At 52.9% G+C, this 121,585-nt stretch overlaps 1 protein-coding gene across 1 annotated transcript; it reads right to left on the bottom strand.

The window, feature by feature from the left end:
* Window positions 1–6,788: 6,788 nt before the first annotated feature.
* LRP5 (LDL receptor related protein 5) lies at window positions 6,789–110,429 on the bottom strand. The gene is made up of 23 exons (XM_074274388.1): window positions 110,256–110,429; window positions 83,879–84,275; window positions 68,093–68,290; window positions 66,549–66,745; window positions 65,803–65,934; window positions 52,668–53,064; window positions 52,154–52,325; window positions 33,996–34,212; window positions 32,493–32,782; window positions 31,136–31,362; window positions 28,569–28,753; window positions 24,562–24,885; window positions 23,331–23,530; window positions 19,894–20,102; window positions 19,020–19,210; window positions 16,917–17,126; window positions 15,721–15,846; window positions 15,215–15,451; window positions 14,251–14,361; window positions 12,732–12,968; window positions 12,236–12,375; window positions 8,322–8,419; window positions 6,789–7,264 (listed from the first exon to the last, which is right to left on the bottom strand). Exons 1-23 carry the CDS (start codon window positions 110,308–110,310, stop codon window positions 7,003–7,005), a joined length of 4,812 nt encoding a protein of 1,603 aa, XP_074130489.1. The 5' UTR covers window positions 110,311–110,429; the 3' UTR covers window positions 6,789–7,002.
* Between the last annotated feature and the right edge of the window lie 11,156 nt (window positions 110,430–121,585).

Here is a 121,585-nt window from a genome sequence, read left to right as displayed (position 1 = left end):
CCACAAATCAGAGACCCAAACTTTGGTGGAACGACTCTTCTTTCACCGCCAGCCCGGAAGGGGGGCAGGGGGCTCATTAGGTCACCTTCCCTTCCTATGGAACCCGGAGTCTGGAACCCAGATTCCTGCCGTGAGACCTGAGGCTGAAATCTCTGCACTGGAGCACGTGGCTTGAGAAAGGGAGAGCGGGGGTCCCACAGAGCGGCTCCTTGGGAGGGTCCCGAGCCCGGACTGAGCTGGAGAGGTGGGGAAAGGCGCTGGTGCTGCGAGAGTCCAGGAAGGAAGTCCGGGCCCTCCCGGCCTAAGGGTGGGAAAGGTGGGGGGGGGGGGCCTTCCATCTGGATTCTTCCCTTCCAAGCCTCACGTGCCGCCCACATAATGGACCCCAAGCCAGGTCATCCAGTCCACACTGCCAGAATCTCTCCGGCTCAGCTCCCCCCACAAATAGGCGGCGGCGGCCCTCCCGGAACATGAGAATCAGAGCGGACTTTCCTTTCCAAAGATGGCAAGGATTCTGAGTCAGCTTTTGATTTTATGCTTAAAACACCAACAACTTCACAAAGTATAAAAAGGCGGGTTTTGGGGTGCACAATTAAAGCAGGGTGTAAAAGTGTTAGTGAATCAGTGACGGATCTTTACCTTAGAGAATAAGTCAATGGTGTATATTTGTCTCTTGATAAAGAGCCCGATTAAACTGTTTCTTGAATAGTTTTCTCCTCTTGCACAATATTCCAACATACTATCAGGATTTGTCTTACAGGATTTTTCTCTGTTCTGTATAATAGTACCTAACGTTGGCCCCAAAAAATGCGCTTTTGGACGGAGATAGAGCGTTGTGGGGTTTGGAATTTATGGAAACAGAGTTAGAGGATCAGCATTTACAAATAAAAGATTTTACATCTGTAAAAACAAAGGTGGCCAAGGGCTCTCTGGTCTCCTTTGAGCCCTGTCAGCCTACAGGCGGTACCACAGGCATCTGACTGATGGGGAAGGAGGGCACCGGGAGGCAGAGCATCTCTGCAAAGTCATACAGAGTTCCGAAGGCTCATGGGAGATTCGAGTCCACAGCTTCCCGACTCAGGGTTCTGCCAATTAGGTCCTACTGCCTCTCAAACCAATTCATTACATATTAAGTATTTATTAAACACCTACTGTGTATCAGACTGTACTGGACACAGGGGACCCAAGGACAGAGAATAAGATGATCCCTCCTGATAAGGAGCTGTTTATTAAGCACCTACTGTATACCACACTCCGTACTAGCCACAGAGTCATCCCAAACACAGAGAATGAGACAATTCCACCTGAGAAGGAGCTGTTTATTAAGCGCCTACTGTGTACCACACTCCATAGTAGTCACAGGGGACCCAAACACAGAGAATGAGACAATCCTTCCTGAGAAGGAACTGACATTCTAATGGGGAAGGTAGCAAGAGCACAGAGTACTAGAGCGGAAATAGGGCAGTAAGGATGTAGGAGGCAATACCATAGTGTACAGGGCACTGGGGCTGGAGCCAGGAAAACCTGAGCTTAGATCTGGCCTCAGATACTTCCTAGCTATGAGACCCTGGATCAGTCACTTTACCTTGTTTGCCTCAGTTCCTCCCTCTATAACAGGAGCTGGAGAAAAAAATGGCCAATCACTCCAGATCTCTATCAAGAAAACCCCCCATGATATCTTCAACATAAGGATCGAATTCACTTCTGGTTGATCAGTGATGGACAGAAAGGGCTGCACCCAGAGAAGGAACACGGGGAAGTGAATGTAAACTGTCTGCACTACTGTCTTTCTACCCAGGTTATTTATACCTTCGGAATCCAATTCTTACCGTGGAACAAGAAATTTGGTTTTACACACATATATTGTATCTAGGATATATTGTAACACATGTAAAATGTATGGGATTGCCTCTCATCAGGGGGAGGGAGTGGAGGGAGGGAGGGGAAAATCTGGAAAAATGAATACAAGGGATAATGTTGTAAAAAAAAAAATTACTCATGTATATGTACTGTCAAAAAATTATAATTATAAAATTAATTTAAAAAAAAGAAAAGAAAAGAAAACCCCACATGGGGCCATGGAGAGTTGGACACGCCTGAAAATGACTGAACAACAACAGCAACTTGAGGGGACGAGGAAGAATGGGAATGAGGGCATGGGCAGCACTTGGGAGCAGCAGGGAATGAGAAAAGGCTTCGTCCTCCATCCCATCTTAAAGGAACAGGTGGGGAAGGAGGGTGTTCCAGGCATGGGGGACCGCCAGAGCAAAGGCTTAGTGAGAGGAACGAAGAGAATTTGGCTGAATCCCAGAGGAAGGGCAGAGGGACATCTGAGGAGGCTGGAATGAAGGAGGCAAGAAAGCAAAGGGCTTTCCAAGCTGAGCAGGGGGCTCGTGGGTGATCCCAGTGGCTGCTGGAGGTGACCAAGCACAGGTAAATCTGAAGAAGGTCCCTATGGCAGCAGCACTGGAGGGCAGGGGGGGTTGGAGTGCAGAGGCGGGGAGATGCACCCAAAGCTACTGCCTCGTGACTTTGCTGGGTGACATGGTCCACTGTCAGATATTGGAGAAGTCCAAGATGACTCATGTTCTGTTCAAAGAGTCCCATCGTCATTTCTACAAAGGTTGTGGAAAATCGGGCACGCCTCTCAGTCATGGCAAATGCCTTGGTGGTAGAGCCAGGAAATGCATCCAGTCTGACCACTCGGGGGTCTGGTGAACGAAGGGGAAGACAGCGGGGCGGTCTGGGAGCCCTAGAGCCGGCTCAGGCCTGAGTCTCGGTACAACTAAGAGTCAAAGTAGCCATGTCAAGGCTGCTTTGTTACCCTGAAAGGGCTAGACAAATGTGAGGGTGATGATGAGGTGAGGATGATGATGGTGATGATGAAGATGATGGTTTTCCAGAGCAACGCTTGAAGCTGGGGGACAGAAAGACAAAAATGAAACAGAACCTCCCCCTTAAAGATGGAGAGTGACATTCTACTGGGGGAACATGTGAAGGTGGATGGGAGGTTGGCTAAGGAGAGCCCAGCCATGAAGCACAGGAAATTTCCAAAGAATGGGACTCCCCTTGGCCCACCGTGTCTCCATGACATGTGTGAAACAAATACAGACTATGCTGGAGAGGAGGGAAAATGCTAACCCTGGGAGGGAACCGGGAAAGGAGACGGCCCCTCAAAACATCGTTGAAGGAAGTTGAGGCGTGGGGCAAGCGCCTCAAGTGGGTAAAGGCGTGGAGATGGGAAACGGACTGACACATATGAGGTCCCATAAGAAGGCACAGACAATCCCCAAAGTGCACGGTGGAGAGTAAGGAGAAAACGGGTGGGCTAGTTTGTGAAGTAGCTGAAGTGCCAAAGAGAGGTGGCTTTTGTTTGTCTCATTCTGTTTGCCCCGGGCTGGCAGGGCTTTCTCGAGCTTCTGGAGCAGGGAGCACCTCCTGCCGTCTTTGCGGAAGTTCAGTTCCCGCAGCTGCCCAATGAAGGGCAGGCCAGAGGGATCCCAAACCAAAGGGAAACGATGGGCTTTGGATGAGAAAGCCATCTGGTCCGGCTCCTCCATTTTTTCAGAGGAAGAAACAGAGGCCAGATGAGGTAAGGACCGGCCTAACTGGCCACAGAAGCAGTGAGGAGCACAGCCCAGATCTTTAGAATCCAGACCTGCCAGGCCCAAGCTGACCAGGTACGGACGAGGCATTGGTCGCCAATGAGAGGAAGAAGGCCGAGCTGGAGACAAGGGCCCAGAAGGCTGGTCTACCAGGCTAATGGTAGCAGTGGAATCGTGGGCAGGAAAGAGCCCCGGGTCATTGAGTCAGGGAAGGAGACCCCCTCTCTGGCCACTGGCCCCAGATGTCTCTGGATGGGAAAGGGAGGCCAGTGACCTTGCCCAGCCTTCCTCACTTAAACCTGATTCACTCGCATGTCACGGACTCGTGGCCTCCCTGATGCCATGGCCCATCTTCCAGAGTGAAGAATAACCACAAACTCTGTAAATAAAGGAGATTCCCTTTTCCTCCCGGCCCCGGGTGCAGCAATGGCTCCTGATGGCCAAAGCACATGGTACTGGGCGATGTGTTTGCAAGTGGCCTAAGTAGGTCCTTCAAGGCCACCATTCCTGAGTCAGCCTCCTGGACTCAGGGTGAACTTGGAATTCCCCCACACAGCATGGCCCCCGAACCCAGTCGTCTGTGTCTTGGGCAGCACTAGCCCTGACAGTCAACTCCGCAGGGATTAAGCCCCCATGCAAGGTTCCAGAGCTTGGAATCCAGACCGGAAAGAGATTTCTTAATGCAGCCTCCTGGGAGAGGGGAGTCCTGAGGGGCACAGGTTTGATGAGAAAGGGTCGGCTTGTTCAGAACACACCAAGCCATCTCACCTTTTGGCAGTACCAGCAGCCTTGGGGAGACTTGGGAAAAAGGGAACCCTGGGAAGGCCTGAGCACCAGCCCAAGTGGAGCTCCCTTCTGGAACAGATGAGGGCCCAACGGACCGTTTGGGGCTTCATATTTCTGTATTTGCTCATATGATTCATTAGCATTTGTGCAATTTTAGTGAGGATGCATTTTGAACACTGAGTGCCGAGTAGTATTTGGGGATCTCGCCTCCAACAAGTGGGGGCAGCCCAGACATGAGCTATATCCAAGTTAGGTGGCGCTGTGGATAGAGCACCAGCCCTGAAGTCAGGAGGACCCAAGTTCAAGTATGGCCTCAGACACTTAACACTTCCCAGCTGTGTGGCCCTGGGCAAGTCACTTAACCCCAGCCTAAAAAAAAAAAAAAAAAAAAAAAGCCATTTTGCATCTGGAGAACTATGGAGAATGACTGTAAATCAACACATGTTAGATTCACTCCCCCTCCCTTTTTCTTGTTTTTTCTCTCTCTCGTGTTTTTTCCCTTTTGTTTTGTCTTTCCCAACATGATTCACAAAGAAATGTGCATTTAAAAAAATTGAAGGTACATGTATAACTAGAAAAAAAAAAAAAAAGGGAGAAAAACCTCATAGCCTAATATGTGTGGTATCAGATTACTTATCATCTCAGGGAGGAAAAGGAGTAGAATTTGGAATTTAAAGCTTAAAAAAAAAGTAAATGCTTAAAAATTGTGTTAACCTGTAACTGGAGAAGAAATAAAGTATTATTTTTAAAACCTAGAGAGTTGGGGGTAGCTAGGGGGCTCAGTGGATAGAGCACCAGCCTTGAATTCAGGAGGACCAGAGTTCAAATTTGATCTCAGATGTTAACACTTCCTAGCTGTGTGACCCTGGGCAAGTCACTTAACCCCAGCCTCAGGGAAAAAAAAAAAAAAAAAAACAAAACCTAGAGAGTTCACAGCAAAAGAACTCTGGGAAATGAGTGTGGACCACACACAACACAGCATTTCCACTCCTGTTTTTGTCCGCTTGCATTTTTTATTTCCTTCTCAGGTTATTTTTACCTTATTTCTAAGTCCCATTCTTCTTGTGCAGCAAAATAACTGTATGGATATATATGCATATATTGTGTTTAACATATACTTTAACGTTTAACATGTATTGGTCAACCTGCCATCTGGAAGAGGGGGTGGGGGGAAAGAGGGAAAACTTGGAAGAGAAGTTTTTGCAAGGGTCAATGCTGGAAAATTACCCATGCATATATCTTGTAAATAAAAAGCTATAATAAAAAAATAAAAGAAATCAAAAGAAAAAAATGTAAATTGTGTTAACCTGTAATTGGGGAAAAATAAAATATTATTTTAAAAACCTAGAGAGTCGGGGCGGCTAGGTGGCACAGTGGATAGAGCACCAGCCCTGAATTCAGGAGGACCCGAGTTCAAATCTGGTCTCAGACACTGAACACTTCCTAGCTGTGTGACCCTGGGCAAGTCACTTAACCCCAGCCTCAAAAACAAAAACAAAAACAAACAAACAAACAAAAACCTAGAGAGTCTTATCAAGTTCTTCATAGAATTTCTCCATGGCTGTGACTTCAGCAGCTGATGTTGGTACCCAAGATGCTGTGATTTCCACGAGAGCATTTTGGCAAAAACTTGTCTTTAGTAGCAAGCGAGAGACCAATGACCCGGGAAATGTGGCTTCTTACAGCTTTGGAGCAAAAACTCCTTTCATTGCCCCTTGAGGCAGCCACTGAGATTCACCCTTCCCCTGTCATTCCCTTCTTTCTGGGTGAGAAGACCCAGGTTCCTTTACTGGGCATTCAGCAAGGCCCTCAATCTTACAAGGAGCAACTCTCAAAGGGAGGCTTGTGGAGGATTCCCCCTCCCTTTTCCCACTTCTCTGCCCACATGGCTATTGAGGAGTCAGGAGCAGATCTGCCGCCATTTTATAGTTTGACGTTCCGCAAGTTGCTGGGCCGACTTCAGCACCAGGTGGTCAGGATGCTGGGGAAGCTTTCTCACTCAACATGTGTTTGTGGACCAACTTTTAGAGAGTTGGAAATAACTGGAAAACAACTGGACGTAACAAGAAGGAGGCTTCCTTGATCCCCACCAAGTCTAAGCCCACCAAGCTCAGCCTAGAAGTGCTGGAAAATGGAGATTTCCAGTTGGATAGAACTCTGGATAAAAAAAGGCGATCCAAATATTCTCACTGCTCTAAGGAAAAATGTCAAGGGTTAGCTTGTCCCTCCCTTTTTTAAATTGTGGTAGGGCACACGGTTCTTTGGTTCGGCCATCAAAGATGGACCTGAACGAGCTGATGACTGAAACCCTCTGAGGTCTCGGGGAGCACTTACACGCCACAGGCACGCCCACTCGAGGCTCTGAACCCAAGTCAAGTAGCACAGAAAGAAAGGGAATTAAGTTAAAAAATTAAATTTATAAATATTTTTCCACTGTACAAAGTTTTCACAGCCCAGCCCACCCTGGTATTATTCACATTTTGTGTGTTTTAAAATCCCAACCATATTTATTTCTTTTTTTAAAATCATAAAATATATTTTTTCTTTGTTCATATTTAAAAATATTTACAGGGGGAAGGGAAAGAAGCAGGCCCAGGTGGCGGGGCCGAGGTCAGGAGGAGTCCGTGCAGGGCGAGGGCGGGGGCGGGAAGAGATGGAAGTAGCTCCTCTCGGTGGCGGGTGACGGTGGGCAGCTCTCTTCGGCCGATAGGTACTGGCTGTGGGGGGTGGGAGGGGGCGGGTAGGGGTCCGAGTCCGAGTTCAGATCCATATAGTATTTGCTGGCCTTCCATCGGCTGGTCGTGCAGTCGCTGTCGCATACGTCTGTGCTACATGGGGTCGTGGGGGGCGCGATCCCTCTGATGATGTACGGTCTGCAAAGGGAAGGGGGAAAAGAGATGAGTAACAGGGGGCCAAGGGGGATGCCCAGGCCAGGCCCGGACCTGGAGGATAAGGCCTGGGATCCAATGATTTGGAGCAAGTCCCAGCTAGCTCAAGGCATTCTGTCTGAGTCTCAGTTTCCCCTGCTGTGAAATGGGGATATTCTTACTTATAGTCACTCGAGAGTGCTGTATGGAACTTCATGTCCCTGGGTTCAAATCCTGCATTTGACCATCAGGATCCACCTGACTGGGCAAATCATTTCACCCCATTTGTACAATGAGGGCACGGAACGGGACGGCCCCTGCAGTCGCCTCCTGCTCACCGGGCACCGTTATTACCGCCATTCATGATGTTTCCTGAGCCTCCCCTACCAGCCCTGGCTCCTGGGTGGACTCCCAACCCCCACTGGGCCTGCTGAGGCTGTTCCCAGGATCATCCACCAGGGGGCACAAGACCTCGGTCCTGGACAGCTCCCTGGTTGGGACTCCTGGGCGACCTCGGAGACTCCGCTCCTCTGCCCGGCTGCTACTTTGCCAGCCCTTTGTGTCGGGCTTGGACCAATGCACCGGCTGAGGACGGATGGGGAGTGATTTAATCCTAGGGAATAATGGTTCTGGGGAGGAGACCCCGGTGTGGTATGGAGTCTGCAGGCAGAGATCTAGATTTAATTTATTTAAATTTAAATTTATTTAAATTGAATGATTAAATTACTTAAATAATTGATTGATTAAATTTTAGAAATAGATAAATTAAAATAAATAGTTTTGTTTGTTTTAAGATGCTGAGCAAGCTGCTTAAATTCCGGCCTCGGCTCCCGCATCTGGACTAAACGTCCTCATTTCTGGCCAGCCCCAGCCTGGGATCCTCGGAAATCAGTAAGCGAGGGGTCGCCCACGACCGGGAACCGGGAACCTGGGTCTCAGGCCCACGGCCGCCGGTGACCGGCTGAGGGACCTCGAGCAAATCGGGGGCTCGTTTCCTCCCGGGGCCACGGGGGACCCTCCTGAGCGGCCCGGCGGGCTCAGGACCGGGAGGAGAGCCGCGTACCTGTACGATCTAGTGGTCGAAGGAATGTTTGAAGAGTAGAACATCTCCGTGTTGTACAAAGAGCGGTCGGTGGCGGGAGAAGGGGGAGGGTTCAGGATCTGGGGGAGAAAGAACAAGAGGCTCAGCATCTCCACCCTCACGGGCTTCCCTCCGGGTCCTCCCGCTGCGGAGGCTCGAACCCGGAGTCCCACGCGGACTGCCGGCCACGTGCACTCCTAGAGAGAAGGCGGAGCTCCCCAGTGGGACAAGCCACCCGCAGAAGTGATCGCAGCCCAAAACCCAATCATAACTGAGGACTACGGCCATCTAGTCTAGGGGTTCTAAGCCCTGGAGGATCTATGAATAGATTTCAGGGAACTTGGCCGGCACCGGGTGGGCTGAGGAGATCAAAGACAGAGCAAAACGCTCCCCAGCCTGCCCTCTGCTGGAGAGACAGCCTGCGCCCTGACTCATTAGTTAGGAAGAGAGTCGGCTTAGAGTCGGGCATCGGGAGGCAGAAAGGAAATAGTCACTGGAGGCCACGGCGCACAGACTGGAAAACATCCTCATGGGCTCCAGTGCAGACCGGAGGCTTCCTGACCGTGTGACCCTGGGCACGTCGTTCTCTGCTTGCCTCAGTTTCCTCAGCTGTAAAATGAGCCAAGGATCTTTGGCTCGGTGCTCTCGACAGCCTCCCCATCACCCTCTCCTCCTCTCAATTAACTTCAGTGGTTCCCTCTTTCCTCCAGGATTCAATAGAAAATTCTGCGTTTGGCATTCGGAGCCTTCAAAACCTGGCCCCTTGAAAAGTGGAGCCCGAATGCATGGTCGGTGGAGTTGTGAACTGGTCCAACCATTATGGAGAGTAATCTGGTGTAACATGCTGTTGTCTCCAGAAGCTGCCGATCGCTCTCTGGGAGGAGATCTGCTGTGTCAACTCAAATCTCTCGGACAGATTCTTCTTCCTGTAGAGAGCCGACTTCCCTTCCTGCAGAGAGCTGCCTCAAGTCTGGTCCAGACAAAACTCTCTTTTCCTCCAGAGCTGCCCTCTTTTATCCTCCCAGAGAATGGGCGTGGGATAACGCAAGGGCTTCTGGGAACATTACTTCAAACAATGAACTTGTTCCTCCTGAGCATGCAAGCTCCTCCCCAGGAATTCACAAGTCAAACTCCCAGGAAAGGCCGGAACTAGAGAATTGTCAAGTACCGACTTAGCACTTAGTAAGAACCCAATATCTCATTATCTCATTAGCACTTAGTAAGAACCTAACAATCTGAAGCCACGCCCAAAAACCATGAAGCTGCGCACCCCTCGAGCCGTTCTAGTCTGCATCCCAGAGACATCATAAAAAAGGGGAAAAGACGCTCACAAAAAGCTAGAGAGCGGCTCTTTCTGATGAAAAAGAATTGGAAATTGAGGGAATGCCCGTCAATCGGGGAATGGCCGAAGAAGTTACGGTTTATGAACGTAAGGGAATATTGTAGTTTCATAAGAAATGATCAGGGGCCAGCCAGGTGACACAGAGCACCAGCCCTGAGTTCAAATCTGGCCTCAGACACTAGCTGTGGGACCCTGGGCAAGTCACGAAACCCCAATTCCCTCAGGAAAAAAAAAAGATCAGCAGGCTGATTTCAGAAAAGCCTGGAAAGACTGATGCCGAGTGAAGGAAGCAGAACCAGCAACCACAAGATGATGTGCCATCGGACGTGGCCCTTCTTAGCAAGGCGGCGATCAGGACAATCCGGCAGCCTTGGGATGGAAACTGCCCCTGCATCCCGAGGGAGAACTACGGAGAGCGAGTGCGGGCGGGAGCGTCCGATTCTCACTTCTGCCTTCCCTTTCTCAGCGGCTTTCCCTTTTGTTCCAGTTCTTCTTTCACACCAGGTCAAATACTGAAATACGTTTTAAAGGGCTCTACGTGGAGCATCTTGGTTATTAGGGTTAGGTTTGCTTGCTCTCTCAGGGAGGGAAGGGAGAAAAACTGGGAACTCAAAACCATAATAAAAATGAATCTTTCCGTGTGATTGAAAACTAAGGGGGAGTCCAGAAGTCTCGACCTTTCCCATCTCCCTCCAGCTCACGCTCCCCGCCATGTCCTCCTCACGCACCAGCCACTGACCCCGTGGCTGCTCCCGGCGTGGGACATCCGTGGCCACTTTATGGCTCTCTTCCTGCAAGCGGCCCTTCTCCTCTCTGGCCACGGGCCTCCCTAGCTTGCTCCAACCCCGCTTTCCTGCCTCCCGGCCTCCGTCTTCCCTCTGTTGATTTTCGATTCTCTCAGATTATCCCTGGGTGTAATTTGCTGTTCCCCCCAGTGTGATCGAGCTCTCCTTGAGGACAGGGACCTGCCTTGGTTGCTCTCCCCCAGGCTTAGCCCAGGGCTCGGATCACAGTGGGCACTTAATGAATCCCGACTGACTGACCGATGCTGTATCAGCTCTTCCCGGGAGGAGGTAACAAGAGTGGCCGTAACCCAAACGTCGCTACCGTTCCCGTCGTTCCATTTAACGGGCGTGATCTCACTGACTCGGAGGCAGCCCGGCCGGGGCTCTCCAAACTAGCCTGTAAATGTGGCCTCCGACAATGCTCTGTGTGTAGTAGGCAGTAACTAAATGCTTGCTAATGGAAAGGGACCATTCTCTCCTGCGACTTTCATGCCCTGGGAGAGACTCTGGGCTTTTGCTGATCATCAGAATTGATGTTTTAGGTCATTAAATCAATGGATCGCTAAGAACCAGCTCTCGCCACATTGTCGTATCTGAAGTTCTCACGCCAACGGATGCCGGGTTCCCCAAACCCAGCTCTGGGGTAATGGGGGTAACCAAGGTAATGGGCCGGCGAGAATGATGGAAGCCCACGGCTTATTACAATTCCCAATTCCAGCCAGAGTGGAGGGCCCGTCCTCCACGGTCGCTGTCGGCCGAGGGGACTTGGAGTGACTTCCAGCAGGCTGATGCTCCCCTGGGCCCCGAGAGGCTCCTTTCTGGTATGATCCTGAGCGTCCGTTGGAGTCCGGAGGGCTGGATCAGATAAAAAGGCCAGGAGAGTGGGGGCCCACATGGGAGAGAGCCAAGAGGGCCGGCCCCCCGCCGTCCGGGTGTCTCCCTTCAGCCGTGACCTGGGACCTGGCAGCCAGACCGGAGAGCTTCCACCAGGGCAGCCGCCTCCCAGGAACATCGGCAGGGGTTCTTTGGATCCCACCGGACTCCCAGCCATGGGGTCTGTAATGGTCTCTTCCTTTGCAGAGGGTGGAGCTGGGGGACCAGGCTCTGCCCCCGGGAAGCCGGTGGGAGCTCTGATCCGAGCCCCCCTCCTGGCCACTGGCTATTGGAACTGAGAGATGCCAGACCTTTGAGAACATCGCGGTCCAAGGAAAGAGAAGGGCCTGGTTCGTAACAAGCCCAAGGCCGGGAGCGGCGCTGGGGGGCCAGGAGTCCAGCACCAACATCTGGGTCTCCCCAACATCGTTCTGGCCCCATCTGTCACCTCCTGTCACCTTCCAGCGCGGCCCTCCGGCTTTGACAGGCCCGGCCCCGGGCACCGTGATTGCCGGGGCCGTCTCTGGAGATCACATGTGGCCACAGAAGAGAAGCCTGGACAGCGGACTCGGGTCATCCCTGTCCTCACACCCTGAGGGCCCAGAGCCCCTCTCTGCACCTGGCGCAGAGTTCACGGCCGTGTGGGAGTCGGAGCCGATCGGGAGGTCACACTTGGTGAAAAGTCCAAAGATTAGAGCTCACGGAAGAACAAAGAGAAGGGAGAAAAGAAGGAAAGAGAAGGGGAAGGAAGGGGCGCTCGGGGGGAGCCTGGCCCTAACGCTCTGCTGACTGGGCCTTCGGGCTCTTTGGCGCCTGCCCCCCTTCTGGGAGGGGAGCTCAGGAGAAGAGGCCGCCAGCCTCCCCCCATGGCTCCCTCCCGGCGCCCTCCCGCTCACCTGCGGGTATAAAGTGGCTTTAGTGCTGGACGAGCTGCTGGACGAGGCCCCGGTGACGTGGTTCCGATCGTAGAGGGGCAGGCCACTGCTGCCCCCCATGAGGCTCATGGAGCTGATCATGGACTTGCCACAGGAAATGCCTGGAGAAAGACGGGGGACAAGGTGTGCCGGGGGCTCCCCACCTGGCTCACCACTGGGGATGAGCCGTGCCCCCAGCTGCACCCCCAAGGAGACCTTGGAAAGCCCAGAATTTCTGAGTGGGGGGTGCCCATCTGGCCCACCATCGTCCCGTCCCCCCTCCTTGGGCCGGTGACCTGGTGGGGGGTCCTTAGAACCTCTGAGGCCGGCGGCCCACTCCCCGTGGAACGAGTCCTGTGCTCCAGCTTCCTTCCTGAGCCCAGCTTCCCCCACCTCCCACGTCTGACTTCCCACATTCCCTTAGGCTAAGCCTCTGCTGAGCCTCCCAGGGCCCTTCGCCCACAGCCCCTCACCCTACCTGTGAAGGTGCCGTGCTGAGAGCTGCCGGGGGCGATGAAGTTGAGGGGCACGTGAGGAGCGCCGCTGACGTACTCGTGGGGGAAGGGCCCGCTGGCCCCCGTGTACCGCTGGCAGATCACCCGCTGGCACACGAAGTACATGCCCCCCATCACGAAGAGGGAGAGGATGATCCCGATGACCGGGCCGATGGCGTTACTATGGGAGGGGAGGTCGTCCGAAGGGGGCTTCGTGATCTCTGCCAAAACCCAGAGCGAGAGTCAAGGGGATTCCGAAAGCAACGGAGCTGGCAGAGGAAGGCGGGGAGGAGGAAGAGGAGCAGGAGGAGGAGGGGAAGGAGGAGCAGGGGGAGGAAAAGGAGGAGGAGGAAGAGGAGGAGGAGGAGAAGGAAGAGGAGGAGGAGGAGGAGGAGGAGGAGGAGGAGGAGGAGGAGGAGGAGGAAGAGGAGGAGGAGGAGGAGGAGGAGGAGGAGGAGGAGGAGGAAGAGGAGGAGGAGGAGGAGGAGGAGGAGGAAGAGGAGGAGGAGGAGGAGGAGGAAGAAGAGGAGGAGGAGGAGGAAGAAGAGGAGGAGGAGGAGGAGGAGGAGGAGGAGGAGGAGGAGGAGGAGGAGGAGGAGGAGGAGGAGGAGGAGGAGGAGGAAGAAGAAGAAGAGGAGGAGGAGGAGGAGGAGGAGGAGGACGAGGAGGAGGAGGAGGAGGAGGAGGAGGAGGAGGAGAAGGAAGAGGAGGAGGAGGAGGAGGAGGAGGAGGAGGAGGAGGAGGAGGAGGAAAAGGAGGAGGAGGAGGAGGAGGCAGCCATTGGAGCTGGAGGGCAAACCTGGGCAGGAGGAGGAAAGTCCAGAATCCAGGGCCTTGGGTCAAAGGAGGAGGAGCGGCTCAATGTGGGCCCCCGAGCCCTGATTCTGGTGCATTGGTCATTAGAGAGGCCAAGGGGGGGTAGCCAGGGGGAGTCTTAGGAAGACCCACATTCAAAGCTTCTCCTCCAATCACTGGCTCCTCCCAACAGCTCACTGCCCGGGCCACGCCTCCTGGGCAGTTCTCTATTAGTGACCAAGTGGGTGACCATCTGCCCCGGGCAAGGGGCTCCCCCAGAATTGGGACCGCGTGGCCCTCTTGCCGCTGTTCTCTCCTCTATGCCCGCCCGCCACATCCCGGGAAAAGCTCCTCGCCAGGGAGACTGCCCCAGCTTCGTTCAGAACCCCCCCGGGAGGCCGATGAAGAGCCTCCATGTCCCGAAGCCCGGCCAGCCCTCGTTCCCACCGGCTGCTCGGCTCGGCTCCCCCTCCCACATGGCCCTGCCCCCGCACGCTCCCCCTTCTACTGTTCCTCCTTTTATATGTTGCCCCCCCCTTAGATCGTAAGCTCCTCGAGGGCACGCTTGTATCCCGGGGCCTTGGCTCACGGCCTGGCACGTGGCGGGCACTTACAACGTGCACGGGATTGGACCGTGAGGCGTTGGCCGGGGTCCGAGCCGGGCTCGACTCCAGGCTGCCCCGGCCCCCCTGCCTCAGCCCCACTCACCACACAAGAGCTCATCGGAGCCGTCCATGCAGTCCGGGAAGGAATCACATTGCTGCTTGATGAGGATGCACTGGCCGCTGGCGCAGCGGAACTGGTTGGGCAGGCAGATGGCTGGTGGCGAGAAAGGGCAGGATGAGCCGGCCCACCTGTGCCCGCCCTCCCTGCTGCCAAGGACGGAGAGTCTCCTGAACCCCACGGCCACTAAGTGTCCCGCGAGCCCCCGGATCTCGCTTTGTCATCCGATCGACATCGTGAGACACGCGGGGGAGTGAATCCTGGGCCCGCTGATGGGACAAGGGCCCAGGGTGCCCTCTCCGAGTGTGCACGGGGAGGATGATCTCCACCAGCTCCAATGGCCTGTCTTACTCCTGCCCAGCCTTCCCGTGTCTTCCTCCTCCTCCTCCTGATTCACACCACTGATGACCCTCTCCTCCTCCAGACTCTCCCCTCCCCATCTGCGACTCCATGTTTGCCCCTTCACCCAAGCTGCACCCACCGATCTGGGAACGTCCCCCAGGCCCCGGACAGAGTCGGAGGCGCCAGTCCTCCCAGAGCGCCCCTTTGGAAGAGGCCGGAGGGCTCCCCGAGCCACAAATCCCTTCCACAAGCATCCTTGGCCAAGGAGACTTCTGGGAAAGCTGACTAGGCCCCTCCACAAGAATCTCCATTCCTTTCCCTATCAAAGGGAACGGGGGCCGAGGGGGGTCGAGGGGGTCCGAGCAGACTTGTACCCCCCTTCATCCATCCCGGCCTAACCGCAGATCTCGCCGTGTCCTGCGTCCAGGACTTCCTCCTGCCCTCCAGACCCGTGTGAGGCTGTCCCAGGTCTGACAGCCCCCCCCCCCTCGGAATCCCTTCCTGATATCGGACAAGAAGGGAAGCTTCCCCAGGGCGGGGATCCTTCCCCTTTGGCGGCAGGGCCCCATCCCCAGCAAGCCCCCGGCCCTCCAAGGTGTCGCCGTACCGTCACAGTCGGCTTCGTCGGACTTGTCCTGGCAGTCGATCTCGCCGTTGCACCGCCAGCGCAGGTCGATGCACTGGCCCTTCTCGCACTGGAACTGGGCGGCCGAGCACACGGGGCAGTCCGCCTCGTCGCTGTGGTCGTCGCACTCCGGGAAGCCGTCGCAACGCCAGGCCATGGGGATGCAGTCGATCTCTCCCGTGGCGCAGGTGAACTGGTCTGGGGAACACGTCGGGGGCTCTGGGGGGGGGAGCGCGCGAGCCGGCGTTAGTGAGCTGGCCAGGGGCTGGGTCACTGATTCTGTCACGTCCATCAGGACAGACGCGCACACGGAACATACACGCACGTGTGCACACACTCACACAAGCCCCCGCCCGATCTTTCAGATGCTTGCTGAGACCTGGTTCATCCCAGATCTAGAGGTCAGTGAATTTTACACATGAGGAAACTGAGGCACGGAGCGGTCTCGGGCCTCGGAAGTTCGAGGAGCGCGAGGGCCCAGCACCCACCTCCGCAGGTCAGCAGGTTCTGCAGCAGCACCAGGTGCACGGGGCAGGAGCATCGCGGCGTCCCATCTCCTTTGGCGATACAAATGTGCGAGCAGCCTCCGTTGTCTCGGGAGCACGGGTGGGCGGCTGAGGAAGGAAGGAGATCCCTGTTGCGGAACCTGAGGCAGACCGCCTGGGCCGAGGTCCCGCAGCCCCCAAGGGCCCGAGTCCGCCTTTCTCGGCCCCAGCGCTCCTTCAGGGACCTGCCCAGGACGTCGCCGGTACTGGACCAGAAGGATCGTCTCCTTTTACAAATGAGCAAACTGAGGCCCCGAGAAAGGCGCTCCTCCCACTCCACTGCATTCAAGAAAACTAGCGTTTGTTAAGCGCTGCTTCCAACCAGATCCTGCGCTCAGCCGGGGGGACACCGAGGGGGAACAAAATGACCCTCGCCCTCCAGAAGTGGGGCTGCTGTTCAGGGGCAGACAACAGGGAATGAATACAAAGTAGCTCCCTGGGGGGCTCTTATACCAGGGGAACCCAAAAGGGCTTCCTGAAGGAGGGGTCCCCTAGGCCGAGCTGGGGAGTCCAGCCAGTGTGTGAGGGGGCAGATGGAGAAGCAGCCGGTCCAAGGAGATGTGGGTAGTATGGCAGCCCTGGGGCCGTGGTGCCCACCTCCCACCGGCGCCCACTGCCCACCTCCTACCTGCCTCCTCCTCCCGCTGGTGCCCACCTCCCACTGGCACCCACTGCCCACCTCCCACCTGCCTCCTCCTCCCGCTGGTGCCCACCTCCCACCACTGCCCACCTCCCACCTGCCTCCTCCTCCCGCTGGTGCCCACCTCCCACCGGCGCCCACTGCCCACCTCCCACCTGCCTCCTCCTCCCACTGGTGCCCACCTCCCACCGGCGCCCACTGCCCACCTCCACCTGCCTCCTCCTCCCACTGGTGCCCACCTCCCACCGGCACCCACTGCCCACCTCCCACCTGCCTCCTCCTCCCGCTGGTGCCCACCTCCCACCGGCGCCCACTGCCCACCTCCCACCTGCCTCCTCCTCCCGCTGGTGCCCACCTCCCACCGGCGCCCACTGCCCACCTCCCACCTGCCTCCTCCTCCCGCTGGTGCCCACCTCCCACTGGTGCCCACTGCCCACCTCCCACCCGCCTCCACCTCCCACCAGTGCCCACTCTCCAGAAGGCCCAGAGAACCCCTTACCAAACTCCTCCATGTCGACCTCTTCCACGGCGTGGATCCCTGTGAGGTGAGAGATCCTCCCCTGGATGCGGGTTCTCTTGTAGCCGCCAATCTTCTCCACCCGCTCGATCATCTGCTGCTGGCGGTCAATCCAGTACAGGTGGTCGCCCAGCACAGTCAGGCCCACCGGCTGCACGATGTTGGAATCTTCCAGAGTCACCCGGTTGGCGCCTGGAAGAGACGGGCGGTCACCCAAGGAAGGGCACCGGACCCTCTGGGACCTCTCGGCTCCTGCGGGTGGCCTGACGGACACCCATGGTCTAAAAGGCGGGCGGGGAAAGCCAAAGCCCAGCCGGCCTGCCAGCCCGTGCCCAAGCAATCAGTGCTCCCCTGTTAAGGACGTGCTCCGAGCTGGGCGCTCTTAAACGCCGGCCAAAGAGCGAGAGGCCCTCAGCAAGGGACCGCTCTCCATCTGCGGGAAGGACCGCTCCCCGGCCACGCTGAAGGATTAGGTGGACGTTGTCCGTTCCCAGAGAAAGAACCGACTGTGTCTGAATACAGAGGGAAGCCTAACTTTTTTAATTTTTAAAATTTAAATATTTTTATATTTTTTTGAGGATTTTTTTGGGAGACAGATCTAGGTTTTCTTTCACAACATGGCTTTTCCGGAAACGTTCACCATAATTTCACATGTGCCTTCTCATTGAAGAGGGAGGTTAAGGATGAACACAGAGAATCTAAAACTCAGAGTTTGAAAAACAAATGTAAGAAGGTGTTTTACGTGGAACTGGGTGTGTGAGTGAGTGTGTGGAGTGGTCCCTGGAGTCCCTCAAGACCATCAGGGAGTGGGGCAGCCAGGTGGCGCAGTGGATAGAGCACCAGCCCTGAATTCTGAAGGACCCGAGTTCAAATCTGGTCTCAGACCTAGCTGTGTGACCCTGGGCAAGTCACTTCACCCCAGCCTCAAAAAAAAAAAAAAAAAAAGACCATCAGGAAGTGCATTTAGAAAATTATAATAATCAGTACAGAAATAGAAAAAAATATAAGTAAATATATATATATATATATAAATACATAAAGTCATGATAATCATCATATAAATATGCAATGTAGTATATAAATTCATATATAAGTAAATATATGTAAATGAATAAAACAATGATAATATTCATATAAATAAATGGTATAATATGTAAATATATGCTAAGTAAATATATGCAAATTTATAAAATTATGATAACCATCCTATAAATATGCAATGTAGTATATAAATACATATATAAGTAAATATACATAAACATGTAAAACAATGATAATCATCATATAAATATATGGTATAATATATATTATATATATAAGTAAATATGTGTAAATGTATACAGTTATGATAATCATCATATAAATATATATTTATGGTGATGATTATAATTTATATATTGTAATTGGGTTTTATGATATAAATATATAACTATGAAATCATCATATGGAGGGAGGACCGTTTGCCAGAGGTGGGATGGCCTCTGGGTCGCCTCTCGGCACGTCCCGCTGCCTCCGACAATGACAGTGACGTAATGATAAGGCCGCGCCCTTGAGGGTCCGCACTTTGCAGATAGCATCGTGTGTTCTGCGACAGTCCAACCCTGTGAGGGGGCACTATCCTCAGCACCCCCATTTCCAAGGGAGGGGTTGTGGCTACAGTCATAGGGCTGGCAAGTGTTTACTAGGGGTTTGAAGAGCCTACCTTAATTTGGGGGCCACCCAGATCGGGCCACCCAGCTTCAAGCTCCTAAGAGATGCTTAGAAATTCCCCAAAGAAGGGAGGGACCTTTTCCCCAGTGACCCCAAAGAGCCCTTCCGTGCTTAGGCGTTGCCTAAAAGTGTCCTACAGTTTGGGACTTGGGTGATGTGAGCACCGGCCCTGAACTTTGGGGGGTTCCCTCAACATTGTGGTAGCCCTAAATTCTGAAGGCAGAGGGCACAGGACTGTCTCCCCACCTCGGTCATCCCTGTGCAAGATGGGGGACCCGTGTGCCGAATAGGCGAGGCCCTTGAAGAGGCCTCGATGGGGGACGAGACCTTGATGGGGGCGAGGCCGGCCACAGACCGAGGCCGCCCAGCGCTCACCTGACAGATCACAGCTTTCGATGCGTTTCAGGTCGGCGTCCACCCAGAACAGCTTGCCCAGATGATTGTCCACGACCAGGGCCACGGGCCGGATGAGGCCGGTGGTGAAGAGCACCTCCCGCTCAGTGCCATCCAGGGCCGCCCGCTCGATCTTGGCGGCCCGGTCCTGCATGTTGGTGAAGTACATGTACCTGCCAAGGGCAGACACGGGCCATGAGGGGGCGGCCGGCGCCAGCGTCTCCCCGGCTGCCTCCGGGCATTCTCATCTTTGCTCCTTCCCAGGGTAGCCCCGAAGGCCGTCTGGCCCAGGATCTGGCCCTGGAGTCGGGACCCGGGATGATGAGTCCTGCCGACTGCAGACCCGGCACTCATACATGGGGGCGGAGGGAGGGGGACGGTCATTTTAAACGGGTCCAGTGAGTGGGCAACCCAGAGGAGCCTCTTAAAATGGGCCCAGTAATGGGAAAGGCCAGCCTGGGAGTGGTGAGCTCCCCATCCCTGGAAGTATGGCTAACTGGTCCATCTCAGAGAGGGCTCAGAGGGACGGCCGGTAGCAACAATTGCTCTGGGACGGCTCGCCGAGAACTCAGCACAATGTTCCTTTCAAACTCCAGACGACCGTTATAGGACACCGAGGGCCGGGCACTGGCTCCAGCTTAGCGCCTTTGGAAGGGGGGCCGCCCGGGACCCTCCCGCTAGGCCGTGTGCTGATGGGGGCTAGGCTGGGACTCCCCGGGGCCAACGTCCTGTGGCCCCCCTCTAGCTTAGTGCCTCTGGGAGGGGGCCTGCCCGGGACCCTCCTGCTAGGACCTGTGCTGATGGGGCGAGCCCAGGACTCCCTGGCCCTCCAGCCGGTGGTCCCCGCGGCCCTCACCCGCGCTCGGCGTTGACGGCGATGGCCCGGGGCCTGTCGCGGTCCCCACGCAGCACCACGCCGATGGCCTCCCCGCTCAGCCGGTGCACGTTGATGGTGTTGGTCGCCTCGCAGGTCCAGTACAGGGTGTGGCTGTACACGTCGATGCTGAGGTCGTGCGGCTGCTTTTCTGAGGCCTGGCCCTGGCCGGCAGAGGTCACCACGAAAGGCTGCGGGAAGGACGCAGAGAGAGTTCAGAGCCGGGGCCCGGGCCGCGGGCTCCCGGAGCGGGGCGAAGAGCTCTCGCTAACTCGTAGCCGGCCTGGGGCTCTGTGGAGCCTGGCACACAGCAGGCACTTAATAACCGCTGGGTAACTTGTTCAGGAAATAGCAAGCACCCAATAGGTGGCAGGCACTGAGGAGAGACTGGACAGTGTCTGCTCCCAGGGAGCTTACACCCTGCTGGGGAGAGGAGGTCCAGTGGGTCAGAAGAGCAAAACAGCCAGGAGATCTGGATTCAAATCCTACCATGGACAAACTGTTAAATCTCTCCCAGCCTCAGTTTCTCCATCTGTAAAATGGGGATAATGGTACCCATCTCACAGAGCTGTTCTAAGGACTTAGTGAGACAAAGCATAGAAAGAACAGGCCTTTTCCTTCCATCCCCCTGGTGCCCTCCCCCCCGGTGCTCATCACATTGACACTGGCACGGGTCACTGCAGCTCAGGGATCCTGGGTCCCCCCGGTCGCTGGGATGACAGGGCTGGGTCGGCCCTCCTGACACCATCTGTGAATCCTAAAGCATCACATAAATGTGATCCATAGTTGTTATTATCGTCACGGGACCTGGGCTGCGAGGGCCCTGTGGCCAACCCTCTTCCTGACCTTGTAAGGTCTGGAAATAGTCCCCGAACCCTGCCACGGGCACTCCCTGGGCCAGCCCGGCTCCCCAGTCTCCATCATCTCAGATTTCCAGAGCAGGTGCCCTGGGGCTCCACGTGGCCCGGCAGCGGGCACTGCCCTCTGTGCCAGGAGAACAGGCTCCCTCCTGCTGTACTTTGGAGGGAACTAATGCCACTGGCGGTTCCCTGCAAGGCCACAGCCTCAATCAGTACAGACCGGCACCTTGACTGCGAGCAGCAGTTTGGGGGCCGGGGACAGGATCCGCAGCCTGCCTGGGGCCAACGTGTCAGAGTTCCCCTTCCAGGCGCAACCCAGGGCCACTGATCCCGCCAGGCCCTCGCCCGTAGGAATGGCCCAGCGTACCGCGGCCATGAGCACGATGGATTACTCTCGTGCTCAGAGAAAGGATGACGGGAATCCCAGAGAAGCCGGAAGGCTTCTACAAACTCAGACCAGGTGGCGCGAGCAGAGCAGATCGGAAATGTCTATGGGGCTCTGAAGCTCCCCCACGCTGACTGGCCTTGGCACTCGAACCCCCTCAATGACCGGCCAGGATTCCAAAGGACTCCCCGAGAGGCGAGAGATGCGGGGTGCAAGCTGCTCCGTTTTGGGGGGACCTCATTTTGGGCCAAGGCTAGATCTCTGGGAGAGATTGTACTTAACATAAAGCCTCCTCCGAAATGGGAGATTGTATCCAACTGTCTAATATGCCTCAACCACAGGAGAGACTGGGCCCCTCAGGAAGCCAAGCTGCTCACCACTCACATCATCACTAAAGATTTGGGGGAAAAGCTGGAAAGGGAACTTTCCAAATCGCCCCACGGCCCTTGAAACATCTCTTAAAGGGCCTTCTCTTTTATGTGTAAGAGAGCCAGCCTGGCCCAGCGGGCTCAGCCCCTATGGCCCCGGCCCAGCAGGCTCAGCCCCTATGGCCCCAGCCCAGCAGGGTCAGCCTTTCCAGGGCTCCAGTCCAGCAGGCTCAGCCCCCACGGCCCCGGCCCACCAGGATCAGCCCCTATGGCCCCGGCCCAGCAGGATCAGCCTTCAGCCCCGGCCCAGCGGGCTCAGCCCCTACAGCCCCGGCCCAGCGGGCTCAGCCCCTACAGCCCCGGCCCAGCAGGATCAGCCTTCAGCCCCGGCCCAACGGGATCAGCCCCTATGGCCCCAGCCCAGCAGGCTCAGCCTTCAGCCCCGGCCCAGCGGGCTCAGCCCCTACAGCCTCAGTTCAGTGGGCTCAGCCTTCAGCCCCAACCCAGCAGGGTCAGCCTTTCCAGGGCTCCAGTCCAGCGGGCTCAGCCCCCACGGCCCCGGCCCACCAGGATCAGCCCCTATGGCCCCGGCCCAGCAGGATCAGCCTTCAGCCCTGGTTCAGCGGGCTCAGCCTTCAGCCCCGGCCCAGCGGGCTCAGCCCCTACAGCCCCGGCCCAGCGGGCTCAGGTTTTCCAGGGCCCTTTGGACAACTTAGACACAACAGCCTTCTCCGTGGGGAAGCGCCCACCCAAAAATCAGCACTTTCTGGCCTCAGCGCGCCATCCCCATCAAGAGACGGGGGAGAACGTCACGTCTCGCCAAGACGCACCGTGAGCGCCATTCTCTGACGCAGAAGAGTCGGGCCAAGGCCTGGAAAGCCTGGGGCCTTTGTGCATAACAGAATCCGAATCCAGGCCAGCCCCAAAGGCTCCACGGACCCCACTGGGAGGGGCAGAGGCCGAAGGAGGGCCGGGGCAGGGAGAGCTCGGCAGGTAGTCCTGTCGCCACTAAGCCGCGGGCTCAGGAGGCAGGCTGCCCGGCGTGATCCGGGCGCTTGGTCACCCAGGGAAGCAATCTTGGCTCAGGGGACGGTTAGAGAGAACCAGCCCAACACGGAGGGGGGCGGGGGTGTCAGGCTGATGAACTGACCCTCATGGAGGCCACAAGAGGGCGCAGAGAGCACAGAGCCAGCCTGGCAGCCTCTGGGATCAGCCTCAGACACTCAGGACCTGGGGAGGCTGGGGGGGGGGGGAGGGCGATCTGTGCAATGGGGATGTCGTTCCCACTGCCCTGGGTGTAGGGCAAAATGTAAAGGGTCTCGCAAACTTTAAATGCTAGCTAGTGCAGCCTCATCAACATCACCGTCCTCCTGCCCCTTTCCCTTTTTTTCCTCCTCCTTCTCTTCCTCAAACCCTTCCTCTTCTTCCTCTTCCTCCCCCTCATCCTTCTTCTTCCACCCTCTCCTTCTTTCTCTCCTCTTTCCCCTCCTCCTCTTCCTTCTTCTTTCCTCCCCCTTCTTCTTCACCCTCTTTTCCTCTTCCTCCTCCTTTCCTCCCCTTCCTCCTCCCTCTTTTCCTCTTCCTCCTCTTTTCCTCTCCTTCCTCCTTCTCCTCTTCCTCTCCTCCTCCTCCCTCTCTTTTTCTTCCTCTTCCTCTTCCACCTCTCCCTCCTCTTCCTCCTCCCTCTCTTTTTCTTCCTCCTCCTCCCTCTTTCTCCTTCTCTTCTCCCCTTCCTCTTCCTCTAGAGGGCTAAATCTGTTCCGAGGGCACCCCTGACCCCCTCCAAGGCTCGGCGGGCAGACTTGCCTGGCTGCCGTCGTCTCGGGCCCGTTTGATGTTCTGGCGCCCGTCCACCCAGTAGATGAACTTGTCCAGCGGGTCGTAGTCGATGGCCCTGACGTTGCGCAGGCCGTGCAGCGGGAGGACCACGTCCGGGCTCTGCTGGTCATCGGGGATCATCCGGCTGATGGCGCACTTCTGACTAAACAGCAAGAAGGTTGTGGGCGCTGAATGCCGGGGCCAGAAAGGGGAAAAGGAGAAGTCGGGTGAGAGAAGCCAGGCCGTGGCGCCCGCGTCCTACTCTGAGGTGCCAGGCGAGGCTCCGGCTCCTTTCTAGATACTGAAAAACACCCGGACACCAGGAAGAGCCTCCTTGCGCTGGATGCCCCCTCCGGGGCTTTGACCCTAGCCTAGCGAGGACCTGATTGTTTCCTCAACCCCCGAGCCCCCGTTGTCGGCCCAGAACCGGCTCAGCCTAGAGCCAAGCTGCCCACGACGCCCGCCCCTGACGCCCGCCTGGACTGTGAGCGTCCCGCCGGAGGCCGAGACTCGAATGAGGGCACCCGGCTGGATGGCAGCTGTGTCTCCAGAATCCTAGGGCAGCAGCTGCTGCTCCCACTGAAGAACTATCTAGATTTGTTCTAGTCCCTGAAACTTTCAGAATGGAGAACTTTGGAGACAAAGGGGACCAGGAGGTGTCCAAGCAGGTTCTCGTTGCGTTTGGCCGGCTTCCACGGAAGCCGTTTGTTAAGTAATGAGGTACCCGGACACGGGGCAAGACCCTACCTTCAGGAAGCTTACGCTCTGTTAAGATAAAATCCAACTGATTCTAAAGCGTGCATGGGAAACCCCACCCCCTGCCTCTGGGCTCTGGTGCCCACTTAACCGGCCCACTCCGTCTCCTTCCCTTTTCTGCTTAAAATCCCGAATTTCCATCAAGGGCCGGCTCAGATCTCGCCTCCTCTTGGGGTCTTTCCCGACTCTCCCCAATCTCCCCAAATTACACTTCCTCTTTTCAGCACAGTTGTATTAAATCCAACCAAAACTAAACCAAGTTCCTGGCCAGCAAGCCGGCTTCCTTTCCTTGGGTCTGCACGTAATAGGTGCTTAATGACCGGGCGAAGGGCTGAGCCGGTTTGTTAGCTGGAGAACCAACGTGCTGTGCTGTTAAGTGGACAGGAGGCCAATCCACCCTCCCGGTCACCCCGCCCCAGTGGTTCTCGGGAAGATTGGACCGAAGGGGGATCGAGGCACATACAGCTGCAGTTCCTGTGGTTGGGATCCAGGGAGTAATGGGTCGCACACGCACATCGGTAGCCATTGGGAACGGCCAGGCACAGCTGCCCGCAGTGTCCGTTGTTCTGAACGCAGTCGTTGAGGCCGTCCTGGCGGGAGGAGTGGAAGACCAGAATGTCCATCACAAAGTCCAGATGGCTCTGGATTAGCGTCCGGTTTTTGCCATTAAGCTTATTGGCTCTCTCAATGCTATGGAGGTTCCAGTCGGTCCAGTAGATGTAGTCGCTGTACTGCGTCAGCCCAAAGGGGTGCGGGAGGTCGTCGGCGATGATGATCCTTTCTTGACCTGAAGGAGCAAAGGTACATTGGGTTAGTGGTCAGAAGACAAGCTCCCAGAAACCAGGAAATGCTCCCTAACCATCAGAGGGAGGCAAGAAGAAAACGTCTGGAGGTCCTGGTTCCCCTCAGAGAGGGCGAAGGACAATGTCTGGAGGCTGTCCTAGCCCGTGGCTCCCAGACCGCAATCACCTAGTCCAGAACCTTCGTTTATCATGACACAAAAGAAGGGCTGGACTTAGATCCAGAAGGGGCTAAAAGGTCACTAAAAGTCACCTCCTACAGGAGGAAACGGAGGTCCAGAGAGCCAAAGGGATTCGCCTAAGGTCATGTGACTGGTAACAAAGCAAGCTAGAATTCGAACTCAGGTCTTCTGGCTTCCAATCCTGTGCATGAATGGACATTGCCATGGACTCCAAAAATGCATAAGAACTGCTGCAAATTCAGGAAAGCCTTCAAATGGCTCCATTACAAAGCTAACAGGATCCCAAGAGCCCAACAGCGAACATCCCCTGTGTGAATTTGTTGGACGTAGCAGTTCCCAGAGAGATGGTGGGACTTGTTTCGAGAAGAGCTGGGTTCAAATGTTAACTCTGACAACTTCTGACTGTGGGCCCCTGAGCAAGGCATTTAATCTCTGTGATTCTCTGTTTGCTGGTCTGATAAATGGAACCATTCATGCTCACGGAGGCTGGGAGTTCAAATCTCGCCTCGGACACCACTAGCTGTGTGACCCTGGGCAAATCATTTAAATCTGACAGAGAAGAAGGAGGAGGAGGAGGAAAGGGAAGGGGAAAGAAAAGGTAAAAAAAGAAAGAAAGAAGGAAAGAAAGAAGGCTGGAAGGAAGGAAGGAAGGAAGGAAGGAAGGAAGGAAGGAAGGAAGGAAGGAAGGAAGGAAGGAAGGAAGGAAGGAAGGAAGGAAGGAAGGAAGGAAGGAAGGAAGGAAGGAAGGAAGGAAGGAAGGAAGGAAGGAAGGAGGGAGGGAGGGAGGGAGGGAGGGAGGGAGGGAGGGAGGGGAAAGAAGGAGGATAGGAGGGAGGGAGGGAGGGAGGGAGGGAAGGAGGGAGGGAGGAAGGAAGGAAGGAGGGAGGGAGGGAAGGAGGGAGGGAGGAAGGAAGGAGGGAGGGAGGGAGGGAGGGAGGGAGGGAGGGAGGGAGGGAGGGAAGGAGGGAGGGAAGGAGGGAAGGAAGGAAGGAAGGAAGGGAGGGAGGAAGGAAGGAAGGAGGGAGGGAGGGAAGGAGGGAGGGAGGAAGGAGGGAGGGAGGGAGGGAGGGAGGGAGGGAGGGAAGGAAGGAAGGAAGGAAGGAAGGAAGGAAGGAAGGAAGGAAGGAAGGAAGGAAGGAAGGAAGGAAGGAAGGAAGAAAGGAAGGAAGGAAGGAAGGAAGGAAGGAAGGAAGGAAGGAAGGAAGGAGGGAGGGAGGGAAGGAGGGAGGGAGGGAAGGAGGGAGGGAGGAAGGAAGGAAGGAAGGAAGGAAGGAAGGAAGGAAGGAAGGGAGGAAGGAAGGAAGGAAGGAAGGAAGGAAGGAAGGAAGGGAGGGAGGGAGGGAGGGAAGGAGGGAGGGAGGAAGGAAGGAAGGAAGGAAGGAAGGAAGGAAGGAAGGAAGGAAGGAAGGAAGGAAGGAAGGAAGGAAGGAAGGAGGGAGGGAGGGAGGGAGGAAGGAAGGAAGTCCTGGTCAGAGTCATGGAAGTAACTGTTCCACAGTCTCATTTTCATCTTCTAACTTCATGGTTTAGCTCAATGAGCATCAATTCTGCTCTGGAGTCCTGGGGTGTCCAGCACCTTGGACAGGGGGTCAGTAGCCGTGGGCTCTTGCCAGTAAGGTCCCCCCCGCAGTGCTTTCTGTGTCTCCTGGCTGTCAGAGTCACAGTGGCCACCGACATCTGGGCCACAGCTGTAATCCGGACACACGTGGAGACGGCTGCGGAGCGGTTGTCGTGAAGCCCCTGGGACGCGCAGTGGGCGCAGCCGCCTGAGATCAGCCCTTAGTGACGTCATCTGGGGGAACGCGAAGGGTCCTGCTTGAAGCCCGTGACTCTCTGGCTGCTTCTAACAAGCCCCGTGTCCCCCGGGGTGGTTGGCTCAGGACCGTCAGGAGGGATGGAACATCTAGGACTCATGCTCGCCCCCGGGCCCCAGCTTCCCGTCCCTGAATCATTGATCCTCAGGATGGGACGCTTGCTGTCCTTTGTCCTCCAAGAAGACGGCAAGACTTCCCTGCGTTAGCCCAGGCGGGAACCTGGAAGGCCCTTGCGCTGCTGCCTCTGACCACCTGGCGGCGCCTGCCCTGCCCGGGTTCTCCACAAAGTCACCTTTTTGGCGAGCGAACGTGGGGCTTCCAAAGCGGGCCGGCCCCGGAGTTTCACTCTCGGCAGCAGTCGGAACCCTCGGCAGTTTGGGCCGAGAAAGGAGCTCGGGGTCCGGCGTCTCCTCCTCCGGGGGGTCTCCAGACTCTCCCTGAGACGATTCCCACGGCAGCGACTCCGTGTCCGGGCTGGGCCGGGACAAAGTCCAGGTTCACACACACAGCACGAGGGCAGCCCGACGGTTCTTGGACCTTCAGCCAGCCCACACGCTCCTTGGGAGCCTCCCCAACCCTGCGCCAGCCCCGGCCACGAACGGTCAGTCTCAGGGTCAGTGTGGACGCCCTGGGACCCAGGGCCCAGGGTTCTGACCCTGGCAGGGAAGCGCTGTGACTATCCAAGTGGGGAAACTGAGGCAGTTGCAGCCACTAAAGTACTGGAAGGCACGTATGTGTCTCTGTGTGCACACGCGTGTTTTGCTCAGACCCAGAGGGCAGGGATGGGGCAGCACAGCGGGCCCGGCCCCAGGAAGGGACATACTCAGCCACCCCATCCCCCGCTGTCAGCCTCGTTAGTCTCTTGTAAAATACAAGGGCCGAGTTTGTGGACGGCGGCCCTCGGGCCCCTCGCTCTCCCATGGCGCAGGTGGAACAATGGTGGGAATGGCAAAGGCGCCAGGGGGGGCACGAGCCGTGAGCCCCGGCATAGCTCCAGCCCCCGGGGGGGCGGGGACTTTCTCTTGCCGGAGGACTTCCGACTGGAGCTGGATGACCCTTGGTGGGCACCACTATTGGGCCTGACTCAGAACAGATGCCGGCTCGGGAATTCTGGGAAATGACTGACCATCAAAACAAGAGACCTCAATAATGTGAGGGACAGAGGTGGACGGGGGCCTTTGGCCGTTGCCCAGAATTCCTCCCACAGACGGCCAGTGTGCACAAGCTCACATTTACCCATGAGGCTATGGGACTCCAGGGCCGGGGCGCCATCCATCTGACCCCCTCCCCGGCCTGGTTCCTTTTCTGGAGGAAGGAACAGACAGAAATGTGGGCCCGGCCGAGAGGGAGGGAGTCTGGCTCCAGCAAACCCTCCTGTCCACTGAAGGGACCGTGCTGTGGACAGTGGGTTCTCTGAGAACAGATGACTACTTCTTTTATTGGTGCTCCCCTGTATACACAGCACCTGGTATTCAGAAGGGGCCCAATTAATGTTGGTTGAACTGAACTGTCCTGAGATATAAGGAAAGACTTGCCCTGGTGTTTGTTTCACTTTAGGAAGCCTAGACTCTGACCGGGCCCAGGAGCCCTTTGCCCCGTTTGTGCCCGCTGCCCTGCCCATCCCCATGGCCCTCACCCCCTGCTGTCGTGCTTACAGTCACACTACATTCCTACCCAGCATGTTGGAGGACTCGATCATGTTGGTGTCCAGGTCGGTCCAGTAGAGCCTCTGGTCCGCGTAGTCAATAGTCAGGTCGTTGGCCCGCCCCACTTTGTCCACCAGAGTGATGCTGTTGGTTCCGTCCATATAGGCCCGGACGATCCTGGGCTTCCCGCCCCACTCTGTCCAGTAGAGGTACCTACAGTGGGACCGGAAGGAACATCAGCAACCTGGAACTGTTAAAGATAAAAGAGGGAGGGGGGAGAGGAGGAAGAGAGGGAAGGGGCAAGAAAGAGACAGAGACACAGACGGGGAGAGAGAGAAAAACACAGACACAGAGGAAGGCAGAGAGAGACAAAGGGAGACAGAGACAGAAAGATAAGAGACAGAGAGAAAGATGGAGAGACAGAGACAGAAAAAGAGACAGAGAAAGGCAGAAAGAGACAGACAGAGACAAAGGGAGACAGAGAGACAACAAGAGAACCCGATTTCGAGGCCAGAGGAGACACTTGGAAATGCTGCCGTTAATGCTTTGGGTTAAAGTGATAACTTTTTGAAACCCGTCCCTGAACACCAGGGTGACGCCGGCCCCCGGCCCGTCCCTGAACATTGGGGTGACCATCCCTGAATACTGGGGTGACGCCGGCCCCCAGCCCGTCCCTGAACATTGGGGTGACCATCCCTGAATACTGGGGTGACGCCGGCCCCCGGCCCGTCCCTGAACATTGGGGTGACCATCCCTGAATACTGGGGTGACGCCGGCCCCCGGCCCGTCCCTGAACATTGGGGTGACCATCCCTGAATACTGGGGTGACGCCGGCCCCCGGCCCGTCCCTGAACATTGGGGTGACCATCCCTGAACACCAGGGTGACGCCAGCCCCCGGCCTGTCCCTGAACATTGGGGTGACCATCCCTGAATACTGGGGTGATGCTGGCCCCCGGCCCGTCCCTGAACATTGGGGTGACCATCCCTGAATACTGGGGTGACCCCAGCCCCCGGCCCGTCCCTGAACATTGGGGTGACCATCCCTGAATACTGGGGTGACGCCGGCCCCCGGCCCGTCCCTGAACATTAGGGTGACCATCCCTGAATACTGGGGTGACCCCAGCCCCCGGCCCGTCCCTGAACATTGGGGTGACCATCCCTGAATACTGGGGTGACGCCGGCCCCCGGCCCGTCCCTGAACATTGGGGTGACCATCCCTGAATACTGGGGTGACGCCGGCCCCCGGCCCGTCCCTGAACATTGGGGTGACCATCCCTGAACACCAGGGTGACGCCAGCCCCCGGCCTGTCCCTGAACATTGGGGTGACCATCCCTGAATACTGGGGTGATGCTGGCCCCCGGCCCGTCCCTGAACATTGGGGTGACCATCCCTGAATACTGGGGTGACCCCAGCCCCCGGCCCGTCCCTGAACATTGGGGTGACCATCCCTGAATACTGGGGTGACGCCGGCCCCCGGCCCGTCCCTGAACATTAGGGTGACCATCCCTGAATACTGGGGTGACCCCAGCCCCCGGCCCATCCCTGAACATTGGGGTGACCATCCCTGAATACTGGGGTGACGCCGGCCCCCGGCCCGTCCCTGAACATTGGGGTGACCATCCCTGAATACTGGGGTGACCCCAGCCCCCGGCCCGTCCCTGAACATTGGGGTGACCATCCCTGAATCCTGGGGTGACCCCAGCCCCCGGCCCATCCCTGAACATTGGGGTGACCATCCCTGAATACTGGGGTGACGCTGGCCCCCGGCCCATCCCTGAACATTGGGGTGACCATCCCTGAATACTGGGGTGACCCCAGCCCCCGGCCCGTCCCTGAACATTGGGGTGACCATCCCTGAATACTGGGGTGACCCCAGCCCCCGGCCCGTCCCTGAACATTGGGGTGACCATCCCTGAATACTGGGGTGACCCCAGCCCCCGGCCCATCCCTGGATCTTTCTTCCTTCCTGCTCCCACCGAGGACTTCTAGGTTCTGTCCCTTCTGGAAGAGGAGCCTGGATCTGGGAGCGTTTGGCCCCACGGCCCTGATTCCAAAGCAGGAGCCACAAGGAGCTCCCCGCCCCAGCGCGGGTCCCGGGATCGGGGAGGCCTGTTTCAAGTAGAGCAGGAGGCTCACACTGGGGACAGGCACTGGCAAGGAGGGAGCTCTGGGTGCCACGGCATCAAACGTGTCATATTCTCTAACAAAAACCGTTGGGGAGAGAGACTCGGAGCTTCCGGCCCGCCTCCTTTCTGCTCTTTACCTCCGGCCGTGTCCGGCTGTGGCCGTCTGCCAAGTTCTTATCATTAAAATGAAAACAAGTTATTAAGATTTCTAAGTCCCTTTAGAAATGCTACTTCATTTGATCCTCAACACACCTTGAGAAGAAAGCATTGTGGGAATCCTCATCCCCATTTCACAGATGAAGAAACTGAGACCGAGAGCAGTAAAGTGGCTCACCCCACGTCACCCAGCCAGGAAGAGACAGCAATGGGATCTCAAGCCCAGCTCGTCCTGCCCCCGGAGGACCCCGAAGCTTCAGCCCCCCGGCCATGGTGGGGACCACCTAGCGGGCCCCCGCCGGCACTCTTACCCTTTGGTGGGATCCAGGGCCAAGGACCGGGGGTTGTCGAGATCCTTCCACACGAGAACCTGCCGGTACTGCCCGTCCAAGCGCGCCACCTCGATGCGGTTGGTGCCCGTGTCTGCCCAGTACAGGTTCCTGCCCATCCAGTCCACGGCCATGCCCTCGGGGTAGTCCAGGCCGAACTGGATCACGTGCTCCACCGAGCTCCCGTTCATGTAGGCCCGGCTGATGGTCTGCAAGGGCAGAGGGGGAAAAGTGGGGCTTCCCGGCCGAGCAAATGGTGAGAGGGAGGGAAAGAAGGAGGGAAGGAAAGAGGGAGAGACAGAGAGAGACAGAGACAGAGAGAGACAGAGGGAGGGAGGGAGAGAAAGAGACAGAGAGACAGAGACAGAGAGACAGAGAAAGACAGAAAAACCGAGGGAGGGAGGAAAGAAGGGAGGGAGAGAGGGAAAAGGAAGGATGGAGGGAGAGAGACAGACACAAAGAGAGACAAAGAAACCCAGGCCCAAAACATTCACAAGGCAGGGTGAAGGACACCCCCAGAATCTGAGGCAAGTCTGTGGAAGCCTCCACTTTTATAGCCAAAGTACAAGAGGTTTTTGTCTCCTGAGAGTCACCTTCTCTCTGTCCTGGATCCATCGGGCAGGTCTGGGGGCACCAAGGGAAGGAACCCCCAGGATCATGTGCACAAGCAAGTAAGTGGGGCTGCAAAAGAACCTACCCCAAGGAGCGGTGGCTGCCCACTCAGAGGGAGTGACAGGGCCTGGACAGGCTCGCAGCCGCAGGGACAGAAGGGACCTCAAGGCCAGCCCACAAGGCCCTCCTTTCACCCATGAGGAAATGGGGGGAGGGACTCGGTCAAGGCCACATAGTAAGGTGTCCAAGGCCGCTCCCAGGCTGCCTCTCATGCTTCTGCCCCAAGCGCCTCCCTCGAATCTCTCTTTCCCTGAACTAAGCTGTGATGCTGGGCGGAACCGGCGGGGAAGGTGGGAGCACGTGGGGTGAGTACTTAAGAGAAAGCCATCCTAAGAACGGGGTTATAGCAGAGCTTCTCGGCTCTCGCTATGAAGGGCCTACCTCATCACCCACAGAGTCTTATTTAAGGCGTGTAAGAACGTGACACTGAGGAAGCCCCCGGGCCTCCCAGAGTGCTGCCCATGGGGTCCAGGACACAGACAGGGGAAGGGCCCCAGAGGGGAAGGAGCCCAGGGGGAAGGCAGTTCAGTGAAACCCCAGGAGAGGCTCAGAAGGGTCAGACCCCCCCCCGGTCCTACAGCTCCCAGCTGCCCCCCGCCCCCCTCAGCCCGGCTCCCAAGGCCCCCGGGGGCCTTTCTGGCAAGCGGGGACGTGCGAAGCGCGGTACCTTCAGACTGACGTCGGTCCAGTAGATGTGATTGTTGGAGACGTCGAAGTCCAGGGCGGAGGCCTCCTTGACTCCGGTCAGCGGGATGGCCACGTCGTTGTTGTTGGTCTCCAGCGAGATCCTGTGGATGGCGGCTCGGCTGGTGAAGACCAGGAAGGCCTCGGGGATGATGCAGGTCTGCAGGTCGCTGAGCAGCTCCAGGCCGATGGGGCAGCCGCACTTGGTGGCGTGGGGGGTGAAGAAGCACAGGTGGCTGCAGCCGCCATTCTTCTCCCCGCACGGGTTGGTGCCTGGAAGCAAGCGCCCGGCCCTTGGTCAAGAGCGCCGGGCTGGGCCCGAGGACGCCGGGGGGTCGCCAAGGGTGCGGGGAGGAGCGGTTCTGCCGGGAGGAATCCTGGGCTCCAGCTCTGGGCCCATTGGAAGTTCCAGGGCCCTCCCAGCTCAGGTGATTCATGTTCTATGTTCCATGGTCCCTCCCAGCTCTGACCCATCCTATCATTCTCTCTCTCCTCAGGTTCCCAAACAGCAGCGCCGGGGGTCTGGATTTTGTTCTCTGCTGTTGACCAAAGACTCGATTATTTTGAGAAATCAGCAGCGGTTCTCTGGCTTCCTTCAGACCGGCCGGCCATCTCTCAATTTTAAACTGAGTCCCAGAGTTCAAAGCCCACGGTTCTTCCCCTCACTCATGGGGGGCCAGCTCTCTGCAGGGGGCTCGGGGAAACCAAGCCCCTGCCATTACAACCCTCGAGCCAGGAATGAAGAAAGAACGAATGAACAAATGAATGAATGAATGAATGAATGGGTGGCCGTCACTTTACACCTGGCCGTGCTGTCTCAGAGGGAGGGGATCGTTTGAACCTAATTTTCACTTTGTCCATTTGACTCGAGCATCCTGGAGCCCCTGAGAAGAGGCCTGGCCTCAGGCTGTGTAACTGGGGTCGAGCCCCCGGCCCTCTCAGGGCTCTGGCGCCTCCTGCATCCAGAGGAAGTGACTCCTGGCCCCGGAGCCCTCTAAGCCTCCAGCATCCAGGTGGGTCCTTACACCCCCCATTTTACTTGCATATGAACTCCGAGAGAGCAAGGGGAGTGTTTTTGTCTTTCCTTACGCCCCTAGCCCAGTGCCTGGCACACAGTAGGCACTCAATAAATGCTTGGTACTTGTGGGATCGGCGCCTCCAGGGACAGGGAGTCAGGACCCCTCAGGAAGAGTGAAGCAGGACTGAAGCCCCCCCCCATTATTTTTCTGTTTAAACCTGAATTTTCACACCTTGGATTTGTACTTGAAGCTAAAGGGCAACTTCCATTTCCCATGATGCCCCAAGATCAAATAAGAGCTAGCTTGATGCTAAACACTTCTCCGGGGCTTAAAGGGACCTTCCCCCCCCTCCTCCTCCCCACTGGGCTCCTCCCCGCCTCCTCTCCCCACCCTGGGGCTCCTCTCCCCGGGGCTCCCCACCCATTGGGCACCCAGGTGACCAGCCCGTGCCCACTGCCCCTTCTCACCGATGACCTTGGCCACATTCACAGCTTTCAGCCCCATGAGGTCGGGCAGCTGGTCAATGATGACGTCTCGGTCGGCCTTGACCTTGTGGACCCGCTCAATGCTCCGCCGCTGCCAGTCGGTCCAGTAGATGTAGTCCCCCAGCAAGGTGAAGCCGAATATGTGGGGGAGCTTGTCTTCCAGAAGGGTTCTCCTCCGGGTGCCGTCCACGTTGATCACCTGGAAAGGACAGAAAGCCGTTGGGGAACGCCGGGCGCGAGGGGCGCTCCCCCTGAATCCGGCGAGCCCGTAGGACGCGGCTCCCAGGGCACAAAGACCAAGTCCTGGCCCTCGGGGACGTGCTCCCTAGTGGGGGGGTACACGCACCCAGATCAATACGGATGATGTGCGTGCAAAGGAACACTTGCTTCAAGATGGAGAGTTTGTTAACAAGTGGGGGAGAGGAAGCAGGGAAGACTAAACAGGGCAGGGTAGTTCACAGGGCACTCCGGGATGCGGAGGGAAGGAAGGCATCCATTCTGGGCACGGGGGCCCACCTGGGCAGCAGGATGGCACTTCCAGGCCACTGGATGGAAATAGAGCATGGAGAGAAGCAGGAAATGGGAGCCACAGCCTGCGGCCTTAATGCTCAGCTAGAGAGTTGGTATTTTATCCTAGAAGCAAGAGGGAAGGGCCGTCCCCAGGCCTGGTGTCCACAGTGAGCTCCGTGCTTTGGGGGAGCAAGTGGCAGCTGGGGGAGTCTCTAGCAAGGCCAAAAGGAGGATGCTTCCTTGTACTCCCCCATCTTCCACGTCCACTCGTCACTCACGTTTGGTTTATCCGATTGTTGGCTCAGAATGCATGAAAGGCAGTATTGTAGCGAAAGGCAGAACTGGATTCCAACGCCATCCCTCTCCCTTACTATCCGTGGGACCCTGGCCAAGTCACTTAGCTTGGATGCTCGGGTTCCCCATTGATACGATAAAAAGGTTTTGTAAAGTGACAATTGAACATGCCATCCTCCTATGTCCCTGGCTAGGCTGGGGGAGAGGGACCGGGTACAGGGGCTCCTCTCTGGGATGCCCACTGGTCCAGCCGCCCACTGATTTGGATGCCCACTGGTCCGGCCGCCCACTGATTTGGATGCCCACTGGTCCAGCCGCCCACTGATTTGGATGCCCACTGGTCCGGCCGCCCACTGATTTGGATGCCCACTGGTCCGGCCGCCCACTGATTTGGATGCCCACTGGTCCGGCCGCCCACTGATTTGGATGCCCACTGGTCCGGCCGCCCACTGATTTGGATGCCCACTGGTCCAGCCGCCCACTCATTTGGATGCCCACTGGTCCGGCCGCCCACTCATTTGGATGCCCACTGGTCCGGCCGCCCACTCATTTGGATGTCCACTGGTCTGGCCGCCCACTGATTTGGATGCCCACTGGTCTGGCTGCCCACTCATTTGGATGCCCACTGGTCCAGCTACCCCCTGGTCTGGACACCCACTGGTCTGGACACCCACTAGTCCAGGACACCCACTGGTCCAGCTGCAGGAGCTCCTCTCCGGGACGCCCACTGGTCCGGCTGCCTGCCGAGACGCTGCCAGGGGACACACACGCTGGAGACTTCATGGCTCAGTCTTTTTGGTGACAAGTCAAATGGAGATAAAAACCACCCGTGGGGGATAAAACTACAGTCCTACATCAAAACCCAGCTTCATGACCTGGTCGAGGCAGGAGGGGAGATAAGGTGCGGGTCTGTTTGGGGATGAGCACAAATGTTCTGGGCGAGGACACTTGAGCTCCCGGCTCTTTGAACAGAGGAGATGAAAGCCTCCCAGCCGCCCGGCTCCAGCAGCTGGATCGGATTTCAGCTCATTTGAAAGAAACAAATAATCCGAGGGGAGAAGGAGCCTTTGGACCCGAGAATAACAAAAAGAGGGAGTCGTCTCTGTCCGAGCCAATGCTCCGATCCGTGTCCTCTGGGAAGCGGCACCAGACTGGGGAGGCGACAAACAGCTGGGAGGGATTTCGGGGGGGCCCGCGGGGAAGGTCACGTTCTTGTGAGCGGGGAGGGGGCTGAACCTTATGAGCTCAGTCATATAATATCAGGGTGCCTCAGAGTTGCCCTCCCCGGCCTACTGGGGAGGAAAATGCAACAAAGCCTCCCTAAAACCTTATTCACATGAAGGTCAGCCAGAATTATCATTCTTATGTAAGCAAAAGATAATTGCCCCGGGAGATAAAGGATCAAAGCATGGGAGCGGGCAATTCTCAAAATAAAGAGATGCAACCCATAAACAACCATATGAAAGATGGCTCCAAGTCATTAATAACTAGAGAAGTGCAATTTAGAACAATTCTTGGGTTTTCACATCACATCAATCAGACTGGCAAAGCTACAGGAAAAACACAGCAAATGGCGAAGAGCCAGCGAGAGGGAGGCAGAGCAGCCCGCCGGCGGGGCAGCCGATCTGTCCGAGAGCACGGAAAGACCGAAAACCGACTTGGACTGAAGGAGAAAACCCCGAGATGTCTCGGTTCTCTGGCTCAGCAATGTTAATTCCCAGGCCTGTGCCTTTAAAGGTGATTACCAAAATATGACTAATAGAACTTTTGAGAAACTGAGGTCCACTGATTAGAGAACAGCTAACAAATTGTGATCGATAAAAACAATGTAATTGGATTTATAAATCATGTATGTGAGGGATTCACAGAAACTCAGGGAGATCTTTTGAGCTGACACAGAGGGAAGTAAACAGAACGAAGAGAGAAGAATGGCCAAAATCACTTCCAGGAAAAACCCATGACTGAGAACAGAACTTGAATTACCTCCTGCAATGTTCCTCTCGGGGACTGATGGCAAAGCATAACTCACTTCCCTTGGTAGAGTGGATGAATATAGGGGCAGGATGCCAGCCACATGGCAAGAGAGAGTCAACAAAATGGGTTTATTTTCTGAACCATGCCTTATTGCAAGGGGGGATTCATTAGATCGTTGGGAAGCAAGAATAATGTAAAAAAAAAAAAAAAAAGCATCAGGAAAACATGTGAGCACGCACACACACACACACACTGGCAGAATAGAGAACTGACCTTAGAATAGGAAGATCAGATTCAAGTAAAGCCTTTTAGAACATGCTGACTGTGTGACTCTGGGCACTTAACCCACTTAACCTCTCAGCAACCCAGGTAATTCTCCCTTTTTAAAAAAAAAAATTATAGTAGTATATTTTTCCAAATCCACTTAAAGATAGTTTTCAACATTCATTTTTGTAAGGCTTTGTGCTCCAGATTTTTATCCCTCCCTCTCTTATCTCCCTTCCCAAGACAACAAGTAATTTGATATAAGATAAATTTGTGCGATTCTTTTAAATGTTTTTTCATATTTGTCATGTTGTGCAAGAAAAATCAGACCAAAAGGGAAAAAAGCATGAGAAAGACAAACAAACGAAAAAAAGCAAAAATACTATTCTTTAATCACTATTCAATGTTCCCTCTGTGGATGCAGATGGCATGTTGCATCCCAATTCTATTGGAATTGAACCCAGGCAATTCTCAAAGAATACCATGCTGATCGATGCTGATAGGGAAGGTCTTTTACATCAGTGAAATCACAGGTTTGAACCTGTAACAAAAAAAATAAAAACTATAGATAGATAGATTTACATCTAAATATAAAAAGGAGAGCTACTGGCCACTGAGGAGATCATGTAGAAGATGGCATGTCATGGGATCATAGGCATTGGAAGGAATCTTAGAAGTCATCAAATTCTCTTCATTATTATACACACACACACACATACACACACACACACACACACACACACACACACACACACACACATTTTGCAGATGAGGAAACTGAGGTACGGGAAGTTATGTGACTTATCCGGGGTCACAGGTCTCTTTACAAAAATTATTTTAAATTTTAATTTCACTCAATATTTCCCATTTACATTTGTAACATTTATTTTTTAAAAAATTTTGATTTTGAAATTCTCTCCCTTGCTACCATTCCCTGCCCCACCCATTGAAAAGGAAAGCAATATGATATCAATTATACATGTGCAGTCATGCAAAACATCTCTTCATATTAGCCATGTTGCAAAAACACATATGTGCGCACACACACACACGCAGAAAAATAAGAAAAGGAGAAAAATCTGCTTCAATCTGTAGCCAGCATTCATCAGTTCTCTGTCAGGGGGTGGAGAGCATTTTCTAAAGGTCACACATCCCTTATGTGTCTGAGGCAGGATTTGAACCCAAATCCTCCTGACTTAAAGCAACTGCCCTATCCATTCATACCATGGCACCTTCATTTACAAGCTGGGTCCCTAGAGACGAGGAGGATGTCACTGAGGGAGCAGTAAAGAAAATCAGCTCAAGTGACTCTTTTGTTGCATTTACAAACACTTGGGCTTTCAAAAAAGTCACAGGGGAGTCCCTATCCCTGGAACCATCTGCGTTGTACTTAATGAGCCCCAATTGGGTTTCCTGGCACAGAACTGCGTACTGCAGGGGCTTCTGAGTCTGAATGTGGCACTTATCCCTTCCTGGTTTGAAAGCTGTGCTTTGGAGAGCCCCGGAGCCCTCCCAGGTGCCAACTCTGCCTGTGCACACCAGCATCAGACAGAAGCCATTTGGTCGGAGAGCAGGGACTAGAAGGAACCCTAGAGATCATGAGTCCAAGCCCTTCGTTTAACAGAAGAAATTTTTCCAAGGAAGTTTGCAGCAGAGCTGAGATTTGAATCTTCCAGAGTCAGAAGTCTCCCAGGGCAAACCGAACCAAAGATGTCCCTGAGAAGCTGTTGTCTCTGGGACTAAAGACATTCTCCTGTTTCTAAATGCCAGTCCCATAGGAGTCCATCCAAGGCCCTTCTACCCCCTGCATCAATTTGAAAACAGCCCTTCCTGATCTTGGGCCACAGAGATTACTGGAACCGATTAGCAATATGTTGGCTGGAAGGCTTGGAAAGAATCAGGAATGCGAAGGACGGCTCTGGGCCGGTCCATTTCTTGAGAAAACAAATTAGCCTCCAACGGCCGCTCTGAGAAACATCTCAGTGCACCTTGACAATATCCAACACATCTGGTAAAAATAAAAATGGGTGAAACAAGACTTCCCCACAGCTTGCTTATGACATGGGACATCTGTCTGGAATATATGTGCCTTCAATTGCTCAGGTCTGGCCTGAACATTTTCATGGGGGTATTGAGTCCTTTGGCCGCCTGAATTAGCAGGTCCATTCCTAGCCTGACCTTTTAAGGAGCCCTCTTCCAAAGGAGATTTGTTTCTTGAACCATATATCCCAAGAAAGTTCTAACTGGATAAACAGTCTCAACTTAAATCATTAAAACATCACATCATTAAATAATTTTTTAAAAAACTGTACAAGAATATAAGGAAATATTTTTCAGCTCTAAAGTTGGGAAAAAATTCACAATTTTAAAAAATGGAGATAAGAAAAGTCAATAACTTTTTTTAAATATAAAAATTTAAACTTCTGCATGAACAAAATCAATGCAACTGAAAAAAAGGGGAAAAAACTATTAAGAAAAAAACTAGCCCATATACTTTTTTTTTTTTTGCTCAGGCAATTGGGGTTGAGTGACTTGCCCAGGGTCACACAGCCAGGAAGTGTTAAGTGTCTGAGACCAGATTTGAACTCAGGTCCTCCTGAATTCAGGGCTGGTGCTCTATCCACTGCGCCACCTAGCTGCCCCCTCACTGTGAGGTTCTTGAGGGCAGGGGCCCCCAAAGTTTAGCCCAGTGGCTGGCACATGGTCAGCTTGATAAATCCTTTAAAGACTGATTCAAAAATCAAGAGAGAAATCTATATTATACATCAGCCATGTTAATATTGTTTTAGATGCACATTTACATATATGTAAATGTATGTATATATATATATGTGTGTGTGTGTAGGTTTATATATGTATGTATATTGTGCAGATATGGAGATATATGTTTTTGTATATATTTGTATGTGTATATATATGTTTATATATACATGCTTAACTGTGGTCTGCTTGGGGGAGGAGGAGGCTGGAAGGGGGAAAAAGAATAAAGTAAAACATGCCCAGCAGAGAACAAAAGAATAACCTACAAGGAAGCAAAGATGGACAATGATGAATATATTATATCTTCTATTATTATATATGCTTTCTTGAAATGGAAATTTATTATTACCCAATTTGAATCCTCTTTGATGTTTTCCTAGGCACATGACAATGGTCTGGTTTGGGTTTTTTTTTCCTTTTCTTTCTTTTTCTTTTTTGTTTTTTTCTTATTTTGAATTTAGTTTTAAATAAATACATTCTTTAAAAGGCTGAATCAAGTATCTTTTCTTCCAGGAAGTCTTCTTTGATCCCTCCTTTCCAGCTAATAACCAACTTTTCCTCCTCTGTCTCCACATAAAACTTTGTAGCTCTTATAGTACTATCAAAAACCTATGGTCATATGGGGTTCTGTATTGGTTTTCCTTCTAGAATATAAGCTCCATAAGGGTAAGTCCATGCTCAATCTGGTGCTCACAGAGGGATTCATATTTTAAATATGGACGAAACTAACGGACCTTTCCACTTGAAGGAGACTCTTTTCCCGGGAGGCAAAGATGGAGCTCCTCCGAGCGACCCGAGTTTAAAGGCTTGGGAAGCATTCACTGAGAGCACTCACTGGGCTAAGAGAAGCCAGTATCTCTGCGCCTTCTCAGATTCCAACAGAGGGGGGAAAGTCACCCGCTCAGCACCTGTTAGCTCTAGTACAATGAAAGCTGAGACAAAGAGCCATGTCGTGAATTCCAATATCCTCCCGATGACGTGGGAGGGCTGGCCGTCATGGAACATAACAGTTGCTGAAAGACCGACTTGGACGATCCCCCAAGGGACAATGGAGAAGGCAAAGGAAAATGAAAAATTACAGAGGAGAACATTGAAAGGGAAGGAGCTTAAAAGAAGGGATGGTCACAGGGCAAACAGGACACGGGAATAACTACTGGACATCCCATGTACTTTATGGGTATTCTTGAAAGGTTAAGAGAAATCAAGGAAGATCCTTAGCACACTGGTCAAGCGCCCAGTGGAAAGCCAGTCAGGAGAAAAGGAAGAGGGCTGCATCATTAAAGGGACATACACACACATCAGTGAGACCGCAAGTTTGGATACAGTGAAATGCATTGGACATGGGATAAAGGGGGCTCCCTATTACCAAATATTTATGTTCTGAGAAAGTTACCCAAAAATATTTCTTTATAGCATAACCAAGTTTTGTGGGTTTTTTTTTTTTTTTTTTTTGCTGACTTAGTAAAATAATTTAATTGTGGTCCTTTCAAAAGCTTAAAGGAACATGAATCTTCAAATATAATGATACCCCCCCCAAAAAAAGTATCTAATGCTTTGAAAGTCATAGTTTTCTGCTTTGGGGGGCTAGAGGTAGAGAGTCGCCTCAATAATTTAGAAACACAGAACACTTAACTAATAAGGTTCCTACCAGGCCTATACTCTAAAGAAATCAAAGAGTTGGAAACTGAGGCAGTGTCCATCCATTAGGGAATGACTGATCAAGGTGTGATGTATGAATGTAATGGATTAATATTGTGATATAAAAGAGGGTGAAATGGATGGTTCCAAAGAAACATGGTAAGATTTATCTGAACGGAAATAGCGGAAAGTGAGAAGATCCAAGAAAACAATTTTTAACAACATTGTAAAATAAACAATTCTGAAAGACTTAAAGAATTCTGATCAATGCAGCAATGAACCATGGTTCCAAAGGGCTGACAATAGAAAATGCAGGAAAAGATACATTTTTGGACATGGCCAATGGGAGAATTTATTTCATTTAACTGGGCATGTTTGTTACAACGGGAAGGAGAGGAAGATAGAGAAAGAAAGAAAGCTTAATAACTGAGAAAAAAAAAAAGCTAAAGTTAAATTTAAAAATTCAATAAGGATGAAGTGTCCCAGATTCTCAGAAACCCCTTGTACAAATTTCCTACCTAGACAAATCCAACTCTCTTTAATTGTCCCGATGCTAGTTTCTCTCCGGATGGCCAGTTCTCATTTCTGCAGATCTGTCAGGTTTCAGTTTTTGCCTTCCTCTGCTTGTAGGTGTCAGACCATGGGAACACCAATATATTTTTATCCACCATAATCCGTTAATTCATCTCAGGTCACTTACTCACACTCACCACCACTGCTGTGGTTCCCCACTTGTGTTATGTTATCTGAAAGGGGATCCCTGTGACGACAGGCTGTCCATCAATGGAAATCAGCTGCTAGAGGTTGGACCCAGCCCGCAAATATTCTGGCCAACGTTCCTGGCAGGGGGCCATGCCAGTTGGGGAGGAGAGCTAGAAAGGATCCCGGGGACTTTCAAAGGGGAGAATGTGAGGGGCTCGAAGGGGACACTTTTCCATTCCCTTCCTCCAGTCCGATATTTGTTACCAGAAGATCTGGGCTCTTTTTCTAAATAGCAGACATGGATTTCACCCAAGATGCTCCAGGCTTGACCAGCCCCTAAATCCGTCCCCAAACCCGGAGGTGCCCGTCTGAGAGCCCGCTTCCCGGGCTCTGCACTTGGGGGCCTTTGTTCTGCTCCCAACATATCAAAGGGATTATGGATCCAGCTGCCAGCCTGGGCAACAATGAATCCGGCCTCTTCAAAGGGAGAGCTGGTGAGTTCATCATCGCGCTCAGTCCCGACGCGTCCCCTTGAAGCCCGGGGCTCAGCCAGCCACAGACAGCCCAAACACAAATGGGAAAGTTGTTTTGGATTTTCCCCCCAAACCAACTGTGTCTCAGCCCATCCTAACTGGGCCCCCTGGTCCAACCTGCGTCTGGGGAAGCATCAGCTACAAGAATACCCTCCGGACCGGGCCAAATGCTCCTTAAAAAGGTCCAGTATTTGAGTGTGTATTGGATGGGGGTCTCACTACCTCCCAACATAACCCATTTCTCTTCTGGCCACCTCTAAGTGGAGAAGAGCCCAATCCTGAATTCTCCCCATTACTTAGTCCTCACCAATCAATCAAGAACTCACTGAGGAGGAGGAAGGTCCTCCAGGGGCCGCTGGCCCCGTTCCCAGAGAAGGGCAGCCTTAAACAGAGCAGACACTGAACCTGGTACTCTGTGCCCTCAGGCCCTCATTTCAGGGCCCGTTCTGTGCCTCCACCCCATCTCCGACAGCACGAGGTACCCTGCCCAGACTAGCTGCGGGCATGAGGAAGCGAGCCCTGGCTCTGCCAACGCACAGCTGGAAATCTGTCCCCAAGACTTGGCTCTGGCACAGAAGCCCCTCGGGAACATGCGGAGGTCATCCCACCACCAGCCCAGGATGATGACCGCTCTCAGCTTTGTCCATCTGTAAAATGGGCTGTAAAATGGGTTCCATGACTTATGGCCCAGGTGAACCTAGCTCAAAATCCATGATCATCTGTGATCGGAGCAAACTCGCCAGTAACCACGCAAACATTAACAGTCTGGGGAAACATTCTGTTTCCAAGCCAATGGTCCTCCTCTGGGGCAGAGTGCCCCTTGGGGGGCGAGAGCGGGGGCCATCACTGCTGGCCTCCAGCTCACTGATGGAGACCCAGAGGCAGCCCTCCCTGGCCCCCACGCCAAGGGGCCTCCAAAGCCTCATCTCGAAGTGAAACCCAGAACACGTTTTCTCCCGACATCTGTGGTCCTGAAGAAACTGGGGCCACCCAGCCCGCTAACTGGGAGCCCGGGTGACTCAGAAAACAGCCCGTTGCCCACATTCTAGTGTATTTTTATCTACTTTGTGAAAGATTTCCCAGCTCCATTTTAATCCGGTCCGGCCTGTTAGACACCCCTGTGCCAGAGGGCAGTGAGGTTTCCAGGCTGGCCCAGGAAAGGACTGTAGTCGTTGGGACATCGCTAAGTGTACGATAAAGTTTGCTTTTCAAAGAAAATAATGGCCTCTGCCCTCCAACAAATCACAATGAACATCTCCAGGACAATTGCAAAGTAACAAGATATCTTCCTTAAAGAAACTGGGGCGACAGGGAAGCAAGTAGCATCACCCCCATTCTACAGATGAGGAAGATGGAGTCGACTGCCCAGCTACTGAGGATTGAGGGGGTGAGACCTCAGACCTCCTGACTGCTGGTCCCAGGCTCTAACCCCTCACTCCTCCCAGCACAGTAACCTCAGGGACTTCCGACTTTCTAAATTCAGAGCTAGAATCTCCCTTCATGGAGTTTTTGATTCAGTTTATCAATTCCTTATTTAAGGGTTTGGGGGGGCCCCCCCGCACCGTGAGGAAAGTCCCTGTGCAGTTCTGCTCTTGGAAAGCAGTGCAGACATTAAGTGACCAGGCTAGCCCTGGGCTCGGGGTGTGTCCGAGGGGCGCCTTGGGGCCCCCAGCCTCCTGGCTCCCAGGGAGGTTCTCAGGGAAGTGAATTCGTGCAATACCCAAGCTCCTGCTTCCCAATCGCCTCCTGAGGAGCCCATTTGAGGGCCTTGTCTCCAAGAAAGGACTGAAATCAATGGAAGGCAGGGGGCTCCCGGGGATGAGGGGAGCGTCCCAGACCGCGAGCACACACTGGCTTCCAGGATCTCTTTTGTCCTACCCAGGGCCCTAAGCTGACCCCTTCTGATCTTTTCGGGCTTCTTCTACTTCCGGACCTGCCCCCACTGACCCTAGCTCCCCGGCGGGGCTCAGACTCTGGCCTTTTTCTGCCCCTTGACCCTGAAATTCTCTTCTCCTCTTGGCCTCTGGGCTTCCCTGGCCCCTCCAAGCCCTGGGTAAAGCCCCACCTTCTGTAAGAAGCCTTTCCTTGTCCCCTGAAAGATTAAATCCAAGCCACCTTACACTTGTAAAGCACTAAGCACTGGGTCTGGCACTGCGCTGTATACAGTAGGTTCCATAAATGTATGGGAAGTGTCCAGGGGCAAAGAATCACGTGGGAGGGGGTGAAGGGAGCAGGGGGCTCTAAGACCTTTCAGCTCTCCCTCCTGACGCCCTCTGTCTCTGTCTCCCCTCCCTTTTTGTCTGCATCTGTCTCTCTCTCTGTCTCCCACTCTCACTATCTCTCTTTCTCTCTGTATCTCTCCATCTTTATTTGTCTCTGTCTCTCTCACTATCTCTCTGTTTCTGTCTGTGTTCTCTCTGTCTCCCTCTCTCGCTCTTTCATTCTGTCTGCATCTCTGTTTCTGTCTCTCTTTTCCTCTCTCTATCCCTGTCTCTCTTTCTCTGTCTTCCACTCTCTCTCCCTTTGTCTCTGTCTCTCTCTGTTTCTGTCTCTGTCTCTCTCTCTCCCATACACACACACACACATGCACACACACACACACAGAGCCTGGTTATAGATTAATAACAAATTAAATAAAGGGCAGCCCGAGGCCTAAATATAGAGCACGATGTCGAACGTGAGCTTTTTCCTTGACAGCTGGTACCTTTTATCTTTACCTAACAGCCTTTCCCATTATCCCTGGCCACTCTGGATTCTCGTGACAAATAAAAACACTGAGATCAAGCTCTCCAGGCCGGAGCCATGTGTTTGTTCTGCCCCCATCGTTCCTCTGCCGGGGTTGGGGAGCTGTCTGTCAGCGTCTGTTCTCCAGGACCCTCCCTGGTCTGTGGATCTTCAGAATGGGATTTCCTTTGAGTCCCTTTGTGTGGTCCTCAGTGGGGTATAATTGGGGGAAGGATTTCTCCAAACTGAACCCAGTATACTGAGGAAGGACCCCCCCACCCCATTCAGGCCAGTTTTTGATCTAGTTTTATTAAAAGGCGATTGTGGCTACTCTGGAACAGAAACAAATCCTCCTCCCAGCCCCCCCCGCCCTGATTTGGTGGCTGGCCGCTGCCCTGGCTGGTCTGGCTGCCCAGCTGTTCTAACCCGTCTTCTCCCCCAGACAGCCGGGCCTGCCATTCCCGGAGCTTCAGGGAGGTCTAAGAAAGATGGCTCTGTCATCTGTCTGTCATTACTGAGGCCCAGAACTGGGGCAAGACCACTCGCCAAATGGACACCATATAAAAACGGGGAGAGACAGCGGTTCTGCATACATCATTAAGGAGACCGTGGGGGGCCTTGAGACATTATCCAACTCAGGCCCATAAGGATCTGAGACGAGAAGTGTTCAACAGCCAAGGACCCACACTCTGAACCCACCGTCCTTCCCCTCTTAAGCTCCAGACAAACTAAAATGGCCTTTTTAGCTCAAGTTCCAGGTCACTTTCAACATGGAAATCATAGTCTCCTTGGGACTCTAGTGATCCTGAATTAGGGAGCACAAATTGATCAGAATCTTCTTAACTCGTGGGAGGAATTGGGGAAACTTGTTGGTGGCTAGAGCAAGTTCTCTCAACAACAAGTTCTAGACAACACTAGTCTAAGGCAGGGAGGAAACCAGGCAGGGAAAGCCACTCAAAGAGTATACAGAAGAAAGAAAAAGAAAGAAAAAGAAAGAAAGAAAGAAGGAAGGAAGGAAGGAAGGAAGGAAGGAAGGAAGGAAGGAAGGAAGGAAGGAAGGAAGGAAGGAAGGAAGCAAGGAAGGAAGGAAGGAAGGAAGGAAGGAAGAAAGAAAGGAAGGAAGGAAGGAAGGAAGGAAGAAAGAAAGGAAGGAAGGAAGGAAGGAAGGAAGGAAGGAAGGAAGGAAGGAAGGAAGGAAGGAAAGAGAGAGAGAAGAAAGACAGAGACAGAATATGAATGTACAGTAATTGTTCTTCTGGTGGAGGACAGTTTGAACAGCTGGGATATGGGGGGTCAAGAAGGGCCTGAGTTGGGGGTGGCCACTTCAATTGATCTTTGAAAGAAGCTGGGGACTCTGAGGGTTGGAGTGTCTAAAAGAAGCCTCCCATTGTTCCATTTGATGCTAAGTGAATTAAGCATCCCATGCCTCTATGTGTGTGAAGTTTGTTTCCCTGCGTGTTTGTGTGGGTAAAACTTGTGGGAGGCCCCACAAGTTCCTTGTTCTTGGGGAGCAATATCCCAAATCAGCCCTGGGGAGTAAAAGGCCCTGGACCTGGCCCCCACGTGGTCTTTAGGCTGAGCTCCTCCCAGCCTCAGAGACAATCCATCAGAGCTGGGGAGGAGCTGGCCCAGCCCCCTGCAGAAAAGTTCCCTCTGGAAGGAAACCCAAACTTGTTAAGCTTTGGCCAGACTCAGGGCAAACTCAGGCGAGCACCTTGAACGGGAAGGGGCCCCCGCTGCTTTTGCCTTTAAAGGAGATGTGCTCCTTCAAACGGGCGCATTCCTGGCCCCGGAGCCAAAGCGTCCCGGCTCCTCTGCCCCATTCATGTGCGGTTCTTACTGGAGTAAGCGACCTTGCGGGGTGATGGGCAGCTTCCCCTTTTTGTTGACTCCCTTCCACCAGCCGCCTCCTTTTCATCTTCACCAAAAAAGGGCCAAATGTCCTCATCTCCAAAATATACAGAGAATTGACTTTAATTTATAAGAAATCAAGCCATTCTCCAATTGATAAATGGTCAAAGGATATGAACAGACAATTTTCAGATGATGAAATTAAAACTATTTCCACTCATATGAAAGAGTGTTCCAAATCACTATTGATCAGAGAAATGCAAATTAAGACAACTCTGAGGTATCATTACACACCTGTCAGATTGGCTAAGATGACAGGAACAAATAACGATGAATGTTGGAGGGGCTGTGGGAAAACTGGGACACTGATGCATTGTTGGTGGAGTTGTGAAAGAATCCAGCCATTCTGGAGAGCAATCTGGAATTATGCCCAAAAAGTTATCAAAATGTGCATACCCTTTGACCCAGCCATACTACTACTGGGCTTATACCCCAAGGAACTACTAGAGAAGGGAAAGGGTCCTGTATGTGCCAAAATGTTTGTGGCAGCCCTTTTCATAGTGGCTAGAAGCTGGAAAATGAATGGATGTCCATCAATTGGAGAATGGTTGGGTAAATTATGGTATATGAATGTTATGGAATATTATTGTTCTATAAGAAATGACCAACAGGAGAAATACAGAGAGGCTTGGAGAGACTTACATCAACTGATGCTGAGTGAAACGAGCAGAACCAGATCTTTATACACTTCAACAATGATACTGTATGAGGATGTATGCTGATGGAAGTGGATTTCTTCAACATAGAGAAGAGCTAATCCAATTCCAATTGATTAATGATGGACAGAACCAGCTACATCCAGAAAAGGAACACTGGGAAATGAATGTAAACTGTTATTTTTACCTTCTGAATCCAATTCTTCCTGTGCAACAAAAAAATTCGGTTCTACACACATATATTGTATCTAGAATATACTGTAATATATTCAACATATATAAGACTGCTTGCCATCTGGGGGAGGGGGTTGCGGGAGGAAGGGAAAAAATCTGAATAGAAGTAAGTGCAAGGGATAATGTTGTAAAAAATTACCCATGCATATGTACTGTCAAAAAATGTTATAATTATAAAATAAAATAAAAAATTAAAAAAAAAAAAAAAAAAAGGGCCAAATGTGAGGCCCTTGGGGTTTGGACAGTTTCTGAGGCGGAGGAATGGTGATTATCACAACAGATGTGCTTCTCTGAGGAGAAAACCTCTGAAGTGGCCGACCCAGGACACAGTGGCTCCTCCAGCAGCCTGGGCTGCTCCAGAGCTGGGACGACCCAGTGCCACTGGCCACTTGTCCTCCCTCACGGTTGGTGGAACGCCATCGGACCTTTGTCCTCCCTCATGGTTGGTGGAAGGCCATCGGACCCTTGTCCTCCCTCACGGTTGGTTGGTGGCTTGGCCCCTTGTCCTCCCTCTCAGTCAGTGGAACACCACTGGCCCTTTGATTTCCCTCTGAGTCAGCCAGAGGCTCCTTGTCCTCCCTCATGATTGGCCAATGGCATTGGCCCCTTGTCTTCTCTCAGTCAGTGGAGTGCCACCGGCTCTTTGTGCTCCCTCTTAGTTGGGGGAACGCCACTAGCCCATCATTTTCCCATGAAGAATGGAAGCTCCAAGTTCAAGGAGACTTGGGGAACACGGACTCAAACCTTCACTGGAGAATAGGCAGCATGTGGCCAGTGCTGACCGCCCTCCCCCCACCAGGGCGGCCCTTCCTTGTGCCCTTGAAGGAACCAAAGCCAAGGGAGCAGAGGAGGAAGAGGGGAGCACCGGACGGATGAAGGGGCTGGGGATCGCTCCCTGGGGCTCGAGTCTGGCACGCGTGTCTGCGCGATGTTCTGGCGGAGCTCCGCCACCAGGAATCCCCTTCTCCTTCCCTTCTGATTCACGGCAACCTGGAGGGTTCCTGCCCCCTGGTCTTAGCTGAAGAATCAACACAGAATATTTCCATCTGTTGGAAGCTGGAGATTTTTCTCCTTCTCGGGAACATGGGGCTAGACAAAACTCTCATAGAAATAGGGATAATAAAGAGGAAATGCCCGGGGGGTTGTGGGGATGAGCAGATCCTTGTCAGCAGGAGGCAGGAAGCCTGGGTGGGGGACCACACTCAATCTCTCCCACAGTAGTTTTGAGCAAAGTTCTATGAACTGCAGAGGGGAAGCATTATTGTAATGCTGGAGGGAGTGCACAGCATGATTGCTTCTGCTGAGGGGGATAGCCCAAGGTGTGAGCCTGACAAGGCCTGCTCTCCCTCCACGTTTGCTGTTGTCACACCTTACCTGAAATGATCCCAAACAAGCATTTGGATTTCGAGAGATCAAACATCGAGCTTCCTGCCCTGCCAGCCAACCTTCCATCGGCTGACAGTGACCGTGCCCATGGATCATGTTCCCAGGAAGAGACCCCAAAACAAGGAGAAGAGCAGGGGACATCACAAGGAAGGCGGGAGCTGGCCAGCAACGATCAGCCACAGATAACAGAGGTGACAACATTCCCCCGCCCCCACCCCTCTGCAGAGAGAGAGAACTGTATTGAGACCCTGGGTCTTATCATGTCAGTGAGTATTAAAGAGTATTAATAACAATTATTGTTAATCCTCTGACTGATAAAGCATTGAGAGGGGCTTCTGGCCCTCCGTCCACTTGCTCCTCAGTTATTCCCTTCAACAAAACCGAAGCTCCCCGAGGGCAGAGGTTGTCTCACTTTGTTGACTTTTCTGAACCTGAGACAATGCTCCACATGAGGTGCTTAACGGATGCTTGGCCACGGACGCTTGGCCACGGACTAACTCATGGCTACTGTTAGGTATAGAGAGGTTAGAGCAAAAATAAGGACACAGCGTTAAACCTGGGACCAACCAGTCATGTGGCTGATGTATGAGAACAATCGAATAATAATAATAATAAATAGCTAATATTTATATAGAGCTTAGTATGTGCCAGGCACCGGGCTAAGCACTTTATAATTATGATTTCATTTGATTTTTACAGGAACTATGAAAGGGAAGTGCTATTTTTATCCCCATTATCCAGATAACAAGACTGAGGTAGAAAAAGGTCCAGGATCACACCATTAATAAAGGCTCAGGCTGGACTTGAATTCAAGTCTTGTCCACTGCACGACCTAGCTACCCCAACAGTATGAGCAGTGGGCACGCTATCAACAATGGCTCCTTGACAAGTTTCACAGATTAAGGTTTTATTTCTAATGTAAGTGTACCAGCACACACACACACGTGAGAATATGTGCACTTAATACAAGTAAGAGCTATTCCCCAGTTGGACAAAGGAAGGAATTGGAAGTTTTCAGAGGAATGAAAGCCAAGCTATCAATGATGCTGTGAAAAAAAAAATGCTCTAAATCATTATTAATTAGAGAAAGGCACATTTTAAAAAAACTGAAAAATTGTCTCGAGGCCGTCAGGTTTGCAAAGTGGACAAAAAGGGAAAATGCCCGATGTCGGCGGGGCTGTGGGAAAAGAGGGATACTAGTGCATTGTTGATGGAGCTGAGAATGGCCCGACCATTCTGGAGAACAATTTCAAACTAAGCTGTTAAATTGTAGCTGATATCTGACACGGCAATGTAGCTATAATATAATATAATATTACATTATGCTATGTTATGTATCATATCACATTATGTAATATCACATTATATAGTATTATATATTGTATCGTCATATCATATCACTACATTATATTATATTATATTTATTATATTATATTACAACACTAAAGAGAGCAAAGAAAGAGGAAAAGAATCCATTTGAATGGAGATATTTATAGAGGCTCTTTTTCTGGATAGCAAACAATGGGAAACCAAGGGACGCCCGTCCACTGGGAAATGGTCGGACAAATTGTAAAATATGATTGTGATGGAATCCTATTGTGCTGTGAGAAATGACGAAGGGGACGGCTCTAGAAAAACCCAGGAAGACTTATCTGGACTGAAGCAAAGGAAAGGCTGCAGAACCAGGAAAGCCCCCCCCACACCAACAGAACCGGGAGGGTCCCACGCACAGTGAGAGAGCCCGGAGGAACCCACGCACTAACAGAACCAGGAGGGCCCCATACACTAACAGAACCGGGAGGGCCCCACGCACTAACAGAACCGGGAGGGCCCCACGCACTAACAGAACCGGGAGGGCCCCACGCACTAACAGAACCGGGAGGGCCCCACGCACAGTGAGAGAGCCCGGAGGGCCCCACGCACTAACAGAACCGGGAGGGCCCCACGCACAGTGAGAGAACCGGGAGGGCCCCACGCACAGTGACAGAACCGGGAGGGCCCCACGCACAGTGAGAGAACCGGGAGGGCCCCACGCACAGTGACAGAACCGGGAGGGCCCCACGCACAGTGACAGAACCGGGAGGGCCCCACGCACAGTGACAGAACCGGGAGGGCCCCACGCACTAACAGAACTGGGAGGGCCCCACACACTAACAGAACCGGGAGGGCCCAGTGACAACAAGGCTGCGATGATTATTATCTGGATTCGGGGTGACGCTCACCCACCCACCCGGAGCCGCCACAGCTCCATGAGACGCGTGCTGAAGCAGGCTGTGCCCAGATGAGCTCAGGCCGCAGACTGAATAAAAAAGCGCCCACGTGTAGGACGGCCACAGACGGGTATGGAGACTCGCGGCCGAGGTGGACGTGGGAACCCGCTCCGTTTGCCCGCCCCATTTGTAGCAGGGTCTGTTTGTCTCATTTGCAGTGGGGATAGGAGACAGAGGGGAAAGCAGAAAGCACAACGGAAATAAAACAGAACTGAGTCTCAAAAACCAGTGGCGGGTGAGCTGCCTGAGCTCTCCCTCAGTGCCCCACGCCGGGAGGGACTCACCTCGATCTTGTCTGTCTTGGCGTCCCCCCAGTACAGCTTGCCCTCCTGGAGATCCAGCGCCAGGCCGTTGGGCCACCCGAGGGACGTGTTCACCAGGACCCTTCTGGCCTGTCCGTCCAGGTGTGCGCATTCGATTTTGGGGCTTTCGCCCCAGTCCGTCCAATACATGTAGCTAGAAAAGAACGGACAGGTTTCCACCAACTCTGCCAAACTCACCCCATTTAAGCCTAGCTCCCAGGCCGGGATCCTGGGATCCCAGGTCACTAAGGTGCTGACAGCTGGGCTCCCAGAGGTGTGGCTGCCAGAAAGTCAGCCTGGGGTCTGGAGGGAAATGCTGCCTTTAGAGTAAGAGTTGGAGTCCTTGGGACACAGACCACTAGAGCATGGAGCGCCTCGGTTTCCCCACCTGTACCGCAGAGACAAGAATGGTCCCGGCAGCACCAGGGGAGCCCCTTTCCTGGCCCCGAGGGGCCCCTACCCCCACTTGAAGCACAAAGCCCCCCAGGAGACTCACCCCATCACTGGGTTCAGAACAATGGCCCGAGGCTCGTCCAGGTTCTCGGAGATGAGGATCTTCCTGGAGGTGCCATTGAGCCGCGTGACCTCGATGCGGTCGGTGCCCGTGTCCGTCCAGTAGAGGTTCCTGGCCACCCAGTCCACCGCGATGCCGTCCGGGTCGTTGATCTCCGTGCTGACCAAGGTCTGGGCGCCCGAGCCGTCCAGGTAGGCCCGGCGGATGGCCCTCACCTCGTCGTCCGTCCAGTAGACGTAGTGCTCCACGGGGTCGTAGTCGATGGCGATGGCGTGCCGGATGTCATCGATCTGCAGGATGATGTCGGTAAAGTCCGGCGTGTCCAGGGAGATCCTGCGCAGGTCTGTCCTTCGGGCCAGCAGCAGAACCTCCTCAGCACCTAGGAGGAGATTCAATCGTCAGGCTGGTGTGCATTTATTAGGCGCCAATTGTGTCAGCAAAAAAATAATTTATTTTTTAAAAAAGATCAAAGTCAGGAACTTTAAAAATGGGAGCAAAAAAAAAAAAATCACTTTGTGCGAGTTAAATGGCTAAGAAATGCACAAACCCCCCAACAAGTCAGGCTTCTGTCTGCCTGGGCCCGCACCCCAGCTCCCAGGGCTGACAAATTCGTGAGGCTGATTCCAAGTGCTCCAGGGGGAAACAGCCAGGGCCCTGCCCCAGACCTGCCTGAATTTGGGCCTCAGCTTAGGGCTCAGTGACCTGCCCCAGAGAGCAGCCCCCAGGGCTGGGACCAGAGAGCTGGGCTCTATCTGTTTAGAAGCCTGCCCCCTGCCTTTCCCTCTCACTTGCAGCTTAAACAAACAAGCCCCAAACCCCTAAAGCCAAAGGGAAAGCTCCCTCCGGGCTCCACGTGCAGCCAGCCCCTTTCCTGCCCTCCCCTCACCTGAGCCCGAGGCAAGCCTGGGGGCAGGGATTAGGGCAGTCCCCCCCCCCCCAGTGGGAGAAGGGGAGAGCTGTCCAGCCTTTCCCTCCACCAGAGGCAACAATAATGCCAGGCCTCCTACCAGGCTCTGGGCTAAGCACCCGACACAGGGGATCTCCTTGGATCCTCGCAACAGCCTTGGAAGGAAAGTTTCATTATTATCCCCATTTTACAGATGAGGAAACTGAGGCAGAAATATAGCTACTAAGCTTCCCTAGGACTCTGCCTAATGGGGGAAGAGAGGGGGGAACTTATACAAGTAAGTGCCCTGGGAGAAAAGGGCAAAGAGGGGGTTTGGGAGCTGGGCTTGAAGAAAAGAGACCAAGTACACATTTTGAGGGGCAAACAGCCACGACTTGACATTGGGGGTCCCCTCCCCAGGCGAGGGCAGCAGAGGCCCCCAGGCAATCCCAGCTTGAGGCTACAGTGAAGCTCCCCAAGGAAGCTGTCCTCCAGCAGCTGTCCTCCAGCTGGTCCTCCCCATTCCTTCCCTGCTCATCTGCTCACCTGGGATGACCGACCAACCCCTTCCAGAGAGCTAACAGCTACAAATGGCAGTTCTCTGCCTCAGTTTACCCAGACATGAAGCCCTCTGGCCAGAGAGTAGGAGGGGGTGAGGGCTGAGCCCCAGCCCTGGCCTTGCAGCACCTATAACCCCAAGCATCCTGACAAGTAAAAACGCCCCACCTTCCTCCACTCTCCAGGAACAAGCCCAAGACCCTCGGGACCTCCAGGGCTTCAGACAGTGGGAGAGCAAGAAGGAAGGGGAATCCCAGTTCAGAGCCTCAGAGGTGGAAAAGACGAAGCCTCAGCCGGCCAGCCCAGCTGGCGCCCCCGCTCCAAGCCGGCTCCCCCCGGCTCCCCTTGGCTCCCCCCGGCTCCCCCCAGCCCCCCTTGGCTCCCCCCGGCTCCCCTAGCCCACGTCAGGGGCCCGTAGCTCTTGACAAACAGCTTGTGGCAGAGAGGTCAGAGGGCATGGCCCAGACAGGGCGGGCCTGGCTCCCAAGCTCCCACTACAATCCCAAGCCAGTCAGGAGCTGCCCCCCCCCAATGTCTCCATTCATGCCATCCCTCCCTCGCCCATCCTGCTCCCCACCCCCACTGTACCAACCTCCTCTACTTCCCCAGGTTGCTGCAGGAGCAGCGGGAGGCCTGGAAGCCCCTGAGGGTCACTCCCCCCGTGTCTCCACCCAGTCTGCTCCTGCAGGTTCGGGATTGCCCATGGCCTAGATGTCTCCCCGAGCTCCACACTATTTGTGATGGCCGGGATCGTTATCTTCCCCCTCCCCCCAGTCTGGGCTCAATCTGTGAGTCATAAACATGGGAAGCTAGAAACCCCCGTCCCAACAGAGCTGAGCACCAGGCACACTCTCGGACTCGGGCTCAGCAGGCGTCCTCAGCGGAGAAATGAGAAGGTGGGCCTCTGCAGGAAGCCACTGCCTTCGGGGGCTCAATTGTAGTCCCAATGTTTAAGGCAGCGATTGATACATAGGAAGCATCTAACTACTCATCTATCCACTCATCCGTTCATCCATCCATTAATCTACCTGCCACCCTGTCATTTATCCACCGATCTACCTGTTTATCCGTCTGGTCAATTGCTAGCTATCTGTCCATCCATTCATATACTTGTTCACCTATTTGTCCATCTATCCATCCACATATCTATTCATTTATCTAGACACCCATCCATCCATCTATCCATGCACTCATCCATCTATTTATCTATTCATCTGTCTATCCATTCATATATTTATCTATCCATCTATCTGCCCATTTATCTATCTGGTCATCTCTTTAACTACCCATCTATCTACTTGTCTGTTTATCTGTCCATCTATTCACCCACCCATCCAGTCACATATTTATCTGTTCATCAATTTATCCATCCCTCCTCCATCGATTATCTGTCTGCTATTCCATCTGTCGTCATAAAAACGACCGCACAAAATCATCACTGGAGACCGACCGGTTGGGGTTTAGGGTCGGCCGTGTGCTTTACACACCATACTTCATTTGATTCCCACCCCTGCAAACTAAGCACTATAATTATCCCCATTTTACAGATGAGGAAGCTGAGGCACAGAGAGTTTCAGCTAGTGCCACGCCTGGAGTCCAGGAGTTCAAATCCAGCCTCAGACATTTCTGAGCCGCGTGACCCGGGGCGTGTCATTATATCCTGCTTGCTTCAGCTTCCACATCTATAAAATGAACTGGAGAGGGAAATGGCAAACCACTTCCATATCTTTGTGAAAAACAAACAAACAAACCCAAATGGGATCACAGAGTGACTGACAGGACTGAAATGGAAGACTCTGTTGAGATCAGAAGAAGCCGACCTGGGGAGCAGAGTTCATCCCGGTCCTTTGGGGTGGGGGATTGGAATCTGGAATCAGGAGAGCCTGGGTTCAAGTCTCATTTCCGTCATGATAAGCTATATGATCTTGGAGTAGTCATTTTTCTCTGGATCTCAGTTTGTTCGTCTGTGAAATGGTGACAATAACAGATGTCGCCCCCAGTCCCCAAAGTTTACGTGAGGTTCCCGTTCTGTGTTGCGCTCTCCAGATGTGAGCTGTCATGACTATTTCCACCCCAGCCGCCAAGGTCTTTCTTTTTCAGAACCTTCCAAGAAGGCCCCTTGCTCGGGAGAGCCAGAACCCGCCTTCGAGACTCCCCTCCGGACTCTGTCAGATTTTCCTGGGACTGCCCTGCCTGGGACGGATTGTGTTGTTTAGTCTCTGAGCTATTAAAAATTCACGCTTCCCAGCTGAAAATAGCAGCTGCATTGGCTCTGCCAAATTAACGCCAATCACAGCTGTGAGCCCGGCCGCCGGCCCTCCAGACAACAAGGTCCTCCTTTCTTTTCCCTTTGCCCTACTTAACATGATAAGGGACAAGACAGCTCTAATATGGAAACAAATGCTCCGATTTATTCACCCGGCTGAAACCCATGGGGCCCAGGGCACCCCTACCTTGGCTAAGCCGCTTCAGAAAGGGACTTTGAAAGTCGAGTCCCAGTTGCAAGTCAGCTGTGAACGAGAAGGAAACCGGAGAGAGCCGTGGTTTACCCATGGAGCTCCCTCCCCACTCTGTGAGCCACGGTCCCCAATTTCTGGCTGCTCTTTGTCCCCGGGGAGCACCTACGGAGGAGGTAAAGTCTTTGGGAAGTTGTTGAGCTTTAGCTTTGCAGCACAGGAGCCACCCTTCCCGGCCAAGGGACGGGCACATCACCTCCTCCAGGACAGGCCCAGATGGAGGACCATCTGCAACCCCATGAGGAGGGAGGACAAAGATCCTGGCAGCCTCCTCTAGCCCCAGGAGCCGGAGGGGGTAAGAGTGAGCACTCTCTGAGTGCTAGTTTCTGAGTTTGTTACACAAACATCCCCAGAACAAGGAGGACTAAATACTATTTAATAAGGTGGCCAAGCGCCATAAACAATGACACAGAGAGCCGACTGCAGTCCTCGGGAACATGAAAAGGCCTTGGGATGCCAGCTCCGGCAAGACCAAAACCCCAGGGGGCAAGGCCGGGGGCAAGGCCGGAACCCCAGGGAGCAAGGCCGGAACCCCAGGGAGCAAGGCTTTCTTAGGAGAGCAGGATTTCTTACTGTGGAATAATGACGTGAGCATCAACGCCCACTCACTCCCCACCGCTTCTAGGCTCTTCCCCCTAATTGGAAAAATGTGGAAAAACGAAGCCAAGATGTGCTAATAAATGTTCTGGGCTCTCTAACAAGGAAAACAGAAGGCAAAGGAGGCAGGAGGCAGGAGGCAGCCATCCTGGCTCGGAAACCTGTCCCAAGTGTGGTGGGCCCTGAGGCCGAAGGCTGGGTACAAGAGAAACTTGTGATCTTCGTTTTCCAGTTCAGAAAAAGCCCAAGTCTGGGTTTTAGTGCCATGGGAAAATGCCCATACAGCATGGCTGGGATCTATAAAAAGAAGCACTACCCCAGCTATCTCTTGTTCTAAATAAACTCAATATGCCATAGTCAGAACTTTCCTCTTGGATAAAGTGGGAAATTTATTTCTTTTTATATAACCTAAAAGTTTGAGCTAAAAAATATAATAAAAAATAAATAAAAATAAAAAATCTGGGGCAAAGGATGAATCAGAGGGGGGGCACCTACTGGTAATGAGTGGGCATTGCAACCCAGCTCTATTAGAAATCACCAATGGAAGAAAAAAAAAAAGGAAAAGGTGAGGAAAAGTTTAGGGAAATATGGCATCCCTGGGTATTAGAACAATTCCAATAATTCTCAGAAGAGACGGAAACAAAAACAAGGCTCCAGGAGATGTCCAGGAGTTGGGAAGTTCAGCAAAAGAAAAGTAGACTCTTAAGAGGGACCCAAAGCCATGAGAAGTATGGTCCTAGTGGGCAAGAACTATGGCCGGGTCACCACTGGCTGCCACTGCAACTTTTCCCACAGAAGAGATTGCATCCATTGTGCCCAGAGTTTGGAATCTTTAAACAGATCTCATTGAGAACTCATTGAACAAGAGTTCATAGGCTGCCTCTGCCCATATATTATAGTTACCTAGAGACAATGGTGTTAAGGGTAATTACAAAATTAGCTTTAATGCTCCAACACATGTCTACAAAAATAAAACACCAAAAGGTTGGACAGCTTAAATGTGGATATAAATAGAAAAATCCAGTCACACTCATCTCTTCCAGTTACCCAACAAAGGGCTTCCCTGCTGCCCAGAAATACTATTATCAAGAAATGAAAGCCAATTGTTTTTTGTTTTGGTTTTTTTTTTACATTTTTTAAAGCCAATTGTTTTTATTAAACGAAGAAAATTATAAATAGAAAGATAACTCTACTACCCAAAAGGGCAACTCTAAATTCAAGGAGAAGTGATTTTTTAAAAAGTTCTCTACCTTTTGCTACCTTGATGAAGGATATAGAGGAAAAAGCACAGACCTGGGCCTCAGAAAGCCCCAGCTGAGGTCCCAAATCTGCCAATAATTTGCTGAGTGACTCTGGATCAATCACTTTTCCTCCTAATGTCTCTATTTCCTTCTCCTTAAAATAAGGGATTAGAAAAGATTCCATTCCATTGTAACAATTTCTTTGCTCCAAAATGGTGAGAGCATCAACAGTGCTCCTCACTCTTCACAAGCCTCCATTTGGCTCTATCTATCATTACTTTTCTCATCGAATATCTACAAATTGGTCTCACAACTGAAAAGAACTCACAGATAAACCTCAGTCTTAATTCTTGCTCAATACAGTGCTTTGTACGCAAAAAGCGATTCATAAATGTTTCCTGAGTTGGATGAAGATTCAACAAGTTAAAAGGGTTCAAAAGGGCTGGGAAAAGTCAAGAATCACATTCAGGTGAGACAGCTACCAATGAGAAAGGCAGGGATGCTGAAAGTAAACTCTCCTCAGATTTTAAATTACACGGACAAAAAAACAAACAAACAAACAAACAAAAAAAAAAAGGTAGGCAGGAAATAGAATAAATGCAAAAGCGACAAAGTCAGGTAAAAAGAGCAACAGGAAGAATAGTAAATGAGGCTAACAAAATAGAAAAGTAATTTGGTTTTTTTATTCATAGGCAAGGGAAAGAAAAGAATTGGGCAGTCTGTCAAGTAGCATTATTAAGCACCTACTGTGTTCCAGGCATGTTGTTAATCATTGGGGATACAAAAGAAGGCAAAAGGCTGTCTCCAGTCTAATGGGGGAAACAACAAGGGAAAAAAACTATATACAAACAAGATAGGAATAGAGCAAATAGGAGATGATCAACAGAAGGAAAGCACTAGGATTGCTTGATGGTGGGACAGCTGTTCGAAACTACGAGATGAAAAGGACAGTTTGAGGACAACAGGATGGTAAAAGGAAAAGAGTGGAAGAGATGACAAGAGGGGCTCTAAGAGCCCAAGGCACCTGGTCCAGACAAATAAGGCAAATGAAGACATTCACAGAGGAGCTTTGCTGCAGTTCCCTGTGTTGTCCATTTCAGGATTGAGCTTGGTGACTGCTGTGGGTTCAAAGAACTGGTCTCCAAGACCCAATGATGGGAAGCAAGAGAGAGATTTCCCCCTTTGGAACACTGAGAAAGCCTTCTGCTTGGCGTTTTTGTCTCATCTCTACCTTCTCCACTCAGTGGTCAAAGGGATATTCCTCAAGCTCCAATGTGGCTAGTTGCTCTAGAACCTCCAATGGCTCCCTACTGCCTCTAGGATCAAACTCTCTTCTTTTGGGTATTTGGAGTGTTTCACACTCAGATCCCACCTTTGACATTTACTATCTATGCAACCTTGGACCACTAACTCAATCTCTGTGGACCTCAGTATAAAATGACTGTAAGGTAACTGGCAAGGCTTCTCCCAGCTGTTAATCTATAATCTTATGGCTTTATTTTTCATACTTTGGGGGTGGAGAAGCATCTCCTCCAAACTCAGGGTCATGCTTTCCCTCTCATTTCCTTTTTTTAAAAACTGTTATGAAAATAGCCATGAACAAGCATAAACATTTTAACACACTCAGAAAAAAAACCCAAAATTACAAATGAAACTGGATACATCTGTTACCGTTTTTTGACTATTTGGTTTTTGGAGGAGAGCATTTTAAATTTAATAAGGGGGTGACCAAATCTGGCACCCCCACTCTGAATTTCTTTTGGTTTTCTCCTCTGAATTTGCTCAGGTCTTGTGGAAGTTCTCCTGCCTTGTGGCTGATTTCTCGCATCTCTATCACTGCCCACAAATATATTCTCTTCATCTCTCTCTCTCTCTCTCTGTCTCTCTCTGTCTCTCTCTGTCTCTCTGTCTCTCTCTGTCTCTCTCTGTCTCTTTCTCTCTGTGTCTCTGTCTCTCTCTCTGTCTCTCTCTTTCTCTCTCTCTCTCTCTCTGTGTCTCTCTCTGTCTGTCTCTCTGTCTCTCTCTTTCTCTCTCTGTCTCTGTCTCTCTCTGTCTCTCTGTCTCTCTCTCTGTCTCTCTCTGTCTCTCTCTCTGTCTCTCTCTGTCTCTCTCTCTCTTTCTCTCTCTGTCTCTCTGTCTGTCTCTCTCTGTCTCTCTCTGTGTCTCTGTCTCTCTCTGTCTCTCTCTCTGTCTCTGTCTCTCTGTCTCTCTCTCTCTCTCTCTCTCTCTCTCTCTCTCTCTCTCTCTCTCTCTCTCTCTCTCTCTCTCTCTCTCTCTCTCTCTCTCTTACCATGGCTCCTGCTGAACTTCCCTCTGTCTTCCCCATCCCAACACTCCCAACTTTGTCTTCTCCTAGAGCCATTCTTGATTACTCAGGGATCTGCAGCTTTCAAAGTCATTTTCCTGAGCTCCTTGTGCAAAATCATTCTCGTTGCTCCCAAGGCTCAGGTTGGGGAGAACAGGACCCAAGATCTGGCCCTGAAGATCTTGCTGTTTGCGAACCAGAATTCTCCAGGACAATAGAAGTGTGGACCGCAGGAGTAGGACCAAGTGCAAGAGGGAAGATGATAGGGACAAAGCAGGGAGGGTGTGCCAGGGGAATGTGGCCTCCTCTCTGGTCCTTGCATCATCCACTGCCCCCCAAAGGCCAGGCGGGCTTGGCACATGTCGTGGTCCCTAGTTCTTCCCCCCACTCCATCAGCAAATATTTCTACTATGTGTTAAGCACTCCTTTAGGAGTGATAAATAACGAGTGAAAAACCAAACCCTTCCTGCCCTCAACTCTATAATGGGGGAAACACACACATATGAGGACACGCAAAATATATAATAAATTCAAGGCTAAGGGAGGATGGGGTCAGGCCTGGAAAGGGGGACCCCTGCTGAGTTCTAAAGAAAGTAGCTCTTCTAGCAAGGGAAGAAGGGGGCCCTGCAGGTTAGGGGGGACAGTGCGAGCAGAAGCCCAGCTGGACTGGCCAGTGCACTGTGGGATACAGTGGCAGTCAGCTTGTGCTAAAAGGGAAGCTGTCTGCATGTGACCCCCGAGGGAATAGGGAGCCATGAACCCTTACTGAGCAGAGGAGCTCCCTGCAAATCCCAGCCAACTTCTGATGCCTTTTTGTCAGTGACAGAGAGGCAGGAACTGCAGTTCCAAAGTTAAATTTCAGGGGCAGCTAGATGGCTAGAGTGGCGGCCCTGAGGTCAGACTTCGGACTCTTAACCCTGACCTTCTGTGTGAACGTGACTAAGGCCCTTAAATCCAGTTGTCTTTCCAAAAAAAAAAAAAAAAAAGTTGAATTTCACAAATTCTCCCAGAAACAGACTCTGAGGACTCCACCCAGCCATGAAATGGAGAACACACTTGGTTTGTGTTTATTTTGGCTGGTCCAGGGACACGGCTCCCCACTTGCTAGTTTATTAGCAGAGCCTTGAGTCTTACAGAGCCTCCCAAGAGCACCCAAATGTGTCAGGGGCTGGTCTCGAACCCGGGGTTCTGTGCACGGGCCCCTCCTCGCACCCCGGAACTGTCCCTCTTGTACACTTGTAAACATCTTGGAACAGACTCCAGAGAGTCTGCCTCGGAAGCCCCGTCAAAGCCGGGCCCGAGCTCGGGATGGAAGGGCCCCAAACCATAGGAAATGCGCTCATTTTCCTAAAGTGAATCCTTTCATCGGCCACGACTTCTACTAGTCCGGGTTCGGCAAAGGGGGGACAAAGGAAGGCCCCCTCGGCTGCTCTGATCCCAACAAGTTAATTAATGAGAGAGGGAGAAATGCTTGGGCTGAACGTAGCCAGGCCAGCCAAGGAAGGAGCTTGGGAAAAGGGTTTTATCAAAGTGGCCCAAAAGGCCACATTCTCATGTAAAACCGCAGGCCTTGTTCCATCCCTTTTGTTTCTTCCCAGGCTTTTTTCTCCCTTTGACAGAAAGCCCTAGACAGAGTGTCTGGGCCCACAATGGAAAGGTACGGGCTGGGTGCAAAGAAAGCCGCAATCCAATTTATTTTCACAGCAAGCTGAATGCCCTCGGCCGCCCATTCCTACTGTCTGCCGCGCCGGGCCCTTGGAAATGGCCGCACAAAGGGCGCTCGTGGGGGCCCTGGGCAGGCCGGCACAAGAGCGGTTTGTGGAAATGTCTTTCTCGGCTGTGAGGGGAAGGACGGGGCTTCTATGCCAAAGGGAAAGTGCTTCCTGAGAAAGCCCAGGCCTGGGGGGAGCGGAGGCTCGGCCCTTTTTGCTGGGGAGATGGGGGCTCTCACCTGTCCCCTTGAGGCAGGTGGGCCTGAGAGACCCCGAAGTGGAATGGCCAGGCGTGGATTACTTGCCATCGAGGGGAGGGAGAGAAATTTGGAACACGAGGTTTTGCAAGGGTGAATGTTGGAAAATTATCTACTGAGAAGGATGAGCCACAAAGCGACCACGTGAAGGAGCCCGGGCCTTCTTGGCTAACAACAACCAGCTCATTAACCTCGCCTGTTTGGATGAAACTGTATTTTTGTTGAAATGGAGGAAAAGTGTGTCCATCATCATCCAAGGATGATCCCAAATCCAGACAATCAAAACCCCAATACAAGAACTCAGCCGCTACTCAGGCCTCCCAGAATGGAGCCCCCAGAATGTCTCCCTGTTGCTGCCCAATGCCGGGGACCACTCTGAGTGTTCGGGGGACCCCAGAGGGCCCCACAATTGGCACAAATGGGCGGTTTCCCAGGTCACCCACACGCCGCCACTTCTGGAGCAGCTTTGGAGGGAAGAGGGACTGTGGGAAGTCAGGGTCCGGCTGCCGGAGGCCAGGCTCCCCGCTTTGTCCCCAGCCTGGAGGTCTGCAGCTGTGGGGAGGGGCCGGCGCATTTCTGGAAGGAAGCATTTCAAGGGCTGCTCAAGAAAGTCTCACGCCCCCAATCGCCCTGATCCAGACACGATCTCAGGCCAGTGGCTCCAGCCGCGGGCCCGCGCCACATCCTGCGGCTTCATCGCTCTAGCCCCACAAAAATAAAATGCGCACACACACACACACACACACACACATGCACACACACACACACACACACACACACACACACACACACGCACACTCACAGACACTGGAGCCCCAGGAGGCTCTGCCACGGCCACACTTCAGAGACTGGGCAACTTTCAGCTCAGACTGGGGTAGGGGACATCACTGGGGGGAAGAAGGGATGTCCCTGGGGGTGACATCCTGGTAAGGAGGCTGCCCTCAGGCCTCAGCCATTGACCAACTGTTACCAACTGCTTTTCACAATCACTAAACCTCTGTCTGCCTCAGTTTCTCAATCTGTAAAATGGGGATATGAGCAGCAGCTCTCCTATGGGGTTGTGTGGATAAAATGAGACAATACTTATATTGCGTCATGCACACTTTAAAGTTCCTGTAATTCCCGGCTCTTATGAAAATTGTTGTTAGTATTGCTCTTAGTATGGCAGATGGGCCTCTAGGAGGCACTGCAATGGGTGGAGTTCAAATCCAGCCTCAGACAGTCCCTAGCTGTGTGACCCTTGTGTTTGCCTCAGTTTCCCTATCTGTAAGATGAGCTGGAGAAGGAAAGATCAGGCCAGTCTCTGCCCAGAAAACCCTAGAGGGGGCCACAAAGAGTTGGAGCAATTGGACAAAGGCTTACGCGTCTGACCAAAAGACCCTTGGGTGGGTAAGGGGATCACTGCTAGAACCTTCAAGACTCACAAAGGCCTGTGACTACAATGCCTCCATTTTACAGACAAAGAAACTGAGGCCAGAAAGAGGCTAAACGACCCACACAGAGGGAGAAAGCCGCGTACATGGTCCGACTGTTTCAATATTTCAATCAGCTTTGTTGAATGTTCTCATTTTCTTTCTCTTTTTAATAAAATTCTTTGTTAACAGAGAAACTCATTGGGAGGGAGAAGGGGGGAGACAAAAGGGAAATTTGGGGCAATGCAAAAAAGTGACATCAAAAGTTGTTTTAAAATAGAGTAATTAAAATTTAAAAGAAATGCGTAGCTAGGGTATTACCAAAGTCAGGACTCACACCCAGATCTCCTCTGCTGCCTTAAAAAAGGGAGAAGTCAAATGAAACTCCTGGAAACAGCGGGCACGGGCCAGTCACAGATAGGGAAGAACAGGTCCTCGGCTCGTGGATCCTAAGACCCTCCTCATCCGACCAGATAGTTTTAGAGAAGAGGAAAGGAGGTCCAGGGGTTGGGGCCTTCCAGGAAATAAGCAGCAGGAAGTTGTCTGCAGGAAGATGCAGCCTCCTGGCCTTCCCAACAAGCGGCCTCCCTGCCTCCCATCTACCCCTTGCTCTGGACAGGAGCATCTGCCATTCTGAGCTACTTCTAGACAGGCGCACCCGGTGCCGTGAGGTCGCCCACATGAGCCCTCTGAGAGCGTGATGATCTTAGTTATGAGCCACAAAAAAGCTCTCAGAAAACACCTCCCTCCATCCCTTTGCTGAGGTGGGGGCCCATGGGCACAGAGCGCAGCACGCAGACTTGGTGGATGGGTAACAGAATGGCTGGTTCTCTGGGGACCAAAATGGATTCGATTTGAAGACAATTGAAATCAACTTTTACAAAGAAAGTCGATCCTGGAAACAAAACGCCTCCTACAGAAGAAGTTTCTGATACCAAAAAAGGAAAAGCATCGCTCGCCTTGCAAACCTTCCACTTTATGTGACTTTGTCAGGCACCCTTGGCGGTCAAGGCCATGGCAATGTCTGCCACGAGCCAGGGCCTGCAGCAATGTCTGCCATGAACCAAGGGCCACGAGCTGAGAACCACGAGCTGCGGTGATGTCTGCCATGAACCAAGGGCCACGAGCCAAGACCACGAGCTGCGGCGATGTCCGCCACGAGCTGGGGCCTGCAGCAATGTCTGCCATGAACCAAGGGCCACAAGCCGAGACCACGAGCTGTGGCGATGTCTGCCACGAGCCGGGGCCTGCAGCAATGTCTGCCATGAACCAAGGGCCACGAGCTGAGAACCACGAGCTGCGGCAATGTCTGCCACGAGCCAGGGCCTGCAGCGATGTCTACCATGAACCAAGGGCCACGAGCTGAGAACCACGAGCTGCGGCGATGTCTGCCATGAACCAAGGGCCACAAGCCGAGACCATGAGCTGCGGCGATGTCTGCCATGAACCAAGGGCCACAAGCCGAGACCATGAGCTGCGGCGATGTCTGCCACGAGCCGGGGCCTGCAGCAATGTCTGCCATAAACCAAGGGCCACGAGCTAAGAACCACGAGCTGCGGCGTTGTCTGCCACGAGCCAGGGCCTGCGGGTCCTCCTCGCTCAGCGGCCGCCCCGAGGAAGCATGCGTTCTTACCTGCTTTACAGGTCTTGCCGTTGTCCTCGAGCTGCACGCCCGTGGGGCAGGCGCAGGTGTAGAAAGGCTCTCGAGGGGACAGCAGGCACAGGTGGGAGCAGCCGCCATTGTCCTCTTCGCAGGGGGTGTGGACTGTGAGAAAGGACAAGTTTGGAAATCTCTCAGTAACTATTTATCACCGTTCCCTCCTGCAAGCCTGGACCTCACTGCCACTGGTCACAAGGAAGCCCCTTCCCCTCCTGGACCCCTGTTTACTCAGGCATAAAATGGGGATAAAACTTTCACTGGAGGAGTCACTAGGAGTTTAGGAGGAAAGTGCATTGGAAGCCATTCAACTCAGCAGGAAGGGAGCCGCCATGACTCTGGCTCCTCCTGCCACCGGTTTGAAGCCCAAACTGGCCTCTGATGCCAGCGAGTTCTTCAGCACTTTATGTCTCCTCTGTGCTGAGCAAAAGCTGATCAGCCCAGTCTCCCCAGCTTAACTGTGTCCCTGTGACACGGAGGGTGTCACCCCAAAAGTGGCCCTGTGCCCCATCCTGATGCAAGGCAGAGCGGGATCCTGGGAGGAAGCGCCCTTCATCCTTCCTGCAGGGAGAAGACAGCACCCCCAGCCCTGCAGAAGGTAACCCTCCTCCTCCTCTTCCCTGCAGGAGCTGCTCCTCCTCCTCCCTCCCCCCCCCAGGAGGTGCCCCTCCTCCACCCTGGGGCAGACTCAGCCCAGCCGGTACCAGAGAAGGCTTACTCACAGTAGGGCTGCCGGTCCTGGCTCAGCACCTGGATATCCATGGGAGAGTAAAGGGCGCCGAGGATTTCCCGCCTCTTTTCTCCAGTTCTCTTATTGCAGGCATGAATGGAGCGTGTCTGCCAGTCGGTCCAGTACAGGGTGTCCCCCGAGAGGGTCAGCGCAAAGGGGTGCGTCAAGCTGCCTTCCACCACTTTTTGCCTGATTGGTCCAATACAAGAACCGGTCAGCATTGGGCCAGCTGAGGTGACGTCGCCCACCCCCCGCGGCCCCAGTCGGTCCCTCTGGGGCCACGCTGGAGTCCTGTCATTTCTGTGTCACACTCAAGGGCTGCCCACAGAGTGACAAGCAATGGCTCCCACAGAGACCGGCCAGCAAGAGTGAGGGGAGGTCCTGAGGGAGGCCCCAGACTATCTCCTCAAAGGGCCAGCCGCAAGGACTGCTGGGAATTCTGGCCCATACCTTCTGGGGGGCTCTGGTCAAATACATTAATTTCTCTAAACCTTGGTTTCCTCACTTGCAAAGGTTACAAGATCTGCAGAATGTAAATCACCAATCCCATTATTAGTAGTGCTTACTGACAGTAGTGAGTATATAGATTATAATATACTAGGATATAATTTTCTTCAATGATTGAAATATATTTTCTTCAATTGAAATATCAAAATATTATATAAAACTGAAATGCAAACAAGGCCTCAGATCACCTCCTCACTCTCTGATTTCTATCCTTCAGGAAAGAACTAGCAGTCTAAGATATTGTCTAAGCTTAGACTTATGTTTTCTTCTTACTTCAAGATATATATTATAATGGGCAGCTAGGTTGCACAGTGGATAGAGCACCAGCTGGGAAGTCAGGAGGACCTGAGTTCAAATCTAACCTCAGACACTTAACACTTCCTAGCTGTGTGACCCTGGGCAAGTCACTTAACCCAGATTGCCTCAATTTAAAAAAAAAAAAGTATGTGTAGGTATATGTATATATATGTATGTATTAATATAATGTTATATAAAATACAGAAATTAGTGAAACTAGGAACACGGGAGACAGAACTTTGGTTTCCTCCGGCACATCAGTGAATCTCCAAACTGAAAAGATGGCAGAGACACGAGACCAACTCCAACAGGAATCCGCTCTTAGACACCCCTGACCAGTGGCCAATAATCTCTTGCTCAAAGAGGAACTTAGGGCTCGTCAAAGCAGCCCGTTGCACTTGTGAATCCCTTTCCTTGTGAGAAAGGTTTTCTGGCCTCAAATGAACTTTCTCCCTTTTCAGATTGTGCCCAGAGATCCTAGTTCTTGGCTCTAGAGCCAAGAAGAACAAGGCTCCCAGTACCTGAAGATAGAGCTTCCAGGACCACAGACCCAGAGCCAAGAGACCCTGGAGAAATTTGGAAACTGAGTCTGGGAGACATTAAGTGCCTTGCCTAGGGCTGTCCTGACAGTGTCAGAACCGGGTCTTCTTGATGCTGATGCTAGATCTCAGGCTACCATCTTTGGGCTGCTCTTATTCTCCCCAAATAATTGACAGGAGCCCTCTGACCTACCGGAAGGAGCCATCCAGGTTGGCTCGATGGATGAAACTCAGCTTTGCATCTGCCCAGTACAGCTTCTGCTCCTCGAGGTCGATAGTGAGGCCATTGGGCCAGTAAATGTCGGAGTCGACGATGATTTTCCTTGTGCTGCTGTCCATCCCTGCACGTTCAATGCGAGGGGTTTCCCCCCAGTCTGTCCAGTACATATACCTGGAGGGAGAGTAACACGCAGTCACTATGGAATCACCAGAGACTCACAGAATGTCAGTGACGAGACTTTCAATGTTTTAGGGTCGTTCAAATTCCATTTTAAGGGTCACAGAATTAGAACCCCAAGGGACCCTGGGCAGTATCTCATCCACTCTTTAAAAAATTAGAGTCAACACTGAAACCCCAGAGAAATGGTCATCCTCCTGTGGGAAAATACTGTGGAGAGAATGTCCTCCTGGAGTTAGAATGTCCCAAGATCACAGAGCAAGTCTTGCCATCCGACCTTCTTGTTTTATTTTTATTTTTCAGGGCTGATACTTTATCCATTACATCATCTTGTTTTTTATTTTATTTTTTTTTAACTAACAAGCATTTTCTCTCTCCCTTTCCCTTCTCCCCAAGTGGAAGAAAAATCCCTAGTTACAAATATGTATAGTGAAGCAAAACAACTTGCTACATTGGCCATTTTTAAAAAGAATTGTTAGCCCTGAAGTCAAGAGGACCTGAGTTCAAATCTGGTCTCAGACACTTAACACTTCCTGGCTGTGTGACTCTGGGCAAGTCACTTAACCCCAAATCACCCCAGCAATAAAAGAATAGTCTGCACCCAGAGTGGATTATCTCCATCCAGAGGCATGATGACTTGTGCTATGGAACTGTAGTTGTTCATTGCAGTCATGAAAGCTCGCAAGTCTTTCAAAGCCAGTGATCAGTCAATAAGCATTAAGTAAGTGCCTACTACATGCTAAGCACTATGCCAAGCACTGGAGATAGAAAAAAAAATCAACAGATAGTGCCTGACCTCAAAGAGTTTACTAATCTGGTTGGGGAGACCACATGCAAGTAGATGTTTACAAACAGGCTACACTCAGGATATACAGGAAATAAATAAAGTGAAGAGGTGGCAATGAATAGCTAGCTTTATTTTATCCCAGATTTTACTGGAAAGGACTCTAATTTATGTTCATTATATATAGTAACTATGAGTACTACTTATCATTTTCATGAAAGGTCCCTTTATTCCTTTTTTAAAAGAAAATTTTAGTATCGATCTATTTATGCAGATATTTCTATTTCTTCCTTTGAAATGTAATAATTTTAATTTCCTATTTCTTTTTCTGTTAATTTGGATGCTTCAGATTCTTGTAAATATTCCTTTGTTTAAGTCATCTTATTGGTTGGGTCAAATAGTTTCCAGTAAAATCCTTTATTTCTTCTTAATTGACTGCAACTTTTGGATGCTGGTAATTCGGTAAATCGGGTAACACGCCACCGTGGTCATCCCATGACTACCCTGCTTTGCTCTTCTCAATCCCAAACTGTTTTTTTTTTTTTTATTAATTTTATAATTATAATTTTTTGACAGTATATATGCATGAGTAATTTTTTTTTACATTATCCCTTGTATTCATTTTTCCAAAATTTCCCCTCCCTCCCTCTACTCCCTCCCCCCGATGGCAGGTAATCCCATACATTTTACATGTGTTACAGTATAACCTAGATACAATATATGTGAGTAAATCCAATTTTCTTGTTGCACAGTAAGAATTGGATTCCAAAGGTATAAGTCACCTGGGTAGATAGACAGTAGTGCTAATAGTTTATATTCAATTCCCAGTGTTCCTTCTCTGGGTATAGTTGTTTCTGTCCATCATTGATCAACTGGAATTGAATTTCAATCCCAAACTGTTAAAGCCCAACTGGGACTTTCCCCACCCCATGGGCTCATGGCAGAGGTGGAGAGGCTTCCTATGAAGGTGAGCTCCTAAGGGGAAGGTGATATTTTTCCTTTGCCTTTGAATCTCTTGTTCTACATTTGTAGCATGGCACCTGGCACACAGAAAATTCTCAGCAGATGTTTGGTAATTGATTGACTTACCGATTATTGCAATATTCCTCCAGGCAAACAGTGAGGGGGTAGGGGTTTTCTTACACAGGGAGAAATAAAAATACCTGATCCATGACTCTTTCATTTCAAATCTTCCCACCTTCCCTTCTGCTTTTAGGAGCACTACCTGGATTACTAGTTGTATGACTCTGGGGAAGTCATTTCTCCTCCAGAGATGAGATTTGCATAATGTGCCCCCCCAAAGGGTGTTTGGAGCAGTGAGTGAGACTTTGGGGGCAGAGAGCTTTGTGACCTGGGATGAGAGAAAGGTGAGCTGAGATAACACAGCCAGTTTTCTCATCCTCACATGGGGATCTTCCCACCAGGAAGCCGGGATTGAAGACTCGAGATGACCCTGGCTGAGGGGAGGATCAGTACCATGGTCAGGGCCCGTCAGAACCACGGTCAGGGCCCATGCACAAAGTAGGGTCATTGGTGATGAGCACAATCTACTAACAAATGTTTTTAAAGTACTTACTGTGTGCCAGGTACAAAGAAGCCAGTCCTTCCCACAGGGAGCTTACACACACAGCAAAAATGGGCGATATGGAAATTAGAAAAAGGAAACTCAAAGGAGTTGGGGGGGGGGATTGACAACGAGGGAATTCAAGGAGTGAATTTTGAAAGATGTGATATTGGAATTATCTTAAAGGAGAGGAGAAGGCAATTCCAAGGAATTGGGGCGACGGTTTGGTTGCACCTTGTAAAGTCACAGAAAATCAACTCATCAATCAACGCTTATTAAGGGGGCAGCTAGGTGGTGCAGTGGATGGAGCACCAGCCTTAAATTCAGGAGGACCCGAGTTCAAATCTAGGCTCAGACACTTAACACATCCTAGCTGTGTGACCCTAGGCAAGTCACTTAACCCCAGCCTCAAAAAAAAAAAAAAAAAAAAAAAAAAAAAAAAAAAAAACACACTTATTAAGTACCTACTGTGTGCCAGGTCCTGGGTTAATAGAAGAAGGAGGAAAGTCCCATATAAGGAACAAAGAGACATAAAGGGGAGTGCTGGAGATCCAGCCAGAGGGGGAAGGGTTTTCTGTGCCCAAACCAGAAACCGGTATTTTGTCTTCAAGGCGAGAGGGAACCATTGAAGCTTCTTGAGCAGGGGAGTGGTGTGATCTAGTGGGGAGCTTTAGGGAAAGTCTCAGCAGCTGAATTGAGGACAGAAGGGAGCCTGCAGGGCGAAACCAAACAGGAGGCTGCTAGAACAGTCCAGGAGAGACCAGATGAGGGTCTGGACTAGGCTGGGCCCTAATAGTAGTGTGAAGAGAGAGGCCCCATCAACAATATGAGGATGGGGAGGGGAGGAGAGGGGCCATGAGGAAGGGGACTGGGAGGGTGGAGGAGTGGGGCTTCTCTCCCAGATACATGATAAATAAGCATTTATTGAGCAGCTTCTGTGTTCTGGCACTGCAGATGCAAAGATGGCAAAGTCAGTCCCTGACGTCAGGGAGGTTGCTGGGACCTAGGGAACGCGACACATCCAAAATAAAGTGACTGCTTTCCTCCAGGAGAGGAACCACGATTGCAGACTGAGGGAGGGAGGGATGAGGTGATAAGCATTTATTAGACGCCTACTATGTGCCAGGTGGGTAGCTAGGTGGCACAGGTGCCCGGCCTGGAGTCAGGAAGGCTCATCCTCCCAAGTTCAAATCCAGTCTCAGACCCTTCCTTGCTGTGTGACCCCGGGAAGATCATGTAACTGTTTGCCTCAGTTTCTTCATCTGTGAAATGAGAAGGAAATGGCAGACCCCTCCAGGATTTTTGTTAAGAAAATCAGGGTCATGCCTGAAAAATAACCCAGCGCCAGCACTGAGCCAAGCCCTGGGCTATGTGTCTTACAAGCACTATTGTACTGGAACCTCACAGACCCCCAGAGTCCCACGGCTGGTACCTGCCATCACTGGATTTGAATTCAGGCTTCCAGCCTTGGGCTGAATGACAGCTGGAAGGGACCTCAAAGCCATCTAGTCAAGCCCCTTCATCTGACAAATGGGGAAACTGAGGCCCAGAGAGAGTAAAGATTAGGGTTTGGAAGGGACCTTGCCCCCTCATTTTTTCTTTTTGCTGAGGCATTTGGGGTTAGGTGACTTGCCCAGGGTCACACAGCCAGGAAGTGTTAAGCATCTGAGGCCAGATTTGAACTCAGGTCCTCCTGACTTCGGGCTAGTGTTATATCCACAACAGCACCACCTAGCTGCCCCCTTGCCCTCATTTTACAGAGGAAGGAACTGAGGTCCAGAGCCAGAGCTCTTCCTACTGTCCTTGGGGCCTCCCCAGAAAGGGACTAGACTGTTCTGCTTACCCCCTGAGACTGGAGCCAACGAAGAACTTGCTCATAATGAGGCAGCCCAAAGTGGTATGGGCTGCCCAGGGAGGGCAGGGAGCCTCAAACATGTGCCCACCTGCCCTTGGACTGTGAATTCCCTGTGCACGGGGATGGGTCTGTGCATGTAGCAGCACACCTGACCCATATGGTGCTCCCTAAGTCCTCGTCCATGCTTTGGGGGGGAGATAGATGTCTCCCTGGGCATCCCCGAGGTCCCCGGGCTGTGCCCGGCAAGGAGGGGCAGGCCAGGTCACTGGGAAGTGTAGGACTTCCAGGCAGAAAATCTGGGTCCAAAAGAAACTTCTTCCACTTTGGAGCTGTGTGAGCCCAGGCCAGCCCCTGCCCCCTCTGAGCTCGTTTCCTCCCAAATCTCCCAAAATCTCCCAAATGAGGCTTTGGAGGGCCCTCCTGCTCTGAGCTGCAAAGTGGAGGCCGCAAGCAGGGCTAGAGAGTGGGGTGTCTGCTCCTCCCCCGCTCAGGTGGGTCTGTGCAGATAAATGGGGACAGAGAGTAAGATGTCTCCAAAATGGAGACTGCTCCTCCTTCATACAAGGGCTATTGGGATAAAGGGGGGCTAGAGAGTGGGGTGCCCAAAGTGGAGGCTCTGCTCCTCCCCCTCCCTGGGGGGGCTGCTAGAATAAAGGGGAGCACCCATCAGCCTGCTTCTCTTCCCCAAGAAGACCGGCCGGGAAGCCGGGGGGCCCCATCTGGGTTCCAGGACGGGAACACTCCAGCTGAGTCCAAGACCAGAAAAACGCGAGCTCCGGACTCTGGCTCCAATGTGAGTCACATGTCCTTGAGCCCTGTTGCATAACAGAAGCCCGTGGGTTCCCTTCGTGGGAGCCCCAGAAGCGGGCAGGAGCGCACTTGGGGAACCCGTCTGCCCGGCAGAGTGGGCCAGCCCAGGCGATGGCAGGGAGGAAGGTCGCAGGCCGGCCCTTCGGGCACTGCCCAGGTCTGGAGCTATTTTGGGGCCTTGACATTTTGGGTTGGGAGGAGAGGCTTGGGTTTCATCCTGTTGTTGGTTTGAACCTGGGAGCACCAGCAGCCCAGCTCAGGACCAAGCCAGGCCCTGGCCCGGCTCCAGACCGTGGCTGGGGAAGAGTGTGCAAAATGAACTCTGGCCCAGGGGAGGCCTCCAGAGCCTTTCAGCCCCGGGGGCGGAGCTGGCTGATGGAAATCCGGCCCTTTTCATACCAGCCGGTCCTCCGCACAACTTGGGGAAAGACCCCACCTGCCCCCCTCGCTTTCCAGCCTGCCACAGAACAGGGAGGTGGAGGGGGAGCCCAGCAGCCTTCAAAGCCTTCCTGAAGCTCCAAGGGCTGCGGGGGTTGCTGGGGGGGGGTACTCATATTGGAGAGCATCTGCCTTCAGCCAGGAATCAGGAGAGACCCCAAGAAAAAATGGTTTCCCTTAAGCTACTTGTATTTAATTTGTAAACATGTACATATGTGTGAGCAAATGTGCAAATATGTGCACACGTACAAATACATGGGTAAATATGTTCATGTGTACAAGAAAACGTGTAAGTATGTAGATGGTACAATTAAATGAGTAAGTATGTACACATGTACAAATGTATAAGTATGTGCATTGTACAAGTAAATGTGTAAACATGTACGGTGTACAAGCAAACTGTAAGTATATACTGTGTACAAGTAAATGTGTAAATATGTGCATGTGTACAACTAAATGTATAAATATGTACATGTGTACAAGTAAATATGTGTGACTGTACACGTGTACAAATAAATGTGCAAATATGTACATGTGTACAAGTAAATGTGTAAATATGTGCATGTGTACAACTAAATGTATAAATATGTACATGTGTACAAGTAAATGTGTGTGAATATGTACATGTGTACAAATAAATGTGCAAATATGTACATGTGTACAACTAAATGTGTAACTATGTACACTGTACAAGTAAATGTGTGTGAATACGTACACATATACAATAAATGTGCAAATATGTGCATGTAAATGACTGAGTGTGTGCACGTGTGCGTGTAAATGCGCCCTATGGCTTCAGTGACAAAAGGCACGCTCCCTCCACTCAGGGAGGTCACTTCACAGATAAGGAAACTGAAGCAGAACGAGGACCCAGTCTGTCTCAACCCCCGAGAGGATCAGTCGCAATATCAGAAGCAGCCACTGAGGCGCATTCTATACGCAGCTGTCTCTACTCAGGGCCGTCACGCTCTCCAATCAGCGCAGAATTGCAGAACCGGTGAGGGCTGAGGTAAGCTGTCCCTGAGCAGGGAGGACCTCCGGGCTGGTCCATGGGGAGCAGACCTGCCCCAGAAGGATGCTTTCCATTGTTGGAAAGTGTTTCCTGACATCAAGCTTCTTGCCACTTCCGCCCCACTGTTCTTAATTCTGCTCTCGGGACCAAGCAGAAAAAATAAAAGTCCTCTTCTATACAGCCTGAAGACAGATCTCAGGCCTTGCTCCCCGTCTGAGCCTTCTCTTCCCCCAGCTAAGAAGCCACGTCCCACAACGATGCTCATATATATGGGGTGAAAGTCAGGCTCTTCCCCAGGCTGAAGTGACCTTCTCTGGTCCCGCTCCAGCTCAGCAGTCCTTTCTAAAACCTCGGGCCCTAAAAATGAGCGAAGCCAAAGGGAACCACGCTGGGGACACAGCTCGGAACACTCAACTTCTATCTCCAAACCCACAATTCCCTTAAAATAATGCTGATCCCAGGGCAGACAAAGTGCCTCACACCTTGGTTAAGCTCTCGCCAACCCTGTGAGGTAGGTGCTAGTGTCTCCATTTTATAAATGAACAAACACCTCATTTTATTGCATGTTGCAGATTTTGTGGCAGCCTGCATTGAACAGGCCCGGCAGTGCTATTTTCCCCATAGTGGCGGGTCTGCGTCCATTTGCTGATTCTCACAATATTTCAAATGTTTTCACTACTACCATATCTGTGATGGCGATCGGGGATCTCCAACATTACTATTGTACCTGTTTAGGGGCGCCGTACACCATGACCATTTAAGGTGGTGAACTTAATAATGTATTCTGATGCTTGGAGCAGAGTGTTCCCCATCTCTCTCCCTCTTCAGGCCCTCTATTCCCTGAGACACAACAATATTGAGGAACATTATATACATTGAGTTGACATAGTAGTGGTAGAGATGCTTAGAGCAGACTGTTCCCCATCTCTCTCCCTCCTCAGGCCTTCCATGCCCTGAGACACAATATTGAAGAACATTACATACATTTAGTTGACAAAGCAGTGCTAGTGTTTCAGAGGGCTGACTGCAATTGGGAAAGAAGTCCTATTGTGCGATCAAATAGCATCTCCAGCTGCAGAAAAAGCTCTTAGGAAGTCACTGGGTGTGGCAAGTTTCATTGTTGTCTTATTTTAAGAAATTGCCACAGCCTTCAGCAACCGCCACCCTCAGCAGCTAGCATCCAGAGCCTCCTCCAGTTAAAAAAAAAAAATGGTGACTTGCTGAAGGACCAGATGACGGTTAGCGTTTTTAGCAATAAAGTATTTTTAATTCAGGTACGTACATTATTTTTTTTATATAAGACCACCACACGCTGAACAGACTACAGCATGGTATAAACATAACTTTTATGTGTACCAAGAAGCCGTAAAATCACACGGCTTGCTTTATTGCAATGTTTGCTTTATTGAAGAGGTCTGGAAGCAAATCCACAAATCCATGGGAAGCACTCTCCTGGTGAGTGGGAGAGAATGACAGGGCAAGGGGCCTAAGATCTCTGTGCCTCAGTTTCTTTACCTGTAAAATTAAGGAAGGATGACTTTGAGGAAACCAGGGAATCATGGAAAGAGCTGCATAAGCTGATTCAGAGAGAAATAAACAGAACCAAGAAAAATGTGCATAACATAATATAATACAATAGGACAATAATATAGGTCAGAAAAAAAAGCCTTCAAAGGGCCCATTCTCTAATGAATGATCCCAGAGAGCAGCTAACAAAGTATATGCAGCTTTTAAAACAATAATAGCTTTGCTATTTTTCAAACTTATTTGCCTGAGTATGTCTACACTGGTGAGCAGGAGGGAATGACAAGGAAGTGAGGGAATTCCCAGTGGCTGATGGCCATCTTCCCAAGTTAGAAAGGTGAGTGAATTTCATGGCTTAGTTAGACTTTTTTTTTTAAATATTAGAGAGATATCCTCTGGATAGATTGTGGAGAGGGGGATATATTTTCAGAAAGGTCTGCAGTATAAAAATAAAATGTATCAAGCATATTGTTAAATATAAACGAACATCTAGAAAATCTGCATTTTGATCAAAAGATCAAGATTTCCAAGGGAATTAATGGAAAAAATGCGAATTAAGGTGATATAGCTGTACCAGACCTAAAACTATATTATAAAAGACAATGGTTATCAAAACCATTTGGTACTGGCTAAGAAATAGAGCAGTGGATCAGTAGAACAGAGTCACAAAACACAATAGTCAATGATTATAATAATCTATTGTTTGATAAACCCAAAGACTCCCACTCCTGGGATAAGAACTTGCTATTGACACAATTGCTGGGAAAACTGGAAAGTAGGCACTGACATAACACTCTATACTAAGATAAGGTTGAAATGGGTTCATAATTTAGACATAAAGAGTAATACTATAAGCAAATTAAAGGAAAAGAAAGGAATTTATGGCCAAAGAAGAACTAGAGAACATTATGAAATGCAAAATGGATAGTTTTGATAATATTAAATTAAAAGGGTTTTACACAAACAAAATCAATGCAGCCAAGAGTAGAAGGAAAACAGAAAACTGGGAGGAAAGAATTTACATCCTGTGTTTCTGACAAAGAACTCATTTCTAAAATATATAGAGAATTGACTTAAATTTATAAAAATACAAGCTATTCCTTAATGGATAAATGGTCAAAGGAGATGAACAGACAATTTTCAGATGAAGAAATTAAAGTCATTTCTAGTCATATGAAAAAATGCTCTAAATCAAATGCAACTCTGAGGTACCACTTTACATTTCTCAGACTGGCTAAGATGACAGAAAAAGACAAATGTTAGAGGGAAATGTGGGAAAACTGGGACATTGATATTGATGCAACTGATATATTGTTGGTGGACTTCTGAAATGATCCAACCATTCTGGAGAGCAATTTGGAACAATGTCCAAAGGGCTATCAAGCTGTGCCTCCCTCTGATCCATCAGTGTCTCATCTGCATCTGCATCCCAAAGAGATCATAAAAAAGGGAAAGGGACCCACATATGCAAAAATGTTTGTAGCAGCCCTTTTTGCAGTATCAAGGAGGTGGAAAATGAGTAAATACTCATCAGTTGGAGAATGGCTGAGTAAGTGATGGTATATGAATATAATGGAATATTATTGTTCTATAAGAAAAGATCAGCAGGATGAACGATCAGCAGGATGATGTCAAAGGGATCTGGAGAGACTGACAAGAACTGATGCTGAATGAAATGAGCAGAACCAGATATCATCACATAATCTTGTTGCCTTGCACAATGATCTCTTTTCAACAATGAGGCAATTCAGGACAATTCCAGTAACCTTGTGGAGAAAGCCATCTGTACCCAAAGAGAGAATAAATATTCAGTCAGACTGAATATTTATCAGAACATAGTATTTTCACCTTTTTGTTGTTTGCTTGTTTTTTCTTTCTCATTTTTTTCTCTTTTTGAGCTTTTTTCTTGTGCAGCACGATAATTGTGAAATTGGGTTTAGAAGAATTGCACATGTTTAACCTATATTGGATTATTTGCTGTCTAGGGGATTGGGGGGGGGGAAGGGAGAAAGAAAAATTTGGAACACAAGATTTTTCAAGATGAAAGTTGAAAACTAGCTTTGCATGGATTTTGAAAAATTAAAAGCTATTATTGTTTTAAAAGAAAAGAAAAAAATAAATGAATTGAAAAAGTTGGGTTAAATGATCATAAAAGTCTCTTCTAAGACAACTAGGTGGTACAGTGGCGAGCATGCTTGCCCATAGTTGAATCCAACCTCAGACCCATATTACCTGGGTGATTCTGGACAAATCACCTTACTCCATTTGCCTCAGTTTCCTCATCTGTAAAATTAGCTGGAGAAGCAAATGACAACCCATTCTAATATCTTTAGCAAGAAAACCCCAAATAAGGTCATAAAGAGTCAGATCCAACTAAACAACAACAAAAGCTTCCTTCCACTTCTAAATATCTGATCTTGTGATCGCCCCTCCCAGGCCACACAGTTGGCTTCCTCCCCAGAGTCAGGGCCCAGTTACTGATTTCACCATTCAACAGGCGCAGATTACCCCGGATCATTTACTATAACGCATAAGGAGGCTCCAAGCTGCAGGAAGGCTGAAATCATGCTTCTTTACAGCCCTGAGCCCCCCTGGATCTCAGCAAATTATTTGCTAATGGACAACAAGCTCCGATTCAGGGAGCAGGAGAAAGGGATGCCCACATGAGAAGCATCAGTAGCTCATTTTAAGCCATTGCCCCTCTCCTGGGCATGTCCCATTACTTCTGGGGCTCAGTAAATCTGGAAAATGGGAAGACTGCATGGGTAATCTCAAAGGGAATTCCACTTCTATCTCTAGGATCTGCTCATAACAGCAGCAAGCATGCAGAGGGGAAGGAAACTGCCAGAGAAAGGAAACTGACTTGGGTCAGGACTAGATTTCTGAAATCGGAGCGAGTTTTCGCTCTCACCGGGGCCTTCCAGCACAAACCTTGCCATCCAGACGGCCCCAAAAACTCACGGACAATGGTCCAAGGCTGTGGGTGAAGCCAAGGGCCAGAAGGGACAGGGAAGAGGAGTCTCTTTATCGCTTCCAAAAAAGGGGGGGGGATTTCTGCCATGAAATCTCCTCCTGCCCCAGGGACAGCCTCATCCACAGCAGGCCTGAGCTCTTCCTGGCTCTCGGGAAGGGACGGGGAAACATAACAGCAACACAGCTCTGATGTATTTGCTTTGGCAGAGGGCTCGGAAAGTTCTCCATGTGTATGAAGACTTAATAGCAAAAGACCACTTTCCCATTTTAATAAGTTCTCAGGGATTCTCTAACATGGGGAGAAGGCCGTTTCCCTGCCCCCACCCCAGGCCCAGAACAGGGGAGGCCCACGGAGGAGCCCCCCCTCCTGCGGACAGCTGGCTCTGCGGACCACACCCCGCCTTCTGGAAAAGGGAGCAGAGATTTATTAAATGCCTACTAGGTACAAAGCTCTGGAGCAGACCCAGGGGAAAGGGGCCAGCCTGGGCTGAGACACAGCCCCTTCTCTAGCTGAGCTCACAGGCCCCGGGGGCTTGAGACACTGCTAAAACTCAGACCGTGATGCAGAGAAGTTCTGTATGGGCCCGAGGGGCTGAGGGGGCACCCTGTGCCCAGATCTGAGGCAGGGGCAGAGATCTGCAGGTCGGGACGGGTGGTCCCAAGGCCCTATGTCTCCTGTAGGAGCAATGATGCTGAGAAAGTGTTGTGAGTGCACCTAGCAAGTGCCAAAGGAAAAGGATCTTTCCATAGCCTGTGACTGTGCCTGGATCCCTGACTTCAATTACTCAGTTTCCCATCTATTAACATGAAAATGGCAGAAGTCACGCTTCCTTCCCCTACAAGGATGTCCTGGAGAGGGCATTCTGACCAGCTGAACCATGCTGCATTCTCAGATCCCTTCAATAAGTGGTTAAAGACTCATTCAGTCATGGAGAATTCTCATTAGCTGTGGTTTATTTATCAGTGGAGGGGGCTACCTGCTTAGACATGGGCTTGATGGTCTTGGGTCCAATTGGATTCTCAATGGTCTCTACCAAATTCAGATGCTGGGATCATCCATCAAGAGGGGAAAGGTCCTTGAACACCATCTTGCCCAATCCCTTCCTTTTCCAGCTGAGAATTGTATTTGCCCAAAAGCAAGAGACCTGTCCAATATCAGAAGTCATAGAGACAGCTACAATTTGAACCCAGATCCTGTCTCTGACCCCAAATCCCATATTCTTTTCACTGCACCAACCCAGTTCCTGACATGATTTGAATCCATGTTCAGCAGATTTTAGATAAAAGGGAGAATCAAACATTTTTTCAAAGCATTTCCATTATCCCCCAAATCTCAACGGCCTCTTTTCAAAGAGCAGAAATAGTTCAAAAAACAGCACCAGGATTTGAAGTCAAAGGCTCCTTCCCCCACGGCGCCAGCGCTAGGAGGATTGAAGTTACCGCCAAGTAAAGCCAGATAAAATTTCTCAGACCTCAGAGGTACAAATCCTTCCATCAACACGGCAAAGGGAACCTTGGAGACGACAAACTTCAGAAGTCCATGACTCATGTTTGAAAAATTAACCCCAAACAACTTGAAAAGAAGAGTCCTTAGTCCAAAATTCAAGGGCAATGATGCGCCACGCAAATGTAAAAGCGATATTGCCTCTACTCCCCAAATAGAAAAATAAGCCAAGAGGGCCTTCCAAGCAGGACATAACTACCACTTACAGATGTTCAGAGCTGCTGTTCTGACAGAGTTCTAACAATTTTTTGTTTCTACAGAAAAAGATGATGTAGGTCTAGAGGATTTTCATTTATTTACCTGGGGGTGAAGCAACTTGTAGTCTGGTTTAGAAAAACTCAAATAGAGAGGAAATGATTCAAGCCATCTCATTTCCCCTCAATAATGTTACCCTGCTCCCCCATCCCACCCTCCGAATGCCTAATGGGGCCAAATGGAGGCAGAATGGTCCAAACGAGCCCTGAGGGGTAGTGAGCTAAATGGTGCTTCCCCTCACATCAGAAACCAGTAAATTACACCGTTGTAGTAGGCAGCGCCAGGATGTTCAAGTGGTGAGAATCCTATGTTTAAGTGGCTACCACAAAGCCCTTATATTCTTGTCTCTTCCTATCTCCAAATAAACAACCAACTTAGCTGAGAGAAGGCGCATCCCTCCCTTCTCCACCACAGAGGTGGGGGACTGTGGGTATGAAACGGCACATAGCCAAAGACAGGAAGTTGATGTATCGATTGGTTTTGCTGAAATCTTTTTTCCTCTTTTTCTTTTTCATTCTTTACTACAAAAGTTATGGGGAGAGGAGGAAAGGAAGGTGATAGAAAAATTACCGTGTAAAAATAAAAACCACAATTTTTTAAAGCAGTCAATGGAAGCAGTCCTATGTAAGATTTCATGAAAAGAAGCCCTAAAAACTCATTTCCCTGAGAAAATAGTTTTATCTCCTGAAGAAAATGCAGAGCCTTTTTAAACATCAGGTATGATTTTTTTTCTTTTCTTTTTTTTTTTTTTTTTTTTTTCCCCCTGAGGCTGGGGTTAAGTGACTTGCCCAGGGTCACACAGCTAGGAAGTGTTAAGTGTCTGAGACCAGATTTGAACTCGGGTCCTCCTGAATTCAGGACTGGTGCTCTATCCACTGCGCCACCTAGCTGTCCCCTCATCAGATATGATTTTAAAAGAATAAGGGGAAGGCTGTGGACTTCATAATTTTAACTAGGAGTACTGGGATTTCAGGAGAAATTTTCAACTTCTTTACCATATTAATGTCTAGTGATCATTACTGGCAGTTTGGCTGCTTTAATCCTGACACTACCCAGAAAACCCAAACAATGGCTGTGGATCTCCCACAACATAAAGTGGAGGGTAAATTGCTCCAGAAATGAGAGTGACAATTTAGGGGAGAAATACAGCGATGTCAACTTCGGAGAAAAGAAGGGGAACACGCTAGCAGGCTTCACGTATGTGAAAGACTAATTACATAGAAAAGAGATTAGATGTGTTCTGTTTGGGCCCCAGAGCACTGATAGACTCCCCATTTCTGGCGGAGTGCCAGAGGCAGGCTCAGGACCCCACCCACTATGCTACACTGCCTCTAATTATGGGCCCATTAAGGCGAAGAGACCCCCGGGTCCCCAGAGCAAAAATGAACCTTAGAGGCTTGTAGGGAGTCCAACTCCCTGAGCTGACAGCTGAGAAAACTGAGGCCGAGCCAGGTAAAAACAGGTGAGTGGGAGGACCTGGATCTGAATTTGGCACACAGTAGGTGCTTAAGAACTTGAATTTCTCCTATCCAGGTACTCATTCTCACCTCAACAGAACCTGAGCTTCCCATCTGGAAAATGGGGACAGCCACATCTCCCCAGCCTCACACCAGCACTCGCCAGCACTCATATGGAGCGAATATTGACGATATTAGGGAGCATTTACACGGTGCTCACTCTGCGCTGAGCACTTTATGATTATTATGCCATTTGGTCTTCGCAATGCCTGGGAAGTAGACACTAACGTTATTCCCATTTTATAGACGACAAAACTGTGGCAGACAGGTTAAGTGACTCGTCCAGGGTCACACAGCGAATAAGTGCCGTGGGCTGGATTTGGACCAAGCCTGGCACTCTGCGCACTGCATGCTCCATGAGAGCTTTAGGGTTTGTGATCCCATGCCCAGCACCAACACCTGGCACATGACTCGTACTTGGGAAATGAGCTCCTGGCCTCGCTCTGTCCCCGGCAAATGGGAGACTGAGCCACCGGAGAGCTCCTAAGAGGGAAGAGCAGGGGGCTTCTCTCCTGGGTCTACCCAGAATTCAGCCACACTTCATTTCCCCACTCAAGCCCTGGCTTCAGCTGAGAAGATGCCATAGGGGCAAGAGTGTGGCTGCGCTCCCAGGAGGGCCCCCCAACCAGCTCTGCCAGTGGGCCAGTCATCTGCTTCAGTTTCCCCACCTGTAAAATGGGGACAACAATGCAGCTCTCCATCTATGACTCTCCCTCTCCCACAGGGACGTTGGGAGGATAGTAGAAATGTGAGCTCCAGGCAGGGGAGCTATTGTTTGTATCATCGTTATTTAATATCTAATTATTTGATATTTATTCAAATGCACAAGTCATTAAAAGTCTCTGACTTTACGTATTAGCTGAATTAGGGCAGGAAGACCGGAGATCATGTCCCATCTCAGATAAATTGGCCGAATTACTGAATGCCTTCGATAGCCACAAGCGACACTTGAACTTGCCAGTCTACTCTAGTGAAAGGAGTTTCCATACTGGGAGGACCCGTCATTGACAAGGTTGACTTGCGATCCTTCCACCAAACAAAGCAAACATTTCCACCCATTGTCATCTGTCCAGAGCTACAGAGAGCCCCACGCCCAGAGCCATCTTTTGTACAAGAGACAGCCACGCGCCAAGTCCGTTCTCTCTAACACAGAGACGTTTAGCAGCCCCAGCAGCTGCCCATGTCATGTCCCAGTAAACGAGACAAATTCAATCCGGACAGGCCACCGGGAGAAAGCCTGGCCCTGCACGTCCCAGCGGGTGGGCGGACATGTGCCCCCCTCCTCAGCCCAAGAAGGAAGACCCCTGGCCACTTTCTAGCCACAAGAAGGCAGGAGTTTTACTCACCCATGAGCAGGGTCCAAGGCGATGGCCCGAGGCTGGTCCAGGTCCTGCCAGAAAAGGACTTTCCTGGAGGTTCCGTTGAGGTTGGCCACCTCGATCCGATTGGTTTCCGAGTCGGTCCAGTAGAGCTTCTTCCCAATCCAATCGCACGCCAAGCCATCGGGGGACACCAGGCCGGAGATGATGACGTTCTGCACCGCACTCCCCGACTGGTTAAAGTACGTTTGCTTGATGGCCTCCTCGCTCACGTCCGTCCAGTAAATGACCCCCTGGGAGAATTGGAAGTCCACGGCGGCCGCATCCTCCAGGCCGCTCACCACGATGTTCGACTCCAACTTGGCTCCTCCAGCGTCCACCAGCCTCACGTCCCGACGGTTGGCAAAGAGCAGGAGCGGGGAGGCTGCAAGAGCAAAGCAGAAACAGGGGACATCATCAAGACGTGGCGGGCTATGGCCTGTGACCCTCGGGCCAAGGCCTGTTCACCCAGAGACCATCGAGGTCAGCAGCGGAAATGGAGGCTGCCCTGAGGAGAGATCGCACCAGGGCCCAGATCAAAGGGACCAGAGACAGGATTCAAATCCAAGACCTCCCCCTGCTGTTCCAATAGGCAATGCCTTTCTCCATGAACAATTAGATTCTAGAGAACCTTCCCTTAACCGGCAGGACAAAATGGATTAAAGCCCATTCTGATAGTGAGCTCACTAGGAGAGGCTTTTGTTCTGGTCCATCCGTGCAGTGGAGCCATGGCCCACTCGCCTGTGTGCTCAGGTAACATCTAACCTCCGAGGAGGAAATGTGCAGCCCCACTATGTGCCCCCCTCGCCCTAGGGGCATGGCTCTGGGCAAAATGGCTGAAGTGGAAGGGAAGTGCTTTGGAGAGCCACAGCAGGTGTGGACCTTCTGCCACTGGGCCCAGCTGGCTGCAAGGCCCCAAGAGCCGCCATATTTCCAAGAACCCACATGAGCCCGGGCCATCTCCTTGCCTCCGGTGTCTGGGGCAGGCAGGGGTCTCCTTGCTCACAGAGTCGACCCGGGACCCCAAGAGGTGACATAAGCCCGGTCAGAGCGCACGTGTGATTTTACACACGCCTGTCCATATGACGTCCACACAGCCCTACTAGAACATCTCCCTGGCCAGATGCGAGCTCTCTGAGGGAAAGCACCTTATTTCTGTCCGGAGATGGCAAAACTCGGGCCAGCTCCTCCCAGACTGTGAGGAAAGCCCCCCCAGATTTCACAGAACTCTCCCTAAATTATCACCTTGTCCAGGGGATGCTTATTCAGGGACCAATGGCCTAGACCAGTGTTATCCAAAAATGGAGGCTCACGGCCCGACCCTCCCAGCGGTGAGTGATCGGCCAATCAGAAGGGTCACAGCTCACCCTCCTGGGAGACCAATCATGGCATTTGTTAAAGCAATGTCCTTCGATGCACCTTCCAGGGTCTGATCCTCCCCTTGGGGCCAAGGAGGAAAAGTCAAAATCTTCCTCCAACTGACAGAACTTTGAGTGGAAGAGGACAGCTGGCTTTGGGTCAAACCTTATCTCCCTTCCCCAGCTCCCCGACAGACCTGCTGGGGAACGGCCTCTAGACCTCTCTGTGGAGGCTCAGCTTAGTCAGTAAATTCCCAGAGGCCAGGTTCCACTCCTGGGAATGTGGATCTCACTATCTTAGCTCTTTACAATTTCAGATTACTTAGACAACCTTGAGAGGTAGTTCCTATTATCCCCATTTCACAGATAAACTGAAGATTAGAGGAAATCTTTTGACCAGGGATACAGGGCTGGTAACAGCCCCAGCTGGTCTCTAAAACCTTTAGGGGATCTTCCTAAAGACAGGAACTAGGGGGCCCTGGGGATAGAGTGCTGGGCCTGGAGGCAAGTAAACCTGAGTTCAAATCTAGCCTCAGATGCTTACTAGCTCTGATGACATTTGACTTCTGTCTCCCTCAGTTTCCTCAACTGTAAAATGGGCATCCTGACCGCTGAGGTCCCTCCAGCTATAAACCTAGGCTCCTACATGAGGAAGAGTGCCGGGCTGGAGTCAGGAGGACAAACTTTCCTGAGTTCAAATCCAGCCTCCAATACTTCCTAGCTTCCTTGGACACGTGACTTAACCCAGCCTGCCTCAGTTTCCTCATCAGCAAAATGAGTTGGAGAAGGAGCTGGCCACCCCCTCCAGCCAAGCGGTGAGGTCCCAAAGAGAAGGACCGAGCACCATCTTATAAAAAGCAGCAGGGAAACAAAAGCCCCAATGGGACCCCAGGGACTGGTGTGCCTTCAGGCCCGGGCCAGCGGGGACTCGAGCCGTGCACCCCGACCTGGAGGACCGTCTCCCGAGAGAAGGAAAGCCACCTGAGCCGCAGCCTCTGGCTCCAGCACAAAACCTCCTCCTCTCGCTTCCGCCAGGCTCGCCACCCAAACTGGAAAGACGGCATTTTTTGCCCCCTTCCAGAGACTGTGTGTTCTTGCTGGGAGGCACCCAGGCGGTCACGTCCTCCCTCTCAAAGGCGAACGGCGAAAGCCTTCTGGGCCTGCCGGTAGCTTCCCGGCTCTGGGCTCTCTCCCTCCAGATCGAGAGCGCGGACATTCCCTTTGATGAATGAGGCTTAAAAAGGTGGGGGGGAGGCAAACCAGCGCACACCTGCCCTGTTCCTCCAAAGGCCAATGAGCTGAGGTGCTTAAAAACTCATCTGGAGGCTTTTCGAGGTTCTCTGGGGGGTGAGGAAGTAAAATGATGGCCATTTTACAGATGGGGAAACTGAGGCTCAGGAAGGTGACAAAGGTCATAGAGCTGGAAGGGGAGAGCCAGCATGGGAGGGACTTAGAATCCCTCCTTTATTTTACCAATGAGAAAGTCACATACTAGGTGAGCGCAGAGTGTCAGAGAGCCATGGTTAGATCTCAAATGAGGGTCCTGCAGATTAGAGCTGGCAGGAAACTGGGGAGGCAGACAAGGGACTCCCCCCACTCAATGCTCCCCCAACCCGGCTTCCTTAGGCATGGTATCCTCCTGCCCTGGCACAATGTGAGCTCCCCACGGGAGGGGCTTTTGGGGGGCTGTGTATCCTTGGCAAGGTGCCTGAGTAGAGTGCTTGGCCATCTGCTCGCTGACCTGGGCAAGAAGGCCTTCAGATCCTCTTTCCACGTTAGAATGTGGAATATCGTATGGATGGAGCCTTGCCAACCTCAGCCCCCAGTGCCCATGTGCCTGTCCTTTGGATCAGGGACTGGGTTTTGCTCCTCTCTGTACCCCCCAGTGCTGAGCACGGTGCCTGGCACACAGTCAGGGCTTAATAAGTGCTTGCTGACTGACTCTCCCACCGTGGGAGGATGATTGTTAATTAATCTGCCTTCTTGCTTCCATTTCTCTAATTGCTTTAAGTGCAGCTAATATGGGCACATGTTGGTGCAGGAGCCAGCAGAACGACGCCTGGCTGGACCCACGTGAGCGGCCCCGGCTCCAGAGCCGGCTCCGGCCTCCCTGCTGCAGCCAGGGAAGGGAAGCCAGGCCCTGGGCTTGGGAGAGCGGCCCTGAGACCAAGGCAGAGACCCCGGCTCCAGAGCCGGCTCCGGCCTCCCTGCTGCAGCCAGGGAAGGGAAGCCAGGCCCTGGGCTTGGGAGAGCGGCCCCGAGACCAGGGCAGAGCCCAAGCAGGGGAAGAGGAACAAACACAAGAGGAAAGGTCTGAGAAGGAAGGAAATGGGGGAGGAAAGAGATGGAGGAAGAAAAGGAACAGGCACGGAACCTTGCCCCATGACGTCAGCCACGGGGCTCTGACCAGGCCATCTGATCTCCTCGAGCCTCAGTTTCCTTCTCTGGAAAGAGAAAAGTGATCACGTCAGTGCTGCCCACCGCCAAGGAGGTTGGGAAACGAACCCTTAGTAACGGGAGCCGTAGGGTCCGAGGACGGCCAGAGGTCAGAGGAGCCCCAGCCTTGCTGGGGGGGAGCCCCAGAGACAAGTGAGAGAAACCAGGCTCCAGATGCTTCTGGCTCCGGGGGAGATAGAAAGTCTGATAGAGAGAAGGGAGAGGAAGGGAAGGGGGGGGGCAAAAACAGAGACAGAGAGACAGAGAGAGGAGAAAGAGGAAGAGGAGGGACAGAGAGACAGAGAGAGGGAGACAGAGACAGGGCCAGAGACAGAGAAAGAGGGGAGAGGGGGGAAGAGGAGGGGAGGATGGGGAGACAAAGGGAGAGGGGAAGAGGGCCCGGAGCTGCCCAGGCCTGTCACACAACAGCCCCTCTTTATGTAGAGAATCTCTAAGAGAAGGCGGGGCTTCTCTCCGGCCTCAGCCTGCATTTACAAGGGCACCCCAAGCCCGGCCCAATTCAGGCTAACCCATCCCCGGCACTCTGACCAAAACACCCATGGGGTCAGGCCGGGCCCATTTAGATTCCCCAGGCGCTACCCGGCCTCACTGGGGTCCGGAGGGTTAGGGGGGTCCGGGTCCAGGTGCCGGAAATCCTGTGCGGGCCTGAGAGCTCCAAGGAGTCCACAGTGGGCTCCCTGCCCCCAAGGAGCCTCTAGTCTGGGTGGAGGCTCCCTGACAGTGGAGCCTGGCAGAGCCCCAGAGGATTCTGGGGATGAACAGAAAGTTTTGATCTGGAGGGGACCCCAAGAGAGGTGGGTCTAGCCCCAGGGGGAGCTCTCTGGTGAAGAGCCCCCTCTCCCCCATTCTGAGCCAGCTTCCTCCCCCTGGTTCCTGGGCAGCCGTGGGGGTCCAGCAGAGCCCAGCCTAATCCCCTTCCACTTGCCAGTCCCGGCAGCCTCCACAGTGCCCCCTCCCCTCAACTTGTCTCCCCCCAAGCCTCCCCAGGGCCTGCAGCTGTTCCAGGACTTTCCCCTTTGGGATCTCAAAGCCCGGTGGAGGTCTACACCCACCCAGAAAAAACTTGCAGAGGAGAAGCATTTAAAATGGAAACTGTTGGGGGGGGGTAGGGAGGGGGCCAGCCGGGCAAAATAGAATCTTCATCAGTCCTAAATGGCCAAGGCTGGGAGAGGGGCCTCTGCCAGACAGCAGTGCTCTCAGCCCCACCCCCTCTCCGTGGGGGGGGGGGTGCAGCCTCTGGGCGGGGCTTCTGACATGAGAAGGCAGGGAAGATGGAGAAGGGGGGCCAGAGTCCCCCAGCCCCCGAGCCCTGCTTCTGGGCCCCCCGAATCCTGCTTCTGGGCCAGAGTCGCCTCCAAGGTCTTGCTCTCTGTGCCCACTGACTGCCTGCCTGCTTCAGAGCGGTTACACACTCACTAGCACCCGTAGCCCCCCCAGGTGCACTGTGCACACTCACAGAGGCACCCACACACTCACACAAAAGAACTCAGGGTGAGGGAACAGAGCCGAGGGGCCCAGACTCCAGGACCGGGGGGGCCACATCCGGGGCAGCGCCCTGGACACCCTGCCCCTGCGACCCACCCAAGAGCCTGGGAGGAAAGAGCCTCAATTCCCCCACTAAATAGATAAGGAAACTGAGGCCAGTGATTTCTGGGCTCCAGAGGGGAGCAGTGGCGTCACCGGGTTTTACAGACAGAGAAAGGGAGGCCCGGAGGTGAACCGATTTCAAATGGACAACTGCCCCGTGACAGGGAAGATGGGGGGGGGGGCTGCACTCAGAGCGTCTCTGGGGAGGGGCCAAAATGAGTGCATGGGTGATTGGGGGCAACATAAGGCAGACTTCCTGTAAGGAGGAGCTCCAGAGTGGAGTCCTAGAAGTTGGGGATTCTGGGAGCCAGAAAGGAAGACATTCCAGGCATGTGAGAAGCAGCTGGGGTCCCCCCAAATGTGAGAAACATCTAGAACCCCCAAGTATGGGGAGCAGCTGGGGCCCCCACCCTTGGCTGGGCTGGGATTGAACAAAGGAGAGGAGTGTCTCCAAAGTGATGAAGGCTCCAAAGGCCAGAGGCAGTTCTCCTTCCTCCTGGGGGTGCCAGACAGCCACTGCAGGTTACAGGGGAGAGCAGCGGAAATCTTGGAAGCTGCTGGGAGGCTGGACTGGAGAAGACAGAGGCCTGCGGCACAGGGGCCCCTGGGAGGCTCATTGGGAGAAAAGCAAGCAGAGGCAGCTGGGGGGCTGCTGATGGCGGTCTCTGCAGAAGTCCTTCTTCAAGCCAGGGCCTGGTGTCCCAAAAGCGTCCTCTCTGCCTGGCGTTGGCACGTGTTTGGCCACGGGAGCCAGGGACAGGATGTGCGCACCACGGGCCCAAAGCGCGCCCCAGCTTGGCAATTGTGGCTCAGCATGACTCCGAGGTGGCCGGGGCGAGCGCCCACGATGCTCCGTCTGAGCCGCGTTTGCCCGGGAGCCTCGGGCCTAATGAGCAGGTTCGGCAGGAGGGCCGAGCAAACCGCGTCCTTCAGCGCCCCGGCCGGGCTGGCAAGCCTGCACTTTGGGCTCTGAACGCTCTTATTTGCCTAAAATATAGCCTGCTGATTACACACACGCTAGCCCGGGCCCGGCTCCTGGCCGTGCCCGTCGCCCGGGGTGGGGGGAATGAAGGAAGGCTCCGAGCTAAAGATAACTTGCAATCACGGGACTGTTTGGCGGCCAGCTCTTGGGCCATGTGGGGCCGACTGGGCAGTAAGGGCCCTGAGGAACCAGGGAGAGGGGGCATGCCTGGCACCGGAAGCCCGGGCCTGGCCCTCCTGGGCAGCGGCCTGCCCCTCTGAGCCCCTGAGCTTCCTGGGAGCTCCGGCTCGCAGATCTTGTGCTAGGGGAGGTAATCTGGCCCCAAACTCCTTAAACTGGGGGGAGGCACGCAACCCCGTGGGGGATCACAGAAAGCTTGGCAACAAGGCAAAGCTTTAATTCTTTATGTAAAAATAAACAAGCTTGGGCATCTCCTCAGCAGGCAAAATTACACATGTAAATTTCTACGGTAAAATTACGTGCGCACCCAACTATGAGTTTCAAATCGATCTCTTTGGGACTCATTATCAGTCAATATTTGGTTTGTATAACTATTATATATATATATGAGAAGACTGGCACTTAGGGACCTAGAAGGCTGGACCTGCCAAGCCCCTCCAGCATTCCCATCATGAATATTGAGACTTGGTTTCTCCTGGAGGATTCTGGGACTAACAGAACCATAGGAGTGGGATGGAATAGAAATGTGTAACAACTGGCCAAGAAGGACAAAGTGAGGATGAAGGGCAGGAAGAAAAGACAGCTCTGGACGTGGGGGGGGTAGGGAGTGGGGAGTTTCCTTGTGAAAGAGCTAATTGAATAATGAGGAGACAGGAGACTGGCTCAGAAAAAGGCCAAGAGGTCAGATGGCTTCCTTTTGCCTCAGGAACAAGACCTGGGTGCCAATCCTGCCTCTGCGACCTTTGTGATCCCAGCTAAGCTGCCTAGCCCTTTCTGTGCCTCAGTTTACCCTTCTGTAAAACAAGACTGGGCTCTGTAATCCCGAGGACATCCCTCTCCTCAGAGCTACAATGAATCAAAAGGGCCCAAGAATAACAGAAAATAGAAAGACGGGAAGGAAGGAAGGAAGGGGAAGGGTTCAGGGAAGGAGTCTGGACATATGTCAGGCGTCCTGGGGCGGGGATGGGGGTGAGGGTGGGGGGAGCCCTCAAGGCTCAGTTGGAGTGAAGCCTTCGAAGCTGCTCAACCCTGTGCTAAGGCTCCGAGCCCCCGCTCCAGCCCCCCCAAACCAGGACAAATCCCCTCCTCCCCGGCAGATGCTGGAGGACAAGGCCCCACAAATTGGGGGGACCAGGGCGATGGCTATCCCGAATGTGCCCCATCCCCTCCACAGATGCAGATCGGCTGTACGGTGGCAATGGCCAGGGGAGCACAGGGATCTCCGGGGGCACGGAGAGGCTGGCTCACACAGGGAGGACCCCTCCCTCCATGCCCCAGCTCTCCCCTGGCGCTGGTAAGCCAGGAATGAATCCATGCTGAGCATGAGCAGAGCCCCCCCTTCCACAAGGACCCCAGGAGGCTCACCCCTCACCCCTGGGTGGATGGCCCCCGAGAAGCACTGGCCGATGTGCTGGTGTCAGGGAATGTGGGGGAGAAGGGGTCCTGGGGGACAAGCATCTGACGAAGCAATCCTCACAGGAGAAAGCAAACTCGCCTCTGGCCAAAGCTTGGGGGAAATGCGGCCCTAAAGTCACAGGAGCCCCTTCCTCCTCCCTCTGCTGGGGATCAGAAGCGGGACTGGTCCCAGGGGATCCAATACTACCCAGCCCAGGGACCCAAAGCCACGTGGGAGGGGAAGAGAGCTAGGGGCGGGGGGAGGGGGGGAGGAAGGGAACTGAGCTCAAAGGGAACACAAAGTATCTATCATGGGGAGGGGGAGGGATGGCTCTGAGCTTGAAGGAAACACAAAGTAACATTCGTGGGGAAGGGGAGGGGGAGAACTAGGGATGACTGGAGCCAAGGATACTAAGTAACATTGCAGAGGAAGAGAGTGAGGGGGAAGGAGGGCAGAGACACAATGTAACAGTTGTGCCAGGGGCTAAGGGATACAAAGTAACATTGGGAAGGAAGAGAGTGCTAGGGGCTGAGAGGGGGCAGGGATGGCTCTAAGCTAGAAGGGACACAATGTAACTAGGGGAGAAAGCCCCAGGGGCTGAGGGGGGAAGAGAACCAGGAATGGCTTAAGCCAAGGGATACAAAGTAACATTGGTGGGGAAGAGAGTGCTGGGGCTGAGGGGAAGAAGAGAACCAGGAATCATTTTGAGCTGAGCCTTGAAGGGAACAAGACTTAAGAGTGAAAAGGGAGAGGGTTCAGCCTAAGCAAAGGCATGGCAGTGGGAAATGGTAGGAGTCCACAGGAGTAGCTGCTGCTAAGCAGTTTAGCTGCTGTTCTTTTGAGCTCTTCTAGGGATCTGGGGGATGCTGCGAATCCCAGAGATGAGAAGCTGAGAGCCACAGCAACTCACACAGAATTTGCACTGGGGTTGGGCGATGGGCCCCTGATAAACTGTCTCTCTGGTCTCCATTAATGTAATCATTTCCAGAGACACGGGCTTGTTTTTCTCCTGTTGTGTAATGAATCAGAGGCCTCATTCAGATACAGACTGTGCCTAGTCTCTCTGTGTGACCTTGGACCCATCACAATTCCCTGAGCCTCAGTTTCCCCAACTGTAAAATGAGGGGGGTGGGCTAGATCCGTTCCCAGGTCTCTGGCAGCCCCAAATCAATCATTTCCTGGCGGCTCCCCAGCTGATTACACAACTTAATGATCTGGCTGGAATGCTCCCATTTCCTGCCATTCGCCTCTTTGATCCCAAAAACTCTGGAACTTCCCCCAAGATCTGCTGGGACATTAGCATTCTAGAGGAGGCTGCAGGAGGAAGCTGCTAAACAGCACGTTGTCCCAAAAGAACTCCCGGGCCAGATGACCATCATCCCACTGAGGGGGAAAGCCGTTCCCAGGGGGGTGGGGTGGGGGGCAGAGCCGATGGGAGGAGGCTTTGGTAAAGGAGGCAGAGCAGGAAGTTTCTCCCTGAGACAGAGGCCCATCTCTTAACACATCAGAGGCCGAAGCCCGGCATGCCCCATCTCCCAGCATCCCCCATCTCCGGCATCCAAATCCAATGTGTTTCAGGGGAGGCGGCTGGACATGTGGACTGTGCAAAGGAAGGAGGATGCCCTCAGAGGGGAGCAGGGCGGACCAAAGAGCGGTCAGCCTCGCAACAAGAGCAAGAACCAGCCAAGCAAAGCCCAAGCCCAGGCCCCTGGCACTGAGAAGGCAGCCCCCTGGCCCGGCAGGCGGACCAGAGGCACGGGATGGGAAGCAGCGGAAGTCCAGGGAGGAGGCTGCAGACCTGCCCTGGATGGGACAGAGGGCCTTGCTCCGGCTCGGTGGGCCTGCCTGGCACTTTTATTACCACTTCACCAGCTGTCTTTTTATTTATTTATTTTTTGAGGCTGGGGTTAAGTGACTTGCCCAGGGTCACACAGCCAGGAAGTGTTAAGTGTCTGAGACCAGATTTGAACTCGGGTCCTCCTGAATTCAGGGCTGGTGCTCTATCTACTGTGCCACTCAGCTGCCCCTAGCTGTCTTTCAATATAATCCATTTCCCTCATGGTCCGCTATAGGTTATTCTATGCACCTAAAAACCTGACTGCGAGAGGAGGTCTGCAGTTTCACTAGACCACCGTCCCGTGGGCCATCACCTCGAGGCGCCTGAGAAGGGAAGTGCCATGGCAGGACACTTTCTGGCACATTGGGAAAGGTTTGTGTGCCTAGCACAGTGCATGGTGCCCAGCGTGTGCTTAGTAAAAGCTTCTTGGATGATCCAAACAGTTCCAACTGATCAGTGATGAAGAGAGCCAGCGACACCCACAGAGGGAACTCTGGGAAATGAGCGTGGACCACAACAGAGCATTCACACTCTCTCTGTTTTGTTTGCTTGACCTTTTGTTTTCCTTCTTGGGTTTTTTTACCTTCTTTCTAGATCCTATTTCTCTTGTGCAGCAAGATAACTGAATAAGTATGTACACATATATGGGATTTAACATACACCTTAACATGTTTAACATGTACGGAACTGCCTGCCATCTAGGGGAGGGAGTGGAGGGAAGGAGGGGAAAAGTTGGAACCGAAGGTTTTGCAAGGGTCAATGCTGAAAAATTACCCACACATACGTCTTGTAAATAAAAAGCTAGTAAAAAAAAAAAAAAAAAAGTGAAAGCTTCTTGGCTACAAAGAGATCACATGTCTTCTTGTAAGGATTTGTAAGGAAGGCAGACACCATCCATCCATGGCTAATTTTTTTTTGGGGGGGGGGGTTTTGAAGCAATTGAAGTTAAGTGACTTGCCCAGGGTCATCCAGCCAGGAAGTGTTAAGTGTCTGAACTCAAGTCCTCCTGACTTCAAGGCTGGTGCTCTACCCATTGCACCACCTAGCTGCCCCCTATCCATGGCTATTCTTAAGAACTAACTCATTCCCCAAATAAATAAGGAATAAAGGGAATTAAAAGCAAGTCTCCATTCTTCATACAGTCAGTATGGCACAGATCTGCCTGGGGCACTCTTTGGGTCCCATGGTCTCTGGAATAAAATACAAACTCCTCAGCCGGCCCCTGGGACCTTGTGTGATCCGGCGCCACCTTGTCCTCTGGCTCACGTTGGGCACATTTCCGACCCTTCTTTTCCAGCCCAGGTGCCCGACTAGCCTCCCTCCCTCCCCATTTCCTGGGCCTCTCCCCCCCAAGCCTGGAAGGAGCTCCCTCCCAGCTCCGGGTCTCAGCACTCAGCTTGGGCACTAGCTCTTTTAGGATCTGCTTCTTCCTCCGATTTTTCCAGAACATTTTGCTAAGAACTGTCCTAGGTCTGGGCCACTTGGCACGACACCTGGTTATATCATGTTTGTATGTGTGTGTATCTCTACGTGAGCACATGTATGTGAGTGGGCATTTCAGACCATTCCCCCGCCAGCGCATAGTGGGAGCTTTGCCGTGGTCTCCTGAGCTCCCAGCCCAGGCTGAGGGCTGGATCCCGTCTGGTGACCGAGGGCAGGGATGGTATGAGCACAACACCTGACATGTGAAAGTGACTCAATGCAGGGATGCGGATCAGACGCAGAATTTGGGGAACACGCCAACCCCAAGGACGGCAAGGGTCCTGTATCCACGGCAGCACGGGGCGCCCTCTGTGCCCAGGCCACCCATTCTGGGTTTATGTCCGCAGGAGAGACCAAAGAGAGAAAAAGACCCCTCGTAATGCTTCCAGCAGCACCGACGGTCCTGGCAGACAAACCCCAAGGGGAAAATAGATGACGCCAATCAATTGGCTGACGGCCGAATAAATGATAACCTGGTAACAGAACTTCAGGAAGAGGGAGATGATTTCTAAGAACCGGTGCTGACTCCAGTGAGGAGAACCAGGAAGACAAGGCGCAGCAAGCCCAGCACCCGGCACATGGCGCGAAAGCTAGCCGGCGTGATGCGACAACGATGAAGGGGAGAAGGAAAAGATCAGCCTGGATTCCGCTGAATGATCAGGATCGAGGTTGGCCCGGAGCAAGAGTTGGAAAAAGGAACCTGCTTCTACTCCACGCCAACATAGAGCCTATGATGGAGAACACTGCCCGCCCTGCCAGACGGAGCTGATCCCTCAGTGCCCAGCCAGACACTCAGGCCCCCCTCCGACCCCTCCAGACCCTCAGGTCTCCCCCAACCCCTCCAGACCTTCAGGTCCCCCTCAGCCCCTCCAGACACTCAGGTCCCCCTCAGCCCCTCCAGACACTCAGGTCCCCCTCAGCCCCTCCAGACACTCAGGTCCCCCTCAGCCCCTCCAGACACTCAGGTCTCCCCCAACCCCTCCAGACCTTCAGGTCCCCCTCAGCCCCTCCAGACACTCAGGTCTGCCTCAGCCCTGCCAGCAACAGCTAATCTATCAATTAGTTCTTAACCAAAAAAGCTGCCAAGAGCAAGATCTGGGGCCTTGGATGATTCCAATGGCAGGAAGAGCTGTCCTGGGAGGAAGGAAGAGCTGTCCTGAGAGGCAGTGAGTGCCTCATCTCTGGAGAGAACTCTCTCGTCACGCTCCTCCGGGATCTTCTCAGAGCCTCGGGAGCTTGCCCGGGGAATGCCGCCTGCCAGGGCTTTCCCACAGAGCCTCGCTGGGCAGGAAGTACCCGATACAGCGTAAAACCTGGGAAAGGAGCCCCAGTTGGGTTTTGTTTGAGGAGCGTCTCAATGGGCTCTTCCCTTGGACCTGAGCCCCTCCTGCTGTGTCAGAAGGAAGGGCCTGGCCGAGGCTCTCATGGGCCCTGTCGGATGGAGCTCAGCCCCTGTCCCACACAGGAGACCCTCAGCAGGGTGAGCTCAGCCGCCTGAGTGAGCCTTGTCCTGATTCTTCCTTTTCTGGGATGCTAGTTCTGTCCTTTTTTTTCTGGCATCCAAAGCACGCCAGGACCAGACACAAAGGTGGACTTGTGTTTGCCGGGTTTTCCTTCCAGATGTTCCGTGGCTCTCCCAGACGCACATGGATCAAGCTGAGTTCTCCTGTTCGGCTTTTTGGTCAGACCTATATGCCCTCTGTGGTCTGACAGAGCTGGGAAAAACTAAGGCATCGCTGCGTTCCCGGGGCTCGGGACAGTGTCCAGCACATGGAGATGTGTGAGGAACGCGCTGACGGGCCTGCCCACGGGATTCTGGTCTCCTGCTTCTTTGGGCAGCGGGCTGTTCTGCCTGTTGGGGTACATCTGCCCCGAGTCCTGCAGTGGGAACCAGGGCCTGCACAGGAATCCTGCTGTGCCCCTAGAGCAAGGCCCTCGCACAGAGCCTGAGGCCCAGGATGGCCTGCCCTAGAGGCCGAAATCCTTAACCCCCCCTGCCCCTCTCAGATTGCCGCGGCTTTAGGAAAGCTCTTGCTGTCTGCTCCTCATGCCACAAGCGGGACGTCCAGGCAGGGCCCGGAGAGCGGCATCCGGCAAGGAAACCCTCAAACGTGGCCGTGGCCGCTTCTTCAGACCCTTCACGTGCAGGACTCGGGTGTGGGCAGTGAGAGGAAGGCCGAGCTTTATCAGCCCCTCCGTGCTGGCAGTCCCGGCCCAGAGGTTTCCGAGCTGACATCCTCCCTCCCACCTGTCCAAACAGCCCGGCGGCCCACTACCACGACGGCCCCCCGGCACACAGAGGAACAGGAAGCAGGACAATGGGTCTGTGTGGGAACGGACAGGCTCCGGCCGAGCAGGGTCGCCGGACTGATGCTCGGGAGAGAGAAGTGGCCCCAAGGGAAGGATGCACGAGGGGGATGCGGCGGGAGGAATAGTGGTGAGCTAAGGCTTGCATGGGCCCAAAGGCCTACAGAGCCCTTTACCTCTCCTCAAGAACCTCCTGAGAAGTGGGTCCTACAACCGTGGTGAACCCCAGTTCAAGATGGGAAAACTGAGGCTCTGAGAGAGCCTGCTTGCCTCAGTGTCCTCCCCTGTAAAATGAAAAAGAGAAGGAAATGGCAAACTGCTCCAAGATCTTTGACAAGAAAATCCCGTGGACAGTGTCATCGTTCCCAGGTCTGGAAGAGTCGGATGTGACCGAACAGCAAGCGGAGGGGGCGGGATTTAAATTCAGCTACCAATGGGTCATTTATTAAATCCCACCTTATTCAACACTCATTAAGCACCAAAGCTAGCGTCCCTTGTTCCCTCCCTTGGCTCATGTGCTTTTTTTTTTTTTTTTTTTTTTTTTTGCTTTTTTAAAATATATTTTTATTTGGTTTTGTTCAGTATTTTTCAATTAGAGTTTTACAAAACTAGAGTCCCAAATTTTCTCCCCCTTCTACTCATCGAGGAGGCAAGCTAGATTTTTATTTGTTTCTCTTAATGTGACTTAATTTGACCCTCACAAGCTCCCTGGGAGGCAGGCGCCTTGTTACAGCCATTTTCCAACTGAGAAAACCAAGAATGGGCAAGATGATGTGACTTGGCCAGGGACACACCGTGGGGAGGGTCTGAGATTTAAATGCTGAGGGTCTCCCGTGTAGGGCAGGGGCCACGCTCCAGCTGCCAGGGCCCATGAGAGCCTCAGGAAAACCTCAGGAAAAAATGGAGGTTTTCTGACTGGGGCCCAGAGCTCTGTCCACCTCGCACCAGCTGCCTGTGGAAGCCGCCTGTGCTCTCCCCCCTCCCAGCTCCCACCTGCCCGGATCCCAGGCTCTCCGCCCTGGGCAGCTCCCCACATCTGAGACCTCCTGAAGGAGCGTGCTTGCCCCATGCCCTTCCCAGCAGGCGCCCACTCTCTGCCTCTCTTCCAAGGAGAGGGTCCAAAGGGTCTCTTCTCCTCCCAAACCTCCAAGGGACTCGCCCGGAGAAAGGCAGAAGCTCAGCCAGGGGACACAGAGCCCGAGTCGGCCAATGGCGGACAGGCCCTGGAACCCAGGGCCCCCGCCCCCAGGCCCACATGTTTTCCACATCCAGCAGCAATAACCTGATCGCTGCCTGAAATAGTGCGAGAGCCGCTGGCTTCCCCCAACAGGAAAAGCCCTGGGTAACCCCATAACCACATGCTTCCTGGGCTGGGGTTTGGGACTCTGCTGACTTAACAGCCCGGAGAGAAGAGCTTGGAGCTCGGGCCTTGTCTTGGGATCGGAGCGGAGGCCCCAAACTGGGCACGGGAAGGGAGGAAGCTCACACCGAGACCTGGGGCTGCAGACTGACAGAAAGCCTGCGGACACAAATCATCCCGGGGCGCCCCTCCTCTAAGAGGGCCTCCAACCACGGAGGCCTGGTGGAGGCCGGCCTCTGCTAAGTCAGCCCATACAAACTGCAGGAAAGGACAATAATTCAGTGCTAAACCATGTGACCGAGGGCAGAGGGTCCTGGACAAAGAGCAGGCCTGGCGGGTGGGGGGCAAGCAGGAAGCTTGCGGGTGTTGGAAGGGCAGCAGGACGTGGCGTGTCAGACCAAAGGCCCAGAGAGTTTACGCCTGCCATTGTTTGGCCCCATCTGACCCCTTGGACTTTTCTTGACATAGACACTGGAGCGGTTGTCTATCTCCTTCTCCATTTTACAGATGAAGGAACTGAGGCAAACAGAGTTCAATGACTTGCCCAGTGTCATAAAGCTGGCAATTTGGGTGCCTACTGTGTGCCAACGGCTTCAATTCAAGCCCAAGGGTATACAAGATCCCCGACCTCCAGAACTGGAAGGCTCATGGGAGAGGCTTTGAAATAAGCACTCGGGAGATTCAGACAGACAGAAGGCTGGGGGGAAGAAGACGCTGCCAATGGAGGGGGGAGGGAGGCCCTGTCCTCAGTTGGGTCCACTCTTAAAGGAAGCCAGAGAAGTGAATTTAGAGGGCAGGAGAAGGCAAGAAAGGGGGCCAGGACGGCTGTGGGACGAGCGGGTTTGCCCCCAGGGGCCACGGGACCACCAGCTTCTGAATCAAAGCGGAACATCGGCTGTCTGGTCACTGAGGAGATCCTGGGCCGAGGACGTTAGTCTGGACACAAAGGAACGAGAGGCTGTGGAGACACCAAGTGATGGTGGCCACGAGGCGGGCACCGGGAAGACTGGCAAAACGGTGTGCTCCCCACGGAGAGAGGAGGAGGTTCCAACCCCAGCTCTGTCAGAGGGCAAGCCCCTCCAGCCCGTCCAGAAAAGGGAGAAATGAGACAAGACGGGCCTGGGGCACTGGGGAGGGGGCAAAGCTTGCAACTGTCTCCTGAGACCCAGATGCAGAGGACTGGCACCCAAAGTGGAGGCTCGATGCCCGCCCACAGAGTTTTCTCCTGTTGCAGCAACACTTCCACCAACATAGGAAGGGGCTCCGGGCTCCAGCCATTCACCGGACATCTCGTCCAACCCTCGCAGAATAAAAATCTCCAAAGAAAGGGGTCTTCCCATTGGCTCAGGGACCTCCAAGGAGAGCTTCTCTCCCTCGGGAGTGGCTCTAATTGATCAGGACGGGGGTGTACAAAAATACCTTAGAGAAAAGGGACCAACCGGAATGAAAATCCGCCCGACAGAGAGAACGGGGATTTGAATTCACAGCCAGAAGGGTGCCTTTCCCTCTGAATTTGGTACCCCGGACTTCAGGACTATCTGCCTCCCTGAAACAACCCATTGCTCTGGGGACTAGTGGAGGCTAATTCCACATGCCCAGCCCTGAAGGCCCAGGGGATACCGGCCATGTCTTCCTTAAATCTTCTCTTTGCTTCGACTGCCCCGAGATTCCCTGAACCTGCTAGCTGGAAGTGGCCCCGAAGCCCCTGACCCAGATGGTACTGGAGAATTCCCTGCACACCATCCCCCCGAGGGGCCCGACAGCCCGAGCTCCCCAGGCGTGCCCCCAACTCGTCCTGCAGCTGCAGTTGCTCTGCCCAGCATCGGGGGTCTTCACTGCCGGGCTTTGCTCAGCCCTCATCCATCCACTCTTCCTCCCTCCCTCCCTCCCTTCCTTTCCTTCCTTCCTTTTTGTTCTTTCCTCTCTCACTCCCTTCTTTCTTCCCTTCTTTCCTAACCCTCCTTTCCAATCCTTCCTTTTATTCTTTCAACTCTCCTTCCTTCCTTGCTCAATCCCTTGCTTTGATCCTTTCATCCACTGCTCCTTTCTCCTTCTCTCCTTTCCTTCCTCTCCCTTCCTTCCATCCTTTCTCCTTCTCTCCTTTCCTTCCTCTCTCCCTTCCTTTCATCCTTCCTTCTTTCCTCCCTCTCTCCTTTCCTTCTTCCTTCCTTTCTTTCCTAGGCAATTGGGCTTATGTGACTTGTCTAGGGTCACACAGCCATGTTGCCCTTCCTGACCCCTGCTCAGCCTTTGACTCTACTGGATACCTTCTTCTAATAACAGCCAACATTTATATAGCGCCTACTATATGCCTGGCCCCAGGCTGGGCACTTTACAATCACCATCACGTTTCATCCTCACAACAATTCTGGGAAGTAGACACCATTAATGCCCATTTTACAGATGAAGAAACTGGGACTCAGAAAGGGTGACAGCAGCTAGTAAGCGCCTGCAGCAGGATTCCGGGCCCACTCCTAATTTGATTCAAACTGAATCCCAAGACGCCATCCATTAAATATCGGCCAAAAAAGCAGAAAACTCTTCGGGATGGGGGGGCGTCGCCCCAAGGCCCAAGAAGCTGCAGGCCGGCTCCGAGCTGAGAAAAAGCCCATGAGCCAGAGCCTCAGAATACTCCCAGGACCAGGAAGCCAGGCACAGAGAAGGGAGCCCCATCTCCTGCCAAGGAGCCCCCACTGCAAAAGGGGTGGCCCAGCAGGGAGAGCAGGTGCACATGGGCCAAGGGCCTAACCGCCCAGTGGCTTGGGAAGGCGGACACCGGCATTAGGGGCAGCCCCCTGCCCTGCCTGGAGCCTCCATCCCAGATTCGTCCCAGCGTCCTCCTGGACGGACAGTCCCCGTAGCCCCGCCGCTGCCAAAATGAGTCGGGCCCTTGCTCACGGACACTCAGTGTTCACAGCAATTTTCTCCGTTCTTTCTCCCCAGTCCCCAGGGACATGGACACAGACCAAGTGACCGGGTCCAGGTTCCAGGCCCTCTGAGCTAGAACTTAAGTGAAGGGAGGACCCGTGTGGACCCCACATCCCCAGCCCTGCCACATGTAGGCTCTTAATAAAACGCTATTGGTGGACAGGCACGGAGCACAGATAATAATCGGGGCAGGGGAGGGAGAACCCAATTCAAATGGGGCCTCTGACACTCACTAGCCGTGAACCTTCCCGAGCTGCCTCAGTTTCCTCATCTGTAAAATGAGCTGGAGAAGGAAGTGGCCAGCCCCAGAGTCTGCCAAGAAATGGGGCCATGGAGGGGCAGATGTTACAGAAATAACTGAACAGCAAGAGTCGGGTGCAGGGCACCGGAACAGAGGCTGCCCTCCCCGAGTGTCCCTGGGTGCCAGAGGAGCGGGGTTCTGATTCTGCTTCGGCTGTCTCCTTTCCCCCCCTGCCATCATTTCCATTTCTCACCCCCTGCTCTATATATAGGTTCCAGGACCTCAACGGTCCCTTCTAGATCCTAAGCCATGAGCAGAATGACAAGAAGGCCCCAGATGAGGCGTCTAAAGTCCCCGGCTTTGCCCCTTCCCAATAAACTCAGTAAGTCTCTTCAGTCACCTGGGCCTGGTTCCCATCTGTCAAGAGGAGCCCCGAGGTCCCGGCCTCCTGCTGCACTGCCACAAATGGGGGCAAGCTCAGGAGAAGCACATCTGAGGGTCCCAGAAGATCTCTTGAGGAGGGTCTCCTGGGCAGGGACAGGGTGAAAGGGGCCCCCCGGGGGCTGACCTCGGGGAGCAGCGAAGGGACCAGGAGCCGAACTTTCTCTGGGAGCCTCGAATGCCAGGCTAAGCTCCCGGATGACAGACTCAAAGTGAGAAAAGATGCTGGCAGTCCTTTCCAGATGCATCATTTTTCTAAGGCTCAGACTGGGAGAAGGCCCCAGTCACACAAGAACATCATTCAGCCCAAATCCGGTCCCCCACATCAGGAGAGAGCTGAAAACTTGAAAAGGACCCAGGCAGGAAACTGAGGCACGAGCCAGGAGGCAGGGGGGGTGGGGAGGACCGCCTGTGGTCGCCCTGCTGCAGGCTGCAAGGGACAATCCAAGTCCCGGCTCTCCGGGGCCAATTCCAGGCCTTGCCCAGTCACAGGACAGCCAACCCCCCACTTAAGTGGTCCCAGATGTCAGGAGATGCAACGTGACAGGGATCAGGCCTGTGACAGAGGGGCCCCACACAGAAACAATCCGCAGCCCCCGGTGTCCTGGGCCGGGCCAGGATCCCACCCCCGACCCCCTGCACGGGACCCCCCCAGCCCAGGGTCCCTGCCCCGAAGCCCTAATGCCTCTGGCCCCTGAGGGCCCCCAACATCTGGCGCAGAGGCTCGGCCCCTGTGCAACTCACCTGGGAGAGCAGGCGGGGGAAGGGGCAGCGGGGCCGGGCCCCTGTACCGGCCATCACTCTGGCTGCCCCTGCATGAGCAAGGGCCCAGCGGCCCCAGGACCTTGAGCCTGAGAAGCCCTAGAGGCTCCCTCTGCTTCCACATGAGGAAAAAGGGCCCAGGGAAGGGAGAGGATGGAAAAATCAACAAGCATTTATTAGGCACCTATTATATGCAGGCAGTTAGTCCTAGACCAAAGTGGAATAATCCCTGACCTGAAGGAATTTACATTCTAATGAGGGGAGGGGGATGGTGTATAATATATATTAATATGTTTTATATGTAAATTATACTTTTATGTATATGTATTTCTATATAAACTCATTTATTTACATGTGTAGCATATGTAAAGCTTATATAAATGTATTTCTTTTATAAAACATGATTTATGTATAATTACTCAAATCATATTTGTTTATATATGTATATACTTATGTTTGTGGCATATATAAGCACCTTATATGTAAATTGTATTCTATATAAAATTCCCATTTACATACATTAGAGTTATATGTTATAGCGTATACAGAACATGTATAAATATATTTCAGGGATTGTTTTCCATAAAATTCCTATATTTGTATATTTATATATGTGTGTTTTTACATATATGTTTGCAGTATATAGAAATTGTTTTATACAAAACTCGTTTCTCCATGTTTAATGTGTGTAGCACAGGTAGAACATGGCTATTTCACAGATTGTTTCGTGTAAAATTCCCGTCTTTGTACATGTACATGTGTGTGTGTTACATACATGTGTGCAGTGTGTGGATATTATAGAGAGATTCTATTTGACACAAGCTCCTTTGTCTCGGTTTGATGTGTGTAGAACATGTGTAAATATGTTTTCTCTAGAAGTTGTTTCATACACAGGCCTCTGGATACAAAGCAGGCCTGCTGGAGTGCAGCTCCTCACCCAGAAGTGCCAGAATCGGGGCGCCAGGGGAGGCTGGGGGGGCAGGGGGGCACACTGAGGGAGCTGGGGGGAGGGACCCAGGCTGGGCAGCTTGGCCAGACCAAGAGGAAGAATCATGTGGGGAAGTGAGTTACAAGCGCCAGGACTCCCAAACCCAGTCCTGCCTTGTACTGCACACCCTGCTTTCATGACGGGGGGAGCTGATTTTGTTTGGGGGGCATCTAGGCCCGTGGTTTGCCCCAAGGCACACAGTCCCTCCACTGAGGCACAATAGCAGCTTCTAGCTCTAAATCACCTGGGATATGGAAAGGTCACCCAGCAGCATGTGACACTCGGGCCTGGGTCCCTTCCTGAGTCAAAGGTCAGCGCCCTCCCCATCCACTGTACCAAGAAAATGGAAGCCGTGGCCTTAAGGGCCAAAGCTTTGGGAGGGTGGGCACACAAGCACCCCCAGCCCCAGGCCCCGCTGGCCCCCACACAGATCCCAGGGCGGGAGGGCTCCAGCTCCCATTTCCCATCCCTGGGCCTCCGGCCTGGCTGCACCTCCGGACCGGGGCACCCTCCCTCTTCCAGACTCGCCTGGAGGCCCTTCTGCAGGAGGGCGGCTGGAGGCCCAGCTTTCCCAACCTTCCACCTCCTGGACTATTTTTCCATCTCCTTCCCCATTGGTCCCATAGCTGGTCGCGTTCTCACCTTACCAGAGGGAGCTGCAGACAGGCTGGCTCAGTCCAGATCCAGCTGTATGGCACTCCCCTCACCCCTGCCTGCCTCAGTTTCCCCATCTGTCAAACAGGAATCATAGCAGCACCTCCCAGGTTGTTATGAGGATCAAATGGAAGTAAAGCCCTCAGCCGGGCAGGCACAGGGGAAGCACTACTAATTAGCATAATTAACACTCTCTGGGGTCCCTTCCAGCCTAGCCCCAGTGGGCCTGGAGCTGCTCTTAGCATCCCCTCCCCACCTCCGTCCTTCCTGCTGCCTCCATTTTTCCAACTGTACAATGGGGCCAGCTGACAGTCCAAGTGAGAGCCCCAGAAAGCTGCTGTCGTTACTCCTGGGAGGCCCATGTTCCCAGAGTCACTTCCCCAGCGGGGAGGGGGCTCTCCGAGACCCTGGGCTCCTCCGCAGGCACGGGTCAGGGCTGGTCCCGTAGGGCAGCCCCACAGGGGCCAGTGCAGGAAGCCCGGCCCCGCCCCAGCCCAGTGGCCACCACTTGATGCCGATTATTTTTTTTGGGCCGCAGCGGCCCGTGAATCCGTGTAGGAAAGCCTGCTGAGGTTATTATTAACAGGACAGGGAATGCCCACGCCCATGAAATCCCAGCTCTTTCCAGCTGCAACATAATTCTCTTCAACCGCCAAGGAGCCTAAATTTATCCGGCAAAATTACAACAAGAAAGTCTCCCTGCTGCCGGATTAGCTCCGGCCGGGCTGGCCACGGGGAACTAGATCTGCCCAAAGGAAGGCGCTGATTTTAGCCAGTGTAGACCGGCCTGGATGGTTTTTCTCAGGGCAGAGGATGGCCAGGGACCATCAGGTCGGGCTGGAGAGCGGGACTCCTCGCCGTCCCGGGACAGCAGGGAGGGCCAGAGCACTGCTGAGGAGGGGGAGTCTCCCATGAGCCCCTGGGGACTTTCTCATCTTGCAGGATCCTCGGGGAAGGTCACTTTTCTCCATCCCAATACACAGAGGGGCAGGAATTTGGACTGAACCCAAGGGAAGGCTCACAGTACCATGTGAGAAGTTCTGAATTTGCATGCAGAGCCCTGAGTTCAAATCCTAGCTGGTGCAAATGTGGGTCTCGTTTTTAAAATGAGGTTAGTCACAGCCTTCTCTTCTCCAGCCCAAGGTCAGTGATCCTGCCCAGGAGCCACGACTCTGCCGTTTGCACTCCCCTTTTTGGTTGGCTCAATGCCTCAGCACACAGTAGGCGCAACATTAATGCTTCCTGACTTGCTATGACTTGGTCCCTTTGATCTTCCCTTCAGACTGAGGCAGGAGCTGGATTTTTGGTGTCTGACAGACCCTCTGGCACTAGCTGACTTGACCTCCCAAGTCTGAGGCTCCTTCTCCCACCCTGCCTGGAGGTAAACAAAGGCGGGGAAGGGTCCATTAAGGACCTAGAAGGAATCTTGGGGAGGGGAAGGGTCCAGGGGTAGGGGGCGTCTTATGACCCCTAGATCATTTCCTGAGTCGGCCCCTAGGCCATTTCCTGAATCGGGAGGTGAGCAAACATTATCCTGCTGGGGCTCAGATGGAACAACGGGAAAGTGGGGGCAGCAGAAGTGGGCCCCGCAGCCCCCTCCCCAACCCTGGGTCAGAGCCGCGTCCCTGTCAGCACCCGGCCGGCCTCGAGTCCATTTTCCGCTGACATCTCTCTGGGCACCGAGCGCTCCGAAGGGCGGACTTGGCCGGGCCGGCCTTCCCCCTGTGGTCCAGCCTGGCACCGGGCCCTGGACTTCCTGTCAGTCTCCGGGCCTGAGCCTGTTTTCGATCTGCGAGCGTCCGTGGTTTTGGCCCGGCGCTGCCCGCTCTCACATGGTGCCCCCCGCTTGCAACATCAGTTCCTGTCACTCCCCCTCTTCCCTGCTAACCCTAAATGCCTCCCGTGTTCCGGTCCCCTCCTCTGCCCACCCGGCTGCAGGGGATGCCCACCACCCAAGGACCTTTACCCAAGATGCCTGACACCCCCCCCCTCGGCCCCCTTCCCTGGGCGGTCGCCTACCAGGCCTCCAAGAGCCCTTCCAGCTCTAAAGCCGGGGTCTTCTGATTGTCCTTCCTTCAGTCCATAGAATTCAATTCAATAAACATTTATTAGGCACTTACTGTATGCAGTGCTAGGGAATCAAATCAAAAACCAAAATGTCTTGGCCAACAAGGAAATCCAGGTACAGAGAAAAATGCAAAGCTGCTGAGATCGGCGAGGAGAGAGGGGTCCCGAGAGCTGGGGGGGAGGAGAACATCAGGGGTGGGTGATGGGGGGGCAGCCCGGGCAAGCAAAGGGAGGCTAGAGAGCAGAATTTTGGGAACCTTGGATCAGAACCGCAAGAAAGCCCGTCTGTCAACTGGGAAAGCTATAAATGGGGAGGGTCACAGCGGCTGTGAGGTCATCTGGGTCCAGCCTTTTGTAACCCTAAGGAAAGAGCTTCCAAAGTATGTGAAAATGGATGTCAGCGCCCCCATTTTATAGATGAGGAAGTTAAGGCTCAGAACAATGAACTTCCTTGTCCAAAGTCCAGACCTTGATAAGGAAACCAGAAGGAGAAGGCAGTTTTTCCGACCCTTAAGGAGACAGACGCAGGTGGAGATGGAGAAGAACCTTCGGAGCCCACCGTGGCACCCTGTCCACAGCTGGAGAAACTGAGGCCCTGAAATGGGAAGGGACTTGTGCACGGTCACCCATCCAGGGGCACAGCCTAGGTGCGGGCTCCAGCCCCCTTGGTCCCAAGGCCAGTCCTTTCTCCCGGCAGCATTGAGGGCCAGAGGGGACCCAGGACTCAAGGTCGGGGGGCTCAGATTCAAAACCAGCCTGAGTGATCCCTTCTGACCCTAGGAAATCTGCTTCCTCTCTCGGAGCCTCAGTTTCCCCTCCATAAAGAAGATAGCAATCACTTAATAGGCCTATTGGGAAGCCCAAATAAGATAATGAATTGAGCTTTTTTGCCAACTTTTAATCATTGCACAAAGAATGGCTCAACATTTCTATGGGACTCGAACCCTTGCAAAGTGTCATTTCCCCTGCCCTAGCTCAGTTTTAGCTCCCTTTTATGTGGGGTTTCTACTTTAGATTGGAAGCTGGGGGATACATATCCCCTCCCTGGCACATAGTAAGGACTGAATAATGGATGCTTGTTACCTGCCGGCCTGGTGTACCCAGACTATGGCTATAATTATCCCCATTTTAGAGATTGCAAATTGAGGCCAGAAAGGAGGTAATAGAAGCAGGAGACAGGACAGAAACCACAAATGTGTGACAGTGGTTATCACTGCCAGCTGGTGCACAGTAGGTGCTTAGCAGGAGAAAGCACAATGTCTCTGGAATTAGAGACATGGGCTTAAACCCCAGGATCGGTGCCTACTGTCAATGTGAGGGAGGCAGCTGGGTGGTACAGTGGAGGCAGGAGGACCTGACTTCAAATGTGGCCTCAGACACTCATTAGTTATGTGACCCTAGGCAAGTCATTTCACCTTGTTTGCCTCAGATTCCCCATCTGTAAAATGAGCTGGAGAAGGAAATGGCCAATTCCTTCAGTATCCCTGTCAAGAAAATCCCAAGTGGGATCTCAACAGGACAAAGACAAGAATAGGTGCTTGGCAAACGCCTCCTGAATGACTGGCACACAGAAGGTGCTTGGCAAACACTTTCTGAATGACTGGCACACAGTAGGTGCTTGGCAAATGCTTCCTGAATGACTGGCACACAGTAGGTGCTTGGCAAATGCTTCCTGAATGACTGGCACACAGTAGGTGCTTTGGCAAATGCTTCCTGAATGACTGGCACACAGTAGGTGCTTGGCAAATGCTTCCTGAATGACCAGCAGGAATAAATCAGCTAAAATCAACATGGCAAAAAAAAATATAAGGTTAAATTTTAAAAACTCAATCTGTGTGCACAGGGGTAAGACTGGGGGGGGGGACTCTTTGCAGCCTCCTCTCTTACCCTGAGAAGCGGCAGGACGGAGGCCAGACAGCCTGTGCCCAGGAGTCTGTCCCCCTTCTTGGGGCCAGGCCGGAGCCTCAGGAAAAGCTCAGGGCGGCGGGGAGAGGAGCGACACACTAAGTGCAGGCTCAGAAGGGGTCCGAGCTCGAGGGCGGTCCCAGGGCAGGGCCGCAGGCAGCCCTCAGATGTGGTGCCCAGCCCAAGGTCACGGAGCCCAAGGAGAGAGGGGGCAGCCGGAAGCTGAGCCAGCTCTACCTGGTCCCAGGACTCCCGGCTCAGCCTCCCCAGGCCTCGGCCGAGCCCTCCGGGGGCAGGGACCAAAGTTTCCGGGCCAAGGCCAAGTGGCCCGATTGTTTCTCCAGCCGCACCCCACAGTTCCCCGGGTCTACACCAGTAAAACAAAGAGGCAGTTCTGGGGAGTTACCCGGACCTCGGGGGCCAGACTTCCCCAGGCCGCGGGGCCAGACTAGCTCGCTCTGCACGTGCAGACCCGGCCTCTCCCGGGGCAGCCTCGAACCTGGGCCGCCAGGTGAGCCGAGCCTCGGGATTGCCCGCCCCCACCCCCGCCCAGGCAGCGCGCAGTCTGCGTCTACACCGCGGGCCGCGAGAGCTTCCAGTGCAAGTCGGGCTCCCCACGCCTGGGAGGGGCAGCGGAGCCTGGGAGGGAAGGCTTGGGGGGGCCCCCCAGCCACGAGGAAAAGCAGGAGGCCGGAGCTGGGCCGGGCGCCAGCGTGGGGCTCCGTCCACCTGCGGATCCCTCCCTCCCGGCGGGCACCTGGCGGCTCTCCACAGGTGGCCAGGGGCACCGGCAGCCGGGCCGGCCCCCGCCCCTTTATTGTCGCCTCCCTACGCCGGGAGCACCTGGGCCACACCCCGCGCACCCCCCACCCCCCGCGGTGGGGCAGCTCCCCGAGCAAGGGGCGCGCAGGGCTTGGGCGCGCGGGCGGGGCGCTTCCCTCCGGCCGGAGGCAGGGAGAGGGTCCCGCGGCGGCCTCCCCGGGCCGGGACCTCCAGACAAAGGGCCCGGAAAGCCCCACTTGGGCACCGGCGGAGTCGCGGGGAGGCTGGGACGGGGCCGGCGCCGAGGGTGCGTGAGGGGGGCCCCCCTCGGATCTCCCTCCTCCGCCCCCCCCGGGCTCCGGGCCGCCGGCGCGGGGCGTCCCAGGCCCACGAGCCAACTTCGGGGCTCGGGCTCGGCCCGGCTCCTGCCCCAAACTTGGCTCCCGGCGCTGCCAGCCGCCAGCGGCTCCCTCTCCCGGCGGCCGGCGGGTCCCGGCAAAGTTCTATTGTCTCGGCGCCCGCAGCCCCCCCCTGCCCAAAGTTAACGCGAGCCTCCGGGGGCCGCGGCGCCCCCGCCCCCCGCCGGCCCCGGCGATGCCCTGCGCTCCGGCCCGGCGGCCCAGGCCCGGCCCGGCCGGCCCCCGGGAGACAAAGCGAGGGGCCCCACTCACCTCTCGCTGGAGCCAAGTGGCTGCAGAGGGCCAGCAGCGCCAGCACGGCCTCCATGGTCCGGCCCCGGCCCCGGCCCGGCCCGGCCGCCTCACTCGGGCTCCATGGCGCGGGCCGCGGGGGCCCAGGTGTCCGCGCGTCCCCCGGGCGGGCCGGCCGGCTGCGGCTCGGGCGCCCGCTCCTGCTCCGGCTCCGGCGCCCGCTCCGGCTCCGACCCGTGCGCCCGGCTGCCCGAGCCCCGGCGCGGCGCGGCTCCCCCAGCGTGCGCTCCCGGCGGCCCGCGCCCCCGGCTAACTCCCCTCGCCCCCTCCCGGCGGGCCTCCCCCGAGCCTCCGCCAACCCAGTGGGAGGACGTTCCCGAGAAGCTGGAGGAGGAGGAGGACGACGACGACGAGGTGGAGGAGGAGGAGAGGGGCGGGAGCCCCGGCGGCTCCCCGCCCCCAGCTGCAGCGCCGGCCCCGCCCCCGGGCCTGCCAGCCCCCAGCCGGCGTGCTCTCTCGCGCCCGCCAGCTGCCACCTGCCGGGCCGTCACCCGCGTCCGGCCGCGGCCCCGTGGGCTTCCCTGCTGCCCGGCCGTCCCCGCGCCTGCTGCCCACCCTTACGCCCAACGTGCCCCAAACTTCCTCCCAAATCCGGCCTTCTTCTAGACTTCCCAGTTACTGATAAGGCGCCGCCCCTCTCTGTCCTCCTGCTCCAAACTCAGAGATCTCCTTGGACTCCTCTGTCTGTCTCTGTCTCACTGTCTGTCTGTCTCTCTCTCTCTTTCTGTATCCCTCTCTGTCTGTCTGTCTGTCTCTCTCTCTCTCACAGCCAGTCTGCTGCCAATGTCTCCCGTGTACGTCCACATGCACCCCTCCCTCTCTCTTCTGGCTGGGCCATCACTGGGGCGCAGGCTCTTCCATGTGCCTTTGGCCTCCGGACCAGCCTGCCTCCAACTGCAAGCCATCCTCACTGGGCTGCCAAGGTGATCCTCAGGCTCAGCTCCAATCCCATCCCCCCAGCACCCTCATTCCCTCACCTCATGGCTCCCCAGCAGCTCCAAAATCCAGTGGCCAGGACTCCCACAGGCCAAGTCCCTGGGCCTCACCCCCACACGCACATTCCCGGCCCACCCTCTTCCTCTCGGCCTCCTCAGGCTCCAGAACCAGGCATTTCCACCGGCTCTCCCGGGGCCTGGAACTCTGTCCCATTTCCAGGCTTCCTGCAAGACAGTTCAGATCTGCCAGAGGTCTCCTCTAGTTATCAGGCCCTTCCCTCTGTTCGTTTTCCACAGTTGTATATGGAGCTTATCTGAACATCCCTGTTTGAATGTCCTCTCCTCATTAGATCATGACTTTCTCATGAGATCAAAGACTTTCTTTGTATCCCCAGAACTTAGCACAATGCCTGACACACAGTAGGAGCTTAATCACTTTTTAATTGTTTATTTGATAATAGCTTTTTAATTTTCAAAATCCAAGCAAAGATCGTTTCCCACATTCGTCCTTACAAAACCTTGTGTTCCAAGTTTTGTCCCTCCCTCCCCCCTGAGATCCAGTATACATTAAACCTGGGCAATTCTATAAGCTTCCACGTATATCACCAGAAAAAGCAGATCAAAAAGAGGAAAAAATGAGAAAGAAAAAAACAAGCGAACAACAAAAAGGTGAACAGTCTGTGTTGTGATCCACACGGAGTCCCTCTCTCCATCACCAGCCTGAATGTGGGTCACAGCCCGTCCATCAGAATTGATTATCATATAGTCTTGCTGTTGCCGTGTCCCATGATCCCCCGGTCCTGCTCTCTTCCCTCAGCACCAGTTCCCGTCAGTCTCTCCAGGCCCCTCGGAATCCTCCTGCAGGTTGTTTCAATACTATTGATACCACAATAATATTCCACAACAGGCACAGACTGTATCTTACCCAGCCATCCCCAGCTGAAGGGGCCCACTCCCTTTCCACTTCCTTGCCACTAAAACAGCCTACAAACATTTTGCTCACGTGGGGCCTTCCCCCCCCCTTTTTTGTGATCTCTCAATTAACCACTTTTGATTGCCTGAGCAGGAGCCACAGAAGTCCCAGTGCCTCAGTCAGCTAAAGCCTGCAAGCCTCCAGAGAGTCTTCCCGGCCTTCTGGCCTCCGGGTCTCTGCCTCAGTGAACTTGAACTCTGGATGGCCAGCTAGCACCCAGCCAGGGTCTCCAACCTTCGGGGAGGGGGCACCTCCACCCACAGTCTGGCTAATCAGGGACCGGTCCAGCAGGCGGTCATCCAATCTTTACCATGTGCTAAGTGCAAGGATACAGAGAGAGAGAGAAGGAGCAAAAGGAGGAGAGGAAGAAGAGGAGGAGGAGGAGAGGAGGAAGAAGAAGAGGAGGACAGGAAGAAAAAGAGGAGGAGGAGAGGAGGAAGAAGAAGAGGAGGACAGGAAGAAGAGGAGAGGAAGAAGAAGAGGAGGGGGAAGAAGGAGGAGGAGGAGGAGGAGGAGGAGGAGGAGGAAGAGGAAGAGGAGGGGGAAGAGGAGAAGGAGGAGGAGGAGGAAGAGGAGGAGGAGGAGCAGGAGTTGTCTCTGCCTTCGAGGAGCCTGAGAGGTGGGCCAGGGCAGGGGAGGGCACTGCCTCCCAGGTTTGTAACAGCCTCAGGGCTTTTTAAGGATTATTGCCAATACTTTCACAGCCACACTTGGCCAGCCCAGAGCACTGGCTCCCACTGCTCCTTTTATGGGGCTCAGCAGGGCTCAGCTCTTGCCTGGGGCCGCACTGGAAGCTTGGATTTGAACTCCAGGCCCCACTGAGGCTCCGGGCCTCCCCTGAACTTGAGTCAGGCTGTGCTAGCTGAGCCCTCCCCCTCTCGGCCCCTCCTCCCCCTTCCGGGCCTCTCCCTTCCAGTCAAACTGGCTTTCTTGTGCTCCTCACCTGGGACGCATCCCTGGAGCGCCTCGGCCCGGCTGGCACTGCCTATAATGCGCCCCCCAGGTTCCCTTGAGTGCCCGGGCGGGGTACCCGGCTGCCTCCCCCCGGAAGCGCTTCCTGATCCGCTCTGCTAACCTCGTCTGAAGAACCTTCTCCTTTCCTGCTGCATCCATTTTGCTGGCGTTCATATGCATTTATGCTCTTTGAACTCCTATCTCTCTTTGTATCTCTAGAACTGGGCGCTCTTCCTAAGTGCTGACTGATTGTGGGGATCAAAGAAATGCCCAAGAGGATGCAGGAAAATGCTTAAAGGGAACCCCGCCCCCCAAAAGAGGATGTTCTTTGAAACTCCGAATCCCCAAAGTGGAAGGAGCCCCGGAGACCTCCTAGTCCAATGAGGGACCCGAGGGAGGCACTGCGGGCGCCTCAAAAGTTTCCCTGTGCAGAAGCGGCCCTGTGGCAGAAACTGGGACCTGAGGAAGAGGGGGAATGGATTCTGCCGAGGTGGCAATAAGTCTGCCAACAAGAACTCCAATTAGAATGGCCAAGGGGCAGCTGATAGTGGCAGGGCGCTCAGGAGAGACAAGGGCGCTCAGGAGGGACAAGGACGCTCAGGAGGGACAGGAGCGCTAGGAACGCTCCTGGGGCTGACGAGATCGCCGAAGTCTTGGAGAAAGAGCCGAGAACCGGGACGCAGACTCGGGTGCTGGAGCACAGACACTCTGGCTGCTCGGTTTCTTTTCCCAGAATTTTTGCCTTGGGCTAAGTTGGCCAGAGCAGACGGTGATCTGCAGTGTGGCAAAGATGGAGAGGAGGGAGAGGACGGGCTGGAATATGAAGGCAAACAGCCTTTCAGTGTCAGGCAGTACTGAACTCACACTGACCCTTCCTTCCTTCCTTCCTTTTCTTCCTTAACTCCTTCCCTCCCTCCTTCCTTCCTCTCCGGGGTCCTCGGGGAGATGGAGAGTTTCCAGGTCATTGACCGAAGAGCAACTTTGAGGAGCCGGGGAAGGACAGCTTGGAAAGCCAGGGCTCCAGCCGGAGCTTTCTCCCGCCGGGCCCGGACACTCTCCACCTCCACAGCTCCACACGCTTTCGGGAATCCGTCATCCGGGAGCAGGAAGGGCTCCGGGCCGGGAGGGTCAGCGTTTCCCCGCGGGTCGGGCTCAGAACAGGCCCCGAACCTGACTTCTCAAGGAAAAGCCTTAGAACATTTTCAATTAGAAATCATAGATGTGTTTATTAAAAAAACAAACAAACAAACAAACAAAACCACTTTAAAGATGAGAACGTGACCTGTGGGCATTCGGTCATTGCCCGAAGCCAGGAGGGAGGGGCTGCATCCTCGGTTTTCCAGGAGAGGAAACTGAGCGGCCACTGCAGTCACCCCCCCACCCCTCCCCCAGCGCCCGCCCAGCCTGGGGCGCTATTTGAATCTGGGGCTTCCGTCTCCGAGGCCCAAAGCCCAGTCTGAAGCTTTGAAATGTAAACAGTCGGGGAGTGGGGGGGGGGGGAGATGGCTTCTTTCAGCAGGGGGGAGGGAGGAGGCTTTTTCAGGAGGGGGAGGGAGAGGAGATGGCTTCTTTCTGCAGGGGGGAGGGAGAGGAGATGGCTTCTTTCAGTCTAAACATTGGAAAATGTTATGATTTTCTTTCCTTTCTTCTCTTTTCTTGGTCTCTTAACAATGGGGCTCGAGGAGGAAACGGCCTTCTGACTGGCGCACAAGTCTTCCCTCGCCCCGCTGGGCCGTCGCAGACCAAACAAGCGGCCCAGCTGGGACTTCCCGGAACTGCCCGGGGCCGCCGGGGCCGAGTTCCGAGGCGGCTTCCAGCAGAGCGGCGGGCTCCGGGCCTGCACCCTGGCCATCGGGCGAGCAGCGGCAGCCGCGGCCTCGGGATCAGGCCCCGGGAGCTTCAGCCGGGCGATGTTGGTTCTGTGCCCCCCATCCCGGGGCCTCGTGCGGGGGACCCTTCTCTCCAGGGGAGGCCGGGGGGAGGCGCTCTCATTGTCCCGTTTCCTGAGTCTGAAACCAAGGCTAAAGGACGTTCGGTCGCTTGCGGAGGCCCATGGGGCTAGCGGGGACGGAAGCAGAATTTGAACCCGGGTGTCCTGATTCTAAGTCTGGCCCTGTATGGGCCGAGCCACCCAGCCTGACGCTGTTTCCCCGCCTAAGGAGCAGGAGGGGGAGGGGGCAGCGGGGGAGACAGGGTGCAAAGCCCGGCCCGGCCGGCGTGTGGTATCTCAGTGTGCCCTGAGAAGCTCCGACCTGCCTGGGACAGAGAGTCCCTCAGAGCTCCGGACAAGGGAGGAGACCGCACCGAGGGCTGGGAGGGCTAGGACCCGCTGGCCAGGGTGGACCCCAGCAGAAAGGGGGTGGCACTGTGGGGTGGGGGAGAAGTGGAGCAGCAGTTCGGGGGCACCCACAGGCTGGAGCGGGTGCTCAGTCCCACAGGAACTGGGGACAGGGGAGGGTGTGAAAGGGGGCGGGTCTCCAGAGGCTTCCAGCCTAAGGGGCTCTATCTGTTGTAAGCCCACCTCCTGCCAGAGCAGACCACCAGAGCCAAGGCCCAGACCAGATGGGCCACCAGAATCCCGCCTCCACCAGGCAGGCCACCAGCCCCAGTCTCCAGCCGGGGGTCAGGCCCTGAATCCAGGCTTGGCTGACCAATCAGCCCCCTCACGGCTGCTCTCACCCTGACTGGCCTCAAGGCTCGGAAGGCAGCTGCAGAGGCTGACTGACCTTGAAGGCTGGGGAGGCAGGGAATCCTTAACAGCTAGAGCTCCCCCAAAGTAAGGGGCCCGCTTCCCAGGGTGATGGGGTCCCCATCTCTGGAGGAAGATCACATGTCCTAGGGGTGGCTTGTCAGGAGCATGGATTAGGGTCAGAAGGAGTTTTGAGTCCAATGACGTCATTTTCCAAATGAGGAAACTGAGACCCAGAAAGAGGAAAGCCCTGAGTCTGAGACTTTAGATTCCTGGAGCCTTCCCTGGCTGTTCCCCATCCCTCCTCACCTGAGGCTCCTGGCCTCTTCAGGACTCACCTCAAACCCCACTTCTAGGGGAAGTCTTGCCCCTGGCCTTCCCTTGGGTTATTTCCAAGGGATCCCCCTCTAGAGTTTGTGGGGAGCTTCGAGAGGGCAGGGACCCTTTGTCTCCCCAGTCCTTAGCACAGGGCCTGGCACACAGTAGGTGCTCCACAAATGTTTTCTGACTACAGAAGTTAGGAGTTAGGAGAGGAGTCCCGTTCGGCTACGAGAGGATCCGGAGAGCCCCTGAGGCCTCCGAAGTTTGGGAACTCCCTGGGGCCTTAGCTGAGCTGCCCGAGGAGCCTGGGAACCAGGAAAACCGACCTTGGGCAGGAGCAGGGCACGGTGGCTCTACATGCTCCCTGCCTCCACTCAGGGGCACCAGCGCCAGTTTGTTCAGTGAACTGACACCTGGGAGCCAGAGGGGGGGACAGGGGGTCAGCTGTCCCGATTGCCCAAGGGAGGGGCCTTAGGGCTTGTAAATAGCTGCTGACAACTGGCTCTGCCAACTGACTGACAAGAGGGGCTGTGCCCCCGGGGGGAGGGGGAAAGGAAGAAGGGGAAAGGGGGGTGCTGGGCAGAGGCTGCTGCTCTGGGCCTCTCCCCTGCTCTCCAGGGTTTAAAGCCTCCTGAAGACCCCTGGCCCAATTAAGAGACAGAAAGAAGATAAGGCACTTCCTGAGCGCGCCCTCCTGGGGGCTGCTCCAGCAGTGGGGTCAGCATTCCTGCTGGGCGAGACTCTACATTATCTATTAAGTCCTCAGCACCCCTGAGAGGTAGACTTAGGTCCATTTAACAGATGGGGAAACTGAGGGCAGAGTCCCCCATGATTAGCTCAGAGACTGCCTGAAGTGAGATGAGATTGCCAGCGTCGTTGCCATCACTGACCCATCACTGCTTCCTTTGATACCCAGCTACACGCCCCCCCCCAAACACAACAATCACTTCAAGGTTCACAAAACCTTCCCCTTCGCCACCCTCTGAGGGAGCTCTTCAGGAAACTGAGGCCCGGTTATTTAAGTGAGTTATCTGGGGCCTCAGTCTCCTGGAGCCTCAGATCTGGTCCCCTTCCACCGTCCCGCCTGCCTCCGTCAAAGCCAGTTTCCTCATAATATCTCATGATTTCTCTTCCCCAACTCCAAACACCCTCCCCACTTTTCATGGGCCTAAAATCTCTTTACCGGAAGAAACTTTCTTGCACAGAGATAACAGCTGACAAGGCAATAGCCCGAGGAAGATAAATATTGCTTTAATTTCACTCTGAAGTATAAATGGCTGGTATCACCTAGTTTCCTGAAAACGCCTTTCATAGGGAGAAAGATGGCAGAGATTCAGGTCAGGAGGAGGAAGGTAGGGAGGCCAGGGAGTCAGATAAATCAAGTGAGTAAGGGGGGAGCCGGAACTGAAAACAAATGTCCCCTTTCACAATTTTCCCTGAACCGGAAGTCCTGACTAAAAGTCAAGTGTTCTATTGTTACTTTAGGTCAGTCTGTCAACAAGCACTTATTAAGTGTCTACTCCATGCCCAACTCAACTGAAAAATGATCAAACAACAAAATGATGTGCCAGGATGGTGCTGAATGCTGACTTACTCCCAGCAGTTCCACCCGAATTTCCTCCACACTGAGGAAAATGGCAGAGGAGATCTTAGCGAGTATGGGGCTGGGTGTGTTGGAAAGTACCTTGAGATCTGGCTGGAAGAACGATCAGTCAAGCCATGGACAGAGAGAGTCCCAACCTCCATTAGACATTTTGACTCCATCCTTCCGTAGCTGAGACTCGATTCTAAAATATCTCCTGGAAGGGGAGAAGGGAGGAAGATGAAGGACCTTTCATTCATTTGGAAAGTGAGTGCCGACCCCTAACCAGGAAATGGCTGAGGAAGTTATGGGCTCTGAATTAATGCAGTATTTCTGACCTATAGGTAGTGATCAGCAGGATGGTTTCAGGAAAGGCTTCCATGAAGTGATGCTGGGGAAGCGGGCAGAACCAGAACCAGAACGTCATGCACAGTAAAGCAACATCGGCACTCATCAACTATGGTGGACTTGGCTCTTCCCGGCAGTGCGGTGATTCAAGACAACTCCAGTGAACTTGGGACGGAAAAGGGCACCCACATTCAGAGAAAGAACGATGGAGACTGAATGCCAATGGAAGCATACAATTTTCACCTTTGGGGTGGGGGGGGGGGAAGAGGGGAGGGAGGATTTGCTTTTTCTTTCTCATGATTTTCCCCTTTTGATCTGATTTTTCTTTCACAATGTGGCTATTATGGACATATTCAAAATGAGTCCTAGAGAGGGGGAGAGGTAAGAGAGAGGGGGAGAACAAATTTGGAGCCTGAAATTTTACAAAAATGAATGTTGAAGATTATCTTTACATGTAACCGGAAAACTTAAATACTCCGGGGGGGGGGGAGGGGGAAGAACTAAAGAACAAGCATTCATACCTCTATTTTTAATTTTTAAAATTTGAGAATTAGCCATGTGTCCAGAGATTAAGAATGGCTGAACAAAATGTGCTTTACAGTCAGGAACAGAAAGTGATGGGACTGGAAAATGCATGGGGATGAAAAGAATCCCAGACCTGCTTCTCTCCTGCCCTCTTAGCCTTCTGAGACTCCACCTGCCTGTTGGACAGCTCTCCTGGGGCATCCTGGAGCCATCTCCAACTCAACATGACCCAGAAAGAGCTGGAATCTTTGCTCTAAATTATCCCTCGTTTCCTTTGTCTGTTCAAATCCTCCCTCCCTTCCTCCCGCTCAGGTTCCCAACCTTAATGTGTTCCATTCTTCCCTCCATCTCCCTTCCCCTCCACACATCCAAGTAGACACCAGGTCTGGCCACTTCTAGTCCTACAATCCTCCTCCCCGCCTCTCTTTTCTGAGCAGCTCCTGTCTAGGCCCCTTCACTCCTGAAGGGACCTCTTCATTGTTCTTTGTCCCCAATTTTTCTCCTTTCCGATCTGCCCACCACAAACCTACCTCCTTAAACACACGAACTCAGTGCCTCTCAGTTCAAGAAGTTAGGGAGGCTTAGATTCAAGACCCACTCAGCTGTTTTCTATTTAAATCTCCTCATAATCTGACTCCAGCCCAACTTTTTGGGGAATGTAGCTGAGGCTCTATAAGACTCTTTAGTGGTGGAGAGAACTTTTATTCCATGCTAATAATTCCTGCTCCTTTGAGCTGGTGAGAGCCTGGAAGAGGAGAGACCCCAATCTTTTAACTTTAATCTTTGAGGGGTTTGCTGGTCTCCATTCCAAGACCTCTTGGGTGAGATCAGGTCTTTTGGTCTCTGCCTCTCTCTTTTGTTCCCAATGGATGAATTCATTCATTCTGTTTATTGTCTGATATATTCTAATCTATATGACTTTCCTGATGTTATCATCAGCTTGGACAAATGGGTTTATTTGTTAATCACTGTGAGTAATGCAACTGGCATTTAGTGAGAAAGAAGTGGGAACCTTTTGATTTATCTTAAGCATCCTTCCTCATTAAGGGAGGAGGGAGAAGAGTATCTTGAACCTAAACCTTATTTCCTCTAGACTAATAATATTTAGGGTGGCAGACCAACATAATTCTACCCAGTACCCCACCTCTGAAGAGAGCAGAGAGGAGTCAGCCTCATGTGCTCAGTCTCCTGCTCACCTTCTGGCAGGAGTCAAAGTCCTGTTTGAGAAAGGGTGGATCAAATTCTGCCGTCTGCTCTTTTCAGCTTTGAGGTGATTCAGGCCAGTTCCAATATGTGATGTAGAAAGTCATCTGTACCCAGAGAGAGACTATGGGAATTAAGTGTGGATTACAACTAGGTTATTTTTACTCCTTTTGTGGTTGTTTACTTGCATTTTGTTTGCTTTGTCATTTTTTCCCTCTTTGATCTGATTTTTCTTATGCAGTATGGTAATTGTGGAAATATGTATGGAAGAATTCCATATGTTTAACCTATATATTTTTATTAAAACCTTTTATTTTCAAAACACATGCATAGATCATTTTAAATATTCACCCTTGCAAAACCTTGTGTTACAAATTTTTTTCCCTCCTTTTCTCCCATTCCCTCCCCTAGATGGCAAGTAATCCAATAGAAGCCACTGGAGGGCAAATTCTTTTTGGTTTTTATCTGCACCTACAACACCTACAGTAGCTGGAATATAACACATGGTTGAACCATGTTAAGTTAAATGAAGTACGAGGAAACAAAGAAAAACATAGTGCATGGTGTAGAGGGAGATCAGACCAATAAATAATAACTGCAAAATCTTAACTATCTGGGAAAAAAAGAACCAAGGCATCAGATCTTCCTAAGTGTACAGACAGATTCAGAAGAAGGTGTGAGGCAAGTAGATTCTTTTGAGTTTTGCTTAGTTGAAAATGTATGTATAGTAATATTATTTTTTTCTATTTATTCAAAATGCAAATTGTTCGAGGGTGGTGTTTTTTTTTTTTGTTTTTGTTTTTGTTTTGTTTTGTTTTGGTTTTTTTCCCTACAGGAAATTTAAAGTTTAGAAGGAAAAGGAAAAGGAAAATGATGAGAATACATAGAAAAAAGAGGAGGCAGAGAAGAAAGAATGAGGATAAAAAGGGGAAGGAGGAGAACAAAAGATGAAGAGAAATGGAAGTAGCAGAAGAGGAAGAAGTAGCAAAATAGGAGAAGAATACAAGGAAAATAAAAAAGAGAAATAGAAGGGAAGAGAGAAAAGTTGCAGGAGAAAGGGAAAGAAGGAGAAGGAAAGGACTAGGAGAGAAATGGGAGAAGAAGTAATGAGAGGGGGAAGGAAAAAAAGGGGAAGGAACAGGAGGAGGAAGGAAAAGGAAAAAAGCTGGAAGAGAAAGAGAAGAAAAGAGAGGAAGAGGAAAGAGTTGCATTTGTCTGGAGGCCAATAAATGTAATGAGAATAGACTAGAGGGGAGGGATGGATGTAGAAAATTTGGAATTCCAAATCTTGTTTAAAATGCGAAGAATTGTCTTGACATATATTAGAGGGGGAAAATACTATTAAAAAAAAAGATGAGGGTGGGCGGACCAGTCCTAAAAGCATATGCAGCTATTCCCTGCCTGGCTCCTCACAGGGATGAAGAGGGAGATGAATCATATAGTGAAGAATATGTGAAATGAAGAGGGATAAAAGAGAAAGCTCTCAGAGTCTTCAATTGTTTGTGAAGGTTGAGGCAAGGTTCTCAGGTGGAAGAGCAAGACCAGAAAGAGCTTTAAGGAGGGATGGCAAGGTTGGAAATGCTGAGCTGGTGAGTGGGAGGCTGAATCCATTAGGAATGTGGGAAAGCACTGCCTTGCCGCAGGTTGGGTCCAGCTGAGAGAGATAACATAACAATGATTGAGATAAGTCTAGAGAGGTAGGTGGGGCAAGATTAGGGACCCAAGAGGATCATATACCCAGTAAGTATCTGACCTGGGACA

Source organism: Sminthopsis crassicaudata, chromosome 6, assembly GCF_048593235.1.
Source record: "Sminthopsis crassicaudata isolate SCR6 chromosome 6, ASM4859323v1, whole genome shotgun sequence".
Lineage (NCBI taxonomy): Eukaryota > Metazoa > Chordata > Mammalia > Dasyuromorphia > Dasyuridae > Sminthopsis > Sminthopsis crassicaudata.
Note: the sequence above shows the minus strand (reverse complement) of the source record. Positions and strands in the feature narration are given on the sequence as shown.

Bases quoted from the DNA above. Each gene is read 5' to 3' on its own strand.
- LRP5 (XM_074274388.1), bottom strand. From the start codon at position 110,310: ATGGAGGCCGTGCTGGCGCTGCTGGCCCTCTGCAGCCACTTGGCTCCA. The intron at 31,363-32,492 runs GTACCGCGCTTC...CTGCCCTTGCAG, and splicing joins GGACCGACGTCAGTCTGAAG to ACCATCAGCCGGGCCTACAT. The intron at 17,127-19,019 runs GTGAGCGCTGGG...CGTCTCTTCCAG, and splicing joins CGAAAGCTGTGATCTGTCAG to GCGCCAACCGGGTGACTCTG.